The sequence below is a fragment of the Xenopus laevis genome, chromosome 9_10S (assembly GCF_017654675.1).
Source record: "Xenopus laevis strain J_2021 chromosome 9_10S, Xenopus_laevis_v10.1, whole genome shotgun sequence".
Taxonomy (NCBI): Eukaryota; Metazoa; Chordata; class Amphibia; order Anura; family Pipidae; genus Xenopus; species Xenopus laevis.
In genome coordinates, this window is record NC_054388.1 from 96,309,734 (window position 1) to 96,451,485 (window position 141,752).

Sequence of the window (141,752 nt, forward strand, 5' to 3'; positions counted from 1 at the left end):
ATAGTTTGTTGGTATGTTTGTGAGTACAGTGAATCCTACGATCCCAGGGGGCGGCCCTTATTTTTTAAAATGGCAATTTTCTATTAAGGATAACCCAATGGCACATACTACTAAAAAAGTATATTATTATGAAAATGGTTTATTTACATGAAGCAGGATTTTACAAATGAGCTGTTTTATGCAATATCTTTTTTTAGAGACCTACATTGTTTGGGGGGTATAGTTTTCCTTTAAGATATTTCACTACCTTGAAAGAAAGATAATGTAATCAGTAGAATTCATATTTATTAGGCACAGGACTGTAGGACTTTTCCAATACATAGTCCCATCCCCGTCAAGCTTAGATGTTTGGTACAGGAGATGTTGAAGGACTATGAGTTATCCAAAAGTCAAATTTGAAACAGACCATCAATGTATTGATAACATGGGCATATAATAGGTCGATTTGGCCTCTGCAGGGTCTTAATTTGATATTTGTTTGTTCAGATTTCCATTGGACTGGGCAGAAATAATTGTTCTCCTTACAGGAGACTGGGGGTGGTATTAAACATCTCCCCAATTGTCGCACAATTGATGTTGGACATTTGTCGGGATGCTGTAAAATACCCAGTGATATGATTGACATTAGGCAAGGATACTAATGAAGTGTTGACAAAGGTTGGTTTTATTACCTTTAACATTTTGACTTTTTAATTCAATTTTTAAGGAATTACCATGTTTAAATAAATATTATATAAATAATAAATCAGTGATCTGGATTGCCAGTGCTATATTAATGATATCATGCATGTCCAACTGGAAGCCCAGAGATCTTGGTGTACTACTGGTCTGTTCATGGGCTCCATAGCCTACCATCATTTAAATATAATCTGTCTCTTGATTATCACTGGTTGGAAAATGATTGAGGAACATTGGATGTTTTACAAGCACAGCCACAGTATCTTAGAGCTCTGAAATGCTACTTTCACTGGTGCCACTACAAAACAGCAGTTTAGCCGGTATTCAAAGCAAAATACTTTTTTTTAATAGGTTCACCTTAGAGTAGTGCCATACTCTTCAATACAATGCAATACAGCTGGGAAAGATGGTGTTGCTTCCACAGTACGGTGGCTCAGTAGGTAGAACTGTTGCCTTGCAGCACTGGGTTCTTGAGTTTGATTCCAGCCACGGCACTGTCTGCAAACATTTGTATGTTCTCTCCAAGTCTGGGGGTATGATGGTATTCTTACCACACCCCAAAAACACGCAGGCATGTTAACTGGCTCCTGATAAATTGGTCCTACTCTGTGTGTGAATTTGATAGGGACAATAGATTGTAAGCTCTGCTGGGGCAGGGACTGATGTGAAGAATCTCTGTAAAGCTCTACAGACATGCATTACAGTATATAAATCATATGATTATTATCCAGTATATTGAGATGAAGAGACTATCATCAACATCCTCGTGGCATTGAACTACTTGTATTGCATTGCAAGCACAAAGCTTCATATCCCTTGTGTACAATACAGGCTTCAATGCCAAGCCAAACCAACTGGACCAGGCATCATACTGTTCCTGAAGCACAGACAATAAACGCATGTTATACAAGGAAAGCACAGGCTCCAGTCTATCAAGCAGAGGCAAATATGTCATTTAATCTCAATGAAAAATTATGTTTGTTCAGACGAACATTTTTAGATATTTATCAGTGTTCCTTGGGGCAAATTCACTAAGATCCGAAGTTGCGCCGGCAATAGCTTCGCCACACTCCGCCGCACTTCGCCAGGCGTAGTTACGCCAGCGCTACGCAAATTCACTAAAATGCAAAGTTGCGCTCAGGGAGGGGAACGGTAGCAAAGTTGCGCTAGCGTTAATTCGTCAAGCAAAGCGAAGTTACAATAGCGATGCCTAATTTGCATACGGCGCCAAGTGAAAGTACAATGGACGCATATGTAGCAGCAAATACATTACACTACACAAGCCTGGGAAAGCTTCATAATATAAAATAGAGTTGTTATATTGCCCTATACATGTGCCCACTGTATAGTTTAGGTGCCATATGTTAATAAATGAAGGCGGGTACCCCCAAAAAAAGTACGATCTTTTTCAGCCTATCACCCTTAAAAAAGGAAAAGACGCCAGCGTTTTTTGGGACTTAGAAAAAATTTAAACTTTTTTTGAAGCAATCCCTATCTACTCTATTGCACTTCGCCTGGTCTGAGGTGGCAAAGGCAAGTCTGGCGCAAGAGGTAACGTTCATGAAAATCCGCAAGTTAGTGAATTAGCGTAGTTACGTCCCTTCGCCATAGTGCAACTTCGCCTGGCGTAAGGGTGCCAAGTAGCGCTAGAGTAGGTCCACTTCACTAGCAAATTTACACCAGCACCCGTTAGTAAATCGGCGAAGTAACGAAATGCCGTCACGCTGGCGAATTTGTGCTAGCGTTAGCCACTTCGCGCTTTAGTGAATTTGCCCCCTTGTGTCTATCTGATGACTCCACTTTACTCAAGTATTTTGAAGACAGTTTTTGTGTTCTTTTCATCAAAGTCTAAGGGATTCTTGCTGAAAGAGAGGCACTTGTTCTTAGGTGTTTTATTCACACACTTTTATTCAAGTGTCAAAGGATAAATGCGCAAATGAACAAATACCAGAGACAGTAGGGCGCATGGACATCCACAAGTGCAGTAAGCAAAGTGCAATTTTGAGCCAAAAAGTAAAATTTTTTTTTTACAGCATTCCAGTTTCATTGTGGACGCAAGGCGGTGATGCGCGTGTTTCAGTTGCACTACTCCTGCAGCAATAGCAATAGGGGGCAGTAGCTCCAGGGTTTCCCTGAGTCAATAGGAACAGCAGAGCTCAATTTGGAAGGCAGGAATGAGTGACGTCCTTGCACCTACAGTATACGGAAATTCAAGGAGCCCATTTTGACAGAAGCACTTTAATGAAAGTGGTTTTACATGCAACTAACTGCGGGTAAATTGCAGGAAACACAACTGCTCTTGCAGAAGTACATGAGCCCTAGTATGTGACTCCTCAAGAAAAATGATGATGTCCCACTTTCTGTCTGTAAAAGTTGTTTCCACTCTTAGTTTACCTTTTTGTCTATTTTTACGGAAGCTCCATCTGGTCCTGTACCCTCCCCCAGTGATTCTAGTCCCTTACCTGCTACCAGGGTGAGCACCTTGGCTCCATCTTTTTTAATCCGGCCCCTGCACCAATTCTAGTAGGTTATATGCACAATTCACAAATTGTAGAAAGAGTTCTGTACAGGTATGGGACCTGTTATCCAGAATTCTTGGGATCTGGGGTTTTCTGGATAACAGATTATTCCGGAATTTGGATCCTCATACCTTAAATCTACAAAAAAAAAAATTTAATAATAAACCAAATAGGCTGGTTTTACAGCCAATAAGGATTAATTATATCTTAGTTTGTATCAAGCTACTGTTTTATTGTTACAGAGAAAAAGGAAACAATTCTTTAAAATTTGAATTACAGGTATGGGTTCCATTATCCGGAAACCCTCGGAATTACAGAAAGGCTGTTTCCCATAGACTCCATTATAATCAAATAATCAAATATATCCCTTTTCTCTGTAATAATAAAACAGTAGCTTGTACTTGATCCCAACTAAGATATAATTAATCCTTATTGGAAGCAAAACCAGCCTATTGGGTTTATTTAATGTTTCCATGATTTTCTAGTAGACTTAAGGTGTAAAGATCCAAATTACCGAAATCCATTATCCGGAAACCCCCAGGTCCCAAGCATTCTGGATAACAGGTCCCATTCCTGTATTTGAATACAATGGAGTCTGTGGGAGACAGCCATGCCATAATTGAAGGATAACAGATCCCATACCTGTCCCAATAAAAAAGACATCAGTGCTCAAGAAACAGTCCCCGGGGCTTGTGTTCCAGCCTTGAGTAGCAGGTAAGTAATTACAATCATCCCCTCTTTACCTTCCCTTCTCCTATGACTTTTTGTGATGTTTTTATAGGTTTTGTCCATTTATGAAATTGCTACATTTAAAGCTTAACACTGCCGGCTGAACGCTGTACATATCGTTTTTCCTTTTTTTCAAGCGAGGAACCAAACGCTCAAATGACACCGTTACTTTACCAAAGTTGTATAATTATTAAGAAAACTGAAAATGTGAAAGGCCTGTTTGGATTCGTGTTTGTAGAGCTCGTCCAGCTCATTAAAACAAAGCGGCTGCATTATCATAGAGATGTTTTATTTGGTTCTTCTCCCATCTCAAACGTCCATGTGCTGTTTGCTGCACAAATCACAGGCAAATCAGAATTGAGAGAGATTCTAATCCAAAGCTTTTCATTTAGGGGCCCATTTACTTAGCTCGAGTGAAGGAATAGAGGGAAAAAAACTTCGAATTTCGAATGTTTTTTTTGTCTACTTCGACCATCGAATGGGCTACTTCGACCTTCGACTACAACTTCGAATCAAACTAAAAATCGTTCGACTATTTGACCATTCGTTAGTCGAAGTACTGTCTCTTTAAAAAAAAATCGACCCCCTAGTTCGCCACCTAAAACCTACCGAAGTCAATGTTAGTCTATGGGGAAGGTCCCCATAGGCTTTCTAAGCTTTTTTGGGTCAAAGAAAAATCGTTCGATTGATGGATTAAAATCCTTCGAATCGAACGATTCGAAGGATTTAATCGTTCGATCAAACAATTTTTCGTTCAATCGAACGAATTGCGGTAAATCCTTCGACTTCGATATTCGAAGTCGAAGGATTTCAATTCGGCAGTCGAATATCGAGGGATAATTAACCCTCGATATTCGACCTTAAGTAAATTTGCCCCTTAAAGTTTCTTCCAAAACCCTCCAATCACCACCAAGTTTTCTACAACATATATATTTTGGGGGATAAATAGTGAACGTTTATATGCAGCCATAAAAATCCATATACAGCATTGTTATCATATAGAATTTCATATTGTTTAAACAAACGTCTGCTAGACACTAAATAGTCCATCTATTTTGGGCAGCTGCTATCTTGTTTAATAGTTTTTCCCAAATACTGATTTTCCAAGTGAATGTGAAGGCAACAATAATATCGTTTACATCAAGAGTTTATTTAAAGAAAAAGTATTTAACCTCATTATTGTAATGAAGATTATAGAATATATTTTACATTGAAATGATTTGTTTGAGAATTATGGGATATTTTAAGGACAAGGTTATTTGCTTCTGGGCTGGTCGAGGCTCTTGCTCCTTTGCTGAATTTCATCTCCGTCTTGATGTGAACATCTCGCTATGAAAGGCATTGGTGTAACATTGTATGTTGTCATTGTTTGCCCAGTGCAATGTAATGAAAAGCAATTTTGATATTGCAGAAATAAAAAAAAGGAGACGCTAAATGGGGGAGTTGGCTTTTCCTTTGAATTTGGAGGGGTTTTTTTTTCTCTAATGACTACAATTTAGGGTAAAATACACAAGAATTTCTTGTTTTCATATTTTGGGACCCAGGAGGGTTACCCATAAACTGCCCTCATGGCCAGGGAATAGGGGGACTCTACCCTGTACCCTTCACCACCGGATTGAAACAGAAACCACATGTTATATTTCTGTTTTTTTCAATTATAGGTATGGGATGCATTATCCAGAAACCCGTTATCCAGAAAGCTCCAAATTACGGAAAGGCCTTCTGCCATAGACTGCATTTTATTAAAATAATCCAATTTTTTAAAAATTATTTGCTTTTTTCTCTGTAATTATAAAACAGTAGCTTGTACTTGATCCCAACTAAGATACAATTAATCCTTATTGGAAGCAAAACCAACCTATTGGGTTTATTTAATGTTTACATGATTTTCTAGTAGACATAAAGGGGTAGTTCACCTTTGAGATAACTTTTAGTATGATGTAGAGAGTGATATTCTGATACAATTTGGCACTACACGAAATGCATTAGTTCTATTATTCTCACCCACTGTTAGGGGCCGATTCACTAAGCTCGAGTGAAGGATTCGAATGAAAAAACTTCGAATTTCGAAGTATTTTTTGGGTACTTCAACCATCGAATTGGTTAAATTCGTTCGAATTCGAACGAATCGAACGAAAAATCGTTCGACTATTCGACCATTCGATAGTCGAAGTACTTCCCCTTTAAAAAAAACTTCGACCCCCTACTTCGGCAGCTAAAAGCTACCGAAGTCAATGTTAGCCTATGGGGAAGGTCCCCATAGGCTTGCCTGTGATTTTTTGATCGAAGGATTTTCCTTCGATCGTTGGATTAAAATCCTTCGAATCGTTCGATTCGAAGGATTTAATCGTTCGATCGAACGAAAAATCCTTCGATCGATCGAACGAACGTTTAGCGCTAAATCCTTCGACTTCGATATTCGAAGTCGAAGGATTTCAATTCGAGGGTCGAATTTAGAAGTATTTTTAACTTCGAAATTCGACCCTTAGTGAATCTGCCCCTTAATGTCACAAAGTGTTGTTAATAAAAGCCGTCAAATCAATACAGCAGTGACTATGGATACCTTTTGTCAGTGCCGGACTGTGAGTAATTCTGAGAGTCACTGTACTTTTTTGCAGCTTTTACCGCACATAAAACTGACAATGTGTTTTTGAATTCGATTTTTTTATATTCAGTTTTGAAATCTGACATGGGGCTAGACATTTTGTCAATTTCCCAGCTGCCCCTGGTCATGTGACTTGTGCCTGCACTTTAGGAGAGAAATGCTTTCTGGCAGGCTGCTGTTTTTCCTTCTCAATGTAACTGAATGTGTCTCAGTGAGACATGGGTTTTTACTATTGAGTGTTGTTCTTAGATCTACCAGGCAGCTGTTATCTTGTGTTAGGGAGCTGCTATCTGGTTACCTTCCCATTGTTCTTTTGTTTGGCTGCTGGGAGGGGGGGGAGGGAGGGGGTGATATCCCTCCAACTTGCAGTACAGCAGTAAAGAGTGATTGAAGTTTATCAGAGCACAAGTCACATGACTTGGGGCAGCTGGGAAATTGACAATATGTCTAACCCCATGTCAGATTTCAAAATTGAATATAAAAAAATCTGTTCTGCTCTTTTGAGAAATGGATTTCAGTGCAGAATTCTGCTGGAGCAGCACTATTAACTGATGCATTGTGAAAAAAAAGTTTTTTCCCATGACAGTATCCCTTTAAGGGTGATTTATCTTGATACCTAATGATATGTGGGAGATTAGATGCTGCAAATGGAAGCTTTGAGGTGATTTTCAGATACTTCATAAAAATCGTGGCAGGGTAGTTTGGAATAGAAAAACATTTTTACTTATTTTGTATTTGTCAGAATCTGTAAAAAAAATGTATAGTTTTTAGGGTAAACCCACTGCTAGTAGCCTCATGGCAGCAGCGCCCCTGAGTAACGCACCAGCCTCTGTTACTTGGCATATTTTATTCTAAGAGGAGATAGATAGGGTTTAAGCTTTATTAGTAACCGCATTTGAAAACAAATGAGTTGTGTTTAGTTTGTGTAGCAAACCCAACTGTGAGAAATAAGACCTGCAAGTGAATATCTGATCTGTGCTTAGACCATGGAAATCATTAATTTAAACTGGCCGTGCCACCGCTTGATCCCACTCTCTAATCTCAAGTCTTAAGCAGCAAGAAATATATCTTTAAATAGTCGGCGGAGAACCTAGAAGTCTTTCTGCTGGGCAAAACCTGTTTCTACTGCTGGTACTGTTTGTCTTTTGAGAGATGCCACCAAACACAGATTAGCCAAGAATCTGTTCCTCAATGAGGAAATACAGATTGATCAAACACTACTTTTTAAGCCAGAGGATAAACAGTGATTTTATTTAACTGTACAATCCCACGCGCACACAGACCTGATGCACATATGCTGTAGATCCTTCTCATTTGGCAGAACTCACAATCCGTTATAAGCCCTGTGGCAATTAGGACAATGAGATGTTCCAGAGGATGAAATATCTTGACTATTAGCATGAGATTATTGTCTCTTAACAAAATAAATAGTCTTTGCAAAGTTTACACCTTAACGTAAATAACTGGCAATATCTATTGCCCCAAATACACTACATGGGGAAAAGTATCTGCACCCCTATACTAATTATTGTAGTTAGCTATTTAATGTGAAAGCATCAATGCCAACACAGGAGACACTATCATTCTACAATGATTTTCTTGACTATTTAATGCTTTTTGTTTTGCAGCAGTGAGTTTGGGGAAGGCCTGTTCTTGTTTGAGCAAGGGGATAACACTGTATAGATATAAAAGTCTATACAGAATGGGTTTGGAGAATATGGAGTGGAAGAACTTGACTGGCTTACACAATGCCCTGACCTTCACCCTAGCTTTTACATATAAATCCCATCAACTAAAGTCCTACATGGGTTCGGTTGGGCTTACCTGTAACGTAGGCCGCACCTGCCACCTTACTATAACCCCTACCCACCTGACCCATAACTGCAAGAGTTAACTTTCCACCCAACCTGGGGTCTCCAGGGCTGGAAGCGACTTTACTGTGAACTGGAAGTGACATTACTCAAGGCAGCTGAACCAGACACCAGTGATGTGCAGAAGGGGGCAGGGCACACCAGAGTAAGAATATAGACAGACGTGCACAGAGGCAGAAGTGGGGCACTAGAGGGTCATCTGAGGTGGCCCAAGAACATTGTGCAAAAGTCAGGCCAAACCCTCCTGGCCCACGGGCTTCTGGCCTCACATCTCTACCAGATACCCAGGCAGGAGACCCATGGACCACCCACATAGTTGATAAATCGGGAATTTTCGACCCAAAACCCAACTGCTTTGCAAATATTCTGTGGATACCCAACTGCAGGTCTCTACCACCAACAATGTTCCGACATCTATTGGGAAGCCTTTCTAGAAAAGTAGAGGATAAAGGCTGCTTTAGCGGCAAGAATAGGGCCAATCTCATGTTACTTCCCTAAGTTTCAACATGAGATGTTTGACTGGCAGACATAGAAGTGAAGAGAATGTACACACAAAATATACTGTATAAGATAAGGTGCATAATCAGTGGGGTTTATTATTAAGTCATATAAAAATGACATGGATTGTTATATATTCAACCGGACAACCATCAGTTTCCATGAGGGAGTCTGTCTAATGATGTTTCTAGTAAACCAAAATTACATCCAATTAGACAATGTCAATTTTGCAGGACTGAAAATGTAAACAGAATACTTCTCACTGTTTTCATAATTCCCATGTCACCAAATCATTCCTGCCAGGGCCATTTCGGTCATCCACACTGAAAGACGTGCTCCCTCTTCTCCAGGCAGCCATGCTTTATATTTATGGGGAGTCATTTTATGGTCTCATCGTGGGAGACTGTGATGGACCAACAATGGGACTTTCAAGCTACTATCTGGGACTTCTATCTGGTGGCCAAAAATCAGGTGCCATTACACTTACACATTAAACTTTTTTTCCTTTGCAGAAAACATGTGCCCATCATTCCCCAGAGGAAGATGTGTTACACCAAAGGAAAAAACATGGATCTGTATGAAGAAGATTTTTTTAGCACACCAACTGGCAGTTAACCCAGTGCCAACTTTCCATCTCTATAAACCTAAATGAGCCTTCCTACCCCTAGCCTATTCCTTTATCCAAGTCACTGCATTCATTTCTACCTACCTAGAGGGAAAGGCAGTCCATCGGGTCATGGTTCCTAGTGGTTTCTTCTCCTCAGTCTTGAAGGATGACTCTTCCAAAGGCTGCTCAAATACCTCACTCCGAAATACTCTATATTGTATTAAAAATCATGATCATTTTTATAATAAAAATAAGTTCTCTGATCTTTTAGGTTGTCCCAAACCTGGTATCCACAAAGCTAAATCTAAGATTAAGTCATCATTACTACTTTTAGCCCTAGTAAAAAGTCCCTGAGTTGTCCGGTTCAATTCTCAAGGGTTGGTGAGAAATTCAGCAGAAACTTACAGAAATTCTATAGTTTTTCCTTTCAAGGGGGGCCAAAGGTTTAGCTGCTTTTGAGTCTTTAGCTGTTTTAGTCAAGAGTATAATTTTTTTTTTAATGTTTGTGAAGGGCTAGAATTCTGTAGAATTCATTCGATGACTGAAGCCATAGATTCCTAGCTATTTTTTGCATGCAAGTGAATTCCCAAGGAACTGATGAAGCGATCGCCTCTTAATACTCTTCCTTCCCATTAGTAATGCAGAATTCCGTAGTACAGGTACGGGGACCTGTTATCTAAAATTCTTGGGACCTGGGGTTTTCCAGATAATGGATCTTTCCATAATTTGAATCTTCATACCAGAAGGAAATCCTGTAAACATTATATAGATCAATAGGCTGGTTTTGCTTCCAATAAAGATTGTGGGGGTTATTTACTAAAATCCCAAAAATTTCTATTTCCTTACAACCACTTCAACCAAACTCCATTTTTACCTTATAAATCAAAAAATTAAGTAGAAAAAATTTGGTGCGGGAAAAGACTCCATAAAAAATGATTTTTCGGATTTGGTGCCTGAAAACGCAGCCAAAAACCATGTTTTTTTGGATCATCATACGAAAACCAGCACAGATCAGGATATCTTCCAATTGTAAATGACACATCTGCCAATGACTCTGTAATTCAGAGCTTTCTGGAAAATGAATCACATTCCTGTTCTGTTGCACAATAACCACACTATGCAGTGCATAGAATGCCAAAAAGTACCCTCACTAAGGGGCAAATTCATCAAGGGTCGAATATCGAGGGTTAATTAACCCTCGATATTCGACTGGGAATTAAAATCCTTCGACTATCGAAGTCGAAGGATTTTAGCTCAAATAGTTCGATCGAACGATCGAAGGAATAATCATAATCGAACGATTAAATCCTTCGAATTGAACGATTCGAAGGATTTTAATCCAACGATCGAAGGATTATCCTTTGACCAAAAAAACTTAGTCAAGCCTATGGGGACCTTCCCCATAGGTTAACATTGGGTTCGGTAGCTTTTAGGTGGCGAACTAGGGGGTCGAAGTTTTTCTTAAAGAGACAGTACTTCGACTATCGAATAGTCGAACGATTTTTAGTTTGAATCCTTCGATTCGAAGTCGTAGTTGAAGGTCGAAGTAGCCCATTCGATGGTCGAAGTAGCCCAAAAAACACTTTGAAATTCGAAGTTTTTTAACTTCGAATCCTTCACTCGAGCTTGGTGAATGGGCCCCTAAGAGTCCAAGTTTATTCCAACATTCCATCATGCTTTGGCTGCATCCTACTAATTTTATGTTTTATTTGCACCCAAATAAGATTATTTTGCCTGAAACCTGCAAGGATAAACTTGTGATTCTTTCTTTCATATGTTTTGTGGCCTGAAACATGAATTTCACCTGAGCCCACCATGATAAACAAGGCTTTGACAAATAATAGAGTCTTTCTTGTCAAATTCTAGCACTATTTATTGTGTATTGTATAAAGTGATGCCTTCATATTAATGACATTCTCTAATTCAATCACCCTACTTTGACCCAACAGCTATATCTGGTAAAGATGTGCTCAACTGGTAATACTGCTGAACAATGGGTACCTTATAGCAAGGGTCCCCAACCTTTTTTACAAATGAGCCACGTTCAAGTGGAAAATAAGAGCAACATAAGCATGCAAAAAGTGTATGTGGCTTCCAAATAAGGGCTGTAATTGGGCATTGGTAGCTTCTATGTTGATTTGCAGCCATCAGGAGGCTCTGTTTGGCAATACACTTGGTTTTTATGCAACTAAAGCTTCCCTTTAAGCAAAGAATTCAAAAATAAGCACCTGCTTTGAGGCCACTGAGAGCAACATCCAAGGGGTTGGAGAGCGACATGTTGCTCATGAGCCACTGGTTGGGGATCACTGCTTTATATTATAATACCAGGGCCAACCATGCCCTCAGTCTAATCTAACCCCACCCAGTTCTGCCCAGGCCACCCCTGATTGGGCTTCCTGCTCTTGCTGCTTCTGAGGATTTTGGGTGCAAGTTCTATGCTTTCCAATGGTGGGGCAAGCAAATCGTTCATAAAAACATCCATTTAATAGAATATAAATTGGTGGGACCACAAAGTATGTACAAAATGTACAAAAAAAAGCAGATCCTCATATATTTTAAAATAATATTTTTTTATTAAAGATTTTAAAAATGAAAGATTTTAAAGTTATGCCGTACATCATGTATATAAGGCCTAAAAGGGCCACAGTGTTCTAAACAGATATGTAAAATCAAAAAAACAGAACAAAAAGAAAAAGAATACGTCTCAGAATGACCAAGCTGCAATTTTGTCACCAAGAGGTTCCAAGTTAAACATCTCAAGCCCAATACATAAACCAATGGTTGGAAGTGTCATCAAGGAACAATTTCCATCAATAAAGGATAGTCGATGGCTGACTCCTGGTATTAAACATGCATCATTTATAGAAAGGAAAGTGAACCCAACATTGGATCAAGGTGCCTATGGTTGTCAAATTTTTAAAATTGTGTTTTCAATCTATTTTGCCTTAATGTTGAAAATGACATGGATTTAAACTTCCAAGCTTTATCCACTGTTTGTTTTCCAGCTTAAAAAAAGTTGGAAATCATTTAGAGGAAAAGAACTTTCATTTGAAGCAACGTAGGGGGTTCTTCACAGTCAGGACAGTGAGGTTGTGGAATGCACTGCCGGGTGATGTTGTGATGCTGATTCAGTTAATGACTATAAGAATGGCTTGGATGATTTTTTGGACAGACATAATATCAAAGGCTATTGTGATACTAAACTCTATAGTTAGTACAGTTATGGGTATATAGAATTTATCTGAGAGTAGGGAGGGGTGTGTGTATGGATGCTGGGTTTTCATTTGGAGGGGTTGGACTTGATGGACTTTGTCTTTTTTCGACCCGATTTAACTATGTAACTATGTAACTAATTTATGCTGAACATTTACGATGCAAGGGGCCATGCTTGATATTAAAGTGAGACAGAGAAACAATCACAGTGCACACCCTAATCCAAAAATCTGGAAACAAGGGAGCAAGTCCTTCATATACGTTACACAGAATCACCATGAAGGAAGACTCTTTGGATTTAGTAACCTTTCCCTGGGTTTAGACGTAGATATCAATTCAAGAGTGAGTTTGTTGTCATTTCATCCAAATACATTTGTACACTTCACAGTGAAACGAAACAACATTCCTCTAGGACCTCTAGGTATGTTCGCTCAGATGGGTTATTCTGATACTGTATAATGTAAAGATGGTCGATGAGGATGTATGCACTTTTTTTTAAAGTATGTGAATTGCTGCAAAATTTCTGATAATAAAGGGCATTAAATCCACCAGGACCAGGAATTTTACTGGACTTTATATTTTTTGATGGCAGTTTTAACTGCAAAAGTGTAGTTAGAAAATCGCAATGGGTTTTTATTGGGGGCACAGTAGCTGCAGGACCGGATTTGTGGCAAGCAGTGTCGGACTGGCCCACTGGGATACCAGGAAAACTCCCGGTGGGCCCAGGTGTTAGTGGCCTTGGGTATCTGGTAAGTGATTAAAATCACTGGGGTTTGTTTAACATTTGGCACCTCCCCAGTGATTAAAGCTTTCCTTCTCCTTTAAAGGCAAATGTAACATGTCATTGCCCAAACAGATATATATTGTATATTGTCTACAACTGAATTATGTTATTAATAAATACATCAAACTGAAATTTGCTCTTAGATATTGAGAGAGTGCAGCAGAGTAACATAGAAGGTGTATTGTAACTGTACCAATGTTCTGTGTTTCGTATCTGACTAAATGGTGCCAAGCAAAGGGGTCCTCAATTCAAAAAGTTTTTGCTGTACCGGTATTGGACCTTTTATCCAGAATGTTTGGGATTTGGGGATTTTCCAGATACGGGATCATTTCCAAATTTGGATCAAATTAAGTGTTGGACTGGCCCACAGGGATACCAGGAAAACTCCAGGTGGGCCCAGGTGTCAGTGGCCCCTCATGCTGCTAAACATTTGGCCTATTTCATGGCCATTCCCTATTTCTATGAGAACAAAGAGGCTAAATAGATGGAAGAATAAATTATAGTATGTATAACTAAAGTGATTAGAAGAATAGAGGTTGAGTGAGGAGAGGAAGAATAATAGTACTGAGAGTGGGCCCCTGGTTTTTGGGTGTTTACCTTCAAATTCATTTTTAGTATGATGTTCAATTTTGCATTATTTAACTTTTTGTTCAGCAGCTTTGTAGCTTGGAATTGCAGCAGCTATACGGTAAGCTAGGGTCCAAATTACTCTAACAACCATGCACTGATTTGAATAAGAGACTGGAAAATGAATAGGAGAGGGGCTGAATAGAAAGATAAGTAATAAAAGCAGCAATAACAACACAATTGTAGCCTTACAGAGCAACACAGCACTACTGGGTTCAGTGACCCCCTTTTGAACATGGAAAGAGTTTCACAAGAAGGTACATCATTTAAAAACTATACAGAATAAAAAATTAAGACTTGGGGGCCGATTCATCAAGGGTCGAATATCGAGGGTTAATTAACCCTCGATATTTGACTAGGAATTGAAATCCTTCGACTTTGAATATCGAAGTCGAAGGATTTAGCGCAAATTCTGCGATCGTACGATCAAAGGATTATTCCTTCGATCGAACGATTAAATCCTTCGGATCGAACGATTCGAAGGATTTAAATCCAACGATCGAAGGAATATCCTTCGATCAAAAAAACTTAGGCAAGCCTATGGGGACCTTCCCCATAGGCTAACATTGACTTCGGTAGCTTTTATCTGCCGAACTAGGGGGTCGAAGTTTTTTTTAAAGAGACAGTACTTCGACTATCGAATGGTCGAATAGTCGAACGATTTTTTGTTCGAATCCTTCGATTCGAAGTCGAAGGTCGTAGTCGAAGGTCGAAGTAGCCCATTCGATGGTCGAAGTAGCCAAAAAAACCTTTGAAATTTGAAGTTTTTTTACTTCGAATCCTTCACTCGAAGTTAATGAATCGGCCCCCAATTGAAAGGAAATGATGCATTATATGATATAACATCCTAAAAGTTAATGTAAAGGAGAACTAAATATTAAGGGGCAGATTTACTACAGTTCAAATACAAAATTTGAATTTGAATTTTCGAATTTTTTTTCAAAACTCAAAAATTCGAATTTTAAATCACCAACTCAATTTGAATTTGAATGTGAGATTTATCATACCTCGGCCCTGGAAAAAGTTTTCATTTGAATATTCGCCACCTAAAACCTGTTCATGTACAAGTCAATGGCCGAGGTCTGTTGAAGCATTTGAAGATGTTAATAGCCTTCCTGACATTCACATTCAAGTTTTTTTTTTAAGAGGAAAACTCGATTCAAATTTGATTCAATTCGGTTCTAATTTTCGAGTCGTTCGTATTCGAACAAATATTAGACATTCGAGTTTTTTCATAAATAACCTCCCATTCCAGTTGTGAGTATATTCAAATTTATTGAAAATGTTTTACATAACTTCAAAATTTGACCTTTTGATAAATATTCCCCTAAATGTTAAATAAACCCAATAGCTTTGGCACCAATATAGATTTATGCAGCTAAGATTGCATTGCATAGCAGTGCTGTATTTAGAGCGGCACGGGACCTCAGCATGCCCTCTATTGTGGAAGTGACGTTATGCACGTGATGTCATGCTCACAACATATGATGTCACTTCCACCTACGAGCATGTCTCCAGCGGCGGCTAGATTTTTTATTCTCATTTTAAAAACAGTAATTTGTTACATAGACGTCTTTTGTAGGGTCAGGGCACACAGGCAGATTCAGGGAGAGTAGTCGGCCGGTGACCAATTTCCTCTTCGGGGTGACTTAATTATATACAGTCATATGAGAACGTTTGGGAACCCCTCTCAGCCTGATTTACTAATTTACTCCACTGTCAACAAAAAGATAACAGTGGTATGTCTTTCATTTCCCAGGAACATCTGAGTACTGGGGTGTTTTCTGAATAAAGATTTTTAGTGAAGCAGTATTCAGTTGTATGAGATTAAATCAAATGTGAAAAATTGTCTGTGCAAAAATTTGTAATTTTGAATGCATGTAACTGCTCAATACTGATTACTGGCAACACCAAATTGATTGGATTCGCTTGTTAAGCCTCGAACTTCATAGGCAGGTGTTTCCAATCATGAGAAAAGGTATTTAAGGTGGCCAATTGCAAGTTGTGCTTCTATTTGACTCTCCTCTGAAGAGTGACAGCATGGGATCCTCAAAGCAACTCTCAGATCTGAAAACAAAGATTTCTCAGTATCATGGTTTAGGGGAAGTCTACAAGAAGCTATCTCAGAGGTTTAAACTGTCAGTTTCAACTGTAACGAATGGAATCAGGAAATGGAAGGCCACAGGCACAGTTGCTGTAAAACCAAGGTCTGGCAGGCCAAGAAAAATACAGGAGTGACATATGCGGAGGATTGTGAGAATGTTACAGACAACCCAAAGATCACCTCCAAAGACCTGCAAGAACATCTTGCTGCAGATGGTGTATCTGTACATCATTCTACAATTCAGCGAAATTTGCACAAAGAACATCTGTACGGCAGGGTGATGAGAAAGAAGCCCTTTCTGCACTCATGTCACAAACAGAGTCACTTGTTGTATGCAAAAGCTCATTTAGACAAGCCACAGTCATTTTGGAACAAAGACTGATGGACTGATGAGACAAAAATTGAGTTATTTGGTCATAACAAAAAGCGATTTGCATGGCGGAAGAAGAACATCGCATTCCAAGAAAAACACCTGCTCTCTACTGTCAAATTTGGTGGAGGTTCCATCATGCTGTGGGGCTGTGTGACTAGTTCAGGGACTGGGGCCCTTGTTAAAGTCGAGGGTCGGATGAATTCAACTCAATATCAACAAATTCTTCAGGATAATGTTCAAGCATCAGTCACAAAGTTGAAATTACTCAGGGGTTGGATATTACAACAAGACAATGACCCTAAACACACTTGGAAATCTACAAAGACATTTATGCAGAGGGAGAAGTACAATATTCTGGAATGGCCGTCTTGAATATCATGGAAAATGATGATTTGAAGCAGGCTGTCCATGCTCGGCAGCCATCAAATTGAACTGAACTGGAGAGATTTTGTATGGACAAATAGTCAAAAATACCACAACCAGAATCCAGACACTCATCAAAGGCTGTAGGAGGCGTCTAGAGGTTATTACATTTGCAAAAGGAGGCTCAACTAAGTATTGATGTTAAATCTCTGTTGGGGTGCCCAAATTTATGCACCGGGCTAATATTATATATATATATATATATATATATATATATATATATATATATATATATATATATAGATACACAGACCAAAAGGTGCACACCGTTTACTTCGGTACATACCTGGGTGCCTGCCGAGTTTAGGTATGTATATGTATGCAGAAAGGCGGCACTCACAGGGTTTTCAGTCAAAAATAAAAAGTTCTTTATTAATCTCAACGTTTCGATCCCCCACAGGGATCTTCGTCAGGAGTATATATACTTTGTATACTCCTGACGAAGATCCCTGTGGGGGATCGAAACGTTGAGATTAATAAAGAACTTTTTATTTTTGACTGAAAACCCTGTGAGTGCCGCCTTTCTGCATACATATATATATAGATAGATAGATATAGCCCTGAGCATGGGGCCCCAGCTTTCCTGAATTGCTGGTATCCTTCTCTTTTAATTAATAAGAACTCAGCCCCTGATATTAACCAGTTGCAGACCTATTGAAAACCCTGAATGTGATCATTCAATCTCAATAGCCCACAATTTTCTGTTTACTCCTTAACAGTCCAGATCACCCATGTACTTATCCTGCCTAATAACACAAAAGTTACACTTGGCTTAATTCCTAAGAAAGCTGCACTGCTGCAGTAACTACAAGCAACCAATCCAAAATTCAGTCAGAATTAAAATAAAAAGATCTTATCGTTGCTAGGGGTATCTGCCCTGATGTCCTTTGGCATATATATATATATATATATATATATATATATATATATATATATATATATATATATATATATATATATATATATATATATATATATATTTACATTTGCTTAAAGAGCACTGACACAGTGGGAAACTAGATGAACCAACTGGTCCTTCTGCTTAGCAGTGTATTCATGGACTCTTAATTTGGCCACATATGTCACATATAAATTGGTCAATTTCCAATCAAACTGATTGGGGTTGGTTGAGAGCAACACTACCTGCTCTTTATGGTTTATAATCTGACCATGCCCTGTTGGATCACTGCAGTTTGGTCATTCATCTGTGCTAATATCCAACCAATCATCATACATCCAATTCAGTTGGCTAACCTATGTGTTCCCTGTGTGAGTGCATGAATGACAACCTCTGGCACCGCAGCTGTTTAAGGCTACAATTCCCAGCAGTCCTTTCACCAGTGCAGCTGTTGTGGTTCCCTAACAGTTTCTATTCAGAGCATTAAAATGTGTATATTAACATTTAGCATGAACCCGGATATAACAATAGTTCCTTGCTTTGAGTTATATCAGCTGCCTTGTCGGAAGCTGTAAATTTGTGTTGAGTACTGCTTTAGATGTCCGTCATTGTCCTCGTCGCTATGTTGTTGCTGATAGTGCTGAAAAAGCTTTCCGCCATTGGCAGGGCTGTCCTCCTGATCCGGAGAAACACAACCGCTAGACATGTTTAGAATAGTGGCAGTTAAGGTATTTATATAATTTTTGGCCAGTGTGAGTGTTTCGATTTTGGACAGTTTCTTCTCAGCTCGGACATGAGGGATGACTTCTCTGAGAGCCTGGAATGCGTTATTTAGTTTGTGCATCCTCTGCCGCTCCCGATCGTTGCTCTCCTGTCTCCGGGTGCTATGTGCTTTCCCATTTGCCAACTCTCTTTTCTTTTTGCTTGAGATTTTGACCAGCTCTTCATCCTCTCCTTTCCTCTTGTCCTTGTAACTCGGACACTTGACTAGATGCTCCTCACTTGAGGCTCTCTGCTCACGAATGTCTTCATTGTTGACCGGCCTCCTCCTTCTTGCTGCTTTGGCCTTTGCCTTCATATTTCTTCTAAAAACTGGAGGAACCCAACTAGTTTGCTTACCAAGATCTTTTTATTCTGGTTTTATGCATGAAAATTCTGTGGAAACAAAAAGCAATGTATTAGAAACGAGCGAATGAAACTGGCGCACCTGCTTGTTGCATTAATATCAGTTTCAAAGCCGACCACAAAGTATCATCAGCTACAAGGCATCAGGCTATGAAGTTAATGCTACATAAACTACCCTGTCAATGTTTTATACTGCAATATAATGGCTAGATGGAATATAACAGCAGACTATATTCAAGGGGATAACAAGTGAGACAGAAAAAAATTCTGTGTATGCTCTCCCACCTATAACTGCATTTTATACGTCTATAAAAACTCTGTGATTCCTTTGTTCAGGTTCTGACTCTTTGTGAGTTCAGAATCCATGGAGCTCAAGTGGGCTCTAGCTCCTGACATTCAACGACCCAAGTAATAAAGAGGAATATTATAATCTTCAAGTGCAACAAGTTTCTATGGGAATTTATCAATAACAGACTGGTATATTTTGTTTTTTTTATTGTCACGACAAACAATTTCTCAATTGTCTGTCTTATTATATTGGAATTCACCTGCTCAAGTGTTATTCAATTCAAATATTTGAATATATTCAAATAATGAGATCTTGGCCTTGGTTATTTGAAGACAACATTTGTATTACTTGCAAGTATATTATTATTATTATTATTATACCATATATAGCTGAGACATATTCCGCAGCATTCAGAAATGATACCGTATGTCATCACATTCGCATTCCTTAATATTACATTGCATTTTCCAATGTTTTCTAACAAATGTACATCATGAAAGGATTACGTTTTCTTCAGATTTGCAGGTACCCAAATGAGTGGGAATTCATGTAAAGTTCATTTATATGGAGATACTAGAGGCGTTGACATGTAGTAGGACATTGACTAAATGCCTGCCTGTGCCGCCAGTTTAATCCATTGGAAAATGGCGAAGAAAGCATTCATGTTTAATCATACAAGTGTGGCAAGTGTAGGCTGTTTAACTTTTCCACAATTGATATGCCTATATGATTTTTATCTAAAAGAGGAACACAGGCAGCTAAATGGAGCATGCTCTTTATCACCGACTAAGGTTAGATGGTAGGACCAAATCAAGTGGAATTGAGCAAACATTGCAAATTTAGTAGATGGATAACTGGAAACATTATATACAGGACTTTAGTTTTCCTTCGCATTCCTTTTGTACTTTGTGCTAGACTAGGCAGTATACAGGGAAACTCCACCAGTGATTGACTAGAGGTTCCTCATAATTTTAACTTTAATGTAATACATTTGCTAAAAAGGAAAGTGTGCAGAGGAAGAATAGGGCCCCTAATGCCATATGTATAAATAATAATCCTCAGGGCACATCAGCAATGCCTGGGCATTGTACAAAAATGCAAAAATGTCGCCACACAGTGTTTACATAGAATTTAATAGCTACAGACGTGATTGGGTAATGAACTATAGTATTATGCACTTTCTAAATTCTTATTAAATTGCATTTTTATTTACTAAGAGACCACATCTTCATGAATCTTCACAGACCTGATGTTTCAGTCTATGGTTGCTCTGTTAGGAAAGACCCAGGTTCTTCCAACTGACCTAGACCTTATGGTTTCTCAGATGCGAGCAAGGCTTTATATTATTGGGCCAAGAAAAACACCTTGAAGGTCTATCAGTCAATTTTATGGTCAGTTTGTGTATACTGGAGCCAGGAGAAAAAGGCTTGTAACTCAGCCTTGTGGCAACCATCAGGAGTCCTATCTAGGCCCTGGAGTGTCCCTTAATAGATCTTAAACTGGCCTTCATTTTATGTGGTTTTCAGACTCTCTCTGGTTTTCAAGGCCTTGGAGGGTCAGGGTAATCCTTTGCTCAAAACAAAGTTACAAATATACAAAAAAACATTTGTGTATCAGCCATGCAAAAAGATATCCAAGAATATCTCGGGCCGCAAATATTTGGTCATCAAAACTGACCTTCAAGCTGGGATTCCAAGAGTATATAGGAAAACATTTTTTTTTCAAAGCTCATTCCTATTGGTTATCAGGCTGGGGCCTTAGTTTAGGGAGCACTAATGGAAATGAAGAAGTTGTTTTTTTTTTCACTATTATTAGTAATTGTATTTGTTGCATCAACATGGTAAAGTGTTTAACATATTCTCTACCCCAGGTAAATTTTATTTTTCTAGCCTGGAGTGTGGCTAAATATATGTATATAATTGTTGTAGGAAAGGAGAAAGAGAGTACAGTATAGATAATGAAGTTTCCCATGTCGGATGAATAAATGTATGTAGCAAGTAGTAGAAAGAATATGTGGCTCATAATTATCCTGTTGTAGTAGTGCCAAGAAGAGATCATTGTTTTGCAGAAAGTCCTTAGTGTTCCCATTATACTGGAGAAACCCAGCCAAGTATGAAACAGGAAAGAGAACCAAGAACATTTTAATTTATATCACTTCCCCAGAAAGATATAATTGTGTGGTTACTGTAAGGTTTAGAACAAAGTGCAAGCTAGGTCTCAACATCAGTGTCCAACCTCTAAAGCTTTTGTGGCTGAATAGAAGCAAATTCCAATGTTCCAACATCTCATGGAAAGCCTTCCCAGAAGAGTAGAGACTGTTACTGCAGCAAAGCTAGAGCCCACTTCGTATTATTACCCCTGAGTGACGAGTGAGACAGGCAAGTGTCCGGAGACATACAAGTTTTTCAAAATCCTACAATGTAGGTCACATTAGAAACAGTTTCCAACTATGGGGAAAATTTACTAAAGGGCAAATTTTTGCCTCGGAAATCTCTGCCACACTTCGCACAACTTCGTCAGACCTTAATTCTCAGCACATAAGCTTATTCATCAAAATGAAGTGTTGCCAGCGATAATTTGTCAGAGCGAACATTTCATAGCGAACTTTCGCTATTGTTACTTTCTGCCTAGCGAAACTTTGTTAACACACTTACGCTTAGGTCAATTTGAATAGGGCAGGTACATATAGGTCCTCCCCCCACCCACGCCTAGTTTAAAATCTCCTCCAACCCTCTAGCCATCTTCTCTCCCAAAACAGCTGCCCCATCATCATCATTGAGGTGCAGCCCATCCCTAGCAAAGAGCCTGTAGCCGACTGAGAAATCAGCCCAGTTCTCCAAAAACCCAAAACCCTCCTCCCTACACCAATCCCTCAGCCACGCATTAATCTCCCTATGCTCCCACTGTCTCCTTAGCGTTGCTCATGGCTCAGGTAATATCTCACCTATGTGTACCAAAACCGCTGGGTCTTCCTCAGCCCCTCCCAATAATCTGTCCACTCGTTCCACCACATGCCGAACCCTAGCACCAGGCAAGCAGCAGACTGTTCGGCATGTAGGGGCCTTACGACAGATTACCCTATCCACCTTTCTAATAATTGAATCCCCTATAACTATAACCTGCCTTTCCTTCCTTGCACTCCCCCCACCAGCCGTATTAGAAACACTGCCTCCCAGGGTGCTTTGAGAGTCAGTCTGCTCCATACACGCCAGTTCAGAGTTTTCCTCCCCAGCATCTTCAGCCAAAACAGCGAATTTGCTGTTTTGGACAAGCTGTGGAGCAGCCCCCCTGCCCTTCTGTCCTATACTTCCCCTCCTGACTGTCACAAACCTTTCTCCCTCATTAGCCTCCACTGCCCCTTCTCCCCCCCTCTCTGCTAGCCCCTGTCAGTGGTTGCTCTGCGAGCCTCCTTTCCTCCCCCACGTTATGTCACTGACATGAGATTGAGGAGGATGTAGCTTTATCTTATCAGTTCGCCAGGTATAACCTGGTGAAGCAGACTCTGCCGAAAGGGGTAACGGATTGGAAAATTCGCACTTTAATGAATTTGCGGAGCAACAATCATTCGCCTGAGCGAATATTCACCTGGCAAATGGGTGCGAAACTTCATTAGCGCTGAGCTCTTTCGCTAGCAAATTGACCTCTACGCCTGTTAGTAAATTTGCGGTCTCTGCGGATGTTTTTTTTTTGGCGAGTTTTCCCTAGCGACGGCCACTATGCCCTTTAGTAAATTTGCTGCTATGCATCTGAGCTTTGTCTGATGCAGCTTGACCCGTTACGGGATAATGGGGGTCATTTATAAAGTTTGCGCACCGCATACTGATTCGCAAATGGTTGTATTGTCCACGCTTTTTCCTGAATGCTTAAATATTGCACAGCTGTGCCGATCTTTCCATTTTTTGCGAATTCGCATTGTGAATACATTTTTTAAAATGGCTCGCAAATGAGCAGGGTGTTTGCTTGAGTGTACCCAATAATGTTGCCAGTGGGGCTCATTTATAAAGTTTGCGCAGGGCAGAATGATTCGCACAGTGAAAATATTTGCCCTGCCCATGGTTATATTTGGAGAGTGGTGTGCTTAATTTTTTGCGAATTTTTTTTCACACTGCGAATGTCCATAAGAGCTTTTTAAATATGGTGAAAAATGCAAATTGCGAATACTGTGCCTCTGAGTTATGCCACAACTTTGGTGGCGGAGAAAATATTCGCTGTCAACAATATTTTGATGCACAACAACCACGCACACTGGGCGCACTCACGCAAACACTTGTCTCATTTGCGAGCCATTTGCGAAAATGTATTCACAATGCGGAAAGACGGGCACAGCAGTGCAATATTTTAGCATTCAGGAAAAAGCATGGGCAATACATCCATTTGCGAATACATATACGCTACGAGAACTTTATAAATGAACCCCAGTAACTTAAATTGGCAATCTGCAAAACTGTTTTGTGAATATTTTCTCCGCCACCGAAGTTGTGACGTAATTCAAACGCAGAGCCTGCATATAAATATTCACAATTTGCTATTTTTTACATATGTAAAAAGCTCTTATAGACATTCGCATTGCGAAAAACAATCTGCAATTCTGTTTGCACACGCTTATTCAGTTTAATAAATATAACCATGCGCAGGGCAAATATATTCACTGTCCGAACGAATCTGCCCTGCGCAAAGTTTATAAATGTGCCCCAATGTGTTGTCTGTGGTATTTACCTGTTTCACACTGGATTTTAACCCTTTAAGTGCCACAGAACGTAGAATCTACGTTCTGTGGAAAAGTAACTTGAAATGCCACAGAACGTAGATTCTACGTTCTGCAGCACTTCCGGGTTCTGGAGCGGAGGAGCGGCTGTTAGAGCCGCTCGCTCCGTTCCGCTTCGATCCCCTGCCCCTAGGCAACGAGCAGAGCAGGGGATCGAGTGGCCCCTGGGGCGCGATCGCCCAGGGGCCCAAAAACAGCAGCAGGCACGTGTTCCTTACGTGTCCTGCTGCTGCAGCCTGCACTGCGCCATCCAGCTCCGCCCCCACAGCACAGAGACACGCAGATCGTCGCAGATGTCTTCCTGGGACCCCTCCACATCGTGTGCAACAGTCTTCAGCGACTTTTTCAGGTTAGTGCAACAATTACACACACAAACACACCAACACACACTTATTACAGTAATACACACTTAGATTCACACTTACACACACTTACACATACATTTTTGGGGATTGGGGGGGTCACTTACACTCACTGCACTTACACACACGTGCACACGCACACACGCGCACATAACATGTAATTTACCATTTGTACACACGCACACGCACATACATGGCATTGTGGCTTTTTTTTTTTTTTTCTTATCGCATTGTCTCTTTTTTTTGCTGAAAAAAATGTTTTATTGCCATTACGAATAGCGTATTCGCTAACCGTACTGTGCAATATCTTTTGTATGTTATTTCGGTGATTATATTGCAATTTTGGGTATTTTGGTGCATTTTTAGCCATTTTATTGAATTTTTAGCCATTTTATTGCATTTTCAGCTCTGCATATGTTGTGTTCACTTGTTTCTAGCCGTATAACCTGTTTGGCCCAGCTAAAATATTCAAACTGTGATTCTGATGGCCGATAACACTATTCTGGAAAAAAAACATTGATTTTTGTGGTTTTATTGGATTTTTTTTCATTTCACTCTTTACTGCCTTATTTTGTTTTGCCTTGTAAATTTTATCTACTATATATCCATTTGGGGGTCTCTGTGCGCCACATAGTTTGGTGTATCTATGCATATTGGGCATCAAAGTGTTCAGTAGACCCCTGGCGTTCATATTTAGGATGTTTTATGCTGATACGTTACGAAATGTGGGGCATATAATGGGGTAAAATTCAAGCTTTGTGACGATTTTCAGAAATTTGATAAAAACCGTTATGTTCAGCATTGCTTTGCAGTTTGGCAGTTTGTAGTAGAAACACTTATTTACCCATATTGGATTTGTCAGAATGTGTACTTTCTGAAAATATATGGTTTTCTGGGGTCTCTGTACTGTTAGGGGGGTCTAATGTCGCATAATACACACACCAGGTGCTCATATTGCAGCAGCCAGCGCGTCAGCTGTGAAAATGTATATACACTATTGTCATTTGGTGGTCTCTGTGCGCCACATAGTTTGGTATATCTATGCATATTGAGCATCAAAGTGTTCAGTAGACCCCTGGCGTTCATATTTAGGATGTTTTATGCTGATACGTTACGAAATGTGGGGCATATAATGGGGTAAAATTCAAGCTTTGTGACGATTTTCAGAAATTTGATAAAAACCGTTATGTTCAGCATTGCTTTGCAGTTTGGCAGTTTGTAGTAGAAACACTTATTTATCCATATTGGATTCGTCAGAATGTGTACTTTCTGAAAATATATGGTTTTCTGGGGTCTCTGTACTGTAAGGGGGGTCTAATATCGCATAATACACACACCAGGTGCTTATATTGCAGCAGCCAGCGCGTCAGCCGTGAAAATGTATATACACTATTGTCATTTGGGGGTCTCTGTGCGCCACATAGTTTGGTATATCTATGCACATTGGGCATCAAACTATTTAGTAGACCCCTGGCGTTCATATTTAGGATGTTTTATGCTGATACGTTACGAAACGTGGAGCATATAATGGGGTAAAATTCAAGCTTTGTGACGATTTTCAGAAATTTGATAAAAACCGTTATGTTCAGCATTGCTTTGCAGTTTGGCAGTTTGTAGTAGAAACACTTATTTACCCATATTGGATTCGTCAGAATGTGTACTTTCTGAAAATATCTGGTTTTCTGGGGTCTCTGTACTGTTAGGGGGGTCTACTGTCGCATAATACACACACCAGGTGCTTATATTGCAGCAGCCAGCGCGTCAGCCGTGAAAATGTATATACACTATTGTCATTTGGGGGTCTCTGTGCGCCACATAGTTTGGTATATCTATGCATATTGGGCATCAAAGTGTTCAGTAGACCCCTGGCGTTCATATTTAGGATGTTTTATGCTGATACGTTACGAAACGTGGCGCATATAATGGGGTAAAATTCAAGCTTTGTGACGATTTTCAGAAATTTGATAAAAACCGTTATGTTCAGCATTGCTTTGCAGTTTGGCAGTTTGTAGTAGAAACACTTATTTACCCATATTGGATTCGTCAGAATGTGTACTTTCTGAAAATATCTGGTTTTCTGGGGTCTCTGTACTGTTAGGGGGGTCTAATGTCGCATAATACACACACCAGGTGCTTATATTGCAGCAGCCAGCGCGTCAGCCGTGAAAATGTATATACACTATTGTCATTTGGGGGTCTCTGTGTGCCACATAGTTTGGTATATCTATGCATATTGGGCATCAAAGTGTTCAGTAGACCCCTGGCGTTCATATTTAGGATGTTTTATGCTGATAAGTTACGAAATGTGGGGCATATAATGGGGTAAAATTCAAGCTTTGTGACGATTTTCAGAAATTTGATAAAAACCGTTATGTTCAGCATTGCTTTGCAGTTTGGCAGTTTGTAGTAGAAACACTTATTTACCCATATTGGATTCGTCAGAATGTGTACTTTCTGAAAATATATGGTTTTCTGGGGTCTCTGTACTGTTAGGTGGTCTAATGTCGCATAATACACACACCGGGTGGTTATGTTGCAGCAGCCAGCGCGTCAGCCGTGAAAATGTCTATACATATTGTCATTTGGGGGTCTCTGTGCGCCACATAGTTTGGTATATCTATGCACATTGGGCATCAAACTATTTAGTAGACCCGTATGTTTATATTTAGGATGCTTTATGCTGGTAATGATACATGGACAATACGATGCTGGAAAGTTGAAGCTTTGAGGCAATTTTCAGATATTTCACCAAAACCGCCAAATTTGGCAAAGCCTTGCGACTCAGTAGTTTGGAGCAGAAAGGCATGGGTACCCATTTTAGATTCGGTAGAATGTGTACTTTCCAAAACTATATGGGTTTTGGGGGGCAAACATATATTTCTGTGTTTTTACCCCACAAAAATGCAGTCAATGTGTTGATTTTTCATTAGCTGAAGTTACCCACGGAACTGTTTGTATGCGCTAACTTCATTTTGGGGCCTCTAAATGCCAGATACTTTGGTAAACTTATGAACAATGGCCACCAAAATGTTCAGAGGAACCCTGGCAATCATATTTAGGGTGCTTTTTCTTAGTACGTAATGATACATGGGTGATATAGTGCTGGGAAGTTGAAGCTTTGAGGCAATTTTCAGATATTTCACCAAAACCGACAACTTTGGGAAAGCCTTGCGACTCAGTAGTTTGGAGCAGAAAGGCATGGGTACCCATTTTAGATTCAGTAGAATGTGTACTTTCCAAAAATATATGGGTTTGGGGGGGTAAACATATATTTCTGTGTTTTTACCCCACAAAAATGCAGTCAATGTGTTGATTTCTCATTAGATGAAGTTACCTACAGGACTATTTGTCTGCGCTAACTTCATTTTGAGGCCTCTAAATGCCAGATACTTTGGTAAACCTATGAACAATGGCCACCAAACTGTTTGGAGGAACCCTGGCAATCATATTTAGGGTGCTTTTTCTTGGTGCGTAACGATACATGGGTGATATGGTGCTGAGAAGTTGAAGCTTTGAGGTAATTTTCAGATATTTCACCAAAACCGACAATTGTGGGAAAGCCTTGCGACTCAGTAGTTTGGAGCAGAAAGGCATGGGTACCCATTTTAGATTCGGTAGAATGTGTACTTTCCAAAAATATATGGGTTTTGGGGGTAAACATATATTTCTGTGTTTTTACCCCACAAAAATGCAGTCAATGTGTTGATTTTTCATTAGCTGAAGTTACCCACGGGACTGTTTGTATGCGCTAACTTCATTTTGGGGCCTCTAAATGCCAGATACTTTGGTAAACCTATGAACAATGGCCACCAAACTGTTTGGAGGAACCCTGGCAATCATATTTAGGGTGCTTTTTCTTGGTGCGTAACGATACATGGGTGATATGGTACTGAGAAGTTGAAGCTTTGAGGCAATTTTCAGATATTTCACCAAAACCGACAATTGTGGGAAAGCCTTGCGACTCAGTAGTTTGGAGCAGAAAGGCATGGGTACCCATTTTAGATTCGGTAGAATGTGTACTTTCCAAAAATATATGGGTTTTGGGGGTAAACATATATTTCTGTGTTTTTACCCCACAAAAATGCAGTCAATGTGTTGATTTTTCATTAGCTGAAGTTACCCACGGGACTGTTTGTATGCGCTAACTTCATTTTGGGGCCTCTAAATGCCAGATACTTTGGTAAACCTAGGAACAATGGCCACCAAACTGTTTGGAGGAACCCTGGCAATCATATTTAGGGTGCTTTATCTTGGTGCATAACGATACATGGGCGATATGGTGCTGAGAAGTTGAAGCTTTGAGGCAATTTTCAGATATTTCACCAAAACCGACAATTGTGGGAAAGCCTTGCGACTCAGTAGTTTGGAGCAGAAAGGCATGGGTACCCATTTTAGATTCGGTAGAATGTGTACTTTCCAAAAATATATGGGTTTTGGGGGTAAACATATATTTCTGTGTTTTTACCCCACAAAAATGCAGTCAATGTGTTGATTTTTCATTAGCTGAAGTTACCCACGGGACTGTTTGTATGCGCTAACTTCATTTTGGGGCCTCTAAATGCCAGATACTTTGGTAAACCTAGGAACAATGGCCACCAAACTGTTTGGAGGAACCCTGGCAATCATATTTAGGGTGCTTTATCTTGGTGCGTAACGATACATGGGCGATATGGTGCTGAGAAGTTGAAGCTTTGAGGCAATTTTCAGATATTTCACCAAAACCGACAATTGTGGGAAAGCCTTGCGACTCAGTAGTTTGGAGCAGAAAGGCATGGGTACCCATTTTAGATTCGGTAGAATGTGTACTTTCCAAAAATATATGGGTTTTGGGGGTAAACATATATTTCTGTGTTTTTACCCCACAAAAATGCAGTCAATGTGTTGATTTTTCATTAGCTGAAGTTACCCACGGGACTGTTTGTATGCGCTAACTTCATTTTGGGGCCTCTAAATGCCAGATACTTTGGTAAACCTATGAACAATGGCCACCAAACTGTTTGGAGGAACCCTGGCAATCATATTTAGGGTGCTTTTTCTTGGTGCATAACGATACATGGGTGATATGGTGCTGAGAAGTTGAAGGTTTGAGGCAATTTTCACATATTTCACCAAAATCGACAATTGTGGGAAAGCTTTGCGACTCAGTAGTTTGGAGCAGAAAGGCATGGGTACCCATTTTAGATTCGGTAGAATGTGTACTTTCCAAAAATATATGGGTTTTGGGGGTAAACATATATTTCTGTGTTTTTACCCCACAAAAATGCAGTCAATGTGTTGATTTTTCATTAGCTGAAGTTACCCACGGGACTGTTTGTATGCGCTAACTTCATTTTGGGGCCTCTTAATGCCAGATACTTTGGTAAACCTATGAACAATGGCCACCAAAATGTTCAGAGGAACCATGGCAATCATATTTAGGGTGCTTTTTCTTAGTGCATAATGATACATGGGTGATATGGTGCTGGGAAGTTGAAGGTTTGAGGCAATTTTCACATATTTCACCAAAACTGACAATTTTGGGAAAGCCTTGCGACTCAGTAGTTTGGAGCAGAAAGGCATGGGTACCCATTTTAGATTCGGTAGAATGTGTATTTTCCAAAAATATATGGGTTTGGGGGGTAAACATATATTTCTGTGTTTTTACCCCACAAAAAATGCAGTCAATGTGTTGATTTCTCAGTAGCTGAAGTAAAGTCCTGATCAATTTGGATGTGCTAACTTCATATTGGTGTCTCTAAATGCCAGATACTTTGGTAAACCTATGCATAATGGGTATCAAACTGTTCAGTGGACCCCTGGCAATCATATTTCAGGTGCTTTTTCTTGGTACCTAATATAGTTTGGGATATGCGGAGCAGCAAAATAAAACCTTTGAAATGATTTTTCAGAATTTTGAATTTTTTTTTTAAAAACCGCTATGTTCAGACAAGCTTTTATGTTTGGTAGTTGGGAGTAGAGAGACATAGTTACCCATTTTGTAATCGGCAGAATGTGTACTTTTCAAAAATGTATGGTTTTCTGGGGTAAACCTACGGTTTCAGGAGTTTTTGCCTTGGAATCTAAAGCATGCCGTTTTCTGCCTTAGTGCTTTCAAAATTTGGCAATATACTGCCGGGAGTTTTTGAGGTACAGAAGTCCTAAATCTCCCTAAAACTATACATATCTGGTATTGGCAAGTTTGAGAGACATAAGGCTTTCCAAATCAGTTGGATTTTCATCCGTAAAATGAAATATTTTTCTGGTATAAATTGATATACGATGAAAAATGGTAATTTTTCATTTTTTTTTGGTATTTAGCACTATAAATTTTTTTGCACAGGTGGAAATACATGAAAACTCAGGCAGATTTAGAAAGCTCAGTTTCTACCGAAAAAAACAATGTATAGTTTTCTTAGGTAAACTATAGGTTTCCCCTCAGAAAATGCCCCTAAAGTGAGAGAGCACAAAATGTTTCAAAAACGGCTGGCATTTCGCGTAACCAAAATTTGAAATTCTGCTGGCACTTAAAGGGTTAAGCTAATGTTTCCACGGAAGCATAAATCCATAGAAGACCCCCCCCCCGTGCGCAGAAACAGTAAGGCTTTATAGGAAACATTGCTTACCATTGTAGAAAGCATATGTAAGCTACAAGGTAACCCTCAACATTTTTTTGGCAGAACATCTACTCAGGTAATGGAACAGGTTTTGCAGGACTGAGTGAAAGTAAGTGCAAACACAAAATTAAATGTAATCCTGCAATAATAATACAGTGCAATAAGGTACAGATTCCAGCCATGGACAGATGCATGTCCTTAAAGGATAATACTGTGGGATGAGATTATATATATATATATATATAGAGATAGATAGATAGATAGATAGATAGATAGATATAGATATATATATATATATATATATATAGATATTCTTACCTGCGACACTGCTTCATTGGTTTACATTCTCCTTTTGTGTCATTGTTGATTATTACAGTTGACTATAAATATAGGAGATTATTCTTCAATACTGTAGGGCGCCTTAGACCTAAAGGAAAGTCTACCTGGCAAACAAATTATATTTACCCAGTTATATTTGGCCTATTCCAGAGAGCTAGGGGCCACTCGAGGTTTACATCCCATTTAAATCACACAACAGGATTTTCTTGAAGCTCACTAGTATGGTTCAATCTTTAAATTAAGCAAACTAGGAGGCAACCGCCTCGTTCTTACACAAAACATTTAAAGGAAACGATAAAATTGTCCAAAGCTCATCGATATTTATATATGCAAACCATGGGCCTGGGCGAAATGTCACAGTTTGCTTCACCATTTTATGTTTTCATGAAAACCTTGTAAGGTAAATTAAACTGACTTGTAGCTGGGTGCTGAACAGAACTTGCCTTAGCTGCATTTCCAAGTTCTTATGGCCTTGCACTGGCTCTGAATCAGATCTCTAGCATTATTATATGTTCTGTATAGTGATGGGCGAATTTATTCACCAGGTGCGAATTGGCAGCAAATTCCTGTGGTTCACCACCAGCGAATAAATTCGCGAAACCGGCTCCAAAATTCGCCAGCAAAAATGTGAATGTGCACCAGCATAAAAAAAAACGAATGCTGGCGTCAAAAACGGGGCCTTTTCACAAATTTTTCGCCGTTTTGTGAATTTCGCAGGAAATTTGTGAATTATTCAGCAAAGCAAAACGCCACAGATTCGCCCATCACTAGTTCTGTACATAGATACAATTCCTTTTTTATTCCTGTATCTAGTACAATTCACTTTCAATATCAAGTATTTTTTTATATAATTTCCATCATGATTTTTGGCAGCATTTGGGCTTGTGAGCCATCAGCTGTTCTAGAATGTGTTGTGATGAGCAGTCTCTTGACTTTCTAGCTCAGGGGTCCCCAAACTTTTTTTTACCCATGAGCCACATTCAAATGTAGAAAAAAGTTGGGGAGTAACACAAGCATGAAGAAAGTCCAGAGGGATGCCAAACAAGGGCTGTGATTGGCTATTTGGTAGACCCTACGTGGACTGTCATCTTACAGGAGGCTCTACTTGACATTACTTTATGCAATTAAAACCTGCCTCTAAGCCTGGAATTAAAAAAATAAGCTCATGCTATGAGGCCACTGGGAGTAACATCCAAGGGCTTGGTGAGCAACATGTTGCTCTTGAGCTATTGGTTGGGGACCACTGTTCTAGCTCCTTCAAGGTCCTGATAGAATTGCTTAAAACAAAGATCTACAACTGAAGATCCAGCTCTTCTTTTTGCCACACAGGCATAGGATCTGGGGTTGTAGAAAAGAATGTGATGCCCCCGTATAAAGAGGGTGAAGCAAGCCTCCTGAAGAGCCCAGCTGGCTGGGGGAAGAGTTGGATATAAACAAATAGCACCTCTTTTATTGTGTGGTTAGTCTTGTCCACCAAACCAATAACAATTAGGGCAACAGAAAGTATATTTTGGCAAAAACAGATTATTTATAGGACTAGTTACTTACTCTATGGTACCAATAAAGACATTTTCAGATCACCTGCTGCAACCCCAAAGGCAGCAGCTTGTCATGGTCTCTATTTTTGTGCAAACCAGTTCCCAGTGTGAGTGTTCAAGCAACAGCTGCAATGTGCAGTTATGGGAAGGTCAAACCCCTAAAACATATTTAGGTTTTGCTTCCAGTTTCATTTACATGCGTCTGAGAGCGTTCAGCCTTATCTAAAAAGAACCGGCTCTTCAGCAGTTAACAATGTGTTTGCTTTGTTTGTTGCAAAGTGCAAGCGACAGCCCTCCAGTAACTCTGTAACGGAGCCAAGGGATGTCTGCGGTAAATCGAATCCTATTCTCCACCTACCTTCTTGGCACAGCTGGGAAACAGCCTTCCCATACTAAAAGATCTGCTGAAACAGCCTGTAGTCAACTGTGAATATAGATTTGCTGAACACACCTCTGGTTTATTATAGAAAAAAATCAAAAATAATAATAGTGTAAACAATGGAGCGAACAGCTGAGTGTGGTGGGTAGGGATGTAGCGAACTGTTCTGCTGCGAACTAGTTCGCGCGAACTTCGACCGTTCGCGTCCGCTGAATGTTCGCGAACGTTTGGGAACGTTCGCATTTTGAGTTCGCGTTCGATCGTTCGACCATTCGACCATTCGAATTCCTTCGACCGCTAAAAATCGAACGATTTCCATTCGTTCGAACGATTGTAAGCATTCGATCGAATGGCTTCGATCGTTCGATTCGAATGAAAATCCTTCGATCGAATGATTAAAATCCTTCGATCGTTCGATTCGAACGATTTTAGCGGGTATTCGAAGTTTGCGAACTGTCCGCGAACGTTCGCATTTTTTGCCGGTGTTCGCGAACGGCGTTCGCGAACATCAAATCGGCAGTTCACTACATCCCTGGTGGTGGGGGAACAGATATATTTTTCTCCCATTATCTTTCAAGAAGAGCCATCATGCCTAAGAGCTCTGTGCTGCTCCACAGGAGAGGGAGAAAGGTCTAAAAATTATAAACGTCATACTTTTTACAGAAGAATTACATATAACCCTGATGTTTCTTTCCCTGGAATCCCTTGAGTTCTGCCATGACTGGGTGCAGCAGCAATGATCTTCCTACTGCCCCCAACATGTATATTTGCTGTCCATATATTGGTAAATCATCTCAGAATAGCAACTAGTGATGGGCGAATTGGTCCCGTTTCGCTGCAAAATTTGTGATACTGGGAAGAATTTGCCAAACTCGAATTTTGATGCCTGTGTCAATTCTGATGCTCACGTCAATTTTGACACTGGCGCTAAAGTCAATGGGCGTCCGAATAATGTTGACATGCAACAGTTTTGAGGCGAGCAACTTTTCCGACGCGTGTCCAAATTTTTCTGACGGCAAAAATTTTTTTGTGCCAATTTTGCCAATTTATTTGCAGGCGGCAAACCGTGAAAATTACTAATAGCAACTGCAGATGCAAGTAATACATATTTAATCGAATTTGCGTCTACAGCCTGGAGTGTATGGGCAATGACTAGAGAGCAAGCAGGATTCTAACTGGAAGGTCATAAGTGGGCAGTTGCTTTTGTAATCTGTTGGTAATTTTGAGGGTCCTGATAACATGTTGGAGAATGCGGGTTGTTGTAATCCATGTAACATTCAGATAACTCATGGTTAAGAAACAATCCCAGGGAGCACAGACATAAGGCTCACTTTTTGACCACTGGTGCATTTGTCTAGGGTCATTTCGAAGTTTAGTGTAATACATTTCCTAGGTGAAAGGTGTAACAAGAGTTCAGTGCAGATTTGCATAGTGTCCAAGCTAAACTGCCTATTTTAATCTTTTTTCACAAGAAATATAAAATAAGTAACCAGATATTTTCGGGTCTGGAAGCTGTTTTCAGTGGGTTGGTGAGATTGGGCATAAGCCAGTTGTGTGCTTATACATACAAATGCATAAAGTTTTTTTTTATAAACTTGCATAACAACCAGTCAATTTAGCATAGGGGTAACAAGCTTCTTATTAGTTTAAATATTTTCGAGAAACTGCATCGAAAATTCACCAGCAGAAAATCCGCTACGGGTCGGGTGGGTTTGGGCCAACCTCGCACTCCTCTTCACCACCTTGCACTGCCAGCTTCAGACTTCCGGCTTCTTCTTTTATAAACGCTGCACCTGCTCGTCCCACCCCTTTTGTGACATCATTGATGGGGCTGCACAGGTCTACAAAATGAAGCTGGCAGGCGGATGTGGGCGTGGGTGGAGGAAAGGCGGGCTTCCTGCAGATGCGGGATCCGACCCGCACATCACTATTGGATGCCCATTTAATTTAATGCATTTGGACAAAATATTTGCACATATAAATATTGTGGCTTGCGTCAAAAATTGTTGCGTGTCAATTATTTTGACACCCAATGGTTTGACTTTTTCAATTTTTCCACAGTTTTTCAAATTATTTGGCGCAGCAAAACGGGACAGATTCTCCCATCACTAGTACTTACAGTTAAAAGGAAGCGTGATGTGCGGATTGATCCGAAACTCGAGGGTTCAGCAGATTAAAATTTGGGTGTCCATTACGGGTTCACGTTTGGTGCAGCTCAGAAGTACAATCCTCCTCCACTCTCAAAGATTCCCTGTCTTGGAACCAAAGGCATGTGGATATAAGTTGGGTGCATGTCCTACAATTGCAACATGTTGCAGGTTAAGCTCATCTGGGGGTTAAGGTTTCCAGGTTTTTTTTCTGAACCACAGATTGCTATTACTAAGCACTGGTATGTCTCCTTGTAGGATATGGCATTCATTGTTGGTCTCCAGATCTCAGAAAAGACATTATTAGAACTGAGGGTGCTCAGAGAAGGGTTACTGGTTGTGAAAGAACTTCTAGGTATTCAAGGCACTCAAGGTCGACTTTATGATCACTATATACAAATATAAAGGGGATCAAAATTCCTTATTCACCAGTAGATTTTTCCAGTGTACATGAAAGTAATGTTAAGATTAGAAAAGTGAATTGGAAGTGGTTGTACTAGTGGAAATATGAGATAGTTTCAAGAAGTTGAAGAAGAGGTTGATGCAAGTGGCAGCGTAAATAAATACTCTGAGCTCAGTATTAATTCTGGAACTAGTTTAAAAGCCATGTTGACATCAGGAAGGAGATGCTTTGGTTCAATAAGAAGTTAAATAGGTCTTTTTACATCAAAGTGTCAAACTTGATGGAATATATATATATATATACTATTGTATATAACTGTGCTGATCTTTTATGCAAAAAAACAGAATTCAAAACTAAAATACGTTTGGGGTGCGTTTGAGAGAATATTATATCATTTACTTAACCCATGTAATTTTATCACTGGAAGAAAGTAAGTAAATTGTTAGAGCCTCTGCATATAAAGAACACTTGCTTTGGCATTCACTCCTCGTCTAGCGTCTTCATTGCCCACCACAGGCAGAGTCTTTCCAATTCATTTGAATCAAAGTAAAGATAGGGAAAGAAATCTATTAACAACAACTTTCCCCTAAATCACCTCAGTGGTAAAAATGGATCAGTAGACAAAGGCCTGAGGCTTAATTTGGACTGCCTTCATGTGTGAAAAACTGAACTGCCACTCAGGCACCCGATCATATCTGGTGTTCCTTAACAGATTAGACATGGGACTGCAGGTGCCTTCCTTCCGTGGTTTTGGGCCTACACATTCGTCCTAGCTCCAGAGTGGGATATAAGAGACTAAAGTCTTCAAGCTCAGAATGGGGAAAGCCCTAAGCAAATGTCTAACAGCCAGTGGGTGAGATGTTCTCTACTATACCCTTCTTAACAGAATGTTTATAATGTATTGTATGGAACTGACCATGTTTTCCAGCAACACATCCAGGTGGCTCTGTCAGAACTGTCAGTTGTGCTGCTGGGTGCTTATCTAGAACACTTGCAAAGTTAGGGGACCACAACGCAAGTCTTGAGATCCTGTATGTTCATGGACAGAAATATAGATATATATGATAATATTGTAAGGAGACCCTAACTATGAGCAGCTTTTTATGCTCCAGTCCTGGTAACACTGCACAGGTGAGAGTGACAAAGAATGATTAATGGGAGAATTTAAAAACAACAGAAGTATCTACAGGCTGGAATACATGTCCTCGCCCACAGTTTGCAATTGCCCTACTCTTTTAGGTGTCTCCAACCATCCCAGGTATCAGCCCAATGATATGAACTTTGTCAATTAAGAAGGAGCACCTTTTCCCTTGATAAAGTCACATACAGTAGAATGAAGCTCTGTGCAATGGTCTCTTACAAGTTTATTCCTCGGTTATAAAGCATTGCTTTAACGTGACATTATACCCTTCAATTATGATGCATTACAAGAACACGATAGGGCTTATTTTTTTGTTGGAAGGCAGTGTGAAAGGTGGAAAAAAAGGTCACAATTACCCTTTTCATGCTGCTTTCCTCTAGTTCTGCAGCTGCCCCGAAAATATGGCATGTTATGTGTTGCTCCTAGTTGTATATATAAAAAAGAGAGCTAAGGATCCCCTGGGCAGAGTATATCCATGGATAGAGTATACCCATGGCAATATAGTTAGAAATCAGAACAAAGCCTAATTATATTCAAGGTACAGTATATTGAGAATCTCATTCCAACTTGTTCTACCAAAACCATGCCAGACTGATGTGTACGACACCTGGACTGGATCAATATCTCACGACGAAGAAAAATTTCTAACTAGGTTAATGTCCGTTACCCAAAGTAACGGGGTGCAGGTTAGGGATTCACAAAGTATACTGAAAATGAACAGATCACATCTGATTATTAAAGTGCAGGAAGAGTGATAAAGGAAACCATTTTGACGGTTTCCAGTCCTTGTATGACACAATCCAAATGGATTTTTTAAAATTAAAGGGGAACTCTACAAAAACATAACTGAAGCTTTTTGAAAAGTAAACATAATTTCAAGCAACTTTGTCTACTATGTAGACTTTTCATGATTTTCAATGGTTTGGAACAGTTCCTTAAGCCTAGCCCACCGCTCTTCTACTGATCTGTCTGACTACTTTGCTGATCAGTCTGACTATTGTTACTTTGTATCAACAGCCAACTGTCCTCAGCCTGCATCTCCAAACCCCACAATTCCCTGCACACATGATTTCAATAAGGAACAGAACATCACAGTGCAATGCATTGTGGGTTATGTAGTTCCTGCATGCTGTCTGTAAGCTGTGGAGAAGTTGTTACAATTTGTAACATCAGTGTTTAGTCCCTCAACTGTTATACAGCTGGATTTCAGCACAGAAAATGGCATTTATTCATACTTTTTGAAGAAACAGGTAACTGTGATGGCTATATTAGGGGTTTCTATGTTATATTGGCCTCTTTATCTAATTTTGGTTTGGAAGCCGGAGTTCCCCTTTACCTAAAATATATAAAGTGGGCTATTGCTAGTACTCCCCAAACTGGCAACAGAATAATAGGTCATGTTGCACAGCACCACCAATTACAAAGTTGGCTAATCACTGGTTCCCTTATGCGCCCCACCCCTGTTTAGCCAGTAATGCTCCCACGATGCCACCAGAGTTACATATACAGCTTGGAAGAAATTGCAGAACATGACAGGTCGTTCTGTAAAAGCACTAAATTATGCATTTTCACTCACTTAGTACAATCACAAATGATTTTGTACTGAGAAACCACAATTGGGTGCTCTAGGGTCACAACAAGAAGTGTGCTTATCCACAAGTATAACTTGGAGGACACTAGCGTAATCCTTACTTAAGGATATTAGAGAGGTCACACATGAACATTGCATCAGTGGTGCAAGATTTGTAGTAGTTGTGGATGGTAAGGCAAGAACTGGGCATTTCTGGGTGAACTGTACCTGCAGGATCTTACTTGGGTCCACTGGATCGAACGCTAGAGATGAAGGATCTTGCTTGGGTCCACTGGATGGAACGCTACAGATGAAGGATATTGCTTGGGCCCACTGGATGGAACGCTACAGATGAATTATCTTGCTTGGGTCCACTGGATGGAACGCTAGAGATGAAGGATCTTGCTTGGGTCCACTGGATGGAACGCTACAGATGAAGGATATTGCTTGGGTTCACTGGATGGAACGCTACAGATGAAGGATATTGCTTGGGCCCACTGGATGGAACGCTACAGATAATTTATCTTGCTTGGGTCCACTGGATGGAACGCTACAGATGAAGGATATTGCTTGGGTCCACTGGATGGAAAGCTACAGAAGAAGGCTCTTATCTGGGTCCACTGGATGGAATGCTTCAGGCACAAAATCTTCCTTGAGTCCAGTCGATGGAATACTAAAGGTGAAGGATCTTGCCTGGGTTGGTTGGAGAGAATGCTACAGGTGCAGGGAGACTGCAGGCTGCTGCTGAGAGCCTTTTGATAGTACACGTAGCTTAACTGCATAGTTCAGAAGGAGGAGGGGTCTGGCAGCATCCCACATGCAAAAATCAAACAAGCACCTAGAACTCTCAGCACAGAAAAAAGTAGCTGCTAGTTCCTTTCATTGCACTGGTAGAAGCAACAGGTTTGCGCTCTTCCCTGCTCCGAACAACCAAGTGAGGCATGACCACTCAATAGAACATTACGTCTGCCCTCCAGCTGAACAGTTTCTTACTCACAACCAGGCAATACTGGCTTGCTAAAAGCCAACCAAATACAATAAAAGACAAATAAAATACAGGATGCACTGGTCTGACACTGTACAGTGCCCTAGAGATCTAAGCGGAGTTGCAGTCGGAGGGAACATGAGGCTCCTTCCCCCACCACCCCAGGCTGCTTAAACCTGAAATGAAAAGCAGAGTTTATTCAAGTAGGGGTGTTAGCTGAATTAGAAATTCAACTTCACACTTTCATTGGACATTTTCAGTTAGTTGTGGGGGTGCAGGGTTGATATGGGCAGCTAGGAGAATTTAGCCAGAAGTGATCGGAAAGCTGAAATGTCCATTATGATAATTGCAAGGACAATTTACTTACAAAGTCTCCCCCACCCCTTAACATCTGAAATCCCTTATAACCTTTGTGGGGTCTTAGGGCAAAGGTGAGAAACCTCCTCTTCTTCTGGGCCACTAATCTCCCCAAACTGCCTTCCCGCCAGCTAGAATGAAAATCACCGGCGGGATGGCAGGGGAAGGAAGAATATTACTGCTCCCCTAGAAACCATTTGTACCCACCAGCGCAAGAAACTACAACTACTACCAACGACAACTTCAAAGCAAGCTAGCCAAGTGTGATTTAGGAGGGAATATTAGGACATTCCTGGCTGGCATTTGGTGAAAAAGGGCAATGCTACGCACTTGTCACTGGGTCGCTTTTGTTTGGGGTTCTGTAGGAGCCCAAGGCCACCACAACGCTTTTGCAGAGAAGATCAGCACCTCTGAAAATTCTCCCAGTAGGAACTCCTTTTCGGCGAACATGATTTCCAACAGCAGCCCAGAACGCACTGAGCATGTGCAGAGTCAATGACAAAATATGGCCTAACTAGATCCAAGATGGAGAGCTGCTGTAGACAACCTTGAAGGCCTGTTATAAGGCTGCTGAAACCTTCAGGCTCGTACAGTAAGTATATAAAATACAGTACTTCTAGCCTTTAAGAATTTAGCTCTCCTTTAGATGATGAAATTTGATTCTGATCTTTTCAATGATATAATCCATGGTAAAGGTGTAGGAACCAGGGATGGGCAAATCGGACCCATTTCACGGAAAATTCACCGAATGCATTGAAATCAATGGGGCGTTTGTTAGGAGACTTATATTATTTCAAACCGAGACTTTTTTTTTTTTTTTTTAACATACATTAGTAGAGTTTATGGGAGTAAAACACAGAAAAATATTTATATCTCTAGTACGGACCTGAAACCTTAGTGTATATCTGTTTGTGTCTATTAAAATGCAGAGGAGCTTTCAGAACTATTGCAGCATGTGGGCTCAGTATAGGACCTGTTATCCAGAATTCTTGGCAGCTGGGGTTTATGAAATAAGGGGTCCTTCGGTAATTTGGATCTCCATTACTAAAGTCTTTTAAGCATTCAACCCAGTAGGATTGTTTTGCCTCCAATGTGGATTCATGCATCTTAGTCACCATTAAGTACACGATTCTGTTTTAATATTACAGAGAAACGGTTTCAAATTTTGAATGATCTAATGTAAAATGGGAGATGACCTTCCTGTTATTCAGAGCTTTCTGGATAACGGGTGCTGTACCTGTACTGCAGATAGATTGGAGCTTTCTAGAAGCCAGGGGTTTATGTCATTTTCTCAGTTCTCTGTATATAAGCCTGTGGACACATATGTCTTTGTAATTGTGTGTGTGTGGGGGGGGGGGGTTGTGAGAAGAACACTCATTCTTTTATTGCCTTGCCAGTTTTAGCAGTGTCTTGTGCAATTGGTGTTGATAACCCAGTACACCAGAATAAAAACCAGCATTATGCCTTGCGATTTGAGCATGAAATTTAATCCCACATATCTGTTGTGATGACATTATCTTGCACAAAACCAAAGTGCTAATAAACTGCTTAAACAAATGACAGCGTAAGTAAAAGGCCATTGTCTTGTACCATTCCGCTCAGCTGTCAGACAGGATTTATACCAATGCAAGCAAAAGGAAATCCAAAACAGGATATCTGAAGAAGTTACAATTCAACAACAGCTTAGAGCAATGCATTCTGAATATTGTAACATGGTTAGGTTGAAAAAAATAAGACACATCCAACAAGTTCAAACTTAAGTCTGTATATAACCTGCCTAACTGGCAGTTGATCCAGAGGAAGGCAAAAAAAACTCATTTAAAGCCTCTCCAATTTGCCTCAGAGGGGGACAAAAATCCTTCCCAACTCCAAGATGGCAATCAGACCAGTCCCGGATCAACAATTGTTTGAAAGGCACCGCTACTCTCATTAATAGTGATGGATGAATTTGAATTGTTTTACCAAAACTTCGAGAAACAACGAATATTTTGCCAAATGCATTGAAGTCTATGGGTTTCTTTTTCGGGAGGAAACCCGGCAAAAAATTTCGCTCATCACTACTCATGAAGTTGTAAGAGGAGTGCCCTTGTTCTAGCTGGCCAGAAGTTCAAGTGTGTTGGCAGGAGGCATCTCATGATACTTAGCAGAGAACTTTGGTTTCTCTGGTTAAAGGAGAAGGAAAGTCGTCTTGCACTTGGGGGTGCCAAATGTTAGGCACCCCCATGTGATTGTAGTTACTTACCTGGAACCACGGGCCGATGCTCCTATCAGCAGAAAACTGCACCAGTGAGCACCACGGAGCGCTCCTCTTCATTTGTCCTCGGTCTTCGCGTGGCTGAACAGTAGAATGAAAAGCTAAACTTTTAGTAAAAAATCAGCTATTTCATTCTACCTCGCATGCGTCTCCCCCAGGAAATTTAAAGAAAGAAGAAGACAGAAGAGAAGCGCTCAGTGGTGCTCACTGGCATAACCCGGGGCCGGTTCAGTTTTCTGCTGATAGGAGCATCGGCATTTGGCACCCCCAAGTGCAAAACTGCTTTCCTTCTCCTTTAAAGCACTTATCCCATAATTTATGCCCTACGGGTGGTGCCATCGTTAGTAGGTTTTTTGTATATAACTTCACTCCATCACTAATGTCACCGAAATTATTTTTAGCTTATACAGAACCCAGCAATAAAATTCTTGTTCAGTTCATAGGTATCCATTGGACTCGTTTTCCAGCAGGACATGCAACCCTGGTCTTCAGGGTCAGGTAACCCTATCAGGTAGAATAACCCATATGCATGTTTAGACCGTGGAATAGGAACTCATAGCAAATGAAGTAAATGCCTCTGGCACCATGGATGTCCTTAAGAGACTCAAAAGAAAATTAAGGTTAGCTTAATACAGGGGCATCTTTTACAAAGGCACAACAAGACAAATACTAGTTAACTTATATTCACATTACATCCAGAGATATTTTATTTGGTAGTCTATGTCTAAGTCTGCGGCCCTCTTGTGGTGCCTACACACCAGATGCAGCGAATACATGCAAATGTGTTATCTTATCAGCACAAGGCTTTCTGGTGTTGCCCCCACTTCAGCTTTCATAAGACACTGAAAACCCACCTTCATCAGAATCAGTGACTGCCCTACTGCCGAGGTCCAATCTATTTACATAGGTTTCTTAGAGAGTTTATAATATCTAACAAACTTTAACCTAGAGGACAAAAAACAAATGAGCAGATCTGCTAATTTGGTGAGGTCACCAAACCAACGGATCTTTCCCTGATATGCCCACCAATGTCAGGGCGATATCGGGTTAATCCGAACAATCGGATTACAAAGAAGAGACTGGGCCCGATGGGATGAGGACAGCATCAACTAGCCATTGTGGTCCTCGATTGGCAGAAAAATCAAATCAATATCTTGGCCAGATTTCAATCAGGGAGACCCATAGGAAGCCCCCATTCACTGGCAGATAAGCTTCTGAATCAGTTTAAATGACTAGATATCGGTACCTTTAATCTGCTCGTGTATGGCCAACTTTAATTTTATCTGCTTTTCTCGGAAAGAACAAAGTGGTAAAGGACAACTGGCAGTGATCAAGATATTCTAACAGGTACTTTTCATCTGTCTACACAACTGAAGAACATACTAATTAGGGATGCGCCGAATCCAGGATCAGTTTGGGATTCGGCCTTTTCCAGCAGGATTTGGCTAAATCCTTCTGCCTGTCTGAACCCTAATTTGCATATGCAAATTAGGAGCAGGGAGGGAAATCACATGACTGCCACAAAACAAGGAAGTAAAAAATGATTTGGCTGAATCCAAAATAGTGGATTTGGTGCATCCCTAAAACTAATGAAGAAAAATCAAGGGCCTCCATCAAACGCAGTTTATAAATATATAATTTTTATTTTGAATATTAAATAGTGTTTTTTTTTAAATTACAAGCAGTTTGAATCACACTAGGCATGAGGATCAAATTTACAGTAGAAATTTTTTACAAATTAAAAACAAAAAATGTACACCATTTAAAGATCGAAGGACCTGTAAATTCATTCTTTAGAATATTGCCATACACCTCATTTACTTTAAATTAATAAAACAAAAACCTCAAGACAATGGTCCTTTAGAAAGGACATATATATATATATATATATATATATATATATATATATATATATATATATATATATATATATATATATATATATATATATATATATACACACACACACACACTGTACTGCAACAGTTTCTCTTCGCCAGGAAGCTACAACATTGAAAGCTATGACAACTCACCATAAATCATGAAGTTAAACCACTTTTTTCTTTGGGCAGGGGATATATATATAGACAAATATAATAAGGCTACAAAACCTTCATGCCTTAGACTCCGACCCACAATATAAATCTATATTCAGAATAGACTACACTTGCACATACTGAATATTCAGTACTTAAGAACTAGAGACATCATTTGTCATAATTTCATTTGCGCTTGTAAATTTATAGCAAAAAACTTTACACCTACAGGAGTATTTTGTAAAATACTGACTGATTGCACATTAGTGGCCATTAGTTATATGACGAGGGAGATAGGCTTGTCAGTGCAATGGCTTATATAGATAGCCTCAGACATTTTGGGGGTTATTTATCAAAGTCCGAATTTATCTCAATATATTCTGCTACAAACTTCGATCAAATCCGCTTGGGTTTTTTATGCTTATTTATTAAATTTTACCGAAAATTTGTTTTGCTGGAAAAAAAAAAAAAATCAGATTTTCACGATTTTTTCGTATATTTCTATCCGATTTTCATGATTTTTTTCGGATATTTCCATCCGATTTTCATGATTTTTTCGGAATTTTCACCTGAAAACTATTGCACAAAACCCAGCGCACATCACAAAATCATTGGGACTTCTCCCATTGACTTATAGGCAACCTCGACAGGTCTGAGAAGCCGGATTTTCAGATTCAAACTTTTCCATCCTCTGGGTTTAATAAATTCCAAAAAATTCGTGATTTTTTTTAAAAGTCTAATTGTATAAAAAAAATTACGTCTTTTTCGTGATTTTTGCATTCAGAGTTTAGTAAATAACCCCCTTTATGTCCTACAATAATCAGACAAAAAAGTCTAAACACAGGGGGGGCGCCCATTTATCGCTAATCGAGTATTCGTGATGAATGATCTTGCGTTATCCCAACCGAGGCGTCACTGGAGAGTATGATCTCGATCATGTTTTGATTGACATGATAATTGAATGTTCTCGTTCATTTTCTCCGGGCAGTTCCAGCTACTTTAGTAGTCGGGTGACTTGTGTTCCTCAGAAATGAAATATTCAGTTTCCAAATTCCATTCCTTTCAATGGTATCTTGGTATCTCCTCTGAAGTGATGAAATGTCAGATTGATTCCAGTTCTTATCGGATGGAGAAATTTCATTGCACATCACTGATCAACCAGCTATTCATAAAGCAACATTAACTAGCTCTCAAACACTCATTAGCCTCATTAAACAACCACCCCTACCTTAACCTTCTAACTAGACAGCCCTCTCCTTTTTTTTTTTTATTTAATGGCACTAAAGTCTATTGGCTGCTCTTCTGCAACAGTTATTGAGAAATAATTTCCCTTTTATCAGTCACGAGAAGCACGTAATCATGAAATTCAGCAAGCCCCTTCACCTTAAAGGAGAACTAAAGACTAAAAATGAAAAGGATTAAAAATGTCATTTTATATAATGACCTTATTGCACCAGCCTAGAGTTTCAGCTTGTCAATAGCAGCAATGATCCAGGACTTCAAACTTGTCACAGGGAGTCACCATCTTGGAAAGTGTCTGTGACACTCACATGCTCAGTGGGCTCTGAGCAGCTGTTGAGAAGCTAAGCTTAGGGGGTCGTCACTAATTATCCAGCAGAAAATGAGGTTGGTCTGTAATATAAGTTGTTGCTACAGGGCTGATTATTAAATTCTGATGCTAATTGCACTGGTTTCTGTGCTGCCATGTAGTAATTATCTGTATTAATTACTAATCAGCCTTATATTGTGACATTTCTATTCTATGTGTACTGTATATTGTGAGTGGGTCCCTAAGCTCAGTAAGTGACAGCAGCACAGAGCATGTGCAGTGAATCAGCAGAAAAGAAGATGGGGAGCTACTGGGGCATCTTTGGAGACACAGATCTTTACTGCTAAAGGGCTGCGGTTGCCTTGGGCTGGTACAGAAGCACAAACATAATGTACAACATTTCTACCTACTTCTTTGGTTAAGCTTTAGATCTCCTTTAACCGCCATGGGACCTTTAGCTGTTACTTATAGCAGTAATCAAAGAGACATGTGACATGACCCTACAATAATATACAGCATGACAATGGGCAAGAGTAAAGGGAAAGTAGTACTTAAAAACCAGTGTAATACATGAAGTCATCACAAGATAATTATTCTGCCAAGGGTGCCAGACACTTTTAAATAACACGAAAACACAAAGCCCGAAAATATCTTGGGCTCAGAATGAGAATGTATATTTTTTTATATCTATCCTTTTCAATTAGATATATTAAAAACTACTGTATAAATTTTTTTTTGAAAAAAAATAAAAATTAGGAAATATACAGAAAACTTTGGCGAGATCCAAATAGATAAGTACAGATCTAGGGCAATTCACCTCCCCCCTATTTCATATCTCAAGTAGCCACTTCACTATTATGAACAGCATGAAGAAAAATAAAAACAAATAGAATGGAGGTACACTGCATTTTCAGCATGATCCTACAAACAGGAGCCATGTTTCCTAACAAATCCTTGCCCATTAATTAACTGCTTTTTTTTTTTTTTTAATGGTCTTCTGTGGCAACACTTAACCCAACCGTAAAAAAAAAATCTGGCCAAAATTTGCAAACAATTCTACATAGATCATGATTGATACCACGAAACATCACTTGGAGACTCTTCACACGGAGATGGAAGAACACTCAATGAAATGAAAAACAGCCAGTTGCTGTATCAGTGTTTACCTAATCAGCAAAAAAAAAACCACACTGATCATTGATCTTTAGGCCAGTGGCAGAAATTGCACCTGCAGGGGGTTGAACCATTGAAGACAAGCACAACACCCAGTTAAGGAGCTTGGCATCCTATCCACTTGGACCTGGATGAGCTTGGCATCCTATCCACTTGGACCTGGATGAGCTTGGCATCCTATCCACTTGGACCTGGATGAGCTTGGCATCCTATCCTTCTGGTGAGCTGACAGAGGGCACCAGGTGAAAGTTGCCTTGCTCCATTTAATGCTTCTAATAGAGTCCAAGATTTTGTGCAGATGGGTTCGACGCTTCTAGTAACTGATTCCAGTTCACAGTAAACAGATCATCAACTTCAGGAGTGGAAAAGAGGCAACATGAAGTGCAAAAAAAAAACCACACTGATCATTGATCTTGAGGCCAGTGGCAGAAATTGCACCTGCAGGGGGCTGAACCATTGAAGACAAGCACAACACCCAGTTAAAATGGGACTGTACAATCCTGTATACAAACAAACCTATAGCAGCAGAAAGCAGACTACTCCAATGGATGAAGTAGGTCTCATTCAAGTTCAAGCATAAGGTGGAAAAATATGGGATGACTGAGCTTGGCATCCTATCCACTTGGACCTGGATGAGCTTGGCATCCTATCCACTTGGACCTGGATGAGCTTGGCATCCTATCCACTTGGACCTGGATGAGCTTGGCATCCTATCCACTTGGACCTGGATGAGCTTGGCATCCTATCCACTTGGACCTGGATGAGCTTGGCATCCTATCCACTTGGACCTGGATGAGCTTGGCATCCTATCCACTTGGACCTGGATGAGCTTGGCATCCTATCCACTTGGACCTGGATGAGCTTGGCATCCTATCCACTTGGACCTGGATGAGCTTGGCATCCTATCCTTCTGGTGAGCTGACAGAGGGCACTAGGTGAAAGTTGCCTTGCTTCATTTGATGCTTCTAATAGAGTCCAAGGTTTTGTGCAGATGGGTTCGGCGCTTCTAGTAACAAATTCCAGTTCACAGTAAACATATCATCAACTTCTACAGGAGTAGAAAGAGGCAACATGATGTGCAAAGTGGAACCTACGTCCCATCATATCATTGCCGTCAAAGTAAAAAAAAAAAAGCTCTATCAAGAACTGGAACAGCATACTGAAAGCAGATACCCAGATTCCCACGAGGAGCTTATTATGCAGGATACAAGCCAAGGGGGATAATATTTCAACAAGATCATAAAATTCATGGCGAGCAGTTGTTACTCCATTAACGGCTAAAAAAAAAAACTCTATACACATATCATTAGGCAGGAAACATTACACAGTGCAATGAGGAGCAATACATAGTGTTTTGGGTTTGATACATCACGGAATACACATTCCCAAATACCATTACAGTAGCACAGACATGATTTGAAGATATATATACAAAAGAATCATTACGGCCAAGATGAGGCGGGTGGAAAAAAAAAAAAAACCTACGTAGTTCGACCAATTCTACAGTTCTGAGATTATTTACAGCAAACAGTGCTTCAAGTAATTAGCAGCACGGCAGTAGAAAACTGTATCTGTCAATGAGGAAGCGGGTTGCAGAGGAACATAAAGTGTATGGATCATTTCTTTTGTAGTATTCATGCTTTACATGTTACTTCAGATAGATGCATTTTGGTTGCCCTCCCAAAATTAAAACAGTCTTCAGACTTCATCCCTGTCACGCCAGTCAGTCTCTCTCACCATCCTCACTGCTGCCTGTCAAAAAACATACAAAAGCAGATTTTTCAGTTTAAAATGGCAAAAGTAAATGGAATAACGTGTTTGTCTTTTGGTTATTAGACCTGGAACTACCAGCGCTATTAATCAAGTATTTCTCTATATTCTCAATCTTCCCCATTCCCTGTACATTTTAAAAAGCAAATATTCTTAAAGAACTAAAGCCTAAAAGTGAATATGGCCAGAAACGCTATATTTTATATCATGAACTCATTAAACAAGCATCTCGATAATAGTAATGATCCAGGACTTAAAACTTGTCACAGGGGGTCGCCATCTTGGAAAGTGCTCTGGGCACACGGCAGATTTGGGGGGGGGGCACATGTGCAGAGCTTGGCGACTAAGCGCCTCTTCTTTAGAGCGACAATCTCCCAGAACTGCCTTCCGTCTGCTAAAATGAAAAATCGCCTGCGCCAATGCACTCGCGGTGCTTCGATTTCCTAAGTCGCCCAAAGTTTCCTCATGAGGCAACTTTGGAAATTCGGAAGCGCCGCGAGTGCTATTGCATAGGCGTTTTCTCAGTATAGCAGGCAGAAGGCGGGGGAAGGCAGTTCGGGGAGATTGTCGCCTTGAAGACGAGCCGATTAATCGACAGGCGACTAAATATCCCTGAATCTGCCCGTGTGCCCCTACCCTTAGGGGTTATGGCAAATCTTACATTATAAAAGGAGCTTTGCCTGCCATATAAGCGGATGTTACAGGGCTGATTATTATATTCTGGGGCTAATTGTGCTTGTTTCTGAGTTGCCATGTACCAAAAATCTGTTTAATCTGATGATTTACATTTTGCCCAATTTGTTTTGACAGAGGTAATATCCCGAATGTGTAACATGACTGCTAGTTTCTCTGGGAGCTGGGCAGACTGAAGTGGAGAAGTTTAAAGGATTAGTAACATTCGTTTCTACATAACGGGGAAAAAAAAAAACACCAAGACACATTTAACTTTAAATTTGCAAAGTCCTTATTAAGAAATAACTCACTGATACTCCGCTTGCGCTCCTCTTCAGAAAAGGCGATCCATTGTGCGGTGCTCGATTTCTCCTCCCTGGCTATCTCCTATAAAACGCAGGGAGGAGAAATCGATCGCCGCACGAAGGATCATCGCCCTGTCTGAAGTGGAGTATCGTTAAGTTATCTGTTAATAAAGATTTTGCGAATTTAAAGTTAAATGTATCTTGGTGGTTTTTTTTCGTTATGTAGAAATGATTTAAAAAAATAAATAATGTTACTGGTCCTTTAAATTACTATTGCTGGAGGCATCTCCCATTGCTCTTCTGCTCAGTTATATCACTCATGTTAGTGTGAATATTCCGAATATGATGCAAACAAATGGAATTGAATTGCCATTTGTAAATTGTAAATTGCAAAAGTGCTCTGAATAATAAATTGTTCTGCAGGGAATATATGATCTTAAAGAATTTGCGTGTATTGTTCCTTATTGGACTCATGTTGAAGATTATCTGCCCACAACTTTGCCGGAGCCCCCTCCCTTCAACTATGAGAAACGTTTTTCAGTTTGAGGCTGTAGCCTGGCTTATGAAGTGCCTTGTTTCATGGAGTCTCTGCAGAACGCTTGGTTAACTAGGAAGGTCAGTTCCTTATGAATATCTGGACATTTCAAGCAATTCTATCTAGCAGGTCTTGAAAAACACTACCAGTCTTCTTTTCCCCTTCATTGAGAGCAGAACATATTAAATATTAACTGCAAAGACAAGGAACAGCTGTTCTCCTCTCACAGCCCCATACATCTGTTTGAATCACACATTAGTTCAATGTCACTTTACTGCTAATCTGGAGAGAGTTTTCCTGCAGAAAAACTTGCTGAAACTTAACAGGGACATTTATCTTATCGCTTGTCAAATGCACAATGCAGGTGCAAATAAACACTTCTTCTAGTATGGATTTTTTCCTCACTATATTCATCTCAAGCCCTTACTTTGCGGAGGAGATTGCCGGGGTTCTATATGGTCATTTTTAATGCACCAATTCTAGAATTTTATAGGCTGATTTAAAAAAAAAGGGGTCACAGAAAGAAGTAAGTGTTGGTGCAACAATGCCTGTGGTGTCTGTTATTAGCCCTGTATCCCTCAAGAGCACATGAAAGCTGTAGCCACATTACATAGAATCCAGCTGCAATTATATTAGAATAAATTTAATTAAATTAATGTATGAAAGGTACTCGGATTCCTACTGCCTGATGCTTATTTGTCCACTGAGCCCAGGCTACCAGTACATACAGGTAGTGGGAGACCTGGAAGTATAAGAGGAATCAATCTTAAATTAGCACTTGCTTGTTTTTGAACGCCTCACCTCCTTGTTCTAAATCAGAATCTGTTAGATGCGTAAGAGAGAAACTGGCAATGTTTGCTGGTGATATAGAAAAACGTGAATACGATGATGTGTGTGACCAGTTCTGATCGGGACTCCGCGAGGGAGGCGGAGGTGAGAAGTACTTAGAGGGATTTAGGGAAAGTTTTTGCCCACTGAAGCCTGTTGCTGGTTTAGATAAAAATGAGGGTTCGGGATTAGAGAAGTCATCATCCCATTCAAAGCCACCTCCTGTAAAGTAAATAAAAACAGCAGCATAAGTACATAAAAGATATATATATATTTTACACACAGGAAATTCATTAAAATTGCCAAGTGCGTTTCTGTTTTTCATGGACATGTACGTGTGTCCCACAGAGCTGTGGAGTCAGATGCAATTTTGGGTATTTGGAGTTGGAGTTGCCAAAAATGTACTGACTAACTCCGAATAACTTTAAATACAAGCTCTGAAAATAATCAAATCAGATTTAAGAGGCTCTATGAAGGAGGATATGGCAGAAGTAATTATGCTTCTAAGAAGAACACTATAGTTAATTTCGGATTGTATTTAACAGCTATTCTACAGCTATATGTCAGGTTCATTTAATAAACAACTTGTTTTAGGTTTTCCCCAATTGTTTTCGGTTTATGTAGTTTAACTTTGATTTTGGTTTAGAAAGGATGTGGTTTATATTTTAAAGCTTTGGCAGTGATAAAAGGTCTAGTATGTTGTGTACTTAACTTCTTTCCATCAACATGGAAAATATATTATTATAGTAAAGGAACAGTAACACCAAAAAATAAAAGCATTTTAAAGTAATTAACATATTGGGGCACATTTACCTAGGGTCGAATATCAAGGGTTAATTAACCCACGCTATTCGACCGTCAAATTTAAAAAAAAAAAAAAAAAAAAAAAAAAAGGATTTTGTGCTATTCCTACGATCAAAGGAATAATCGTTCGATCGAAGATTAAATCCTTCGAATCGAACGATTCTAAGGATTTTAATCCATCAATCTAAGGATATTCCTTCAATCAGGAAATTGTTAGGAAGCCTATGGGGACCTTCCCCATACGCTAACATTGGCTTCGGTAGGTTTTAGGTGGCGAACTAGGGGGTCGAAGAAATTTTTAAAGAGACAGTACTTAGACTATTGAATGGTCGAATAGTCGAACGATTTTTAGTTCGAATCGTTCGATACGAAGTCGAAGGTCGTAGTCGAAGGTCAAAGTAGCCCATTCGATGGTCGAAGTAGCCATATTCGACCATTCGAAATTCAAACTTTTTTTCCTCTATTCCTTCACTCGAACTAAGTAAATAGGCCCCATAATAAATGGTTAGCATGCACTGGTAAAAACGGTGTGTTTGCTTCAGAAAGACTACTAAAGTTTATATACAAGCTGCTGTGTAGCCATTCAAGCTGGAAAATATAAGGAGAAAAGGTACTGGTAACAGATAAGCCCTGTCCAATACAATGTTTTATCTCCTTACCTTCTTCATCTGTAGAACTTTCAGAGTTTGTAAACCTGTTTAGGTAACTTGAAGGAGGTGGAGGAGTAGTCGGACAGCTACTGAAGATTTGGCCATTTGTATCCACCACCTGAGAACCAAGATCTTTGGTTGGAGTTTCCTTAAATTGCAAAAAAAAAAACAACAACAATTGGACAGATTGATTTAAAAAAAAAAAATAAAAAAAAAATCCTTGTACGTAACCCCCTTCCCCAAACACATATCTTCAAGTAATCAAGAGGGCCTGCTATTTTTGTGGTCACAAGAATCTCTTATAGAATAGTAAATAAATGCAGTAAAGCATCTCTAAGCAATTAGCTGGAAGTGCCCCCAATAAACCTCCAGAAAGGGTCGCAACCATTTTCTCACATAAAATTTATTGAGTAGTTGCTAGGGTAGATAGGGCGCTGGTTTGAAATTCCAAACTGAAGAACTGCTCAACAAAAATAATTTAAAAAACTGCAAAAATTTAAGCTCAACTGCAAATTGTCTGTCTAAACCATAATAAAAACTTAGTGGTAAAACTATCCCTTTAAGGATCATACTTTTAATGCACATTATTATGGCCATTTTTTTTTATACTGAGATGTAGCCACCATTAAATATATATATATATATATATATATATATATATATTTTTATATATATATATTTTTATATATATATATTTTTATATATATATATTTTTATATATATATATTTTTATATATATATATTTTTATATATATATATATATATATATATATATATATATATATATATATATATATATATATATATATATATATATATATATATATATATATATATATATATATATATATATATATATATATTATATATATATATATATATCTTAAGCTAACATTTGAAACAAAATGTACTATTTTAGCCTGATGGCTAAGGCTAGCACAAGCTCACCTGATCAAATAAATAGACCGTGACATCATCAAAGAAGCTGACCGCTTTACTGCTCCTTTTCTCTAGTCCAGAGAGCAAGTCTGTAGCAGGTTTGCTTGATTTTATTAGGCTTTTTAGATGCCTCCCATCATCATTTTCTACATGGACAATAGGAACCGTATAGACAGTGTCATCGTCACTATCAGAGCTAAAGCTGTTCAGATTAAAGGCCCTTATAGCATCATCTGAATCGTCACTATTTTCATCTTCTTCGTCGGCATCGATGCCATCCTCAGATGACAAGTCCAGCAAGCCAGATGCATCGAGTTTTCCAAGATATTTCCCTTCCATATCAGTCTCTTTCAATTTCTGAGCATCAGGGAGGTTTACAATTGGCATCTCTTTCAATTTACTCACAGAAGAAAAGACCTCTGTAGCTCCAAAGGGGTTTAGAAAATCCTCATCATTTTCTAGACGAGACGGTTCAGCTGAAAAATGGTTGGCATCGTCTTCTGAACTCGGCGAAAAATCATTCCATTCTTCATAATGGTCATTCTCCTCCGAATCCTCATGTTTATTCAGGTCAGTTTCGATGTCTTCTATTGACTGCAGTAGAAAATTCTCATCTTTTTGCAACACGTTTTCTACCTTTGCTTCACTTTTGGCAGCGAATTCGGCGCCGATTACTTTATTAGTGGATTCCGAAAACGACCCAGTCGTTGAAAATGTGAGTAATACTGGCAAATCTGAATTGGTTTCTGGTCTCTTTTCAGGATCAGAATCATTGTCTGAAAAATATGCAGAGTCTCTATAAGAACTGGGACTTGTGTCTGTGGACACTTGGGTTTTATTATTGTCATCATTCATGGTATGGTCAGCCTCTGATATAATTATAACAGGTGCAGTGAGAGCAGACACGATATGCCTCTCGTTCTCATCAAGGCCCAATTGGCCATTAGCGTGAGAAGTCCACTCTGGAGACTCCACATTCTCGGTTTCGTAGCCGCTATCAGCAGGTTTATCTGAATGGCCAAATTTCAGATTGTCTTCAGTCTCTAACACATTCTGAACATCTAAAGAGTCTAAAGAATCAGGTGTCCCTATAGATGGCACCAAAGACTGCGTGAAATTTGATAAACTATCATCTAACAGGCTATCTTGACTCACTGAATCTGACGGAACAGCCGACTTTACGCTGAAAGGATTTATGTCCTCGTCATTCGCACAGACACCGTCTGCGTGGTGTGGAGGTGAAGACATTTTTATAGAGCGGAGACATGTTTGCCCTATAGGTGCATCGTCATTAACTACTTTTGTGCTTGGCAGACCAAATATATTTTCACTGCTGCTTGATCTGTAAAGATCGATGCTATCATCTACTACAGCATGGCTCTGAAGTTGGCCTTCATCTGCATGGTTAACATTATGACCTTCCATACGCTCAACTGTATATTCATTATCCGTGAGCCCATTTTTTACTGATGCTACACTAAAACCATTTTTCTGATCTTCTACATTAGGCAAGGGCAAGATCAACTCTGCTGTTTTGAGACTGCTCTCTTTCCCAGTTTGCAAAGAGTTATCCAAACCAGTATTTTTAGATGGGTGCACTGATGAATTTAACTCTGAAAGCTGGAGTTCCACATCCCAACTATTTTGGTGGGAGGGTTCAAATAGCTTTTGTGAATTGACTTTATTTGAAAACTCGGTGTGAGGCTCATACGTTTTGTCTGTCTTAAACAGAGAGTCCGATAATAAATTGTTTTCTCTCAGAAACAGAAAGTTGTCAGACAGCTCCTCCACATTTAATACAACTGGGTCAGTCTCTAGAATACTTCCCCAAACAGTGGCCTCATTTCCAGAATATTTAAAGCTTTCAGAAAATGGATGCAAACTTGTGTGGGAGGGATTAAATGCAGCGTTAAGCCCATTTTGTCGTGGAAGCTCACTGACCATATTACTAACAGACCAATCGACATTCTTGATTGAGTTCTGGAATGGAAAACTGTCACTTGCAACATGCAGATATTCTGGCAGAAGGCCATGTTCAGCTTCAAATGGAAGAAAATCTGAATTTTTGTTTGTTCCAGATGATTTAAGATCACGAAGTGCAATAAACTGCAAATTTGCACTTTCAGATTCTTGATTCTTATCAAAGTCTAATCTACTTTCTCCTTGCTCCTCCAGTTGAATATAATATTCGTTAGCAACTGAAACATTGTGCAAATCAAATACTGGGACAACTTCCGAAGCACCAAGGGTGTTCTCACGGTCACTGTGTTCCGACTTGTCTTGTTCTGAATCAACCCCTGGCTTTTGTAAAGCATCTACAGGCACAGGGAAGAATAAACTATTGTAATTGACCGTAGCATCAGAATCTGAGTGACCCTGCTCTTCGAAGTGGTCTTCTTTGGCTGCCTCCCATACATATTCAAAGCTAAGTCCCTGGCTTGTTTCAGTAACAGTAAGAACTTCATCCAATTCCTGACTTAGTTCATCTCTGCTGAAATGTTCCAAGATCGGAAAAGACAGGTTATTTGTAGATGGTTGCCGATTACTAGTGTTTGGTTTAAGGGAATCCCAACGTTGTTCAAAGTCATCTTCGGTCTCCTTTTGGCTCTGCATGCGGAGGTATGCAAGTAGTCTATGGACTTCTTCAGCAGTGAGTCTTTTGTCTGGAGGTAGCCAACAGAACTGCAAAGTTTCATACCTTCAAACAGAAAGAATATGAACTGGTTGAGCAGTTTATTAAAAACAAGAAAACAATTCTAATAATTAAAATCATTTGGAACAATTAGACATGACATGGATAGGTCTTACCAGCCTATTGCTAATCTTACAAGACACACATATTGTTCAGTTTCCAGCAACTTCCTTGACAATTTTCACTTAGGGGAGTATTAAAACAGTCCTCCAAAATATATAAAGGTTGATTTTGCTTGAGAATATTTTTATGACAGGGCATGAGTTGCCCTTTAAAAAGGAACTATAGACTGCTACCTTGCATGATTTGTGACCCGAAGAATAAAATATGATCTCCCAGCTACAGATTAAAGGAGAAGGAAAGTCGTTAACCACTTGGGGGAATGTTAGATACCCCCAAGCGAATGTATTTACTTACCTGAAACCCCAGGCCGGTGCTCCTATCAGCAGAAAACTGCACCGGCACAGGTTTATGAACACCTATCACATGACAACACTGCTTAAAGTCTTGTGACCTCCTCTAATGGTACAATACAATATTTGGGCCACAAACCATTAAACATTTACTTGTAGGCCAGTATCTTTAATATCACTTAAGGTAATATGTAAGCAAAACCTTTGTTCTTGCCCTTAAGTATTAGGAATTCTGGCAATTTTTTTCCAGAAAAAAAGTGTTGTTTTTATTGAGATTTCAGTTTAAAAATTGCTCTTAGACTAAACATCTAGATATGCTTAATGTTTTAAGCCTTTCCGGAGAGGCAACCAAAATTGTGACAAAAATGACTTGGTACAGCAAGGTACAAACAGGGTCAGCTGCCATCGTAGAGCAAGTAAGAAAGCAGTTAAATGTTTTTTTCAAAACGCATCAGTTAATAGTGCTACTCCAGCAGAATTCTTATTTTTATATTCAATTTTGAAATCTGACATGGGGCTAGACATTTTGTCAATTTCCCAGCTGCCCCAGGTCATGTGACTTGTGTCTGCACTTTAGGAGAGAAATGCTTTCTGTCAGGCTGCTGTTTTTCCTTCTCAATGTAACTGAATGTGTCTCAGTGGGACATGGGTTTTTACTTTTGAGTGTTGTTCTTAGATCTACCAGGCAGCTGTTATATTGTGTTCGGGAGCTGCTATCTGGTTACCTTCCCATTGTTCTTTTGTTTGGCTGCTGGGGGGGGGGGAAGGGAGGGGGGTGATATCACTCCAGCTTGCAGTACAGCAGTAAAGAGTGATTGAAGTTTATCAGAGCACAAGTCACATGACTTGAGGCAGCTGGGAAATTGAAAATATGTCTAGCCCCATGTCAGATTTCAAAATTAAATATAAAAAAATCTGTTTGCTCTTTTGAGAAATGGATTTCAGTGCAGAATTCTGCTGGAGCAGCGCTATTAACGGATTCATTTTGAAAAAAATTTTTTTCCCATGATAGTATCCCATGGGTCTTATAATAGGAGAGGTCTGTTCAGAATTATCCAAAACATTAGTCACAAGTAAACAGTCTCCCCAAGCCTACTGGGATGTACGTAATGTCCACCCAGTAGATGAATACAGTGGAACCTGAATTTTAAATCACCTGATTTTAAGTTTTCCCTCATTTTACATGCAGTTTTGTGGTCCCACCTATATATTATGCATAATACATTTCCCTGATTTTACACCATTTTCTTCTGGTCCCCTGAAAAACATAAAATAGGGGTTTCTATTGTATATCAAGTCTCAAGTCCTGCAGGGAATAACAGCAGCAGTTACATTAGTATATTATTACACAGAGACAAATGAAAGATAAGGTTTCAGTGTTTTGCAATTGAAAAACCATTCACACTCCAGCATTTGAAAAACGTTTACATTACCATCTGTCTGCATATGGTTGTTCAAGTTGTGGATTGGGAAGTTTAACTTCTCTCTGTTTTATGACTTGAAGCAAGACTTCACTGTCTGATAGGTCTCCGTAGGGAGTGGCGGCATTTTCAAAGAGTTCCCAAAGAGTTACCCCTAGTGACCTGGTGGTAAAACAAAAAGGTAATCATTTTGGTTTTACATGTGCAAATACATGCTTATAACATCTGATCTCTGCAATGGTTTGCTGCAACGTTTGCTGACCAATAGTGTCGTTTTCTGAATGACCGAGGTTGGGGCTTCCCAAAGTACTTTTGCGTGCAATGTCTATTCCACAATATGATGACTTAGCACATGTTTGTTTAATATTTTTCTTAATGTTCCAAAGGCACCTTAGGAAAATTGCCCTATAAAGTTTACACATGCAAATATAGAACTTCATTGCAGGGAATTAAAGATGATGCTTTATCTCCTAAAGTATTGTACTCTGAGATGTGGCACTTATTATTGAATCTTATGGGACTCACTCATGGCACCATACAGTGGACATGACGTTGTACCATCCATTTCAACAACTAACCAAAATCATGACTATCATATTCTGCTTCAAAGGCTTTTCAGGTGGCAGTTTTTTCATTTTTAGGAAGACTATGAAATTGGCGATTCGGATACACGTATAACAACAATAGGGATACGTACATTTAATGGGATGTCACACAGAGAACCTACATTTGTGCACGACAACAGCAAGAGTCACAAAGAAACGGTCACTTTAATATGAAACACAACAATATAATTAGCCAGACAATGCTATAAAAATTTGTGGAAACCTACCAAATATTACTGGACTTTGTCTGCTCTGCCACTAATAATTGATCCTGATAGCTTGTCACTAACTCTGGAGCAGTCCATCTAACAGGAATAAACTTTTCATCAGTGTTCTCCATGTAGTCCTCCTAAAATGTCAAGCGTCCATTTGATTAAACAGCCAACAAAAGGGAAATTCATTTTTATTAAGTTTACTTCATAACAATATGTACGTTGCATTTTCTTGTTCACATAGAAAATAAAAATCTTTGGGGAAATTCATTTTTTATGAAGAACCAGCACAAAACCCACCCTACGGTTACCAGTCCATTTCTGAATTTTTTGTAAATTGTCCTTTATTAAAAACAGTTCCTTTATTTTACAATGTAGGTTTCTGTCAACAGTATTTCACACTCTTAATCGGATTCCATTTTCTGCTTTGCAGTGGAGGGATATTTATAAAACACATTTGTGTGGCTTTTCTTGCATAGTTAAACATGTAGTGAATCCATGGGCCTACTTTTCCAACTCAAGGGCTTAGGGTAAAACAGTAGCAAACTTGCGTGTGTATGAGCTCAATTAATAGCACTTGCTCCTAATGGACAAAAAGGAACAAGGAGTACTGTACTTTACACAGGCTTAAAATACAGTGCTACCGTTCAGGATATATATATATATATATATATATATATATATATATATATATATATATATATATATATATATATATATATATATATATATATATATATATATATATATATATATATATATATATATATAGGATAACCGATAAAATTGTGTTCTACAGAGCTTATCTGCTATCTGCTGCGTAACCTGAGCCTGTCCCCAATGCTACACAGCAGGTTATTTATATAAACAATAGTAGTGTTTCTGAAGCGCAAACCCCAGTTTTACCAGTGCCGGGCAACACTGCATTATATTTTAATTACTTTAAAACGCTTTTGTTTTTTGACGTTACTCTTCCTTTAAATATTAAATGCAAATTAGTTTTAACCCTCAATACAGTGTTTCCATACATGTGCATAATTACAGAGATGCAAGACAAAATAAGCAGGCAGAGTGGAGAGTGGGCATGTTTTTACACTACCCTTATTTTATATATATATATATATATATATATATATATATATATATATATATATATATATATATATATATATATATATATATATATATATATATATTTATCCTGTGCCATACAGCCTTTTTTCAAATTCCACCATTGCTATACAGCAGCTCGTTTATATGAACTATAGTAGTGTTTCTGGTGCAAAAAGATCAGTTTTACATGTGCAGGGCAACATTACATGATATTTTCATTACTTTAAAACACTTTTGATTGTTTGCATTACTGTTTCTTTAATGAGGTCACACCAGCTAGCTACTAAATCTAGCTTTCACAGTATGCATGTGGTCAAACATATCAGTGGCAGCAGTCAGGATTGTTAATATAGGCTACTTTTACTTACAAAGTAAAAAACAAATAAATAAAACGGCTGCCCAACATGGGGGTACACTTGCTCTACTCAGAATGTTGCCGTTGATTTTACAGAAGAGGGGAAGAAAATGAATGAAATGCGAACTCAGCGTATACACAAAACCTACCTTGTACCTAGTGAATCCTATGCCATAGTCTCCTATTTTTACAGTTAAATCAGATGTAACAAAGCAATTCCGGAGTGCCAGATCACTGCAGAATACAGACAAGAAGATTTAAAAGCAGTGCAAATGCAATCAATGATAATTTCACCAAATCAAAAAAAAAAAAAAAAGGGATTCTGTCATGATTTTTATGATTTCGTTTTTTATTTCTAAATTACAATGTTCACTCTACAATATAAAATGCAATTCCTGAACCAGCAAGTGTATTTTTTTAGTTGTAATATTGGTGTGTAGGCACCATCTAAGGTCATTTTGCCTGATCATGTTCAGAAAGAGACAGCACTTTAGGATGGAACTGCTTTCTGGCAGGCTGTTGTTTCTCCTAATCAATGTAACCGAATGGGTCACAGTAGGACCTGGATTTTACTATTGAGTGCTCTTCTTAGATCTACCAGGCAGCGGTTATCTTGTGTTAGGGAGCCGCTATCTGGTTACCTTCCCATTGTTCTATTGTTAGGCTGCTGGGGGGGGGGTTGATATCACTCCAACTTGCAGTACAGCAGTAAAGTTTATGACTAAAGTTTATCAGAGCACAAGTCACATGACTGGGGGCAGCCTGGGAATCCGACAATATGTCTAGCCCCATGTCAGATTTCAAAATTAAATATAAAAAAAAAAATCTGTTTGCTCTTTAAGAAATGGATTTCAGTGCAGAATTCTGCTGGAGCAGCACTATTAACTGATGCGTTTTGAAAAAACAAAAAAATGTCCCATGGTAGAATCCCTTTAATCTTAAGAGGATTCAGCTCAGTTGGTGCGCTTTAAAGAATAAACATAACCCTCAGGAAAAAGAAAAGTTACACACATTTTTAATACACTGATAAAAGTGAAGTCCAAAGCAGAGCCTAAGATGCTTTTTATTTACCACCACCAACAAAATCACTGATGCTGGAGCTTTCCCGCACACTCAGACGGCATCAGGATATTGTTGCCAGAAGTAAACACATTGCCTTTCAGTGGCATTCAGACGTTAATTCCCTTCTGTGCAATACACAAAATTAATTCAGAGTCCATGAATTAAAAAACATTTCCACTAAAAGAAACTGGTCCTATTAAGGTATATACATCATCTTCAACCCTGCTCCATGCATTTATGCCTCTGCACCTTAAAGGAACAGTTCAGTATAAAAATAAAAACTAGGTAAATAGGTAGGCATTGAAAAATAAAATATGTTTCTAATATAGTTAGTTAGCCAAAAATGTAATGTATAAAGGCTGGAGTGACTGGATGTCTAAGAACACAACAGAAAACTACTTCCTGCTTTTCAGCTCTCTAACTCTGAGTTAGTCAGTGACTTTAAGGGGAGCCACATGGGACATAACTGTTCAGTGAGTTTGCAATTGATCCTTAGTTATGAACCATTTGCCCCCTCCCCTTACCAGAGAGTAACCAATCAGTGGAAACCAAGAGAGCTGCAAAGCTGGAGGTAGTGTTCTGGCTATTATGTTACACATCCAATCACTCCAGCCTTTATACATTACATTTTTGACTAACTATATTGAAAACATTTATTTTGCACAGCTTATCTATTTACCCAGTTTTTATTTTTACACTGAACAATTCCTTTAAAGCACAGAGGTGCTCTAGTGGAAGTGTTGCTTAGGTATATGCACATTTATGGAGCTGTACATGTTTAATAATTGTTAATGGTGCTAGGCATGGCATTTTATTTCAGCTGTGCTAGACAAAAATTATACTGCCAGATATTCAGCATTCTACAGGTATGGGATCTATTATCCAGAATGCTCAGGACCTGGGGCTTTCTGGATAACTGGTGTTTCCATAATTTGGATTGTCATACCTTAAGTCTACTAGTAAATCATTTAAACATTAAATTAATCAAATCGGCTGGTTTTGCCTCCAATAAAGATTAAATTATAACTTAGTCCGGATCAAGAACAAGGTACTGTTCTATTACAGAGAAAACGGAAATAATTTTTTAAATTTGGATTATTTGGATAAAATGGAATCTATGGGATAAGACCTTTCCTTAATTCGGAGCTTTCGGATAACGGGTTTCCGGAGAACGGGTCCCATATCTGTACCCAGAAAAAAAAAAGAGTCTATATACTATCTATATAAAATATTGATGAATAGCTATTGTGCTGATGTTGCTTCCACAGACAGTTTGGAGCTTGGCAGCGATTGTTGTAACTGCAAATTTAGAGCTTGATACATTGGCCATATTGTATGTAATACACAGTTCCCTTCAAAGAAAAAATAATGCAATAAAGTCAACAGCCTCTGCACATCATTTGCTGTTGGCCGGTTGCTAATAGCACATACCTATGCACAAAATTGTGTTTATGCATTATGGCAAGTCCCGCTGCTATCTGACAAGCCATGCGCTGAAGCAGCACAATTTCTGCATCCCCTTTCAGTTTCTCTCTCTGATTGTTCAAGTAAGTTTTCAGGTCACCCTGCAAAACAAAAATGGGGGTAGAAAAGTGCTCATTTGCTGGTTGTACTTCAAAAATGCTTAAAGAACAGCAAAATTAAAACATACTTCTAAGTAGTCAACATGCTTATTATTAAAGCTCTACGGTGTTATAGCCTTGGGCACAGATTTCTCTCCAAAGGACAGTTACACTTTAGAATAGGGTAGGTAGCAATACGTGGAGACGATTTTCAGTTAATCTTCATTTGCCATTTTTCAGTTTATTTAAACATTTAAGCAGGTTGTTTGGAATTCCAGTAGCCGTCTGGTTGTTAGGGTCCAATCTACCCTTGAAACCAGCCATCTTGTTTCTAGAAATCAGCAATTATCTGTCCACATGTGGACAGATAGGGGCAGATTCATTAAGGGTCGAATTTCGAAGTTAAAAATACTTCGAAATTCGACCCTCGAATTGAAATCCTTCGACTTCGAATATCGAAGTCGAAGGATTTAGCGCTAATCCTGCGATCGATCGATTGAAGGATCGAACGATTCGAACGATTTTAATCCAACGATCGAAGGAAAATCCTTTGATCAAAAAAAGGTTAGCAAACCTATGGGGACCTTCCCCATAGGCTAACATTGACTTCGGTAGTTTTATCTGCCGAAGTAGGGGGTCGAAGTTTTTTTTAAAGGGAAAGTACTTCGACTATCGAATGGTCGAATAGTCGAACGATTTTTACTTCGATTCGTTCGAATTCGAACGAATTTAACCAATTCGATGGTCGAAGTACCCAAAAAATACTTCGAAATTCGAATTTTTTTCATTCGAATCCTTCACTCGAAGTTAGTGAATCTGCCCCATAATGTCCAGGTCAGTTATAAACAAAGCTCCGGAAAAAAAAAAAAAATAAAGCTATACATGGAACCACCAGTTTCATATTTTATTTTCCACTCCAGCGGACAGACACTTAACACTGTTGTTTAAAATATAAATAATGTTTCACTGGGAGTGAACATAGTTATGGACATTTATTGCCAAGACATGCAAACAACCTTTTACCTCTAAATCAGAGAAGCCAGCTTTGATTTCTAAGGTAATGCTGGGTTCAAAATAATAATATATTGTAGCATGCTTGAATACCTACATTTCCTTAAAGGAAAGTGAATAGGAATGACTAGTAGGAATAATAAACAATAGAAGAACAGAGGGGAGCTCCTATAGTGTGAAATCAAGACATTAATTTTATTAGTGAAATAAAATGCACTTACAGCAGTTAAATTAAAAGCAGCATATCAATCAAGTAGCTTTTATTTTTTATGAATAAACAGTAAACTGCTTACTTACAAACCTCTTTGCTGTAGGCAGACTGATGTTTTTGAATGGTTATATGCTGCCACCTAGCTCAGCTTAGCTGTATGTAAGAGAAGATGCGGCTTAGCAAATGAAACCAGTGCGGAAGGCACACCATGTATCAAGTGTGACGATGGATTGGACCTGGATACATTGGACATGTGACATCTGCAATATCATGTCCTTGAAAGGAACATTGTTCCTCTGCTTCCAAACTGTGCTGGGAAAAAAAACCCTTGGAAGAAGGGGTCAGAGAAGGATTGGAGTTCTGCTTCAGATAAACGTGTAAAAGTGCCACTGCCTCTTTAAAGGAATTTTTCAGTATAAAAATAAAAACTGGGTAAATAGATAGGCTGTGCAAAATAAAAAATATTTCTAATATAGTTATTTAGGCAAAAATGTAATGTATAAAGGCTGGAGTAACTGGATGCCTAACATAATAGCCAGAGCACTACTTCCTGTTTTGCAAATCTCTTTGTTTCCACTGATTGGTTACCAGGCAGTAACCAATCAGAGACTTGAGGGGGGCACATGGGTCATAGCATTCAGCTCAGATTCAAAAGCAAACAGCGAAGGATCAATTGCAAACTCACTGAACAGTTATGTCCCATGTGGCCCCCCTTCAAGTCGCTGACTAACTCAAGAGTTCGAGAGTTGAAAAGCCGGAAGTTGTGTTCTGTTAGACATCCACTCACTCCAGGCTTTATACATTGCATTTTTGGATATCTAAGAAACATTTTACATTTTGCACATCCTATTTCCCCAGTTTTTATTTTTACACTAAACTGTTTACACCTTTAATACTTAAGAGCAAAGGTATTTGGCGGTGCACTCCTATATTCCATTAATAACTGGTTAGTGCTCACTGCTTAGGGTCACCTGTAAGATCCCCACATTTTAGAAAAATAAAACGTTTCAACCCCTTATAGAGGGGGTTTTCATAAGTAGCACTTAAAAAGGCTTTTGTACAACAATGAACTAAAATATAAATACCCTTTGACCTTCAATACTGAGGGGCCAATTTTTAGACTGGAATTTTGCTATGATTTCAAAACAATCGGAGCAGGTTTTAGTTGGAGAGATTATTTTTAAAGTTTTACTATACTGGACATAAACGTGTGAATAGACTCCCTTGGATTTGATGTGAAATTTGTGATTTTGTTTTTTCTTTTTAGCCACTTGCTCTGATCATCTGGATATATGGACTTTTATCACAACCGAGGAACTGATAAAGGATCAGCAAGTAATTTGAGAGTTGTATTTTTGCTTTATATTGGCTTGTTATTATGTAAATGTGTATTTGCACAAGATATTTGTTAACATGCTCCTCATTTTTGAACAATTACTGCACCTAGCCTTAAGGCAAACTACAGTAAACAGACAGTCCGATTACAGATGTGCTGAGGTTACAGAAATGGCAGGCTTAAATAGAACCAGAGTTGATTTTCCCAAGCAGCTGTCTTTAGCAGATGGCCCACCAACCTTGCTAAATGCTTTTTGAAATAGGTTTATAAAAAAAAAAAAAAAAAAAAAAAGTCCCTACAGCCTACATTGACTGCCGACTATTTTCAAATTGGACAAGAGACACAGTCAAGAAATAAATATGACCTACTTGTACCTACATAGGTGTCATAAGAATAGCAACCACAAAGGTAACTAATGTTGATAAGTTTATGAATTAAACCTATTTAATAAATATGACATATACCCTTTACTTTGCCAAAAGGAATTGACAATTCTAGCTAGTACCCCACTACTATACAAGCAACTATGGGGCAAATTCACTAACCAGCGAAATTTCGCCATCGCTGGCTTTGTGCACATTGCAACACTTCGCCAGGTGAAAATTCGCCTGGACAACGCTAATTCACAAAAATCCGAATTTGCGCACAGGGTACCGAACGCTGGCGAAATTACACCAGCGAAATTACACTAGCGTTGGCTAATTAGCATACAGCCTGCAGTTAAAGTACAATGGGCGTATATGCTGCAGCAAATACATTACACTACACAAGGCCAGGGAACCTTAATAAAATTATATAAAGTTGTTATAATGGCCTACACATGTGCCCACAGTATAATTTAGGTGCCATATGTTAGCAAATGTGTGGGGGGGGGGGAAGGAGGGTATCCCAAAAAAAATTTCACAATCTTTTTCAGTCTATCACCCTTTAAATAAGAAAAACACCAACTTTTTTTTGAGGAACTCCTATCAACTCTCTTGCACTTTGCCTGGTCTGAGGTGGTGAAGGCAAGTCTGGCGATAGAGATAACGGTCAGTAAAATCAAAAACGTTGTGCATTTGCGTAGTACTCTCTTTCGCCAGACCGAAAATTTGCCTGGCGTTAAAGAGCCTTTCTGTTATCCTATGCTCTTTAGTACTTTTAATGTCATTTAATTAAACCTTATATACTTAAATAATTTTCCAAAGCATGCCAAGTAAAAAATATTAGTTTATTCCATCATCATAATAAAAACATGATTCAAAAAATCCCCTTATAGCGCCTAACGCGTTTCATGCTTACTACCTAGCACTTAGTCTAGGTAAGCATGAAACGCGTTAGGCGCTATAAGGGGATTTTTTGAATCATGTTTTTATTATGATGATGGAATAAACTAATATTTTTTACTTGTTAGCATGCTTTGGAAAATGATTTAAGTATATATGGTTGTACCTCTGTTTGGCCACGGAAGGTTTCCGGCATGCTACCATAATGTTCATTTGACTCCACTCCCAAGCTGACTAATTTAGCTTTAATTAATCCTGACTTACCAAGTCACACAACTCGAACACCAAGAGATACGGCATGGTTTCAATGCAGTGCCCAACACACTGCACAATATTCGGATGATGAAGAAAACTGAAAAACAGATAAAATCAAAATAAAATAAATACATTCAGCCAAACTCCTTTTAGCATTTTAGATTTATAAATGCTGAAAATATTGTTTAAAGGGCTACTGTTATCACATAAGGAGATCCAGTGTTTAGCCAGCTGAAAGTTGCACAAATAGCCCTTGTTGTTTTTCATCCAAGTCAATCGGAAGTAGCAGAGGGTGATTTTGAATGGTTTTCAGTCAGCTCCGTGCCAGTCAGAAACTGAATTGCATTGTGTTGTTTCTTTTACATTACAGGTTTTATATAGCTGAAAAATTGGGTGGTCCTTCATCAGGTACACTAGCTTTTACTTTATTTAGAAGCAGTAAACGGCGTTCTCTCTCCCAACACTGGGAACTTTGCTATAAATACATTCTGCCCATTTTAATTACAAAAAGATGTCATTTTATTCAAATAAATCAGCATAAATTCTTTTTTTCTCTGTAATAATAAAACAGTGCCTTGTACTTGAGCCAAACTAGGAAATAAATCATTATAGAAGGATAAACAAGCCTATTGGGCTTATTTAATGTTCAAATCATATTTATAGACTTAAGGGGGTAGTTCACCTTTGAGATAACTAAGTAGAGAGTGATATTCTAAAACGATTTGCAATTTGTTTTCATTTTTTATTATTGAAGGTTTTTCAGTTATTTAGCTTTTTATTCAGCATATCTTCAATTAGCATCTTAACCAATCTGGTAACTAGGGTCCAAATTACCATAGCAACCATGCATTGATTTGAATAAGAGACTGGAATATCAATAGAAGAATCAGTAATAAAAAGTAACAACAAAAATACATTTGTAGCCTTACAGAGCATTTGTTTTTTAGAAGGGAGGGGAGTCATTTGAAAGCTGCAAAGAGTCAGAATAAAAAGGCAAATAACTATAAAAAATAAATAATGAAAACCAATTGAAAAGTTAGTTAGAATTGGTCGTTCTATTACATAATAAAAGTTACCCTAAAGGTGAACCACCCCTTTAAGATATGAAGATTACAGAAAGATCAGTTAAAATGGCCATAAACTGAAATGAAAATTCCAGATTGTGTGAAGTGTCCTGAAATTTTTTGTAACATGGTGATAGGTCATTTAGTCGATCAGACTAGATGACTTCTGTTGGTTAACGTTAATCTTTGCATGTATTTGCGGGTGAGTCACTACTATTTGTCGGACTTAACTTTCACAGTCAGTTAATAGCCAGAACATTGTCTGATTTGTACTTTTTACTACTTTATTTAATCCGAATGGTTTGTTGTAGGTCGGGAGATTGAAACGCACAATTTTTGGTCAGACATAGCCACCTTGATCAGAAAGCCCCAGGTCCCAAGCATTCTGAATTGGAGAGCCTGGTATTGCCATGTTTTCACGCCTACTAACTTAGTTTAACATAAGATATTGAAATCTTTATGAAAAAGTCCTTCCCTTCACCTCACTATTGTGACTTTCTAACATACAGTGAAGCAAACTTCATTATGCAGGGGGTATATATATGCACACTGGTAGCTTATCTATCTTGCACGAAGAGGAAGTTAAGTTCTTAACTTTGCCATATTTAGAGAATACAGAGGTTATTGCTTGATATACCTAAGGAAGGATTCTAGGGGCTTAACCATTACATCTATAGCTGGTGTTTAACCATTAATTTTGTACAGAACACAGATCGTTTTTAATAAACATTTGCATGTCGTTAAAGGACAGCTCGCGCCAATGTTAGACTGTGCACAAATTATATATTTGTGCAAACTTCTGTCATTAGGCTTGTAGAATATTTGTCCAACTTTAGTCTAGAGGAAGGTAATTTGACTTGCTTACTCAGCCTCTTGCTTATATTTTGCTCAGCAAAAGTATGAAGCTCATTTATTAACTTAGGTGCTGTATCTTGCAAGTGCAGCTATTTACAGTAGTAGTATTTGCTTTTAATAGTCAACTTGTCATCAACTGATGAAACTGCAGATTGGTTGCTACAGGTAACTGCAGCACTTGTTAGTAATTGAGCCTTTAAAGCTGTGAATTATGGGAAGGCCATCTCCCATATCTTCTATTTTAAGCAAACAATTATTATTACATAGAAAAAGGAAATCAATTTTACAACATACAAAAAAATACCTTGTACTTAATCAGAATATATATATATATATATATATATATATATATATATATATATATATATATATATATATATATATCTTTTTTTTTTTTTTTTTTACACAAAACCATGAACATATTGTAAATGATATCCTTATAAACGGCTCTTGTGATGTCATCAGTTATAATTGGAGCTTAGTGATGTCATTTGTCACATTAATCACTTGTGTATTCTAATAAAGTACCCATTGTTGGAAATTATGAGGATATTAGAAGTAACCTCGAAGTTCCATGACCTGTATAAAAGCACTTGGCCTTGGGCCTCGTGCTTTTATATGGCCGTGGAACTCCTTGTTGACTTAGAATATTCTTATATTTTACAGTAAGGGGTACTTTATTCACTATACAAATAATCCATATTGGAGGCAAAATGGGCTTAATTAGCATTTCATGTATTTTAGTACACTAAAAGTATGGGGGTATCCAAATTACAGAAAGACCTGCCATCTGGAAAACCCCAAGTCCCAATCATTCTGGATAACTGATCCTATACCCGTATATGTTACTATTAAGTATAGATATCCATCTTGTTATTCCCAAAACTGATAACTACAGACAACATTTGTTGATATCAGGTGCAGCTCTCAATTGAAGCTGGCACGGCCTTTCATATTTTTTTTTCAAATGTTTACCCCCTTTAAACAGTAAAAACAAGATACATAGTTTCCCCAACAGTAAAAACATACCTGTATGGCTCTCCATGGTTTATAAAGTGTTCTTGCTCTTTGGGGTTAGCACTTGCCTTTAATTCCTTCACAATAACTCTTGATACACTGTTTTCTCTGTAGATCTCTCCAAGCAGCACCTGAGACAGATTTATGGAGCGTTATTACACAATGACTTGGAAGCCGGCACAACAAGCAGGGATACTCTCAAATGGTTTGATTGATGATGTCCCAGTACACTCTGGTAGTGTAGCAAATAACTAGCTACACCTGCAAAATACCTAAAACTCAGTAAGCATTAATAAAAGGTATGAACTCGTGAGCAGGAATGGGGCTCTGTTTTGACTGTATACATTTAAAGTGGTTGCTCACCTACCAACACATTTTTTCAGTTCAGTTGATTTCAGAAATAAATACTTTTTCCTACTATTTGTTTGTGACCTTTTTTTAAGACTGAATTGCAAAATGTAATTTTTTCTGTGTCTTTTTAAAGTCTTTCAGTAACTTAATTGATATATTTAGTTACTACTGAGCTGAACCCTTGAGTTTCAATAAAGGCAGCTGTTACAATGAGTACAATATTTGCTAATATTCCAAAGACAGTGCTGAGGAATGTAGCAATGAAATGTAGAAAATTGTAACAGTTTAGAATCTGCAGCTGGATAACTGAGCTGCCAGAGTGAAAGAACCAGAGATGACAAGATAGAGAGATGATGGCCGATAGATCGATAGATAGATAGACACATACAGAATTCGAGTTTTATCCATTTCGTACACTTATGGCCACTTCGGAGAAACAGAACATAAATACTAAAATGCAATGTGTTGTATTTATAAATACAAGTGTGTGTTTTGGTGATAAAAGCATTACTGAAAGTAATTGTGCGAGTACCCACGTTACTACTGTGACACACAGTATATTTACAAGTACTACTTGCACAGTTACTATCAGGAATAAGGAAAAAACAACAGTTCAATTTTAGTAAGAGCAAATACTAAAATTTGACATTTTACCTGAGATTTTTTTCCCCCCTATTTCATTAAAGTTTATGCAACCAGCACAGCAACGGGCTGCTGCAATATTGCTCAGGGGTCGCTCACCTTACAACACTTTTTCAGTTCAGTTGTTTTCAGATACTTCACCAGAAATAAAGACTTTATATTTGTGACCATTTTATTTCACCATTGAAGACTAAATATAGGAGAATAATCCTTTTAAAATTGATATTTGTTTTATGAACAACCTTATAAAACCTATTTATACATCAGCTATGCCACAGGCTATTTTTGCTTTCCAGCGTTTAGCATGGCATTGCTTAAGCTTAGAGCAGAGTCTAGAGATCTATTTAACACAAAATTCCACTAATATAACCAAATCAATCACCAAAGTAACGCACTTACCTTCCCAAACGAGCCATTTCCAATCTCCTGGATGTAGCTCAGACTGTGACGAGGTATTTGGTACTTTGATAAATCTTAAGTGAGTTAGAGGAGAGAAAGAAAAAAACGGGTAAAACAGTACTGTAATGCATGAAGTGGGTGGTAAACCAATGGAATGAGAAAAAGGAACAACAGGCCTTATTCACAAGATTTATAATGCCTTTTAACCAGAGATAGAGCTGCAACTAGCTAGTAAGTCTAAAATAAAATGTACATCAAGCATAAACTTTTAAAGGATTCAGTATTGAGATTCTATGGAGCAAAGCAATGTGTGTGTGCCAGCTAAGGTATGGCTACTTTCTAATTCTGGTTCTACACAGTTTTATAGGGGAGCCAAGTTTAAGCAGAAAATGAGTCTGATCTCATTTTGTTATAATTTTGATTCCATGAAAGTATAAAGTAGCATTGACTTTGAGTAAATACTGGTGTTATGAGCATAATGCCAGGCACCATTATTTATATATTTGTACAGATCTACCACAATTGTTTAGGGTTTTATCACACGGGCAGATTCGGGGAGATTTAGTTGCCTGACGACTAATCGCCTCTTCTTGAGGGAGACAATCTCCCCGAACTGTCTTCCGCCTGCTAAAATGAAAATTTGCGTACGGCAATGCACTCGCAGCGCTTCAATTTCCCAAGTTGCCCGAAGCAGCCTCAAGAGGAAACTTCAGAAATCGAAGCATCGCGAGTGCATTGCCTCAGGCGATTTTTCATTTTAGCAGGCGGAAGCTAAAGCGCTTTATACACCGGTCTAAAAGTAGATGCTTGTATTCCTTTCCAATTCACCCTGTGTTTACAGGACAGCTAACGGGTGACGAATACTAGAGAAAGGCAAAGATGTCAATATGGGCATGAATGTCATGAATATTTTTAGACATAAATAAGAACTTAAAGGGTGATGGCACAGACACTTTCAGGTGAATTAAGCCTTTTGCACATATCAAATAGTACTTACAAAAGCCAACAAAAGCTGCCAGTGCTGCACATCAAATTGACTGGCCCCTGGGTGAAGCCTTTCCAAAATCCTGACCGACCATCCCAGCATTAAAAATGTCCAGATTATTCTAATTGGCCCAGAGCATTGGTGGCTAAATCTGGGTTAAGATCTGCATATTTGGCGAGTATACAGTGTATACCTTGCTTAACACCCTCAACAGACTAGACCAGGGGTCCCCAACCTTTTTAACCCATGAGCCCCATTCAAATGTAAACAGAGTTGGGGAGCAAAACAAGCATGAAAAAATCCCTTGGGGTGCCAAAAATGGGCTATGATTGGCTTTTTGGTAGACCCTATGTGGACTTGCAGGCTACAAGAGGCTCTGCTTGGCACAGTACTTAGTTTTTATGCAATTAAAACTTGCTTTCAAACTTGGAATTCAAAAGTAAACACCTGCTTTGAGGCCACTGGGAGCAACATCCAAGGGGTTGGAGAGCAACATGTTGCTCACGAGCTACTGGTTGGGGATCACTGGACTAGACCCTCCAGACTTGAGGAAAAAAAAAAAAAGCTTATCTGTAACAGTTCAAATCAGATATGAGCAAGCCCAAAACTAACCTTGAGCTGACTTTAGCTGTGACGGAACAGAGAGAGAGACGGTCGGGACGGTTAAAGTAAAAACATCAGCAGGAGACTGATTTGAAGGGGTATCTTCTGCAGGAGGTGTAAAATCAAGTTCTTCATCAAAATGATCCTCAAATTCCTGCAACCAAGCAAAACCAAAATTCATGTACAGCAAAAGCCCCATTATTATTTTTAAAGTATAAGTCAACCCCAAAAATATTTTTACCTTTTTTTGATACAATTTAAGAAAAGGCAGCTGAATAACAAACCTGGGAACTAAGACTTTTGCAACATTGTATCAAGTCACCAGGGCAGAGAATAGAAAGGGACAGACAAACACTGCTTTCAATAGCAATACATACTCAAATACCTTAAAAAGCATAGAAAATTTGCAATGAATGTATATAGGAAAGTTACTGAGAATTGTGTTTTTTTTATTAGGCTTTGGGGCTTAACTTATTCTTTAAGAGAATCAGAAATAAATGGTGTAAATAATTAGGAAACAAAATCCAAGAAAATGTGGCAAAGGAATTTTATATTTTATATATTTTTATAAGGAAAGAAGCCCAGAAATCAGCCTCTCTGAAATACTACGTCTCTGTGTTAACATTTTAAAGAGAGCAGATATTCCTAATCCTACCCCTATGGGCACTCTGCATTAGGCATATCCCTGTGTTTCGTTACTTCTTCGTGAAACATAGGGGCTGATATATGTTAAAATCGGTTATTAGACAGTTCCCACGTGCAACCAGTCAGCATGTTTACGGTTTTAATGAAATAGACCTAAACTCATACCAGATTCTGTTTCAATGAAAGCAAATGGCGAATTGGCTGTGGGGGGGATAAAATCTTAACAGAACAGTTTAAAGGAGAACTAAAGCCTAACTAAAGAAATAGCTACAAATGTTTTACATTATGTTTTGGGCTTCTGTACCAGCCCAAGGCAACCACAGCCCTTTAGCAGTAAAGATCTTTGCCTCCAAAGATGCCACAGTAGCTCCCCATCTTCTTATCTGCTGATTCACTGCACATGCTCTGTGCTGCTGTCACTTACTGAGCTTAGGAATCCACTCACAATATACTGAATTTATAAAATAGAAATGTCACAATATAAAGCTGATTAGTAATTAACAGATAATTACTACATGGCAGCACAGAAACCAGTGCAATTAGCATCAGAATTTAATAATCAGCCCTGTAGCATTGGCTTATATTACAGACCAACCTCATTTTCTGCTGGATAATTAGTGACGAGCCCTAAGCTTAGCTTCTCAACAGCTGCTCAGAGCCAACTGAGCATGTGAGTGTCACAGACACTTTCCAAGATGGTGACCCCCTGTGACAAGTTTGAAGTCCTGGGTCATTGCTGCTATTGACAAGCTGAAACTTTAGGCTGGTGTAATAAGTTTAGTATATAAAATATGGAATTTTTACCCATATTCATTTTTAGGGTTTAGTTCTCCTTTAAAGAGCTGACCAATATCAGAATCTACAATGAGAGCACTGCAGTCTGGTGGGTTATCATCACCATTTTCTTCAGGAACTTCCTTTTTCATTCCAGTTTGGGCAGGCACATGCGTAGTAAAGCAAACGTTTTTTCACACTAGCGTGCACCCAAGACCAAGCACGGGCCAGAATATCAGATAAACTATTATAATACACAAAAGCCATGAATATCCTGTAAATTATATCCTTATAAACGGTGAGTAGTGATGTCATCAGTTATAAACGGTGAGTAGTGATGTCATTTCTGTCATATGACTCACTAAAATTTGTGTATTATAATAAATAAAGTACCCCCAGTTGTAAAATATGAGGATATTAGAAGTTATACTTATAATATCCTTATATTTTACAAGAGGGGGTACTTTCTTCACTATATAATCACTAGCGGGTGCCTAACACTTGGACTTCAGTTCTCCTTTTAATGGAATTGATAATTTGTGAAATGTGTGTAAACGCAAATGTTTTTTTCTAAATATATTTAGAAACACATGACATATGTAAATATATATTTAAATACTCTTCCTTCCAAGACACTTTAATAAACCACAGTGCAATTCATCTACAGGAAGTTTTTTTTGCTACAGGTAATACCAGAATATCTTGCTCAACCAGCAAAAACTCCCAATCTAGTCATGTGCGTATCAATGGTTACAGACACTGCATTTATGGTATTTTACAAGCTCTTCTAGTATAATAAGGCGCCCAGCTACAATATTGTTTCATTCACTCATCCAATCAGAATTCATCGTGGGGATATAGATACAGGTATGGGACCTGTTAGGCAGAAAGCTTTGACCCTAGGTTTTCTGGATAAGGTTTTTTTCCACATAAACTGGATCGCCATACCTTGGGTCTTCTAAAAATTATGTAAACATGAAATAAACCCAATAGGCTGGTTTTGCTTCCAATAAGGATCAAAGGGCCGTTTGATCATATTAAAGGAGAAGGAAAGCTACCAAACTAGTTTATTGCCAATAGATTAGCCACAATAGTGCAAGCTATAAGACCGAAAATAGCACCTAAATGTGTTATAGATAAAAAAAATACCCTCATCAATTTGCAGAACATCTTGATAATTGAATACGTAAATGACACCTATTACACGTTAAGGGGCAGATTTAATTGAAAATTCGAATTTTCAATTTTTTTTATGGTCAAAACTGTCAAATTCAAGTAGGGAAATATCTAAACTTGATTTAAGTTTTTTTTAAAAAAATAAAAATAAAATAGATTTTCGAGATTTATCATACTCTGGCTCTTTAAGAATTCGAATTAGACGATTCGCCACCTAAAACCTGCTGAATTACTGTATAAGTCAATGGGAAAGGTCCAAGGAACAGTTTGGTGATGTTTGTAGCTTTCCTGAAATGGGCATGGCTGGTTTTGTTTGCATTAGAGCACTTCCTACTTTCCGTTACCACGGGTGAGTAATATTAGTAAATAGAAACCAGATAACAGCGACATGTGATACAGGTATATATTTTAATGGTGTAACTCATGGCTGAACAAACAACAGGAAGCACAAGCTCCTCAATATCCCTACTGCCTTGTAACTTAGAGGGATGGTTTATAGATAAATATTTAATTTCAAATAAGCACAGTGGGATATCAGGACAATGTGATAAATTTCTTAATAGCACGGAAATGTTCAGATTTTTTTGATTTTTATAAAACTAAAGCTCAGAGGAAGCGGTGGTATCAAATTATGAGTAGTCATGGGCGAATTTGGGGCGTTTCGCTTCGCCGAAAAATTTGTGAATTTACCAATTTTTTTTTTTTGATGCCTGTGAATTTTCGCTGGCGAATTTGTGGTGGTTTCGCGAATTTATTTGCCGGCGGGAATTCGCCACGAATTCATGCCTGACGAATAAATTCGCCCATCACTAATTATAAGTATAGGAGCTACCAGCTACCATGGCTGCTCCTGCAAAGGGACGCACCGAATCCACTATTTTGGATTTGGCCGAACCACCGAATCCTTCACGAAAGATTCGGCCAAATACCAAACCAAATCCTAATTTGCATATGGAAATTAAGGGTGGGAAGGACAATACATTTTTTACTTACTTTACTTACCTTGTTTTGTGACAAAAAGTCACGTGATTTCCCTCCCAACCCCTAATTTGAACATGCAAATTAGGATTCGGTTCAGCCGGGCAGAAGGATTCGGCCGAATCCAAATCCTGCTGAAATTGGTCGAATCCCGAATCAAATTCCGGTTTCGGTGCATCCCTATTTCTGACAAACTAATACATTAGCCCTGTTGGAGTTTAGACGGACCTGAACATGTTTGATTCCCCGTCGCTTAGTAGCAGTGATTCAGTTTTTCTTTCAATGCCTTGGCACCACCAGGATATAGGTTATCTAAAATGACACCTACCTTGAAGTCTATTTCTGTCTCTTTGCAGCAGGATATACAGCCGATCAGGAGGAGAACCAACGCAATGAAACTGCATACTGACAGAAGCACAGAAAACAATGGAACTCCATCCGTGGGAAGGTCTCCTATAAATACAGAAATTAACTAGTTGTTAGATATTGCATCTAAAATATACCAAGCAAGTCCACTGGAAAAGAGAGTTTTACATTAAAGCACATCATCATGTGTGCACTTTAGGTTTAGAATATGCTGCAGTCATTTAGAGTCATTTTTTGAAAAATTATGATTATGGGACAGAACAATAGAGAGAGAGAGATCGATATAGAGACACACAGATATATTCTGCACTGAAATCCATTTCTAAAAAAAGGCCTAACAGATTTTATTTTTTATATTTAATTTTGAAATCTGACATCATGCTCAAACTTTTTTGTATTGTTTCTGAAGTTTATCTTCACTATTCATCTCTCAGCATCTGTTTCTCTTCTTTTGTTCTTCATGCACCAGTTGGGTGTCAGATATTTACTGACAGTTAGATCCAATATATCTTATAGGGGGGCTCCTTTTGCCAAGAAGATGTATTAGAGCTCACTCTATTAGATTCACCAGAAATCCTGTCTCTATACATGCAAAGTTTGTGCAAAAGGCAGTTATTTTGTAAGATTTTATTTGTACTGGTATCGGTTATTTGAGTGAGCTCTAATTCATCTTCTAGGAAAGGGAGCCCCACCTATAAGATATATTGGATCATTCAGCAGACACCCAACTGCTGAATGAAGACAGCATGAAGAGAAACAGATGCCGAGACTAGGAATAGTGAAGATAAACTTTATTATTTCAGAAACGCTACAGAATATTTAATCAATTGTATTTAGAAAGTTTTTTATTTCAGTATGAGGAAGCTTATATTCAATTTCCATTTCCGCGATTAGTTCCCCTTTAAAAATTCCAGAAGTGCTAGCAAGCCTACTATGATCAAAGGGAAACTGCATAAACATGTCACAAGACGTGTTAACAGAGTCCAAAAGTTTCTATCAGAAGTCCTCAAATATTCCCACACAAACAGTTCTACTTACAGCAAATAAGACCGAACCACCTTCAGCTGTAGTTGAACTGCTGTTGAGTATAGACCGGATGAAAAGATATAAATTTGGTTACACACAATAGTAACCACATCACCCAAAACATACTCTGGTCCATTTGTCTGGCTGTTGCTCAGATTACTGGATTGGATGAGATTCCAATCATTAAGATAATCAAGATCCCAATCAGTCCAGCATTTTAAATGCTGAGGGTCCTATGTTGGATATAGTAGATGGATATCTACTGCGTAACATAGCTATGTTGGGCAAAAAAAAAGCCAAAGTCCATTAAGTTCAACCCCTCCAAAATGAACGTGTGTGTGTGTGTCTATTTACATACACACACTGTAAGGGATAACGTAGGGGGCGTTGTGGAGGAAGAAGGATGAAAGCGAGTCTTTTAGGCAAGAGCTGGCTGAACCCACGGGACACAGACAGGAAAAGGGCAAGAACAGGGTGACAAGGGCGATGAGTCCAACTGAAACAGGTGCAGAGCAGAAAAGGAAGGAGAAGGCGAAGATCAGGATTGGACTAGACAGGGTGAAGTGGGCGAAGGTCAGGAAAGGAACAGACTGGAAGGGAAAGGACGGTGCGGGCGTAGATTGGATCAAACTGGGGATGGAGTTCAGAAGGAGACTGGAGCAGAAGGAGAGGATGGGAGCAGAAGTGCAGGAAAGCGAGAGGACTGGATATAAGACAGGTTAGGTACAAGGCAGAACAGAAAGCACGAATCAGGAACAGGCAAGGCAAGGCTGGTTCAAGGTCAAGGAAGGGAAAGGTACTAGGTAAGGTCAGGTTTGGAGTGAGGAGCTGAGCAAGATTAAGAATAGCGAGGAAAGCCGGGCAGGGCAAGGTCAAGGCAGGTTTAACCCTGTAGAAAAAAACCCTGTACCCCCCACCCCACAGACCCCCTTCTACATGGGGTGGGGGTTACAGGGTTTCCTTCTCCTTTAAAACAAGGAAAGATCAAGGTTTAAAGCAGGACCGGAGCAGAACTGGAAGGCAAAGCAGATCAAGACAAGGTTTAGAACCAGGCAGGACAAGACAGGGAAGAGTTCAGACAAAACAAGGCAAGGAAAGGAGGCTAGAGCAGGGACCCTTAGCTAGGGACAATGCCAAATTGCTAGTTTGGGAAGCCAATGCTCAGGCAAGGAGTGTTTTGAGGGCTGGCCTTAAATAGGGCAGAGTCAGCCCTGATTAGCTGACTGCAAACCAATCAGGCTGCTGCTGGGCTGGGTCTGCAAAGGCCAGGTAACCCTGCAGGCTGCTCACCTGGCACAGTGGTTAAGACATTGAACCAGAAACCCAAAGGTCCCTGGTTCAAATACCAGCAGAGCCTAACACACACACACACACACACACACATATTATATATACACATCTATACCTGGGTACCAGAGTAACAAAAGCATATGAAAATAAACAAACTGCTGCACGGTCAGGACTTGAAAAAACAGCAAAAGAAGTTTAAATAATAAAGTAACCCCTCTTATAAAATATAAGAATATTATAAGTTACCGAGGAGTTCCATGACCATATAAATCTATATATATATATATATATCAATCGGGGGTCCATTTCTGATTTCTGTGAATCAATAACCAAGCCAAAGGGATTTGCCCCAGTTCATTGGCAGTCCATGTGCAAAACCATTAATATCAAAAGATATATGTCCCAAGACTTTTCAATAGTAAAAATAAATTATTTATTCAAATTCATATTAAAAATTGACCCCACATGGCCCACCTTACGCATTTCATACCCTCCGGCACATAGTCAGAGACACCTGTGTGTGTTAGGTATGCATGTGTAATAAAAATAAATTTATATTTATTATTGGCATGTCAGATAGTGTTCATGCATCTTCTTTTCATAAGCCCAACTGAATGAGATCAAGCTAAATAGTGGGGTATATTTTATTTTAAATTGCTGTCACAAAACTGCCAGCAAGTAAACACAAAAGAAAAATAAAAAAAAAATAAAGAGTATTTTAAAATCTTGATCTGTGGAGGAAACCAAAGACTATTTTTGAGCTTTAGGAGACAGGCAATCATTTCAAGGCTAATAATGTAAAGGAAGGGTCGACAATTGAAACTTTCTGGAACAGTGTTGGGGTAGGACTGAATGCTTGAGTCAGAGACAATCCTTTTCCCCTCATTTATGGTTTCCTCTCAAACAGAGTAATAACGTATTCATACCTATGGGAGGAAAAAACCTTTTTGTATTATAGAGCAGTGATTATGAACTTGTTTAACAAAGGCACAGTTTATGTTAAATACGGGTGTGTACTGCTTATTTCAAAATGATAAAGTAAAATGTCTACAATGACTTCTGGTGGAGTAAATCAAGACTGTCTATATGCCCAATATATGCCTCCGGATGATAAAACTGGCTACTTTTTCAGTACAGCCCACAGATATTTAAACTCTGCGGAAAAGGAATAAATGTGGTAACTATTTGAATGAAGCACTTTGATAATAAATCAAATGAGGTTTTAGTAAAGGTATGTAATAGAAATCATGGCGTTTGAGGCCCTGGTTAGCAAAATGCTATATTCAGCATTTGTCTTTGACTGGTGATTCCCCATGAACTAGAATGGAAAATTGTATTTAGGAATAATATGGCTACAAACAATATCGCATACATTGGACCATTTACTTAAACAGGGGCTAAAATCATAATGATGATGATCTAGTAATGATGTAATAAAGGTATTTTTCAGGAAACCTCAACAGGCTTGGCACTAAAAAAAATAAACTGGACCCACACCTGGTCCACAGCTATATCTTATACTTTACTGCAAGCATGAGGTTTAAGCAAGCAGTTGTTTAAACTGGAAAAAGACTTAAAGGAGAAGGAAAGGCTAAAATTAAGTAAGCTTTATCAGAAAGGTCTATATAAATATACCAGTAAACCCCCAAAGTAATGCTGCTCTGAGTCCTCTGTCAAAAGAAACACCACATTTCTTTCCTTCTATTGTGTACACATGGGCTTCTGTATCAGACTTCCTTCTTTCAGCTTAAACATCCTTGCCCTGGGCTTGAGCATGCTCAGTTTGCTCCTCTTACCCACTCCCTCCCTTCTCTGCTGTAATCTGAGCCCACAGCTATGAGTGAGCAGGGAGAGACTCAGGCAGGTGATGTCACACAAAGCTAAAATGGCAGCTGCTATCCTAAACAAACAGAGAGCTTCTAGAGCTGTTTTCTCAGGTATGGTAAAGCATTCTGCAGAAAAATATAGTGTTATAGCTTGCACTATTGTGGTTAATCTATTGGCAATAAAATGCCTCCGTAGCATTCCTTCTCCTTTAAGGTGGCTTTATATATGTTACAATTTCCAGGAAAGATCGTTTGTTTCAATACACACGTGTAAAGCTGAATCGTCAGCTATACAGGTAGAAACAACAGAATTCTATCTGTATCTGATGAATCAACATTAACAATGGCTGATGTTCGGGTGCCTTCAAAGGCGCCCAATCAAAATCTTCCTGCTAGCCTGATCGACGAGCCGACCAATGTCCAAGTCAAGATATCAAGAGGCTCGTCTCCCACCATACATGCACCGAATATCTTACAAAAGTTTGTTTTGTACGATAATATTGGTGCATCTATGGCCAAGCTTTAGTGAATGAAAAAAAAAAAAAAGCAATAAATTATAAACAAATTCTGACAAAAAGGAATATCCCAGAAAATATAGTGTTACTGTTGCCAAATTGTGGGTCTGGCCCTCTAGTGAAGATTTTCTTGGAAATATAGCTGAATGGTTAATGCCGTTATTATTGTCATGTCTCTAAAAAAGGGGACTTGAACAAAAAAAAAAACAAATAAATAAAAGTCAGAAGCTAACTACACTTCTGTATGATAAAACAATTTAAAGGCTATAAAGCTGGCCATAGACACACATATATAGTAGTAAGAAACAACTTTTTGTACGATTTTCAGAGCATCTGTGGAGGGTCCAGACAATTTTCGAATCGTGATTATCGGTCACTTATTGGAACGGTTACAAAATTTGTCAGGTAACATTAATATCTTTCCATGTGTTGTCTATCGGACGTTATCCACGGGTGAATATCACTTCTGTTTCCGGGACTAAAAACTTCTGCACGACTGCCGTCTGTCAATTAAAGGCCAGAAAATCATCTGATTTGTTATTTACCCCTACTTTAATCCTACAATTTAAATCTAAATAGTTAGTTTTAGATCATTGCATTGAAACAAGCTATCACTAGCTGGGCATTCCTCTGGCCATATCAGCACCTGTAACCAGCTTTTGTCAAAAGTGCTAAAATGGTAAACAAAAAAACATCATAATCATGCCAAAGGCAACCAAATATTTCCTTAAAAAGGGCCTTGGGCATTTCCAGGTTTGCTTAACGACACTGCAGTAAACTGTGTTGTCAAACCTCAGACATTTGCTCATTAGAGTCTAGGTATTTCATATTAGCATAGAAACAAGTACAGCCACTTTCACTAGAACAAATGCAAGTATGCCCTATTGTACAGAATAACCTAAACCCTCTGAAAACCCTGTCACCTCCCACATCTATCAATATAAATAGCAGGGACTTCAAAGAAAATTAACAGCCAATTTTCCCCTATTTACAGTTCCAACAAAAGGCAGTTGCAAGGCCTATTCAGCTTCATCGTGCTTCTAGTCTCACTGCATGCAGACACTTTAAATACAGACAGGTAATTACAGCTGGGCAATAAAACCTTGTCACTAGAGAGAATTCGCCAAAAATGTGACGTCCATGAGGCAATTTAAGAATTTGTTAGAATGTTCGGAAATCTAAAACTCTTGACTAATTTTACGGACTCAAATCTAATTCAAATAACCTGGATTATTCGGAAAAAAAAAAAACACGAATGTCAGTACGGCTACTAACATGTTCAACTATTGGGGATCAATCAAAACTAGGGATGCACCGAATCCAGGATTCGGTACGGGATTCGGCCGAATCCTTCTGCCTGGCTGAACTGAATCTGAATCCTAATTTGCCTATGCAATTTAGGGGCGGGAAATGGCTTGACTTTTTGTCACAATACTAGGAAGTAAAAAATGTTTTCCCCTTCCCACCCCTAATTTGCATATGCAAATTAGGATTCTGCCAAATCTTTCGTGAAGGATTTGGGGGTTCAGCCGAATCCAAAATAGTAGATTTGGTGCATCCCTAGTCTATACATTTGCAATGTCCGTAGTGGCCATATATTTGTTGCATGTTTTCCCAGCAATGCATTAAATGTAAGGAAACCATTGCGAAAATGGTCAGTTGACCCTGCCTGGGACACGTACCCTTTAATACACACACAATACATGTGTATTTTATAATTTACCAGAAAGGAAGTAGACACAGACATGAAGGTGCCAAACAATGCAATTCCTTCCTAAGAACAAACATGACACATGTTTCAGATATCAAGCAAATCAAGTGTTACTTCCTCTGTTCAGTATGAGGATGGTAATTATAGATACAATATAAAGCTATTTAGTCATACTTCCCTCTGTCTGTAAAGTACACTTTTCCATGTGAAAGAATGAGGCAGTGAAATTGTGTTTGTGTGAATGCGAGAGAGAGGCTGTAATCATGTGACAAGGCTATATAAAGGATAACAGGGAGAAATAAGTGCACCTCTTACTTTAAGCACGGCTAGAACCTGCTGCTGCTCCTCCGCTACAACAATGGCCCCACGGAATGGGAAGAATTTAAGGGCTTGGTGCCGCCAGGGGTTGCTCGCCATAGAGAGTAGACAATGATATTCTGAGACAATTTGCAATTGGTTATAATTTTTTATTATTTCTGTTTTTTGAGATATTTGGCTTTTTATTCAACAGCTCAGCAATCTGGTCACTACCGTCCAGATTACACTAGCAACCATGCACTGATTTGAATAGGAGACTGGAATATGAATTGGACAGGGTATACAAAGAAAGAGGAGTCATAAAAAGTAAAAATAACAAGAAATGTGTAGCCTTAAACAGCATTTGTTTTTAGAAGGAGGACAGTGAACCCCATTTAAAAGCTGGAGAGAGTCAGAAGGAAAATAATTTTAAAAAAAACTATAAAAAAAAATAATGAAGACCAATTGGAACGTTGGCCATTCTATAACATACTAAAACCACCCCTTAAAGGAGAAGGAAAGCTACGGATGCATTTTATTGCTAATAGATTAGCTGCAATAGTGCAAGCTAGAATGCTATATTTATTCTGTAGAATGTTTTACCATCCTGAGTAAAAAGCTCTAGAAACTCTCTGTTTGTTTAGGATAGCAGCTGCAGTATTAATGTGGTCTGACATCACTTCCTGCCTGAGTCTCTCCCTGCTCTGGGCTCAGATTACATCAGACAAGGGAGGGGGGGTGAAGAGGAGCAAACTGAGCATGCTCTTGCCCAGGGCAATGAGGTTTAAGCTGAAGGCAGGAAGTCTGATACAGAAGCCCATGAGTACACAATAGAAGGAAAGAAATGCAGTGTTTCTTTTGACAGGAGACTCAGAGCAGCACTACTTTGGGGGTTTACTGGTATATTTAGATGGACCTTTCTGGTAAGGCTTACTTAGTTTTAACCTTTCCTTCTCCTTTAAAAGGACAAGGAAAGTTCAACTAAAGAAGTAGCTAAAAATGTTGTACATTATGTTTTGGGCTTCTGTACCAGCCCAAGGCAACCACAGCCAGGGGCGCAACTACAGAGGAAGCAGACCCTGCGGCTGCAGGGGGCCCAGGAGGTATAGGGGGCCCAGGAGGTATAGGGGGCCCCATGAGGCTCAAATTCATATACAATTTCAATACATTTTGGTAAAACAGGACAACCTCTGGATATGTTTGGGGCCCTAAAATTAATTTGCTGTGGGGCCCAGTAACATCTAGTTACGCCACTGACCACAGCCCTTTAGCAGTAAAGATTTGTGTCTCCAAAGATGCCCCAGTAGCTCCCCATCTTCTTTTCTGCTGATTCACTGCACATGCTCTGTGCTGCTGTCACTTACTGAGCTTAGGGACCCACTCACAATATACAGTACACATAGAATAGAAGTGTCACAATATAAGGCGATTAGTAATTAATACAGATAATTACTACATGATCAAGGGGGACCGCTCCAGTTTACACTCCCTTTTGCTGCTTCAGTCGGGTGCTCTGTCTGCAGCGTCCCCGCTGCTAGAATTCACATAGACCTCGAAAAGAAATAGACGGCACTCCGAATGTACTGGAATGTACTTTTATTCCAGGTTAAAACAAGGATCCAACGCCCTACGCGTTTCGGGAATCACTCCCTTAATCATAGGCCTATGATTAAGGGAGTGATTCCCGAAACGCGTAGGGCGTTGGATCCTTGTTTTAACCTGGAATAAAAGTACATTCCAGTACATTCGGAGTGCCGTCTATTTCTTTTCGAGGTCTATGTAATTACTACATGGCAGCACAGGAACCAGTGCAACTAGACCACAATTTAAAAACCCATGAATAGGCTCGTTTCCTTATGTGTATGAACCTTAACCCAGTGCTTAAGCTGTGCTGTGAAAATATACAGGCAGTTGTGGGTATGAAGTACAGGTATGGGACCGGTTATTGAAAATGCTCGGGACTTGGGGTTTTCCAGATAATGGATCTTTTCCAGATAATGGATCTTTCTGTAATACCTTAAGTCTACTAGAAAATCATGTAACCATTAAATAAACCCAATAGTCTGGTTTTGCTTCCAAAAATGATTAATTAAATCTTATATTGGATCAAGTACAAGGTACTGTTTCATTACAGAGAAAAGAAAAATTCGATTTTAATGGAGTCTATGGGAGACAACCTTTCCTTAATTGGGAGCTTTCTAGATAATGGGTTTCCAGATAACAAATCCCACACCTGTATTTGAGCCAAACTACAGTAGAACCCCCATTTTACATCCCCTGATTTTAAGTTTTCCCTCATTTTACATTGTTGTTTTGTGGTCCCACCTATATATTTTGCATAATAAATTTCCCTGATATTACACCATTTTTTCTGGTCCCCTGAAAAACGTAAAATGGGGGTTCTACTGTATATTTAATCCTTATTGGAAGCAAAAACCAGCCTATTGGGTATATTTAACGTTTACATGATTTTCTTATGGCATGAAAATCCCAATTACTGAAAAAAACTTTATCCGGAAACCCCAGGTGCCAAGAATTTTGGATAACAGGTCCCATACCTGTACAACATAAAGACTACAAACTCGGATGTGGTTCTCTAGCAGGGCAAGCCCAACAGACAGAAATTTATTTTAAGAAATGGTGCAACTTGACCGGACTCGCAGGCAGAATAATTAGTGTGAACATTCCCCGCTGACAATACAGAAATGCCAATGTCTCGCTCACATGTGAAGTGTAATGTGTAAATGGGGGGCAATTGTATGCAACATGCGGTGTGTGAAATATACACATGAAAAAAAGACATTTGTAAAGCTCAGTAAATTAATAAACAATACATGCAGCTAGAAATAGTATCGGCAGGTTATAATTAATACTTCTGACGGCGGGTTAAGCAAGCGTTATTCTAAATTCAGACTGGGAAGTTGCACATCTAAAACGAGCCACACCCTGAGTTAAAGCAATTAAAAAAAAAAAGGTAAGGTGACTTAATTGTCTATTATTTTCGTGATGAATATTAAGCTCCGAATTACAAAAAGGCCGTCTCCCATAGACTGGATTCTTTTTAAATGATTTCCTTTTTCTCAATAATAATAAAACAGTACCTTGTATTTGATCCAAACTAAGATATAATTAATCCTTATTGGGATGAAAACCAGCATTTAATGCTTATATGATATTCTAGTAGACTTAAAGGGGTTGTTCACCTTCAAACAACTAGTTGTTTTCAGATAGATCACCAGAAATAAAGACTTTTTTCCAATTGCTTTCTATTTTCTATGTATTACAGTTTTTTGAAGTGTAAAGTGGCAATTTTTTACCTTCTAAAGCAGCTCTGGGAGGGGGGTCACTGACCCTGTAAACTATCCTAAATCGATACATTTCATGTGTTTGTTCCTATGGAGCAGAATCCCTGAGTTTCATTACAGGCAGCTGTTAGAATTGATACAATAGTTGCTAATGTTCCAGAGATGCTGCTGAGAAATGTATCAACTCAATGTTGCAAAATTGTAAAAGTTCAGAATCTGCACCTGAATTACTGAGCTGCCAGACAAACACCAGAGACACGAACATTTAACTTTACACTTAGATTTTGGAAAAACGGTAAAAAATTATTCTGGGGAATAATCTGAAAACAACTGAACTGAAAAAAAGTGTTTGGAAGGTGAACAACCCCTTTAAATGATCAGTGATTTATTCAATATTTCTGCAAAAACCCTAATAATCCCTCCCTTCCACTTCCTGCTCCCTGAATTCCCAGGCTGTACAGGAGAGCCGGCAGCTCTCAGCTCACTGCACTGTAGGACAGGAACCAATCAGCAATTAGCAGGACCTGATAGGGAACTGAAGTCTGTCTGTGCTTGTGTGACTGCAGGGCTGTGATTGGCTGTCCCCCTCCTACTGTGCTTCTGGCAGGGACCGTTAGGACAAGCCCATCCCTCATTTGAAACACAGAGAGACTAAAGAACATCTATAGGGAGCTCCAATAAAGGGGCTATTTTTAAAGATAATGTTAATTTTTAGCACCATGTAAAAGCAACACCATATATTACTCATAATTGCCTACAAAATTAAGAGGGTTTTTTTCTATTATCCTATATGTCGCCTTTAAGAATTGAATTCCATAACATAGTTGCACTTTGTTCTGTTACAATTTTGCAACATTTCTCAGCAGCATCTCTGGAGTATTAGCAACTATTGTATCAATTCTAACAGCTGCCTCTAATGAAACCCAGAGATTCTGCTCAGCATTGACAAAGATAAGAAATGTATCAACTAAATGTATCAATTTAGAACAGTTTATAGGGTCGACGACCCCCCTCCCAGAAGGTAAAAAATTACACTTTACACTTCAATATTAGAAAAATGGTGACACATAGAAAAAAGAAAGTCATTGGAAAAAGTAGTTTTTTTCTGGTGATCTATATGAAAACAACTAGTTGTTTGAAGGTGAAAACCCACTTTAAGCACAATTTTTCTATATCTAAATGAGTATAATGCACTGGTACATTCTTATTTTTTTACACAAAAGGTCTCCTTTAAATCTAGGATTTTGATCATATAGACTGGAATATAAATTATGGGGTCCATGCTGTTCCCCCATAAAACAGTTTCCATTTTGCAGTGAAGAGAGGCAGTCAAAAGCCAAGAGAAGACCTTACTGGGGATGCCAATATACGTGTGTGCCCTCCTCCAGTGAATTCAATTCCTAATTTTCAAGCCCAGATAATGCTCGTTCAACTTTTAGTTAGCTTTTTGTTTGCGAAAGAATGGTTAATTTTAAGCAACTTTTCATTTGACATTCATTTTTTATTTGTACAGTTTAATTATTTGCCTTCTTCTTCTGACTCCTCCCAGCTTTCAAACGGGGGTCACTGACTCCATCTAAAAAACAAATTCTCTGTAAGGCTACACGTGTATTGTTACTAATACTTTTTATGACTCATCTTTCTATTCCGGCTTCTCCTATTCATATCCCAGTCTCTTATTCAAATGAATGCATGGTTGCTAGGGTAATTTGGACTCTCTCAACCAGATTGCGGAAACTGGACAGCTGCTGAATCAAAAGCTAAATAACTAAACTAAAAAACACAAATGATAAAAAATGAAAACCAAATCACAAAATCCCTCTCTACGTCATACTAAAAGTTAATTTAAAGGTGAACAAGCCCTTCAAGGAAACAATAGTGAAGTGTCCTCTTCTTAGTTACCTTTCCCAGGTATTCCTTGGCAAACTCAAGTCTCACAGTCTGCATTAGGGACACTTGGGAAAGGTAAGGCATTGCATAATCCTGGGCCAATGATCTTTTTCCTTAAATTAAGGACCAGCCGGGGGGGGACTAACCAACAGGGTAGATCCTGGGCTGCAAGGGGTGTTTGTATGAATTCCATTGAGGACAGCCAGCACTCCATCAGCAAGTAATCCTAGTCAAGCCTGACTACGAGAATTTCAGGTCACAGCCCAGAAAGGGTTAAAGAAACCCTGCTTTAAATGGAAACCCTTGACATGGGCCTGGGCTGCCTCTGATATACGAGACCCCTCCATCTATAAATACAGTTGCAACTAAAACACTTACACCAGAAGATGAAACCCCCTTGATTTCTATTAGTAATCTCACCATTATTCAGCGGTGTTGGGAATATACATTAAGAATTGAAAAGTATGGTGTCTCCACTGCAGACACAGACAGCTGGGGGGGGCTCAAATAATGGGGACCACTGCAAATCTCTTTGCCCCCCCACCAATAAGACTCTGCATTTACCCCCCTCCACCAATAAGGCTCTGCATTTACCCCCTCCACCAATAAGGCTCTGCATTTACCCCCCTCCACCAATAAGGCTCTGCATTTACCCCCCTCCACCAATAAGGCTCTGCATTTACCCCCCTCCACCAATAAGGCTCTGCATTTACCCCCCTCCACCAAAAAGACTCTGCATTTACCCCCCTCCACCAATAAGACTCTGCATTTACCCCCCTCCACCAATAAGACTCTGCATTTACCCCCTCCACCAATAAGGCTCTGCATTTACCCCCCTCCACCAATAAGGCTCTGCATTTACCCCCCTCCACCAATAAGGCTCTGCATTTACCCCCCTCCACCAATAAGGCTCTGCATTTACCCCCCTCCACCAAAAAGGCTCTGCATTTACCCCCCTCCACCAAAAAGACTCTGCATTTACCCCCCTCCACCAATAAGACTCTGCATTTACCCCCCTCCACCAATAAGACTCTGCATTTACCCCCCTCCAGCAATAAGACTCTGCATTTACCCCCCTCCACCAATAAGACTCTGAATTTACCCCCCTCCACCAATAAGACTCTGCATTTACCCCCCTCCACCAATAAGACTCTGCATTTACCCCCTTCCACCAATAAGACTCTGCATTTACCCCCTTCCACCAATAAGACTCTGCATTTACCCCCTTCCACCAATAAGACTCTGCATTTACCCCCCTCCACCAATAAGACTCTGCATTTACCCCCCCTCCACCAATAAGACTCTGCATTTACCCCCCTCCTCCAATAAGACTCTGCATTTACCCCCTCCTCCAATAAGACTCAGCATTTACCCCCAGACATTATGAAGACTGGTGTGAATAAGGGGGGAGACTGAGGAATGTCCATATTGCAATGGCTGCAGATAGAGGCTGCTGCCGAGGGAGAGGGGGCGGGGGACAGATGGAATCTCTTACCTGCACCTGTTTCAGGAAGTGGAGCTGCTTGGACCCGACCCAGCGTCAGGATGAGCAAAAGTCCGAAGCCGTGCAGGGTCAGGCCGAGTCCCTTCATGTTCCGGCAGTTGGAGGCAGGTGAATAGAGGTCGCAGTGCGACTGTATCCCGGTCCTCCCCCGGCTGCTAAGGGGGGACGCAGTATTAATGGAAAAAGGGAGGTGGGTCTGGGCTACGCGCACCGACGCTTCTTACTTCCGCCCGCCGCTGTCACCCACCGTCCCCCACAGGTTTCTCCCGGACTCCTCTGTCGACATAATCCCCGCCGAGCTCATAACTCTCAGGCCTGTGCCGCACAGACACCGCCGCAGTTCCCTAGGAAGCTTCACCACTCAGCCGCCGCCATATTCTGTGACATCTAACAGGCTAAGGGCGGGAGGAAGGGGGGGATAAAAAAAAGGGAGATAAATCCATGCTTCCGATTGGCAGGCACATTAGCCAATGAAAACAGAAGCTACTTTCTCAGCAAGCGTGAGTGGGAGGGGCCGGTGAGTCAAGGTGATATAATCTATGATGTCATCGGCAGAGCAAGTCAAATTCCTTAGGGAGGGACTAAGTATCCTGAGTGTTTCGGTTATTTTAGTACTACAAATCCCAGCGTACCTTGTGCGACAGCAAATGGGGGAAGCTTCTAAACTCAGCGGCAAATTTGTACTTTTTGCTCTTTTTTTTTTACAGCCATTGGAGTGCGAGTGCCCAGCCCACGGCCAGACCTTTATATTCTGTGCCAGGGATACTGAGCACATGAGGCTGATAATGGCAAGTCCAGACTAGTGACCCTTCCCTTTGTTCAGCCAACATTCCGAAGGAGGAATTTTTTCCCTTTTGAGGAATAATTTGCCACATCTCCAAGCAGCACAGTGTAAATAACAGTGTAAATAACAGCGTAAAGATGGTGTCATTGTTGTTACGCTTTTTTCTGCTGGAATCCAGGTGGCCGGCCAGGTTGCCTAGGGCTAGGGTTGCCACCTGGCCAGTATTTTATCGACCTGGCCGTTAAAAATGATGGTTGATCCCAATGTTATTAATAGGGGAAAAAGATAAATATATAGGAAGGCCATATTTTTTTCCAGAATAGGTGGCAACCCTCAGGGCTGGAACTAGGGGTAGGCACAAGAGGCACCTGCCTAGGGCGCAACGAAAGGGGGGTTCTGCTCAGGTACAGGTCTTCTGCCTACCCCTAGTTCATGTTCACTGATTTCCCCTCCAGCGCTTACCCCTCCATCTCCCTTCCCCTCTAGTGCTCACCCCTCCCTCTCCGGAGCTTTCCCCTCCCTCTCCCCTCCAGCGCTTTCCCCTCCATCTCCCTTCCCCCTTCCCCTCTAGTGCTCTCCCCTCCCTCTCCGGAGCTTTCCCATCCCTCTCCCCTCCAGCGCTTTCCCCTCCATCTCCCTTCCCCTCTAGTGCTCTTCCCTCCCTCTCCGGAGCTTTCCCCTCCCTCTCCCCTCCAGCGCTTTCCCCTCCATCTCCCTTCCCCTCTAGTGCTCTCCCCATCCTCTCCGGAGCTTTCCCCTGTGGCGCTCTCCCCTCCATCTCCCTTTCCCTCTGGCGCTCTGCCCTCCCTCTCCGGAGTAATCCCCTCCATCTCCCTTCCCCTCTGGCACTCTCCCCTCCCTCTCCGGAGCCTTCCCCTCCATCTCCCTTTCTCTCTGGCTCTCTTACCTCCCTCTCCGGAGCTTTCCCCTCCGGCTCTCTCCCCTGCCCTCCCCTCTGGTGCTCTGCGCATTCGTGCATACACTACATTCAGGGGCACACGCACAGAGAGGGGTCGTTGCTCGCCTGGCGACCATGGACGGGAGTGTGGTCGCTGGCCGAATCGCCTAAGGCGCCCGGTCAGCTTGGCCCAGCACTGGCAACCCTACCTAGTGTGCCCGGTTGGCTTGTTCCGCTTCTGCCTGGAACATATTTACAAAGGTATTTACAAAGCAGTGTAAAATAACGGCAGAAAATCTTGCGTTTTGCAGAGTGTCAACTAAAACACACTTGATAAATTAATGAATTTATTGTACACAGCTTTTTACATCGTATTTTCAGCGAATTTAGATTTGCACAGCATAATAAAAAGGCCCCTTAATTTTCACCAAGCACAAAATGTTGCAGTTGCACACCAGGCCCTGGCTTTAAAGCACGGGTGCCCAAACCTTTTGCAACGAGGGTCAGATTTAGTGAGGTGAAAATGTCTGGGGGCCGACCATTCAGCCCGACATTCTCTGAACCATTAACATTAAATTACAGGAATCGAGTAACCCGTAGCAGTAATATTTGGGCACATTAGTGAAATGATCTGCCACTTGGTCTATACTGCTGCCTGTGTGCTGAAGGTGTTAGTAATAGACACGTACTGGAACATAGTGACGCCATACTTCTTTAGTTTACTGTACTGGCACGTCAGTACGTCTATTGACACCTTCAGCCCTAAAGAAAACATCACGTCTCTACGTGCCAGTACGTGTCTATTACTAACACCTTCAGCACACAGGCAGCAGTATAGACCAAGTGGCAGATCATTTCACTAATGTGCCCAAATATTTCTGATAAGGGATTCCTGATCGCACTGTGCTGGGGGGGGCTCATTATTATTAATTTCATGACGGAGGCGGAGGGCTGGTGTAAAAACACATCAGTTAATAGTGCTTCTCCAACAGAATTCTGCACTGAAATCCATTTCTCAAAAGAGCAAACAGATTTCTTTTTATTTATTTAATTTTGAAATGTGACCGGGGCTAGACATATTGTCTGTTTCCCAGCTGCCCCCAGTCATGTGACTTGTGCTCTGATCATTTTTAGTCACTCTTTACTGCTATACTGCAAGTTGGAGTGATATCATCCCCTCCCTTTCCTTTTCCCCCTCCCCCCCAGCAGCCCATCAGCAGAACAATGGGAAGGTAACCAGACTGCAGCTCCTTTAGGGCTCTTACTCACGAGCGGTTGTAGCTGCGCTCCCCTGCATTCCGTTTTTCTGCGTTCAGCCGCAGGGGAGCGCAGGAATAGACGCATTATATTTTTTCCAATGGGGCTGTACTCACACAGGCGCGTGTAGGCGCCGAACGCAGGTTGAGACGCAACATGCTGCATTTTTCCTGTGTTCGGCGCCTACACACACCTGTGTGAGTACAGCCCCATAGGAAAAAATGTAATGTGTCTATTCCTGCGCTCCCCTGCGGCTGAACGCAGAAAAACGGAATGCAGGGGAGCGCAGCTACAACCGCTCGTGAGTAAGAGCCCTAACACAAGATAACAGCTGCCTGGTAGATGTAAGAACAATAGTGAAATCCAGGTCCCACCGCAACACATTCAGTTACATTGTGTAGGAGAAACAACAGCCTGCCAGAAAGCAGTTCAATCCTGTGCTGGCTCTTTCTGAAAGCACATGACCAGGTAAAATGACCTGAGATGCACCTACACACCAATATTACAACTAAAAAAAATACACTTGCTGGTTCAGGAATGACATTTTATATTGTAGAGTAAATTATTTGCAGTGTAAACAGTGTAATTTAGAAATAAAAAATACATTACAAAAATCATGACAGAATCCCTTTAATTATGGGGATAAGCTCTGTAGAACATAATGGTGTTATCTGTTATCCACTATTTATCCTGAGCCATATAGCCGTTATTCAGTGTCTGCCATTGCTACTACTAGTGGGCGATATGTTTCCCCCCCCATTACCCTTACGGCTGAGCCCCCTGCAACTGTTCAAGGCTGCCCCAGAGAGGACAACCCCACAGTTATGGAACCATTGGCACTGGCTGCACACCTAGGGGGTTATTTATTAAAGGAACAGTAACACCAAAAACTGAAAGTGTTTTAAAGTAATGAAAATATCATGTACTGTTTCCCTGCACTGGTAAAACTGATCTGTTTGCTTCAGAAACACTACTATAGTTCATATAAACAAGCTGCTGAGTAGCAATGGCAGATACTGAATAACGGCTATATGGCTCAAGATAAATAGTGGATAACAGATAACACCATTATGTTCTACAGAGCTTATCTGCTGTGTAACCTGAGCTTTTTCTCCTTTGAATGGCTGCCCCCATTGCTACACAGCAACTTATTTATATAAACTATAGTAGTGTTTCTGAAGCAAACACAGCAGTTTTACTAGTGCAGGGCAACACTGCATTATATTTTTATTACTTTAAAACAATTTAATTTTTTCATGTTACTGGTCCTTTAAAGTCTGAATGCCAAAAACTTGAAAAAAATCGTGTTTTTTTTATTATTAAATCTGGATTTTTAGTGAAAAAAAAACATGAATTTTTCGTGATTTATTATACCCCGAGGATGAAAAAAGTCAGAATCTGAAAATCCGGCATCTCAGACCTGCAGAGATTGTTTAGAAGTCAATGAGAGAAGTTATGAAGATATCCTGATCTCTACTGGGTTTCATGCAAAGATTTCATGGTTTTCAGGCAAACATCAGAATTTCCAGGCAGAGATTTTTCCCGCACTGAAATTTTTAGAGAAAATGTATTGATAAATAAGGGGGGTGTGTGTGGAGTATATTTTAGACAATAATGAGATCAATTTGGATTTTAATAAATAACCCCCTTAGTATCCTAAGAAATTAACTTTATTGTTATTATTGAAAAACAATTTATTTGCATTAAAAATATGGTCAATGCTTAATGCAGGCCTTCCAGGCAGAGCTGAACCCTACCCTGGCAGCTAAAGGATTTACTGATAAGGAACACATGTACTTAACACACTTATACACACATTGAATTGCTCTTGTTCTGTAAGAGAGCCACGCTTTGTTTTATGTGCAAACCATAGAAAATTCGACCTTTGTCACAAATAAAAATGTCAAGGTGGTTGAAGAGGACTGCTTATAAGAAAAGGAAAAATGCTAAATATATACATATACCTTTTTGTTTTAAATGGTAGATAAACATTGGCTTCCACCAGTGATTATAGGTTTTTTTCAAACTTCACTTGCCCTCAAACTAGTCCCTTTGTGTTGTCATATATGACAGGCAATGGGTGTAGCAGCATATTGAGCAGCACCCAGGTATATTCTATTGTATTTAAACGTATGGATGTAAGATGCCATATTGGTTTCTTCTGATGAGGAATGTCTGAACATTCTCAAAGCCCAGGACGGCTACCCCTTATTAATAAAGTACAATACAGGTATAGGACCTGTTATGTAAGAATCCCATTATCCAGAAAGATCCAAATAACTAAATACAGGTATGGAATCCGTTTTCTGAAAACTTGAAAAACTCCAAATTTTCAGAAAGGCCATCTCCCATAGACTGCATTTTAAATATTATTTCCTTTTTCTCTCTGTAATAATAAAACAGTACACTGTACTTGATCCCAACTAAGATATAATTAATCCTTGTTGGAAGCAAAACCAGCCTATTGGGCTTATTTAATGTTTACATGATTTTTTAGTAAACTTAAGGTATGTAGATCCAAACCACAGAAAGATCCATTATCCAGAAAACCACAGGTCCCAAGCATTCTGAATAACAGGTCCCATACCTGTAATTCAATTTTCTAAAAATTATTTCCTTTTTTTCCCTGTAATAATAAAATATAACCTTATACTTGACCCCAACTAAGATATAATTATTATTATTGGAGAGACAACAATCTTATTTAATCAATGTTTGCATTATTTTTTTAGTAGACTAACGGTATGGAGACCCTAATTACAGAAAGATCCCTTATCCGGAAAACCAGGTTCCAAGCTTTCTGAATAATAGTTCCCATGCCTGTATTGCCCTTTGCTCTGGAGAGACAAACAATAATCCTATTATAGCTTTTTTTTTTTTTTTGTAAATGGAACTGCTCAGGGTTTCGGGGGGGGGGGTTAAGACACTGGTAGGCCCAGGGCAAAGACCCCATTGGTAGACCCCATGTCCAAAGACAGTATTACAAGTTGTTCTTATACATTTATGTATATTTTCCTATATATTCCTTTTCGATTGTGGCTGTGCAACATACCACCCTTGGTAATATGACCTTTCTCTTGCTTTTGGGATACCCACTGTATAAGTTCTATACAAATACAGGGTGTAGGCTTGATAAACTCATGCCAGTAGCTCTCACATTTACTTATTCCCTACTGTAGCATGCATAAGAGATTTCTGAAAGCAGGCCATGCACCTTAGTCATGCTGCTGCCTTGACACTTATACACACACAGCTTTTTATAGGGATTCAGGCAGTAAAGAATGCCTAGTTGTTTGCCAAACTGGTTTGCTATCCGTTTAAATTGGAATATTGGCTAATATCCATAACTTCCCAGGAGGAAACCAAATATATTGAGAATGATTTTCATGTTAAATTGTGTTTTTTTTGTTTTTTTTATCCCCAACCTGTTAGCCTTGATAGACATGCTCATCCTAAAAGAGCTTTAAAGGCAGTCTGTTTCCTTGTTCCCTAGCTGTTAGTGCCTATTTGCCGAGCACAAGTTCTCCATTGTCACATTTCAGCTGGGTTTCCGTTTCCCTGAGTTGCAGTTTTTCATTAGTATCACAGTTTATGCAAAGTGTTTAATGATTTTCTTTTATGGCTGATTCATGTGATTGTGTGCCTTTAGCCAACTGCCGTCAGCTCTGCGGAGTGGCAATTCAAATGCTTATCATACAAAAACAGGTGTAAGTGGCGGATTTCAGTTAGGAATGAATAAAGCTAATCAAGCATACCTAGATACTAATTTTCTTGCTTTTATTTAGAATATTTGACCAATTTACATGTTGCTGCTCTGTATGAACTTGAATCCTGCTCCTTTAGGTCGGAGGCTACTAGAACTTACCAAAGGCTTATTTGCGGCCAGTGGAGCAAAGTGCAAAACATAGGCACAAAACCTTTGCTACGTTTCTGAAGTCGGAAAACGAAGCGCCGCGAGTGCCATCCCGCTGGTGATTTTTCATTATACCCAGCGGGAAGGTAGGGGAAGGCAGTTCAGGGAGATTGTCGCCCCGAAGAAGAGGCGATTTGTCGCCGGGGCGACTAATCTCCCCAAATCTGCCTGTGTGTCTTTACCCTAAGAGGAACTGTTGCATTGTATTTATAAATGTTATTTATTTACCTCAGCAGAATATAAGTTGTGGCATGGACCCTTTCACTCACCTAAATATGCGGATAAGTAAAGCTTTCTGCACAGATTTAGTCAAGTCAAATACAGTTTATTGTCATCTCTACTGCATACAAAAGGAAATCATACCCAGCGAGACGAAATTACAATATTACACTTATTTTCCCTTCCTACCCCAGCCATACACCTCTCAATACATATACGCCCACAAGAATATAAGCATAAATTGCAGTGATCATACTGCCGTAAACACTAGAAACCAAAGAATAAACACTGTGCAAAGAAAAACAACATATATTCAATTCAATTTTACAGTCTGGGCAATATAAATATAATGTGCTATTCTATTACAATGTTGTGCAATATACAAATAGTATAATGTGCTATTCCATTATAATATTGTGCTGTCTCCTACCAGCCTCTGCTATAAAGTGCTTACCATTGTGCTCAAATATATCCACAAGAATAATTCATATAATATATATTCTTTAGTGATAATAACTATGTGCCTTGTCCATCCTTATTTTCATCATGGGCCTGTACAAAGTCCTATACCATTTGGCACTACTCATATGGAATTGCTGTGAGAGTGGGCACAGGGTGTTAGATTTTCTGGTGGACCTTAGGTGACCCAGCCAAATACTGAATATTATTTTAGGTTTGCATGGTGAGAACAGAGTCATCTGATCTTACAAATAAATGGCTCATTCTCACAAATTAATCACCTCCCTTAGTTCTCAGTGGCAGGGGATCTCAGTCCAGCCTGCCCCTTGCATCTTTCATAGAACCCAACACAAGGTGCAATGCAGCACTGTGAGTAAGCCCTGCCGTAGTAGGACCTATGTATGTAGTACAGGGCCCTGCTTCATCCTGTTCCTAATGGCACTCCCTAACTTGTGTATCCAAAGGAGTCAGGTAGATATTGGGATAGGGGAAATGGACATGCCACCCAAGCCTGTTCCTTATGAATAAAGTGCCTGAGAGGGGCAGGCAGTTGCGTTTCAATTTATGGGCACAAAATTTAGGGTAGAGTACAGTAAGTGTGAAAAACATGGCAATTTCGGCCTGATGTTGGTTTTTTTGCATTCTGCAAAGTAAATGAGTTCCATAGTGTGCTACAATAGATGAAATGATACAATTTTAATACCATGTTTTCAGATTCTTGACAAGAACAATAGCTCACAAGAGTTAAAGGGGTGGACCACCTTTAGGCTAACTTTTAATATGTTATAGAATGGCCAATTCTAAGCAATTTTTCAATGGATCTTTATTTATTTTTTTATAGTTTATTTCTTCTGATTCTTTGCAACTTTCAAATAAGGGGCTCTGTAAGTCTACAAATGCATAGTTAATTTTATATTTTATTATTTATCCTTCTAGTCTGACCTTTTCCTATTCATATGCCAGTCTCTTACTCAAATCAATGCATGGTTTGTACGCAACCAGATTGCCAAAATTGCAAACTACTGAATAAAAAGCTAAATAACTCAAAAAACACATATAATAAAAAATGAAAACCAATTGCAAATTGTCTCAAAATATCACTCTCTACATCAGTGATCCCCAACCAGTAGCTCACGAGCAACATGTTGCTCTCCAACCCCTTGGATGTTGCTCTCCAACTCCTTGGATGTTGCTCTCCAACCCCTTGGATGTTGCTCTCGGGGGCCTCAAAGCAGGTGATTATTTTTGAATTCCTGGCTTGGAGGCAAGTTTTAATTGCATAAAAACTAAGTATTGTGCCAAGCAGAGCCTCCTGAAGGCTGCCAGTCCACATAGGGGCTACCCAATGGCCAATCACAGCCTTTATTTGGCACCCCAAGGGACTCTACATGCTTGTGTTGCTCCCCAACTCTTTTTACATTTGCATGTGACTCACGGGTAAAAAAAAGTTGGGGACCCCTGCTCTACATTATACTAAAAGTTGGTGAATAAGTCCTTTAAGACTGATGGAATTCACTCAATGCAGGGTGGCCAGCTGGGTCAGTATGCACGACACTACTCAAGAGATTGACTTATAATGAGAGAGCACCCTTTTTATGATAATATAAATATTATTTTATAAATGTGCAGGCCGACCTGAAACCCATGGGTTTACCCATGGGTCGGGCGGGTATGGGTCGACCTTGCAGTGCTCATCTTCAAATGCCAGGATCTGGGTTCCGGTTTCATAGTCTCGCTTCTGCTCGTCTATAAAAGGACCCCGGAAGCGCGGGTGGGCGCGGGTTGTAGCAGGGCAGGTTTAAGGTCGGGTGCGGGTCAGTAAAACCCTGACCCACACATCGCTAGTGTACAGCTAGTGTGTAGCAACTTTTTTTCCCCTCAAAGATAGAGAAAATACTGTAAATCAATGAGGTGCCCGAGAACTTCCCAGCGACCACAATGTGAAAAACAATTGTAGTTAGTGTGTAAAACGCTCACTATGAATATGTATTTTTATTAATAAAAGTAGTTCTTAAAGGGCATTTTTACTTTCTTTAATGAAAAAGAAACCTATCTCCAATATACTTTAATTAAAAAATGTGTACCGTTTTGATAAGAAACCTGATTGTATGCAGTGAAATTCCCCCTTTGTTGTACTTTTTCTGACTGCTGTTGATAGGAAACTTCAGACGGTGCCTAAATGCTCTGGAGGAAAGCAATCATACTTACGAACAGCAGGGGGCAACATCTTTGTTTGTTTCCCTGTACAGCAGTCGGCGACTTTGTAGAGATTCGTATTGGATTTTATTTTTGCCTTGACATCTAGGGTTGCCACATTTTGTGGAAAAAAATACCGGCCTTCCTATATATTTATATTTTTTCCCTATTAATAATATTGGGATCAGCCATCATTTTTACTGGCCAGTAAAATACCAGCCAGGTGGCAACCCTATTTACATCCCCTTTAATGTTTCCAACAGCAGGGACAAAGATCACGGAGCCAGATTTAAACAGATAAACTGGGATTCTCATTGAAGTATTATTTTGCTGCAGCCACTAGTTCTGCAGAGTTGGATAAAATGTTTGTATTAAACAAGACAAAAACTGTAAAAATCCACATTAGTGCAGTTTGCCTATTCTGATTATCAGTCAGTCTTGCTGTATCGGCTTCTGGCAGATATTATTTGACTTGCGCTGTTTTGATAATTTTTGACGATCTCTAAGCAGCTCAGACCACACTGAGCATGTGCACAGTCTTGGTCATGCAAAGACGTTTAACTAAGTTACAAGATGGTGACTCCCCTGTGGCCAACTTTGAAAGCATAAATCATTTGATTAGGCTTCTGGTGCAGAAACCATGAAATTTTCTGAATATTGAACGAAACCCAGCACAGATAAGGATATCTTCAATATGTCAATGGGACATCTGCTATTGACTTCTACATGAAATCGGCAGTTCTGAGATGGAGTACTTTTTTATTTGGACTTTTAACACCATCGGGGTCTAATAAATCTTGAAAAATTTTAGGTTTTTTTTCCAAGAAAATTTTTAGTTTTTCTCTTTTAAAACTCCGACCAGAAAAAATTGAACTTTAATAAATAGCCCCCTTGAAGTTCCAGTTATATTTCCTTGGTACTTGAATTTGCTGCTTTATGTAAAATAGCCACAAGGTGGTGCTTAGATACTGATATGACAATAAAGCACATCCACCGTGTCTTTAAGCAGTGGCACACTGGAAGATTTGTCTCCCGAATATGCCCCTCCATTGCTGTGAAAGTCAATGGGCGTCCAAATAGTGTTGACGTGTAACCGTTTTGACGCAAGCGACTTTTCCGACGATGCTGGTGAATTTTCGCTGGAGTTTCGCGTGTTTATTCCCTGCTACAAAATGTCAGTATACTTACCACTTATACATTTAGAAACAGTATGACTGTGTACGACTTTTCTTGCTGAGCACAAGTTTACTCCCAAGTTTGAAAAGTTGCTTTAAAGATATTCATGTCAGTAGTTCTAATGTAAAGGTCACTGGTTAAAAATAAAGCCCCTTTTAAGATATCAAACCTTCAGTGTACATAGGTAACATTTCATAAAAGGAATCAAGCCAAATGCATACATGTTTGAATTAATTTTAAATATTACAGTAAGAGGTCCACTGTAAATAAGTATGCAGCTATATGCGCAATGTTGCTGATTGGAGATTAGCACCAGTGGTGTAAACAAGGACAACTGGCTTTTATTAGTGCTAGACCCATTAATGCATACAGCTTTAGGTAACTATACTAGTGAATATTCAATAGTACAGTCCTTTAGCTGTTAAATACACTTTTTTTACCACCATACCTGCAATACATCTGCATTCCGACAAATTAATGCACCCAGTCTAGCCTAACAACACCCAGTCCTGATCCAACACTCTCAATCTGCCCCAAACTTCACCATTAAACCCCACCCCTTTGCATCTAGGGATCGTCCCACAAACATGTGTACTGTTTATTTAAGTGAGTTTATGAGGGAATGTGCAATCTGCATAACTTCTTTGAACCCAGTAAGTAGCACATCATATGAATATAGGGAGTTGAAGGGGAAAAGGTAGTTTAGTAACAATTTAATTCAACAACTGTAAGCAGCCATTTCAACCCTTAGTAAAACTTCCTTCAATTTCATACTCCTAGCAATACAGAAGGTACTGTGATTACACAGGGTGTCTGGTACATAGTATCACCTACTTGACATATGTGTAAATTACATGTATTCCACCAGCACAAAACACTTTTTTTTGTAGGGACAATGTCATAAAAGGGGCCTATCCTATAGATCAGTGATCCCCAACCAGTAGCTCCTGTGCAACATGTTGCTCACCAACCCCTTGGATGTTGCTCCCAGTTGCCTCAAAGCAGGTGCTTATTTTTGAATTCCAGGCTTGGAGGCAAGTTTTAATTGCATAAGTATAGTGCCAAGAATTAGTCTGGAGTCTCTAATAAGACCTAGGGAAACCACATTGTGCAGAATAGTTCTGGAGTTTGTAGTGATACCTATAGGAGCCACATTGGGCAGAATTGTTCTGGAGTTTGTAGTGATACCTAGAGAAGACACATTGGGCAGAATTGTTCTGGAGTTTGTAGTGATACCTAGAGAAGCCACATTAGGCAGAATGTTACTGGAGTTTGTAGTGATACCTAGAGAAGCCACATTTTGCAGAATTGTTCTGGAGTTTGTAGTGATACCCAGAGGAGCCACATTGGGCAGAATTGTTCTGGAGTTTTTAGTGATACCTAGAGAAACCACATTGGGCAGCATTGTTCTGGAGTTTGTAGTGATACCTAAAGAAACCACATTAGGCAGAATTGTTCGGACTTTGTAGTGATACCTATAGGAGCCACATTGGCAGAATAGTTCTGGAGTTTGTAGTGATACCTATAGAAGCCACATTGGACAAAATTGTTCTGGAGTTTGTAGTGATACCTAGAGAAACCACATTAGGCAGAATTGTTCGGAGTTTGTAGTGATACCTAGAGAAGACACATTGGACAGAATTGTTCTGGAGTTTGTAGTGATACCTAGAGAAGACACATTGGACAGAATTGTTCTGGAGTTTGTAGTGATACCTAGAGAAGACACATTGGACAGAATTGTTCTGGAGTTTGTAGTGATACCTAGAGAAACCACATTGCAGAATTGTTCTGGAGTTTGTAGTGATACCTGGAGAAGCCACATTGGGCAGATTTGTTCTGGAGTTTGTAGGGATACCTACAGGAGCCACATTGGGCAGAATTGTTCTAGAGTTTGTAGGGATACCTAGAGGAGCCACATTGGGCAGAATTGTTCTGGAGTTTGTAGTGATACCTGGAGAAGCCACATTGGGCAGAATTGTTCTGGAGTTTGTAGGGATACCTAGAGAAACCACATTGGGCAGAATTGTTCTGGAGTTTGTAGTGATACCTGGAGAAGCCACATTGGGCAGAATTGTTCTGGAGTTTGTAGGGATACCTAGAGAAACCACATTGGGCAGAATTGTTCTGGAGTTTGTAGTGATACCTGGAGAAGCCACATTGGGCAGAATTGTTCTGGAGTTTGTAGGGATACCTAGAGAAACCACATTGGGCAGAATTGTTCTGGAGTTTAAAGTGATACCTAGGGAAACCGCACTATGCAGAATCATGCTGAATTCTCTCCGGACCCACAAGGGAATTTCTACTAATATTCCCCTTTATACAGTGTAGTGACACTTGCATAAAACATATTGTAAATCTGTACTAAGATTCCTGCAGACCCAGTTAGTTTTAGAATTTGTTTTTAATGTTGTTAAAGGGAAATGCTGGGGATATAAAATAGCCATGAGGTATATGGAAGTTTATCTACATACAGTATATGCCATCTGTTACTGTGCAAATACTACTAAAATGTAATTCCCACACTAGAACTGGTCTGAGGCTGTACTGCTCTGTAATATTTGTACAGAATGCTTGGGCCTTCTTGTGCCAATGCTTGCACATTCTTTAGGGACATGATTTACAGTTGCATAATTCCCATATATGATATGGATAACATGGATACCCAAGTGCTATGACTGTTATTAGAATCAGCAAGTATTCGTTGGCTCCTCATGTTTCAGCCAGGCTACTGCTCAGAGCGGGGATTCCCTAAGCAGCACACTGTATCAGCACATCTCCCTCACTTGTTTGTGGATAATGCAAAGATTTATGGAATTTGGGCATGGTCACAGCAATGCAGCATCTATATTAGCTGGCACGGACTATGGCAATGAATATAAATAACTGCTGTCGGAATCCATTTAACCGAACATGCTGTAATATAGATCATTGCTAGTTATGACCAGACCCTTAAGTATGGGACTTTTTATCCAGAATGATCTTGAGAACCTGGAGGTTTTCTGTAATTTGGATCTCCATATTGTAAGCCTTCTAAAAATCTTTTAAACATTAAAAAACCTAATAGGACTGTTTTTGCCTCCAATAAGTATTAAGTATGTCTTAGTGACGGAGCACCAGTGTGAATCAAGAGTATCCAATTATTGCTAGGCAATTGTGTGTTACCTACAAATGTGGCTTAAGTATGTCTTAGTTGGGATCAAATACAAAGGACTGCTTCATTATTATAGGGAATAAAGAAGTAATTTTAAATATTCTGAATTATTACATTTAAATGGAGTCTATAGGAGATGGCCTTCCCGTAATTCGGAGCTATCCAGATAACGGGTTTCCAATTAATGAATCCTATACCTGGACTACTGTGCATGTCTAGATACTGTACTGTAGGAAACATGTTTTACTTGTACTTTTGAAGAAGTATTCCTTCTTTACTTCGATATAAGCAGCACGCTGTTTATAAAGCGGAATTCTTTGGCACTGGCAGTCAAGTCCCTGAACTCTGGAGCAGCAGAATTTACGATCTGTGGCAAATGGAAACTGTAATTACTATAACACTTGCCCAGATTGCAGTGGAGATTTACTAAAGCTGCCGCACAATCTCAGTCATGCTATTTTCCACTCTGGTTAACTAACTCACAATGGAATTTATTAGACATTACTAATCTCCTTCAGCCTAACAATTGTCACCTGGTATAAGCAATAGTTGCTGCTGTCAGCTTGGGACTCTAGGGCTGTTATTTATCAAAGGACGAATTTATCTCAACATTTCCAGCCACAAACTCTGATCTAATCTGCACGGGTTTTTTGGCGTATTTATTATTATATTTTCATGAAAATTTGCGGGGAAAAAATGAGGTTTTCACAATTTTTTTGTGGTTTTTTTACCCAAAAATTCAGATTTCTTATGCTTTTTGCCTGAAAACTCAGAAAACGTTGGGGTTTTGCACAAAACCCAGCGCACATCAAAAAATCATTGGAACTTCTTATATGCAACCTCGACAGGTCTGAGATGCTGGATTTTCTGATTCGGACTTTTCCATCTGCTGGGTTTAATAAATTCCCAAAAAATTTGTAATTTTTTTAAAAGTCCAGTTTTATACAAAAAGATCACAAATTTTTTGGGATTTTTGCATTCGGGGTTTAGTAAATAAACCCCTAGGTGTGTTGTTAACAGCAACAAAAAACATTGGCCACTTACTCACACCGCATTGATAACTCAAAACTGTAATATTTAAATTTTCGTTTTTTTTAAATATAATTTTTTTTGCAATAACAGCAGGAAGACTTGAATCTGCATTTGTATAGGGGCTTGACTCTACCAGGGACTATAGCTCATCTCTCAATGAGGAAAACTCTAGTTTCATGGTTGGGACCAATGTTGTACTATGACGTTTTTCATTTATGTCCTCTTTTTGACATCATGCATGAATACAATAGAGACAATTTGGAGGCTCGTTCACTCATCTGTGAGTTTCATCCAAAGCCTAACTGAAGTTCAATGGAACATCGTGATTGGATGTCATTGGCTTTACTGCCCTCATGGGTTTAAATGCTGAGGAATTCCCTGCCACTTCAGTTGAACTGAAGAAGCCTCTAGGATGAACGGTGAAACGTTTTCAAGAAAAACTCTAAGGGAGTTATTAATTAAAGTCTGTTTTTTTCTGGTCGGACTTTTAAAGAGGGAAATCCACAATGTTTCGTGATTCAATAAACCCTGATGGTGGAGTCATGCAGCGGGTCGGGTACCTGCGGGTTACCTGCAAAAACCTGCGGTACCTTGCGGGTTGAGGGGAGAAGTTCTGGGTGCAGGTAAAGACGCGGTACTGCGGGTTTGCGGGTCGTGGGTCGGGCCGCAGGTCTTCTCAATAGCGATATTTACTCCTTTTTTCTGGTCACGGCTACTTCCTATGACGTCACTCCCAGTTTACGACAGCACTTCCTGTTTTACTCCTTTTTTTCTGATCACGTCTACTTCCAATGATGTCACTTCCAGTTTACAATGACAGCACTTCCTGATTCTTGATGGTCAGCAGGTCCGGGTTGCGGATAAGGTACTTGCGGGTAAGGTCGGGTAGCGGTTCCAAGTTGGAAAGAAAGCAGGTTGCGGGTCCGGGTTGCGGATTGCAGGTTGCAGGTACGGGTCGGGTACGGGTCTTAAAAAATGGACCCGCGCAGGACTCTACCTGATGGTGTTAAAAGTCCGAATAAAAAAGTCCTCCAACTCAGACCTGCCGAGTTCATGTAGAAGTCAATGGCAGATGTCTCATTGATATCCTGATCTGCACTGGGTTGCTGAAAAAGTTGCAGTATTCGGCCGTCAAACCCGAAAAAGTCACGATATTCGGGCGTCAAACCCGAAAAAGTAGCGGTATTCAGGCGTCAACTCGAAAAAGTCAATGTATTCAGATTTTTTAACAATTTTATGAAGTTTTTTTTACCGCACAAGAAATTTGCTAAAATTTATTTCAAAAATGAGTGTGGATTTGGTCAGAGTATTTTTCAGAAAATTTTGAGAACTTTTCAGATTTTGATAAATAACCCCCTAGATGTCCAGTTGCCTTTGAATTCATTCTACTAGATACTATATATCATGAGCTGTATAAATGAGAATCTTCATAGACAATATGGAGCCAAAGAATCAGAACTATAGGAGCCACCATTGATTGAGTCAGAAGTGGTGGAACTGGAAAGAGATACCACTAACTAAGACACCAAGAATAGTTTTAGAATTAGAATGTAAGGAAACAACAGTTATTTTGTTTTTTTTTTAAAACAAGTTAAAGTACACTCCACCATATTTTCAATCCAAAGTATTACAATAGCCATTGCTCTGCTGGGCCCCTGCTGGGACACATATTAAAGGGGTTGTTTTGAGTTAACTTTTAGCATGATGTAGAGAGTGATATTCTGAGACAGATTGCTACTGTATTATTGCAATTGTAGTTTTGTATTATTTGTGGTTTTTGAGTAATTTAAGATTTTATTTCGATTTGCAATTTCAGCAATCCAGTTGCTAAAGTCCAAATTAAACCCTAGCAGACATGCGCTATGCACTGATTTGAATAGGAGGCTGGAATGTGAATAGGCAAAGACCTGAATAGAAAGGCGAGTTATCAAAAGTAGGAATAAAAATAAATAGCTTTACAGAGTATTTGTTTTAGATGGGGTCACTGACCCCCAGTAGAAAACTGGAAAGAGTCAGAAGAAGAAGGCATATCATTTAAAAACTATTTCAAAAATAAACAATGAAAACCAATTGAAAAATTGGCCATTCTATAACATGCTATATGTTAGGGCACCAATCATAACTAAAATCATTTCCTAAGTAAATACACTATGTTAAAGTTCAAGAAATCCGATTTTTAAACCAGTTAGGGGCACATTTACTATGGGTCGAATATCGAGGGTTAAGTAACCCTCGATATTCGACCATCGAAGTTAAATCCTTCGACTTCGAATATCGAAGTCGAAGGATTTACCGCATTTCGTTCGATCGAAGGAAAGGTCCCCATAGGCTAACATTGGTGCTCGGTAGGTTTTAGGTGGCGAAGTAGGTGGTTAAAGTTTTTTTAAAGAGACAGTACTTCGACTATCGAATAGTCGAACGATTTATAGTTCGTATCGTTCGATTCGAATGTCGAAGTAGTAGTCGAAGGTTGAAGTAGCCAATTTGATGGTTGAAGTAGCCAAAAAAATACTTCGAAATTCTTAGTATTTTTCATTCTAATCCTTCGCTCGAGCTAAGTAAATATTAAAGTCTCTTTTATAGTCTCAGTATGGCCTCCCTCAGTGAAAGAACCCATTTGACAAAGTAAGGGATTTTTCAAAACCTGCAGTTTTTTTCAAAAAACGATATATGTAGTTTGATTAAACGTGTTTATATTGTACTGGTCAGATTGTTAATATGTGTTTGATTGTGGCTGTGATAGGTGCCCTTTTGGGTTGTTCACCCTATGATGTAGAGGGTGGTTGCCATTGGTTTTCATTTTTTATTATTTGTGGCTTTTGAGTTATTTTGCTTTTTATTCAGCAGCTCTCCAGTTTGCAATTTCAGCAATCTGGTTGCTAGGGTCCAAATTCCCCTAGCAACCATGCACTGATTTGAACAAGAGACAGGAATATGAATAGGAGAGGTCTGAATAGAAAGATAAGCAATAAAAAGTAGCAATAACAATAACTGTTTAGCCTTACAGAGCATTTGTTTTTTTTTTAGATGGGGTGAGTGACTGGTAAGAAGAAGGTTTAAAAAAAAACTATAAAAAATAAATAATGAAGACTAAAGGAAAAGTTTCTTAGAATTGTCTGTTCTATAATATACCTTAAAGGTGAACCACCCCGTTAAAGGTGAACCGCAGACACAAGCTTAATTGTGCAAAAAAGATATGAAAAATCATATAAATTGGTTATATTTTCCCTTTACATTATTCTATATTTTGTTGCTTATGGTCCATGCAGCCCACCCTCGGACTTTATATTCAGATGGAGGTCTGTTTGCCTAAACCATGCCCTCTGCTGCACCCCACCTTGTGTCCTGTTTAAGAAGTGCATCCTGCAAATAGCTAAGCAAGTTATGGCTGCAAAGCAAACCCAAGTGAATACATCACAGAAACAAAGTTGTCTGGGCCAAAAACTGTCCTCCAGCACTGCGGGGCCCTTTAGTAAATGATCCCCTGTTTTTCTTCTTTGTGTTAGGAGGGGGGAGAAAGAAAAGTGCAAGTGGCTGGGAGATCTAATAAGGCTTTCCCCAGATGGAGCCGATATAAATAGCCTTGTGGTGAAGACAGACTGCTGAGTAAGTGCAATGGGTGTGAAGACTTATTTTTCAGCCTGTTGCTTTCTCAAACCCCTTAACCCCTTTGGAACTGCAAGCCTGCAGCACTGGTTTCAGCCTTCAGCAAGAATTTTGTACAGCTGTAAAGGAAAAGCGATGGCCTCAAGGTTTTATTTGTGATCATTTATTTTTCAGTTAAAATGCTGGATATATGAGCAAAGTGCAATGACAGTATGAAGTATAACGTATTTACTTTCACACTTTTGGAAATCCTTATAGTTCAAGCAAATATTAATACAGGTATGGGATCTATTATCTAGAAAGTTAAAGGGATACTGTCATGGGAAAATTTTTTTTTTTTTTTTCAAATGCATCAGTTAATAGTGCTGCTCCAGCAGAATTCTTACGTTTCTCAAAAGAGCAAACAGATTTTTTTATAGTTAATTTGAAATCTGACATTGGGCTAGACATATTGTCAGTTTCCCAGCTGCCCTCAGTCATGTGACTTTTGCTCTGATAAACTTCAGCCACTCTTTACTCTTTACTGCTGTACTGCAAGATGGAGTGATATCACCCCTCCCTTCCCCCCCCACCCCCAACAGCCTAACAAAAGAACAATGAGAAGGTAACCAGATAGCAGCTCCCTAACACAAGATAACAGATGCCTGGTAGATCTAAGAACAACACTCAATAGTAAAATCCAGGTCCCACTGAGACACATTCAGTTATATTGAGTAGGAGAAACAACAGCCTGCCAGAAAGCAGTTCCATCCTAAAGTGCTGGCTCTTTCTGAAAGCACATGACCAGGCAAAATGACCTGAGATGGCTGCCTACATACCAATATTATAAATTAAAAAAAAAATACATACACAGAGCCACTTCTGTATTTTGACTTGTCCCTTGTCATTTTGAACATTTACAACATTGCAATTGTCATTTAATAATACTCAGCACCTATAGTGGCCCTGTGTTTATAGTGAGGCCTGGATTTGTGGAGAGGCCACAAAATATTAGGGGCGGCACTCACGGGTGAAATGCGGACAATTTTGTGACCACACCCCCTAATTACCATGCTCATTTTACACAGTTTGACAGGTCATGAAAGTTCTAACATATTTCTGTGGTTTTTATGTGTTATGACAGTTTTGCTAATGAAGGTGAATTGCATTTTAAGCTGCAACTCACAGTTTCCCCAAGAGACTTGCTTATCTCAAATAGTAACAATTATTTATTTGCTTATTTTAAATTTTTACAAAAGTATCCAAGTGCAGCTGCTATGTATTCTGGGCTCTCTGCCAAAAGCCAAATTAAGTTTTAGAAACATTGTAGCTTTTTCTGGCTGTTCAGTGCAAGAGATCAAAGCGAAAGTCGGGACATTTCAGTAACAATCCGGGATTGTGGGTTGAGCTGTCAAAATCGGAACTGCCAAAACAGGACAGTTGGGAGGTATGGGGTAAGTGCACACCTTACCCATGAATGGTATAACTATAAGCTACTATAGGAGTAATCCTGCACTGGACTTTGTTTGGGTTTCCATGTTTTTTCAGGAACTGTTTATAACAAACCTTACTGGTGATTATACTGAAGCCTCTGGATAGGTATCCGGTAAAAAAAAAATTCTATCACTGAACCTTTGACAAACTGAAGCAACATGAAGTTGACCTTCTTCTACAGAGAATTCCCTGTAAGGAACTCTTGGCAGCTGACCCCATGACCTGCCCCAATCAAGCTGTCTATCCTTAGTTACTTGGTTAAGGAACCTGTTAAAAAGTACTTGGTTTAATAAGATACTGTAGCTCTGTGTTTCCTATGCAACAAACTCTATGAAACCCAGCTGAACCAAGGTTTTTGGATGTGCTGCTGAACATTACCTACTGAATCTTGTGATCCTCTTGTGAACCTGTGATCAGCCATTTCTAACTTTGACCAAGAATTACTGTCAATATGAGATACATTCAGATCTCGGGCACAAAACAGATTTCTAGGGATCTCTTAGCTCTCTCTCCTCTTTGCCTTTGAAATAGTAACATAGGTAACACTTTTCACAATCACAAAGCATTATTGGCACCATGCCAACACATGATAGATATCACTCCCACCTCCTATCACCAGTGACATAATAACAGGTCCTCTGCCTGTACAGTTACATTCATATTGAGTTTTATTGTGTGTTCACCTTTAAATGAGAACTAAAACTTAACTAAATAAGTAGCTAGAAATGTTGTACATGATGTTTTGGGTTTCTGTACCAGCCCAAGGCAACCACAGCCCTTTAGAGATCTGTGTCTCCAAAGATGCCCCAGTAGCTCCCCATCTTCTTTTCTGCTGATTCACTGCACATGCTCTGTGCTGCTGTCACTTACTGAGCTTAGGGACCCACTCACAATATACAGTACACATAGAATAGAAATGTCACAATATAAGGCTGATTAGTAATTAATACAGATAATTACTACATGGCAGCACAGAAACCAGTGCAATTAGCATCAGAATTTAATAATCAGCCCTGTAGCATCAGCTTATATTACAGACAACCTCATTTTCTGCTGGATAATTTGCGATGACCCCTAAGCTTAGCTTCTCAACAGCTGCTCAGAGCCCACTGAGCATGTGAGTGTCACAGACACTTTCCAAGATGGTGACCCCCTGTGACAAGTTTGAAGTCCTGGATCATTGCTGCTATTGACAAGCTGAAACTTTAGCCTTGTGCAATAAATTCAGTATATAAAATATGGCATTTTTAGCCTTATTCATTTTTATTGTTTAATTCTCCTTTAAGTTAACTTTTAGTATGTTCCAGAATGACCATAGTAACAAAAGTAGGAGTATCCACGTTAGTCAGTAGTGAAATTCCTTATAACAAAATAGAATGACCTTGGCCGTGCTGCACAATATGCTAAAAAAGTAAAGTAGTGCAAGGAATATAAGGTATCTGCTCATTCTTTTAAAGTGAAGCTCTTCTTCAGGAACATCAAGTCCAGTGAGAAGTTTAATAGTCATATTTTTAAATACACAGACTGCTTCATTCCAGCCAGGGGACTATATGAAAGGTGTTTGTAAGTAATCCCAGTGTCTGTGTGGGTTTCCTCTGGATTCCTCATTTTCCTCTTATACTTTAAAAACATAGAGGCAAGATAACTGGCTCCTGGTAAATTTGGCCAGAGTGTGTGTGATAGAGACCATGGATTGTAAGATCCACTAGGGCAGGGACTGATGAATGATATATTAAAGCAACCAGAAATAAAGAAAAATAATAATATCGAGAAAGTGTAGTGCTTAGCCTGTCTGAGAAAGGGTTAACTGTAACCTAATATTAAACTTTTAGCAAAAAGTAAGTAAGAGAGCCAAAGCACTCTTCTACTTGTAGGTTGGCTGATCATTTCCTTATAATTTTATTTTAATCTTTTTTTGTGATGGACCCACTTTGGTCAGGATGGACCACCCTTAGCAGTAAAAGGTAACATACAAACTCATATATATATATATATATATATATATATATATATATATATATATATATATATATATCAGCCAATCAGCTCAAAGAATATCTGGAAAAGTTCACCTCAAATCTCACCCTAATTGGCTCGGCTGAAGGCTTAGTCCCTGAATATGCCACTAAATGGTCTTCAACTGGGCTTCCCTTGCCCCTCTTCAGGACCCCCTAAAGAAGCCAGGCCCCAGAGTTTAGGGACCACTCATCTACATCTTCCCCACTAGTGATGAGTGAAAGTTTTCGACCAAGTTTCACTGCAAAAATGATGCCCATACACTCCAATGGGTGAAAAAAATGTGTGCATCAAAAAAATGTAGAGATTTTTGCCATTTTGCTAATTTTTTGCCAAGCAAAATGGGTCAGATTCGCCCATCACTTCTCCCCACTCCCCTTCTTATAAGAGAATGGCAAATGTTGAAGTCCAGTCCTGCCATCAAGTATTTGATCATTTGTAATGCTTAGCTTTCCCCTTTTAGTTGCACTTGTTTAAATGCCTAAACCTCAAGCTTTTCTGATTTCCACTTTCCAGAGCACCTCCTAGAGGGAAAGCCCATGTCTCACAGACACATATGGGGATGTTGCTAGTGTGACTGTTGTCATACCGTCTCATATGGCTTTGCTACAACAGGAACAGGGGTTTTCGTCAGCTGAGGTGTAGGACATCTGATCCAGCAGATCCAGACTGGAATCTCCTTACTGGATGAAACGGTAGAGGACAAGCTGAATTGTCAGATTCATTGCCCAACTTAAAATAGCCCCAAATTAATCAGCAGAAAGGAATTTTTTCTTTATGGGATCTGAAAAAAAACCCTATCAGCAATAATAAAGAAACATTTTTTCACAAATCTAATTTTGCACAGTAATATTATTTAATGAATCAAGTGCAGTAAATATTTTATATCTGTATAACTCTCACAGCTTACAGTTGGATAATTCATCCCTTTCTGGACCAACTCCAAAACTTGACGCAAAATGAAAATGAAAGTCCAAGTTTCAGTTGTTAAAGTACATCATTCGATATTGTTGCATTATCATTAAAAAGCTTGGGTCATGTCCCCAACTCAGACTTTAGTCTGCAGCCCCTCCAGATTGAGTCGGCAGCTTATCTGCCCATGTATGGGGCTCTTTGATCTGCCTGTCTGACCAATAATTGGCTGAGTTTAACCAGGTATTAATTAGACTGGTTTAGAAATCCTGTTGGGATGATGGTTCTTGCATTTACTGTCACTGGGATCCAATCAGATCATTCACATATTGGCCACCTCAAACAAGAAGACGTTTCAGTGTATGGGGAGCATAAGGAATACTGGAAGCTATAGACCCAATTCATGCTAGAAGCACTGCCAATGAGAATCCTGCCAACCAGGGAGAATTTGTTCTTCATGCTTTCACTACTGGGGCAATAAACACAATTTTATTTTTTGCAATAGAACACCCTAAACAGCCCAAATGATTACGGAACAATATAAATAGACCAAAAACAGATAACATGCCTCTAAGCTTGTACAATTATCAAAGCCTAAATACAGCAAATGCCTGCACAGTGCACACCTTTGGATATTCCTTCCTTGTACATGTGATGGCAAAAGGGAGGAAATCCACACCCGAGTTTTCCACTCATAAAAACCAGCAGGACTAATATGTGTTAATTAAAGCCTATTTAGGCCCTGCTGTGCAATACAGAGAGCAGATAGGAGAGCCGTAAGCAAGAGAGTTTCCAGGGACGAGGCTGTTGATGGCCTCCTGACCTGCATACAATCTTGAGATAGACTACTTAAAATATTCTCCAACATGATACAGGTTATCGAGAAACCCGTTATCCAGAAAGCTCGGAATTACAGGATAGCCATCTCCCATAGATTCTATTTCAATTAAACAATTAATTGAATTTTTTTTCAATTATATCCCTTTTCTCTGTAGAAATAAATCAGTACCTTGTACTTGATCCCAACTAAGATCTATTTAATAGGCAAAACAAAACGATTGTGTATAATGAATAGTCTTGAAGAACCATATTACGAAAGGTCCCTTATCCAGAAAACCCCTGGATATTCTGGATTATAGGTCCTATACAGTACCTGTATCATGGCATAGAGCTTGATGGCAGCTCTTGTCTGTTTACTTTAGTGCTCCTCCTCAGTACACCCGTCTCCCTGTTCTTTCTTCATACAACTGTCACTGTTTCTGCTAATTCCAAAGACATAAAAACCACTGCATCTGCCCCTTCTCACATTTCACTAGAGTGTAACATTGACATAACAAAAATGGCACATTATCTAAAGCCAGCCATGTACCATGAGGTTCGCTCATTTAGTGAAGTTGCCAGACAAGTGGATCTGTGGCTGATGTGGCCACCCAAAGGCTTGGTTGAACTTAAAGGAGAAGGAAGTCATCATGCACTTGGTGGTGCCAAATGTTAGGCATCCCCAAGTGATTGTATTGACTTATCTGAAACCCCGGGCTGGTGCTCCTATCAGCAGAAAACTGCACCGGCCTGGGGTTATACCAGTGAGCACCACGGAACGATGAACGAAAGTTGCTAAGAATTGGCCATTCTACATAAATACTAAAATAAACTACCCCTTTAACACTTGGTCAGAGGCCAGTGAGGGGAACAGGATTCCCTATTATCATACATGCATGTATTTGCTGATGATGATTAAAAAAAAAAAGAAGCATACAAATAAACAAAAAAATAAATGATCAGTCCTATCTAACCTATCAGCAGTCTGTAAACGTAATATAACAGAAACATGAATTTAAAATACCCTTAACCCTAAAAACATTCCTTGAAGGAAAAGGCCCCCTTTGTCTAGTCAATGGAATTTGCAGTTGCCATATGAACAACACATGCATGTGACTTAATGCATACAAATGTCCCGCATATATGAAAAATATTATCACACCAATAAGAAGCTTCCATGAGGCTTCCGGGACGTACAACTGTTCAGTATACACTACAGCGTTTCTTTTCTTTTTTTTTTTGTTCTATGCACTCAAATTTGTGCTCATTTTAAACATGAGCTCCACATTGGGGAGCTCAATGGTGTCCCTTTACATATTACTGCCCTATGTGAGCTTCATATGGGCATTATGGAATGGCAAAACATCAACATAGTAGGACATATTGCACATTGCTCTGCTTAAGTTCATGATTTCTTCCAACCCTATAGTGCTCACCACCGGACTGGAAAGTCCCGAGGCACAGATTGCGCCATGAAAGGGCAACCACCAAGATCTTTGCATATAAGACCCAAAGGGCAATTGCACCTAGCTCTAGTGTCTTCCTATGAGATGCTTCAACAGTGTTGTCAGAGAGCAGAATCCTTCCAATGAAGAGAAGAGGTAGTGAAGAGGTAAGAAGCATAAGTGTCAATAAGCAGCACTCACATAGTGAACATCACTCGTATAGCAAACACTGAAAAATTCCATCCATTCAATTGCATCCAATTTGAGATGAAGCACGTGCACAGCTGGGGTTATTTTGGCAAATTGGATACAATTGCAGTAGGCACAGAGCAACTGAGCCAAGCTCATCTACACTTTGTTAACGGCAATGACGCTGGAATTCTTGGAAAAAACACTGCATTGTGGAGCAAAGAAGCATGTTGAATACACTGGAAATTGCACTTTGCTCACTGCACTTGCGAAATTGCCTAATGCCTACTTGATGGGTGCAGTAATAAGTGTGAGCCCTTGTTGAGTGAGTTTTAGAGTGCAGTGGAGCAGCACAGTGTAGTGGATCCATTCAATGCCTGGGTGATACACACAAGCCATGGCTATTGAGGAAGGGAAACATTTTCTAAAGTCTTTAAGGCAGTACAGTGAAACCCCCAATTTTATGTACCCCCATGTTTTTCTGGATTGTACTTTCTTTTCTTACAGCCCGTCATATTCTTATGCATTTCAGTGGGAGCATTTTCAAGATTTTAAGTGTGTTTTCCCGCATTTTACGTCATCATTTTGCCCCATTCCCCCTGAGAATTTGACTTTTCCCCACATTTTAAGTTTTTTCTTAAGTTTACACCGCTTTTACTGAAAACCCGCAATTTTAAGTATGAAAAATGTAAACTCAGGGTTTGACTGTATGTTGTTGTTCTGACATTGAGGAAATTGAATATTAGCCAGTAGAGGGCTCCAAGGTATGCCTTTTGCTAAATATATGTATGTATGTATATGTGCGTTCCTCTTTCTCTTTGAACATTGCTTAAAGAGGGACGAGGCTCAGAATGCAAGAAGTCAGAGGCCTAGAAAGCATGAGGCCTGCTACTCTTCCTTCAAGGTATAGGTAAATATAGGTGTAATGGGTCATTTCCGAGACCCTGGGAGCACGTACAAGAGCACTAAAGGGCATAAAAGTGCACCCCCTAGTGATCATTATAAAAGCACTTCGATGTGTGCAGCTAGTGCTATACTGGAAATCTGTTTATAGGTGCAGACTTCAGTGCAAAAGGCAGTCCTGACACGGGATCATTTCCAGTAGACTGCTCAAAACAACTAATTACTTTCTATTGGTGATTGCATGTGTGTGGTTTCAGCACTTTTTGTTAGATAATGAGCCTTATATTTTTATTTTCCATCCGTACCAATGATGCTTTGTGTATTGAGGCAGCAATTTAAATTTTTTGCACTGTTTTTTTTTTTCATGGAGCACTTTACTGGAGATGCTGGAAAAGGGAAGGGCATATTTTATTCCAGCACGTGCGCTATAATGCATTATATATGAATACAAAATTCTCCTTTACGGGAAACGTAACATTTGTTATCTCTTGAGTCTGCAAGAGAAGTGAGTTTGAGACTTCTGTCCCCAATAACCCCTGGGTGCTGCCAGCCGCTGGCATCAGCAATTCTGGGAGCTCCGTGTATTAGGTGAAGCGCTGAGGCAGCAGTTCCCAATCTCGAGCGCAGGGAAGCATCACATCGACAGCAAGATGCCACTCTCACTTGTATAAGTCTCTCTCCGGCACCCACTTGACTACCAATAGCTTTTTTGCCTCCTAAGGGAACGCAGTATAAAAATATATCACATTAATCTCTTCGCAGGAAAGGTTTCATTTATATCCAAGGACCAGTGGCACCAGCCTAGGAAAGTGCCCTAAATGCAGTGGCACGGTGTAACCTATCTAGAAAGTATGTAATCTTTCCATATTAAAAGGGATGATTTTGATAAAAGAAGCTATAATTTTAAGCAACTTTCAAATGTACATTTTAATACAATATCAGTCTGTACTTATGCTATTACCGTCTTGCTACATGAATAGTATAACGGAAATCAGCTCTCCTCCAGCTGAGACTCCAGTTCCCACAGTGTTTGTATGCTTGCGATTTCCCCCTTTTCCTCTGGTCTTTTAAACACAGAACATGCAAGGCTTTGTGGGAACTGGAATCTTGGCTGGAACAGAGTTGCCTACTAATATAATAGTTCAACAGTGGCAATTATATTTACAATAGCAGTAGCCAGACCAATCCCTTGTATAGGGCCCTCTGAAGAGCCCATCCGACTGATATCTGGTCGAAAATCAACCCCAGATGTCGATTGGGCAGGTTTAATTTTCTCATCGGATCAAGGACCGGCTAGTTACTGCAGTCCTGCTCCCAGACTCCTATTCCTACCGTTATAATCTGATTTTTTTGGCCACAGAGCCAATTATTGATCGTGGAAGCTGTCCTGTAAAATAGTTACAGGGCAGACATGACTTGTGTAGTTTATGCCAATGCAACACCATCCAACTTGTCAGATGCGTTTTGTCATTCTACTATCTTACAAAAGCGCTCATGGGATTTATCCCTTAGACAACAGTAAAATGATGAAGTCAGTAGAGTTGGTCAGGCTGGAGGTTATGTGATCTCTTGGGCCTGCAGTCGGACAATCCTACACAATACAATCACAAACAAATGGGTCAAATAAGGATGATCAGAACATTCTGCACTTCAGATAATGATCAAATCACATAAAAGACTATGCAGATGAGTCACACTGTATGCTCTATTCATAGCCCAATCCTCCCCCCAACTGGGATTTTATAAACTTGCCAAATTATATCTAAAGGTGGCCATACACAGGGAGATATCACCAAATGAACGTATCTCTCCCCGATATGCCCACATTGAGGTGGGCGATATCTAGGGCCCAACAATCGGATCAGAATGGAGGCCATATGGGTGGTCGGATCGCGTGACCGCATCAACAAACAGATGCGGACGTGATCCAACAGGATTTTTTACCCTGCCTGATCGACATCTGGCCAATAAACTGCCTACTCGGTCTGTCGGCAGCTTTTATCGGCCTATGTAGAGGGGCTTTTAGTGAGCATTTATCAGATAAGTCCTCCGATGAACACAATGGATCTCTTGGGGCTTTTAGCTGTAAGCTACAAAAACACTATAATACAAACCAGGGCAACACAATAGTTACAGAACAGACATGACTTGTGTTAGTTTAGATTTTTTATTTTAATTTTTTGGTGTTATGCTTTCTTTACAAAGACACACAGGATTTTTCCTTTAATGAATGGATGTAGATTCAACCCAGAAACATGTCGATGTAAGGAATCTGGACAGAAGATATTGAATACATTGGGTAAGTACTCCCAGACATCAGCTCTGAGCAGCTGCTGGTGAACCCAAACCTAATTTTGGATTCTGGGAGTTGTAGTATCAATAATTTCTCTTCTCTCCTTTTAATAGTGAACGGACCAGCAAGCTTCATCACTCGATTCATATAGAATGGTCCTGAAATTGGGTCTGATCTGGTTCCATTGCTAAGGGATTTTAGAAGGAGAGTCTTGCTGTAAAGGGAAATCTCTTTTCTATTGAATTTTCAATGGACAAAACACACCTTCTAGATGCTTCACAGAATTGAAGGGGTTACAGACCTATTTATAGTTGGAAATGCAGGCTGGCCTCAATATACTTGGAGAGGAGCCAATATGATCTCAGAATCAGTTCATCTGTCCCTGTGTATGTTCCAATCAGGACTGGAAAGGGCTCTTTGTTCTCAATCCAGAGATATAAGATATAGATGCAGTAATATGAAGCGAGGGGGAGGGGATACAGACTGGGGTGGATGGCAAATGATCCTTGGGCTGATGTAATGTCAATGATCTGAGCCTTGGTGAAGAGACACTTGTCCACGGCAGAAATCAGGAAAGCTGATTGAGAGCATGTTTACAGCAGGACAATGGCTTATTTCATAAAAAAAATATTCAAACCTATACTGCATAGTTTTTGGCAATCACATAATTATCTTATCTTACTTTGCCCTTACAGATTAATAGAGACTGAATATTTTCTAAATATACTCTTAAACAGTGAACATTTTCCATAGTGGCAATGTAATAAAAGCAGCAACAGTTGCACCAGGTCTAGTTACCCGTAGCAACAAATCAGCAGGTAGTAAATACTGGTCGCCTGTTTGGAAGTAGACTACTGAATAGCTCCAAGAATTACCAAACCTGGGGCAAATTATGGGACTTTTAATACATTACCCTGTAGTGCCTTTTTATTAGAAAACAAAGGATGAAGGTAAGGGTTATTCTGTGTTCAGAACATCCCTTTGGTAAGTTTTAATGTTTCATATTGACTCTCAGTGCGTCTGCCATATACAGAAGTTATTATTATCCTATAGCCTGTGATGAAGTGATTCATTCACGAAACGCGTTAGGCAGAGTATTCTAATCTAAAGTGTAAGTGTATACTACTTTTTTACAATAAAAGCTATCCAAATATTTGAGTTTCCCTCTGTTGCACGTATGATTTCCCAGCCCATAGTGTCTCAAATGCGCTGACTGATCCTGAGGGAATCCAGCACGGATGAACCAGGAAGTAATTGAAAGACGCCGAGGCTGTGGAAAACGAGGCAACTGATGTATCTGTGAGCAGGATCAGAGGGAGAGCGGGTACATCGTATGCGGGATCGTAAGGAGAGCGGCCACATCGCGTGCAGGAGAGTCCTCCAGCTATATGGCACTGTGGATTTATTCCAACTTGCGATCGTGTCCGGGGGATCCTGTAAGTACCAGCTAAGCAGGGCTCTGGTTCCGATATTACGATACCGCACATCGTTGTGCCTTATGTTTTTCTTGTACTTTTAAGCTAAGAAATAATCGCTGGATACAAGGATTGTGAACTACACAGACAGACTTTTGTATCCAGATTTCTGCATAATACAGAGACAATCGAGTCACTTGAAGGGAATTGAAGGGAAACACGAAGTTGGTGCACTTTATTTGTAAAGGAAGCGCATACAAAATCTAACTTTTTAATATTTTTTTAGGGGTGGAATCCCTTTGTATTTGCGCATCCAGTGTGTTATTTCTACGCAAGGTGTTTTTACAGAAGTAAATATATTTTGTAAACGCACTAAGCCATTCCATCCCCATGCTACTTTAGTTGCTAACGAGGGAATAAGAAATGCCTATAAACCTTAAGAGAATGGGAAAAAAGGCAAATGCCAGTTCCACAGATGCCTGACAATGTGGAATGTATTGTTGTCTGGCCCTCTCCCTACTTTCAAAAAAATACCAGAGTTTAATTTTTAATCATTCTACCACCTTCAACCAATGATAACATCTTCTGGAAGCTGTCGATCACCAGGAACATACATTAAGTACTTAACTAGGAATTAACATTCCTGTACCAAAAATAAAACAGTTATTCAATGCGCATCATTCAAAACAGTTAGGTAAAGATAATAAGTGAGGCTTTTCCCTAGAAACAACATTCTGTTGTGGGGTTGTCCACTAGTGAGGCTTTTCCTCTTATAGAAACAACATTCTTTTGTACGGGTTGTCCCTCATTGAGGCTTTCTCTCTTATAGAAACAACATTCTGTTGAGGGGTTGTCCGCCAGTGAGGCTTTTCCTTTTATAGAAACAACGTTCTTTTGAGTGGTTGTCCACTAGTGAGGCTTTCTCTCTCTTATAGAAACAGCATTTCGTTGAGGGGTTGTCCATTATTGAGGCTTTCCCTCATATAGAAATAATTTTCTGTTGTGGGGTTGTCCACCAGCGAGGCTTTTCCTCTTATAGAAACAACATTCTTTTGTAGGAGATGTCCATCATTGAGGCTTTCTCTCTTATAGAAACAACATTCTGTTGAGGGGTTGTCCATTATGGAGGCTTTCCCTCTTATAGAAACAACATTCTGTTGAGGGGTTGTCCATTATGGAGGCTTTCCCTCTTAAAGAAACAATATTCTGTTGTGGGGTTGTCCACCAGTGATGCTTTCCCTCTTATAAAAACAATATTCTGTTGGGGGGTTGTCCACCAGTGGGGCTTTCCCTCTTATAGAAACAACATTCTGTTGAGGGGTTGTCTATCATTGAGGCTTTCCCTCTTATAGAAACAACATTCTGTTGAGGGGTTGTCCACGAGTGGGGCGTTCCCTCTTATAGAAACAACATTTTGTTATGGAGTTGTCCACCCAAAGCTGGTCAATATGTCTTGAAGTGGGGGGGGGGGCATTGTTAATGGTTAAGTGAGCTCTGAACATCATATAAACAGAGGGGCAGGTTAAAACGTAATTATGTTTCATGATTAGGCTAGGGTGGCCCATTCATTTTCTTGTTCCTAGCTAGTGATGAGAAAAACTTTCGGCAAGTTTTGCCACGAAGATTATGCACATAGACTTTAATGGGTGAAAAAAAATTGTCGCCAGTCAAAAATGTATGCATTTCAGCAAATTTTTGCAGTTTCGCTAATTTTTTGAGTTAGATTCTTCAATATTTATTCCTCACATCCCTTGTTCTCTTTTCTTTGTCCATTGTCCACCATGAGCCCCTTCTGTCCTGACTTCTTAAAGAAAGAGTAACACCAAAAATTAAAGTGTTTTAAAGTAATTAAAATATAATGCACTGTTTCCCTGCACTGGTACAACTGGTGTTTTTGCTTCAGAAACGCTAGTATAGCTTATATAAACAAGCTGCTGTGTAGCCATGGGTCAGCCATTCATAGCACAGGTTACAAAGCAGATACCAGATGCATGCTGTAGAATCCCATTGTATTCTATTACAGAGCATATCTGTTATCTGCTAAGTAGCCTGCGCTTTTTTAGCTTGAATGGCTGCCCCCATAGCCTATTTACATATGCTACTGTTGTCTTTCTAAAGCATACACATACCTTCTACCAATGCATAGCAACATTACATTATATTCCAATTACTTTACAGTAAAAATGCTTTTATTTGGTGTTACTGTTCCTTTAACTCCTTCTCCAAACCACACACAGTTGTAGCTCTCTTGTATTTGCTTACAAAGAAATATGTAAAGAAATAAACTTAAACCACAAGAATTTTCTCTGTAATAATAAAACAGTACCTTGTACTTAATCCCAGTTTATGAATCCATAAAAAAACAATCCTATTGAGTTTATTTCATGTTAAAATGTTTTAGTAGTCTTAAAATCTGCTAGTCCAAATGACTGAAAAACATGTTAAGCAGAAAAGCTTTCAGGCATTCTCAAGCATTCCTGGTTTATGTGATTATATATATATATGTGTATATATATATATATATATATATATATTTATATATATATATATATATATATATGGCTTAGCTATGTATATGGGTGAGCAGAACAAAATAGGTCTGTGCATGGCATTGCATAAAATTAATTGTGCCAAATAAAAGCAAATTAAAAATCTCCCCCATTAATACAGCTGCCCAAATTAAACCAGTGTATTTTTAAACGAAGAAACTAAAAAATAATACTTTAATAGAAGAAAGTATCCTTCCGCTCCTTTTCTAGCCTGACACTGCAAGCCGTACAGTAAAATGTTGAGCTGGTGGTGACAATGATTTTACAACTATTTTGAAATAAGATAAGCCTTGGGAAATGGAGACCTTATATGTTTTGTTATGATGTCAGGGAACCTGATCTGGGAAAAAGCCATAAATCACACTGCAGGAAACTGTCGTTAGGATAGAACTGCTAGCTCTGTGGAATGGTTCATACCAACCCAGATGTTAGTTTATTGTCAGCTCTCTGCAGGGGGTATGTCTGCAGCTCAGAACATATTTCACTCTATAGCTAACCTATGTTCTTGTCTTACAAATGAACTTGTGAGACACATAAATTAGGGTTGGGTGAGGAGCAGGGCAAACAGCAGGGTAGGGTGCAAAGTACAGAAAACATGTGGCTCTTATTTATTTTTCGCACTTTGCATTCTGCCGCAATGTTTTAAGTAGAGATGTCGCGAACTGTTCGCCGGCGAACTTGTTCGCGCGAACATCGGGTGTTCGCGCTCGCCGGAAGTTCGCGAACGTCGCGCGACGTTCGCCATTTTGGGTTCGCCATTGTTGGCGCTTTTTTTTGCCCTCTCACCCCAGACCAGCAGGTACATGGCAGCCAATCAGGAAGCTCTCCCCTGGACCACTCCCCTTCCCTATAAAAACCGAAGCCCTGCAGCGTTTTTTCACTCTGCCTGTGTGTGCTGAAGAGATAGTGTAGGGAGAGAGCTGCTGCCTGTTAGTGATTTCAGGGACAGTTGAAAGTTTGCTGGCTAGTAATCGTTTTGATACTGCTCTGTTATTGGAGGGACAGAAGTCTGCAGGGGTTTGAGGGACATTTTAGCTTAGGTAGCTTTGCTGGCTAGTAATCTACCTTCTACTGCAGTGCTCTGTATGTAGCTGCAGTGGGCAGCTGTCCTGCTTCTGATCTCATCTGCTGACTGCTGCAATAACAGTAGTCCTTGTAAGGACTGCTTTTATTTATTTTTTTGTTGTTTTACTACTACTACTACTACTACTATAAGAGCCCAGTGCTATTAGTCTAGCAGTGTTGGGGAGTGGGACTGGTGTGCTAATCTGCTGCTCCTAGTAGTTCAGCAGCACCAACTTTAATTTTTTTTTTTTAATATTCATTTTTTTTTATTTTACTTTTTTTTATTTTACTACCGCTGTAGTAGTGTATAAGTTGACCTTTTAGGCATTATTTGCCCTGTAGGCATTATTTGCACAGTGTTTTCTTCAACCCGCCATCTAGCTGTGTGACCTTGTTCACATTCTGTCTAAATATCCATAATATTACCGTCTCCAGAAAAAACACCGGAGTGACTTTTTTCAAGCAGCCATAATATATTTTACGTAATCCGTATCCACCGCTGTAGTAGTGTATACGTTGACCTTGTAGGCATTATTTGCACAGTGTTTTCTTCAACCCGCCATCTAGCTGTGTGACCTTGTTCACATTCTGTCTAAATATCCATAATATTACCGTCTCCAGAAAAAACACCGGAGTGACTTTTTTCAAGCAGCCATAATATATTTTACGTAATCCGTATCCACCGCTGTAGTAGTGTATACGTTGACCTTGTAGGCATTATTTGCACAGTGTTTTCTTCAACCCGCCATCTAGCTGTGTGACCTTGTTCACATTCTGTCTAAATATCCATAATATTACCGTCTCCAGAAAAAACACCGGAGTGACTTTTTTCAAGCAGCCATAATATATTTTACGTAATCCGTATCCACCGCTGTAGTAGTGTATACGTTGACCTTGTAGGCATTATTTGCACAGTGTTTTCTTCAACCCGCCATCTAGCTGTGTGACCTTGTTCACATTCTGTCTAAATATCCATAATATTACCGTCTCCAGAAAAAACACCGGAGTGACTTTTTTCAAGCAGCCATAATATATTTTACGTAATCCGTATCCACCGCTGTAGTAGTGTATACGTTGACCTTGTAGGCATTATTTGCACAGTGTTTTCTTCAACCCGCCATCTAGCTGTGTGACCTTGTTCACATTCTGTCTAAATATCCATAATATTACCGTCTCCAGAAAAAACACCGGAGTGACTTTTTTCAAGCAGCCATAATATATTTTACGTAATCCGTATCCACCGCTGTAGTAGTGTATACATTGACCTTGTAGGCATTATTTGCACAGTGTTTTCTTCAACCCGCCATCTAGCTGTGTGACCTTGTTCACATTCTGTCTAAATATCCATAATATTACCGTCTCCAGAAAAAACACCGGAGTGACTTTTTTCAAGCAGCCATAATATATTTTACGTAATCCGTATCCACCGCTGTAGTAGTGTATACGTTGACCTTGTAGGCATTATTTGCACACTGTTTTCTTCAACCCGCCATCTAGCTGTGTGTATTATCGTTTCCAGAAAAACCAACTGAGTTTTTGTTGTTGTTGTTGTTTTTTAAAAAATAATGCCAGGCAAAGGCAGGCCGCCACGCAGAGGCCGTGCTAGGGGCCGTGCTGCTATGCAATCCTGTGGCCCTAGCAAATTGCCCAGTTTTAAAAAGCCAATGACCCTGAACTCCCAAAATGCTGAAGAGGTAGTTGACTGGCTTACACAGCACACCCCATCCTCTACCGTTTCTAACTTTACCACAACATCCTCCTCATCCTCCACTGCTATGGCCACCCCACGTAACACTTCCTCCACCACCGGTGCCCCTTCTTCACTGGGGTCAGAGGAGTTATTTTCCCATGAGTTTCTTGAACTGAGTAATGCGCAACCATTATTGCCAGAAGAAGATGAAGGAGATGAGGACCTTACACCAGATTTAATTCTGGCAGAGAACACGACAGAGATGGACATAATGAGTGATGAGGAGGAGGTCCCCGCTGCTGCTTCCTTCTGTGATGTGTCAGAAGAAATTGATGCATCTGAGGAGAATGATGATGAGGAGATTGATGTTTTGTGGGTGCCTAGTAGAAGAGAGCAAGAGGAGGGTAGTTCAGATGGAGAGACGGAGAGTCAGAGAGGCAGTAGGAGAATAAGACTTAGAAGAAGCAGGGAGGACAGCCCGCAGGGATCAGTAGGGCAACAACATGTATCGGCACCTGTGTTCAGCCGGCCAACGCACCCGCCATTGCCGCCAATGCCGCCAACTTCTACTGTTACCGCCAGATCGCACACTTCCAAAAAGTCAGCAGTGTGGGATTTTTTTAATGTGTGTGCCTCTGACAAAAGCATTGTAATTTGCAATGAGTGCAGTCAGAAACTGAGCCTTGGTAAGCCCAACAGCCACATAGGTACAACTTCTATGCGAAGGCACATGAGCGGCAAGCTCAAAGCACTTTGGGAGCAACACCTCAAAGGCAACAGGCAAACTAAAAGCCACACTCCTTCTGGTCCAGCATCTTACTGCTCTACCTCTGCTCTCCTTGACCCGTCTGAACCACCCTCCACTCCGCCTTCCACCTTGACCACCTGTTCCCATTCCCAGTCATCTGCCACCAGCCAAGTTTCTGTGAAGGCCATGTTTGAGCGTAAGAAGCCAATGTCTGACTGTCACCCCCTTGCCCGGCGTCTGACAGCTGGCTTGTCTGCACTCTTAGCCCGCCAGCTTTTACCATACCAGCTGGTGGACTCTGAGGCCTTCCGCAAATTTGTAGCAATTGGGACACCGCAGTGGAAGGTACCCAGCCGCAATTTTTTTTCTAAAAAGGGAATACCACACCTGTACCAACATGTGCAGAGCCAAGTTACCGCATCTCTGTCACTTAGTGTTGGGCCAAAGGTCCATATGACTACTGACGCATGGTCCTCCAAGCATGGTCAGGGCAGGTATGTCACCTACACTGCCCACTGGGTGAACTTGGTAATGGCTGGGAAGCAGGGAATGGGTAGCTCAACAACAACAGTGGAGTTGGTGTCACCGCCACGGATTGCACGCGGTTCTGCCACCACCTCTACTCCTCCATCGCTCTCTACCTCGTCTTCTTCTTCTTCTTACTCTGCTGCTGGGTCCTCCTTCTCCTCCTCCACACCTGTGCACCCCCAGCTCCCCCTAGGCTATTCGACGTGCCAGGTACGCCGTTGTCACGCTGTCTTGGGGATGACGTGCCTGGAAAGCAAAAACCATACCGGATCTGTACTCCTGTCATCTCTGCAGTCACAGGCCGATCGGTGGCTGACCCCACACCAACTGCAGATCGGAAAAGTGGTGTGTGACAATGGAAGCAATCTGTTGGCAGTGTTGAGACTAGGCAATTTAACACATGTGCCCTGCATGGCACATGTGTTAAATTTAATAGTCCAACGTTTTGTCTCCAAGTACCCAGGATTCCAGGACGTTCTCACCCAGTCCAGAAAGGTGTCGGCCCATTTCAGACGTTCCTACACAGCCATGGCACGCCTTGCTGACATTCAGCAGCGCTACAACATGCCAGTCAGGCGTTTGATTTCTGACAGCCAGACTCGCTGGAATTCAACGCTCCTTATGTTGGAACGTCTGCTGCAACAACAAAGGGCCGTCAACGAGTACCTTTTTGAACTGGGTGGTAGGACTGGATCTGCACAGCTGGGGATTTTTTTCCCCCATTACTGGGTGCTTATGCGCGATGCCTGCAGGCTCATGCGACCTTTTGAAGAGGTGACAAATATGGTCAGTCGCACCGAAGGCACCATCAGCGACCTAATACCCTTCGCTTTATTCCTGGAGCGTGCCGTGCGACGAGTGACAGATGAGGCTGTAGACCAGCGTGACGAGGAGCTGGAAGCGCACGATTTCTGGTCGGAATCACCAGAACGAACCCAGGCACCTGCTGCAACGCAGGGAGAGGTGCCAGAAGTGGAGTCAGAGGAGGAAGGTGGCTTTGTGGAGGAGGAGGAGGAGGACCAACAGGAGCAGGCTTCCCAGGGGGCTAGTGGTGACCTTTTGGGGACCCCTGGTCTTGTACGTGGCTGGGGGGAGGAGACCGTGGATGATGCAGTCCTTGATAATGAGGAAGCGGAGATGGATAGCTCTGCATCCAACCTTGTGAGAATGGGGTCTTTCATGCTGTCATGCCTGTTGAAGGACCCCCGTATCAAGAGGCTTAAGGAGAAGGACCTGTACTGGGTCGCAACGCTACTAGACCCTCGGTACAAGCATAAAGTGTCAGAAATGTTACCAACATACCACAAGTCCGAAAAGATGCGGCATTTACAAACCAGCCTGCAAAACATGTTGTACAATGCTTTTAAGGGTGATGTCACTTCAGGAACTCATCAACATTCCAGGGGCAGAGGTGCCAGTAATCCTGCCACGAGCACACCTGCAAGGACAAAGCCCTTTGGCCAGTCTGTAACGTCAGACATGCAAATGTTTTTCTGTCCAAGGCAGCGCCACAACCCTTCTGGATCCACCCTCAAAGAACGCCTCGACCGGCAGGTAGCGGACTACCTGGCATTAACTGCAGATATCGACACTCTGAGGAGCGATGAACCCCTGGACTACTGGGTGCGCAGGCTTGATCTGTGGCCAGAGCTGTCACAATTTGCCATGAACCTCTTGTCTTGCCCAGCCTCAAGTGTGCTCTAGAAAGGACCTTCAGTGCAGCAGGAGGGATTGTAACTGAGAAGAGAACTCGCCTAGGTCACAAAAGTGTCGATTACCTGACCTTTATTAAAATGAATGAGGGGTGGATCTCGGAGGGTTACTGCACGCCGGAAGACTTGTTCTGACTTCTATGCAGCTGTCCTTCTCTTCAAGCCTCATGACTCCACACACAGCTGTCCTTTAGCGTCCTCCTCCTCCCTCCGCCACCGTTACAAACTAGGGTGCAAACCCTACTGGTTTAATTTTTTCTGGCCTCTGTGCTTCAGTGGCTGCAACCAAAAAAACTGGGCAAACAATGTCTACAAGGTCAACGTATGGCAAAAAATGACTATTTTCAGCATTTATATGGCATATTTTTTCTGGCAACTGTGCTTCAGTGGCTGCGTCCAAAAAAATGCATATTTTCTGCATTTATATGGCATAATTTTTCTGGCCTCTGTGCTTCAGTGGCTGCAACCAAAAAAATGCATATTTTCAGCATTTATATGGCATAATTTTTCTGGCCTCTGTGCTTCAGTGGCTGCAACCAAAAAAATTTATATTTTCAGCATTTATATGGCATAATTTTTCTGGCCTCTGTGCTTCAGTGGCTGCAACCAAAAAATGCATATTTTCAGCATTTATATGGCATAATTTTTCTGGCCTCTGTGCTTCAGTGGCTGCAACCAAAAAAATGCATATTTTCAGCATTTATATGGCATAATTTTTCTGGCAACTGTGCTTCAGTGGCTGCGACCAAAAAAATGACTATTTTCAGCATTTATATGGCATATTTTTTCTGGCCTCTGTGCTTCAGTGGCTGCGGCCAAAAAAACTGGGCAAACAATGCCTACAAGGTCAACGACGTTGACCTTGTAGGCATTGTTTGCCCAGTTTTTTTGGCCGCAGCCACTGAAGCACAGAGGCCAGAAAAAATATGCCATATAAATGCTGAAAATAGTCATTTTTTGCCATACGTTGACTCAACGTATATGGCAAAAAATGACTATTTTCAGCATTTATATGGCATATTTTTTCTGGCAACTGTGCTTCAGTGGCTGCGACCAAAAAAACTGGGCAAACAATGCCTACAAGGTCAACGTATGGCAAAAAATGACTATTTTCAGCATTTATATGGCATATTTTTTCTGGCAACTGTGCTTCAGTGGCTGCAACCAAAAAAACTGGGCAAACAATGTCTACAAGGTCAACGTATGGCGAAAAATGACTATTTTCAGCATTTATATGGCATATTTTTTCTGGCAACTGTGCTTCAGTGGCTGCAACCAAAAAAACTGGGCAAACAATGTCTACAAGGTCAACGTATGGCGAAAAATGACTATTTTCAGCATTTATATGGCATATTTTTTCTGGCAACTGTGCTTCAGTGGCTGCGTCCAAAAAAACTGGGCAAACAATGCCTACAAGGTCAACGTATGGCAGTTGTTTAAAGAGAACAGTAGATTACTAGCCAGCAAAGCTACCTAAGCTAAAATGTCCCTCAAATCCCTGCAGACTTCTGTCCCTCCAATACAGAGCAGTATCAAGCAGATTACTAGCCAGCAAACTTACTATCATCTGTCCCTGAAATCACTAACAGCTCTCCCCCTACACTATCTCTTCCAAGCACACACAGGCAGATTTTTCAGATACATTTTTGCCCTTGATCCCCCTCTGGCATGCCACTGTCCAGGTCGTTGCACCCTTTAAACAACTTTAAAATCATTTTTCTGGCCAGAAATTTTTTTTTTAGATGTTAAAGTTCGCCTTCCCATTGAAGTCTATGGGGTTCGCGAACCGTTCGCGAACCGCTCGCGTTTTTGCGCAAGTTCGCGAATATGTTCGCGAACTTTTTTTCCGACGTTCGCTACATCCCTAGTTTTAAGTGAACCCTTTGGTGATATTTCAAACCTTGAAATAGAGAAAACTACAATGGCGTTCTATGCTTAGCTATGCTGTTAAATGCGACATAATCCCCCTAATAACTGTTCTCCAAATTAGGTACAGGTATAGGACCTGTTGTCCAGAATGCTCAGGACCTGGGGTTTTCCAGATAATGGATCTTTCCATAATTTGGATCTTCATATTTATGTCTACAAAAAATCAAGTCAACATGTAGGGGTTATTTAATAAAGTCTGTTTTTTCTGGTCGGACTTTTAGGGGGTTATTTCCTAAACTCCAAATGCAAAAATCACGAAAAATGTGTGATTTTTTTGTTATAAAATCTGACTTTTAAAAAAATCACGGATTTATTAAATCCCAAGGATGAAAATCCGGCATCTCAGACCTGAGATTAAAAACTTAGAATTTCGAGCTATTTTTTGTGTACTTCAACTAGGGAATAGTCCAACTTTGATTCGAAGTTGAAAAAAATGTCGAAATTCGAATATCGAAATTTATCATGTACTGTCTCTTTAAAACTTTGACCTTGACCATTCGCCACCTAAAAGCTGCTGAAGTGCTGATTTAGCCTATGGGGGACCTCCTAGAACCTATATGGAGGCAATTGGTGGAGTTTGAGAGATCGAAGTTTTTGGGGGGGGAAACTTCGAATCAAAGTAGATCGAAGGCACTATTCCTTCGATCATACAATTCGAAGTAGGCTGAATACGGACCACTTCGACCCCCAAAAACCTTTGACCTCTATTCGGTTGGTCTTTTTGAATTCGAAGTTCGAAGTTTTTTTAACTTCGAACTTCGACCCTTGATAAATCTGCCCCTAAGTGTAAGCGCGTAAGGCTATGGATGCAATAAACTACTTTTCACTTTGAAAACCTTTGCCTGGTGGAAGTCTGCCTTTTTAAGTGCCTGCTTCTAAGAATTTTCGGTTGTCCCCTACCTCATATATTTTATACTCTTACAGCAGAGCACCAAGGCATCACCTATTTGGTCTTTATAAGAACAAAGGCAGTCTACCTTCTTCTGCCAACTAATGGAGGCTGTGTGTTTCTGCATGGGGAACCCAGGGCCGCCATCAGGGGGGACAAGTGTCCTGGGCCCGGCCATGAAGGGGGGCCCGGCAGTGCTGCAGTTTTGAAAAGAGCTGGGCCCCCCTTGCAAGAAGCCGTGCGTGCAGCCAGCTGAACAGCCGAAACGCGGAAGTGCCGAGAACAGCCGCACGGCTTCGGCGCTTGCAAGGGGGGCCCGGCTCTTTTCAAAACTGAAGGACCCGAAGCCACGAAAACAGCCGAACTCCTGAAGCTGTGAAAAGACCCGAAGTCACGAAAATAGCCGAAGTCCCGAAGCGGCGAAAAGACCCGAAGTCACAAAAACAGCCGAAATTGAAGTCCAGAAGCGGCGAAAAGATCGAAGTCACACTTCTACTGAAGTTCTACTGAACACCAATGTGGGATTTTTTTTTTAATCCCCTGGCCACCAATGTATTATTTTAATATTCTATAGGCCCCTGCCACCAATGTTTTTTTTTTTTTTTAAAAAAAAAATTTGGGGCCCCAATTTTTTTTAACTTGTAAGGGGCCCTGGCGCCAATATTTTTTAAAAAAATATTTTTTGGGGCCCCAATTTTTTTTAACTTCTAAGGGGGGCCGTGGCACCAATGTTTTTTTTGAAAAATATTTTGGGGCCCCAATTTTTTTTAACTTGTAAGGGGGGCCCTGGCACCAATGTTTTTTTTTTAACTTATAAGGGGGCCCTGACCATCAATAGCTTTTTATAACTTGTGTGGGGGGGGGGGTTACTTTTTTAGCACTGATGTCTGTGTGGTATTTGGGTGGAGTGGGCGGGATCTGGGGTGGGGCTTGGGCGCTAGTGTGGGCGGGGCCCAGGGGGGCCTGGACATTTTTTTGTACGGGGGCCCCGTGATTTCTAATGGCGGCCCTGGGGGAACCAATAATATATAAAGGCAAGGCCATCTCTGATGATACTGAGATATAAGTGACTGGTTCCCAAGGTCCTATTTCTGCTATGACTTTGCATGACAGACAAGCCATACACATAGATCAACTGATCTGTCAGCACTGCTGAGTTTCTCCTGACGTAGAAGTGTTTCATGTGCATGCAGGTATATATTTACAAACCTACTCAATGTAGAAAGATGGTCCAGTGATGGCAGATATTTGTCTGGTCAGTCTTAGACAAGAATGCACATAGCGCAGCTCCCATTATTTTCTAAAACCTCTAAAAAATTCAGTTTTTTGATTAATTACTGCTGGAAAAAATTAGAAAACCACTCAAATCCGAATTGATTAAAAATGGTCCAATAGGCTCAGCACAGCTCCCATTGTTTATTAAAACCCTCTAAAATTTGAGTTTGTTTTGAAAATTACTACTAATGAGAAACTAAAAACCGAACTGATTAAAAATGGTCCAAAGGGATCAGTGCAGCTCTCATTGTTTTCTACAGGACCTTAACAACTTTTACCTGCCATATTTTTGTATTAGAAATTTTTATGTTTTTTACACCACTTAAATTTGTATAGTTTAAATATAGAAAAACAAAACTTCTTAAAACTCCAGCTCCAGCACCATCTTCCTTATATGGCATCTCCAGAGTCTTTTTTTTACGCTTGTGTTGCTCCCCAGCTCTTTTTTCATTTGAATGTGACTCACAGGTAAAAAAAAAGGTTGGGGATCCCTGATGTAGAGGATGAGATGTTTGAGAGAGGTAACACTTGTAGAAAATGTCTTTTATATAATAGGCTGTCGTGATTTGGCTTTCAAGATTCGTTGGACAAAACTACAAAAAAAATAAATAGTTACTGTGGTCCACAAGAGACCAACTAATACCATTAAAAGTGATCAACTACAACTCAGATATATTGGCTAAGATGGCTAGAAGCCCTAGTGACCAGATAGATGGAGATAGATGGTTTTCTTCATCTCTTCTGAGAATGGCTAGTAATTAACATCTACTGGCACACTGTCCTAAATGCCATACAGAACTAACAGAACTACATAGCCTACAAATCAGCCAGGCAGTCCCAAATAAATACCTCAAGGTGCTGACCCACCCAAATAAATACCTCAAGGAGTTGACCTACACTTTTGCATGAAGAAATGTGGTCCTCCATTGGAAACCATAGACCCCCTACAAATTTAATCATGGCTCTCGTTGACTGATAACACATGCGCCTAATGTATTTAGCTAGAGCTTTTTCTACTGTCGACCCAACTAGGATCTATAGACGTTTCCTTTCATTATTCTGATAGTATTAAACAGGTAAAATCTAGCTCCTGCTTGGTTACTATGGATTACTTGGCAATGGGAAAGCCCCAATTATTACATAACACCATGTGAGTCCCATGGGAGAGAAGTTCTATATATAAAAGTGTTTTATTATCCGTACACAATATCTGGGCAATATAGATGGACCATGACCATCATCTTCACTTTGTAAGCAAAACCATTTATATGCAATTTGTTTCAAATACTATATTAAAATATGGGTGCTTGGTTTATTTCATGAGATTGAATAACATTTCCAGGGAGACATAAAATATGAGATGGTAACTAATCACCATGTCATGTGCAAGTTTATTATTTAAGAGCCACCATAGGAGGAGAAGTGTGATGTGTAAGTGCTTTGAGAACAGGAAAGAATGTGACAATTGGTTGAAAGGTAGAATGTCACTACAAGTCTGTGACTGAACATATAGAGCTGTAATAAGGCTGCTGTTTATGTTGCGTGAGAAAATGTATCTATATCCACCAACTACACATTCTTCTTATGTTATTTATAGACTAATGGCGGTGGAGTTGCCAGATCAGGTTGCCTTTTACAACTTTAAAATCGAACTCTCGGAACAGCTGTTCTTTCATTAGGACTTAATTTTCTTTTGGAGGTTAAAGGGAGATGATTATGTTTACTCTCATAACGACCAGGGAACGGTGAGTGATGACTCCGTGAATGAGGTGCCTTGAAGAAGACATGCTGTGGCCACACCCAAGCTCAACTAACGTACATATTCAGTATTATAGGCTAGCAAAGAGGAAAGTACAGAAATGTTATGGGCAATGTATTCATATGTATAGAGGATTAGACGTTTTCTTTTCAAGGTGCTCAACAAATATCATATTTATAATAAATACATGCTTCTTGATATAAATCTTATTCAAGAACATATATTGCTCATAGAGGCAACACCTACTGTTTACTGAGTTGAGCCATAAGCAGTGGGTGGTGCAACCAAGCAAACAGAGGATTTGGCCAGGAACATATAGAGACAAGAGAATAGATGTAGTGAGGAATTAAGGACTGGCTAGAATGTTAATCCAGCGTCGGACTGGCTCGGCGGGACACCGGGAAAAAACCCGGTGGGCCCTCATGGGCCCCCTGTCGGGCCAGACCCCCTATCTCCTGGTCCTAAAAAAAAAAAAATGTGGCGCATCGCTGTGCGGCTATGTATGTGCATGCACGACGTGCAGCTCCGTGTGCGCATGCGCACTATGCTGCTTGTGCACCGTCGCGTCTGGGGGGCCAGGGGGTCCGGAGGGGGGTCCGGAGGGGGGCCCCGAGCCCCCCAGTCCAACCCTGTGTTATTCACAGGGGCGGGATGGCACTCGGGACACTGCGGCTTTCCAAAGTCAGGCAAAGTTTTCTTGTGAGCCGGCGGGAAGGCAGTTTGGGGAGATTGGTCATCTGAAGAAGAAGTGATTTGTCGATTGGCGACTAATCTCCCAAATAGCAGCGTGTGTCTCTGCCCTTAGGGTTAAGAGGACACATTTGTAAGTTATTCTTTGTTCTATGGGAAGCCATGATAAGAACGTCACCAGGGGAGGGCCATGTACCCTTTCGGATGAAAGCAGGAGAATTCTGGAAGCAGTATTTAATACAGACTTTAGAGGGTAGAAATGGGAATTAGGGAGGTCAGTTAGTATAAGGTTACAGTAATCTAGTTGGGATAGGATAAGAGCATGCATGAGTGTCTGCAGGTGAAAGAAAGGGATGGGTTTTGGCAATATTGCATAAGAAAAAATGACAGGTATTGTCGATGGTGTTAATATGATCTGAGAAAGGAGAGAGAGAGGTGTCAAAGATTAGCCCAGACAGTGATCTGAGCTGACAGTATTAATGAGCATGCCATCAATAGAGATAGTAAGTGGGGGAGTAGACTTAGACATAGGTGAATAGAGGATTAGTTGAGTTTTTGTTAGGTTGAGTTTTTTTGTATAAAAAACAATGTATCCCCCACATAAAATAAAATATTTAAAAAAATCACCTAGGACTTCTTGTCCTGCTTCCTTATGTCCATAGCTGATGATAGAACTACTCAGCGACTTCGGGAGGCACATTTATGAAAGGTCGAATTTTCGAATTCATGCGAGTTTTTTTAAACTCCCATAAACTTGAAATTCGACCAATCGAAATTTATTTATAAAATCTAATTTTCTCGCTTGGATGAATTGAATTGACCAAAACTTGAACAAAATTCAATTCATATTAGATAAACTCAAATTGAATTCGATTCAAATTAGAAATACTTGAATCGAATAATAATAATTTACAATTCGAAAACTCTGACCCTTAATGAATCTGCCCCCTAATGTCTTTATTGCAACAGTGGGGATATTCTTTATCCTTTCCCATCTAGGACAGTATTTTTAGTGAATCTAGTTGTTGAAGATTGACATTGCTTGCTAATGCTAGATGCATTTTCTACCAAAACTCAGAGATCCATGTCCACTATAGATTCCCACAATTGTCAGAAATTTTCTTGGATCCAGGATTTGCAATAGAGAACTGGACCTGCAGTTTGGACCACATTGTAAAAATACATAGATCTGGGGTTCTATTGTCCTGAAAGTCAAAAGCTGGCCATACGATCGGACTTTCCCATCTCCCCACCCGCCACTAACCAATCAGATCAGTCTTACCAGTCAGATTAGTTAAAGAACAGATCAGCAATGTTCTGCCCCTGACCGCAATCGTACGATATCTATGTCCAACCAAAGCTAGTGACAGTCTCCCACTGAAAATCGTACGATCGGCAATGCAGAGATATTATCGGCAGCCGACAGAAATTTTCTAACCTGTCTGATCGACCAAACGACCGATCTCCGCCGGACGAAAAATGTCGGGACTCTCCACACACGGTCCGAGTATTGTACGAATCCTCGATTCGTACGATCAGATCTTTGCGTCTATGGCCAGTTTTAGGGGCAAATATACTAAAGCGCGAATCAGCTAACGCTAGCGCAAATTCGCCAGAGTGACCTCATTTCGTTACTTCGCATTTACTAACAGCGCTGGCGTAAATTCGATAGCGAAGTGGACCTATTCTAGCGCTACTTCGCACCCTTACGCCAGGCGAAGTTGCACTATGGCGAATGCGGCGTAATTACGCTAATTCACTAACTTGCGCATTTTACTGAACGTTACCTCTTGCATCAGACTTGCCTTCGCCACCTGAGCCCAGCGAAGTGCAATAGAGTAGATAGGGATTGCTTCAAAAAAAAGTTGAAATTCTTTCTAAGTCCCAAAAAACGCTGGTGTTTTTTCCTTTTTTATGGGTGATATGCTGAAAAACATTTTTTTGGGGGTACCTTCTTTCCCCCCTACATTACCTAACATATGGCACCTAAACTATACAGTGGGCAAATGTAAAGGGCAATATAACAACTCTATTTTATCTTATGAAGCTTTCCCAGGCTTGTGTAGTGTAATGTATTTGCTGCTACATACAGTATATGTTCATTGTACTTTAACTTGGCGCCATATGCAAATTAGGCATCGCTAGCATAATTTCGCTTTGCTTGACGAATTAACGCTAGTGCAACTTCGCTACCTTTCGCCTCCCTGAGCGCTACTTCGGATGTTAGTGAATTAGCGGCGCCCTGGCGAAGTGCGGTGAAGTGTGGCGAAGCCTGAGCTAGCGCAACTCCGCAGGTTAGTGAATTTGCCCCTTAGGTGTGGGGGACATAAAACTGGATGACTATTAAGGTGGCCAATACATGCACAGATATTATTGTACAAAAAGTATGGCAGGAGACAAGCCAACCAATATCAGCAAAATACTTGGATATCAGTCAGCTCGTCAATCGGTCAAGTCAGAAAATTTTAAAGGAACCCAAACATCAGCCAGTGTTTACTACTTAATCTTCAGATACAATTATTGCAGGAAAGATCATAATTGTTACTTCTTTGGCCACCTTAAGCATGTAAATGAATTGCCTTTTGCATCTTGGAGTTTTGAAATGTGTGTGAGCATGTAGGTTCTGGGGCATGGGTTGAATATGTAGATGTAGGTTCTTTCTGCTTTCTTGATAACAATTTCCTTGGAGAAAGTCCCCAATCTATTGTAGCCAGTCTCTAAAGTTTCCTAATAAAAAAAAAAAAGTTAAAAATCATATTTCTGTTTTACAACATGGATCACAGTGTGTGTTTTATCTGATGGTCAGTCTCATGCACAAAAAAACCAGTACTAAAGGTCTATTTCTTAATGATAAAAGTAACTTACTGTGTCCCTTAAGTTTGTTTCAGTCTGCATTAATCCTGCTTTACTCCTCCTTGTTTAATGTTGGTTATGATCAACACTGTCTCTATTTGGATGTTGAGCATGTTGTGCTCCAAGACCGGTCCTTGTATTTGTTTCATTTTTACTACAGTGCTTCATAGTAGATGTCTGCCAGTCTTCGTTGACCTTGCAAGACCGGGTTGGCTGTTCCTGCGCCAACATGTCAGGCACGAGGAAAGAGAGTGAGATCTTTGGTAAAACCTTTTGCCAAAAAAATATAGGGCTCTTGGAGAACTGCCTGGGCAGAATCGATAGGCAAACAATGTCTATTTGGAATTTCCTTGTCTGTTAAAACATCTTAAATGTTGCAAAAAAAAGTATACGTTTTTAGAATTCTCTTGTTATAATAATCAGCTCCAGGCTCGTCCCATCAATGATTGCAGTTATCTAAACTAAAAGGCAATTCCTCCTCCTAATGGCATATGCTTGCCAAACCCCCTTCTGCACTATTCTTGAGGTCATTTTATTACTGCATGTTACTGAATTTCAGACTTCACAGGCAAGACTAACAGGGCAGGAACAGAGCACTAACATAGAGCTTAACTAAATAAACACATTCGTTTTCATTACGAAACTGGTCTATGTCTTCAAGGCAGAATCTTTCACTCTAGACACGTGTAGCTTTTCAGCTTGTAGCTTTATGAAGCAAAGAACTTACATCTAATCAGTGGCAAAGGGTCCTCTCATCTAATCTGCTTATGTCATCTTTTAAACAAGAGTTAAAGGACATTTTAAGAAGGTCTCTTACTTATTATACAGACTGAATACTATCAATGCACTGAGGATGATGTGTCAGTTACCCAAATACTTAAAAATAGATAATTGGCATAAAACATGTGTACATAAACTAGATCTCCATGACCAGAAGAGAACCCCTATCAAGGAATAGGAACTTACGTAAAGGGATACTGTCATGGGAAAAAAAATTTTTTCAAAATGAATCAGTTAATAGTGCTGCTCCAGCAGAATTCTGCACTGAAATCCATTTCTCAAAAGAGCAAACAGATTTTTTTATATTCAATTTTGAAATCTGACATGGGGCTAGACATATTGTCAATTTCCCAGCTGCCCCAAGTCATGTGACTTGTGCTCTGATAAACTTCAATCACTCTTTACTGCTGTACTGCAAGTTGGAGTGATATCATCCCCCTCCCTCTCCCTCCCAGCAGGCAAACAAAAGAACAATGGGAAGGTAACCAGATAACAGCTCCCTAACACAAGATAACAGCTGCCTGGTAGATCTAAGAACAACACTCAATAGTAAAAACCCATGTCTCACTGAGACACATTCAGTTACATTGAGAGAAAGCATTTCTCTCCTAAAGTGCAGGCACAAGTCACATGACCAGGGGCAGCTGGGAAATTGACAAAATGTCTAGCACCATGTCAGATTTCAAAATTGAATATAAAAAAATCTGTTTGCTCTTTTGAGAAATGGATTTCAGTGCAGAATTCTGCTGGAGTAGCACTATTAACTGATGTGTTTTGAAAAAACATGTTTTCCGATGACAGGATCCCTTTAAGGAAACAGTGTTTCTGTATGGTAGAAATAGTGAGAGGACTATGGACAGTCTCAGTAGTGAACAGCCTAAGCAGCATGCACCCACCCCAAAGGTGTATAAATATATATATATATATATGTTTGTGTATATTTGTGGTCTGGAGCAACCTACTGAATCCTTCTCACGTTCAAAATTGGATGAAAACAGCCAAAATCTGGGTGTGAAAATGCACTCCATTTTCATTTAAAAAAAACTACATTTTGAACGCTGCTGTAAAATTGTTTCTTTTTTTCTCAATTAATAATTTGTCGTATTGAGGGTTCAAATAGGGTGCAAACAATGGATTCCACATAGGATCTCAGACCACTGTGGTGAGAAGCCTTGTTTAAAGCTAGCTAGCCATTAAGCACTAACCAGCTTAATGGCTATCTTAATTATCCAGCAGTAAACTGTTGGTTCTGGGGTTTTTTTTAAAGCTAGATTGTAATATTTCTGGAATAAAAATGAATAAATGATTGTTTTTTGGTGCTACTGATTTCATAAGGTGGGGATGAACCAACTCCGGAATTGTGTCTGGGATTCGTCTACATCCCAACAGTTTTTTTTTTGTTCTAGCATATCTTTAATTTCACCAAAATCTGCGGACCGGCACAGCAGACAATGTACCCCATGTAAGGCTGAGCTAATGTTATCCCATATCTGTATTATCTACAATAAAACATGTCTGATCTAGGGTCATCTTTTGGGGTGCTTACCTTTCACAGATTTAGTTTTAAGGGAAATTGTCCCATTTAACTATTGAACTTGTTCAATAGTTAAGCTGAATCCAAACCCGGATAAAAATTCAATTGTCTCCGTGTTTTGCTTTTTTGCATCTAGATAATATAAGGCTTTCTTCAGTTCCTAAGACAAATTTTATCTCCCAGGAGAGTAAATTATTGACTGTTTTTTTTTCTAGCTGCTTCTAGGAAAGCTTTATTTAAATCCTGGTTACAAAAAGAACCCCCCCCATTATTGGACACCATTACTTATATGAACCAGCTTAGCTGGCAAGAAGCCTTATTAACTAAAACCAAAGGGAATAATTCCAAAGATTCTTTTAGGCTGATTTGGTCTCCTTATTTTGAAACTGGTAATTCTAATACTTGTGATCAAATAATGCTGTTTCTTCAATTGTAAGATGTTTTTCCCGGCATTCCAGTCGATGAATAGGCGTTTTTCTTTCTTTTTTTTTTATTACATGTACATCCACTGGCTTAGTTAGTTCATTTTAGTTAGTTCTTGTTAGTTTTCTCGAATGGTATACAGTTTTGATGATATCATGCCATTGTATCGAATATAATACATTCTCATCATCTGCATAACATATGCTGTCATTCTGATTATTTGTTTTAATATGAAAATAAAATAAAATATTTTCAAAATAAATGAATCCAAGCCCGTAATGTCACATGCAGGGGCAAATTTACTTATGGTCGAATATCGAGGGCTAATTAACCCTCGAATATCGAAGTCGAAGGATTTACCGCAATTTGTTCGATCGAACGATTAAATCGTTCGAATCGTTCGATTCGAAGGATTTTAATCCATTGATCGAACAATATATCTTCGACCAAAAAAAGATTGCAAAACCTATGGGGACCTTCCCCATAGCCTAACACTGACGTCGGTAGGTTTTAGGTGGCGAACTAGGGGGTCGAAGTTTTTTTTAAAGAGACAGTACTTCGATTATCGAATGGTCGAATAGTCGAATGATTTTTAGTTCGAATCGTTCGAATCGAAGTTGTGGTCGAAGGTCGAAGTAGGCCATTCGATGGTCGAAGTAGCCAAAAAAAACATTCGAAATTCAACGTTTTTTTTATTCTATTCCTTCACTCAAGCTCAGTAAATGGGCCCCGCAGTGAATGCGCTGGACAACCGAGGATAACTAAAGCTTCTCAGTTTATTCAGATTTGCAAATGCCAGTTGACATTTGGATTTAGACTTTTATTCAGCCAGCTCTCATACTGAGGATTTGGTGGGCTTCGGTACATCCCCAGTTTAATGGTAAATAACACTATTCTGTTAAAATAAACCAAGATATGGCTTCCTTTAAAAAAGCTTGGAAATTCACAGTGCTGCAAAATACGGACTGATCATATAACACTTTGACACCATTTGTCGACTCAA

General features: G+C 39.8%; 2 protein-coding genes across 4 annotated transcripts; both read right to left on the bottom strand.

The window, feature by feature from the left end:
• Positions 1-17,983: 17,983 nt before the first annotated feature.
• On the bottom strand, positions 17,984-39,729 carry bhlha15.S (basic helix-loop-helix family member a15 S homeolog). Its single transcript, XM_018237879.2, has 2 exons — positions 38,809-39,729; positions 17,984-19,084 (listed from the first exon to the last, which is right to left on the bottom strand). Exon 2 carries the CDS (start codon positions 19,005-19,007, stop codon positions 18,480-18,482), a length of 528 nt encoding a protein of 175 aa, XP_018093368.1. The 5' UTR covers positions 19,008-19,084; positions 38,809-39,729; the 3' UTR covers positions 17,984-18,479.
• A 6,835-nt stretch (positions 39,730-46,564) lies between these two features.
• On the bottom strand, positions 46,565-90,593 carry lmtk2.S (lemur tyrosine kinase 2 S homeolog). 3 transcript variants are annotated; one of them, XR_005964812.1, is made up of 15 exons: positions 90,161-90,593; positions 76,768-76,892; positions 72,876-73,020; positions 71,279-71,352; positions 69,899-70,017; positions 66,960-67,047; positions 62,742-62,875; positions 60,398-60,482; positions 58,796-58,917; positions 57,976-58,125; positions 53,447-56,135; positions 52,508-52,646; positions 51,018-51,266; positions 47,563-48,686; positions 46,565-47,125 (listed from the first exon to the last, which is right to left on the bottom strand). XR_005964812.1 is itself a non-coding variant. In XM_041579226.1 (14 exons), the coding sequence occupies exons 1-14, from the start codon at positions 90,255-90,257 to the stop codon at positions 48,658-48,660; spliced, it is 4,245 nt and encodes a 1,414-aa protein (XP_041435160.1). In that variant the 5' UTR covers positions 90,258-90,593; the 3' UTR covers positions 46,565-48,657. The 3 variants fall into 3 exon arrangements, 1 of the variants encoding a protein (XP_041435160.1); XR_005964811.1 differs by having other exon boundaries at positions 46,565-47,061; positions 47,126-48,686; XM_041579226.1 differs by having other exon boundaries at positions 46,565-48,686.
• Between the last annotated feature and the right edge of the window lie 51,159 nt (positions 90,594-141,752).

Excerpts from the sequence above, each read along its gene's own strand:
- lmtk2.S (XM_041579226.1), bottom strand. The coding sequence starts at position 90,257 with ATGAAGGGACTCGGCCTGACCCTGCACGGCTTCGGACTTTTGCTCATC. Across the intron at positions 70,018-71,278 it reads GAAATGGCTCGTTTGGGAAG|GTGCTGCTTGGAGAGATCTA; the intron begins GTAAGTGCGTTA and ends AATCTGTCTCAG. Across the intron at positions 58,126-58,795 it reads ACAAAGTCCAGTAATATTTG|GTCACTAGGGGTAACTCTTT; the intron begins GTAGGTTTCCAC and ends TTTTACCACCAG.
- bhlha15.S (XM_018237879.2), bottom strand. The coding sequence starts at position 19,007 with ATGAAGGCAAAGGCCAAAGCAGCAAGAAGGAGGAGGCCGGTCAACAAT.